The sequence below is a fragment of the Trachypithecus francoisi genome, unplaced genomic scaffold (genome assembly GCF_009764315.1).
Source record: "Trachypithecus francoisi isolate TF-2019V2 unplaced genomic scaffold, Tfra_2.0 Contig01579, whole genome shotgun sequence".
Lineage (NCBI taxonomy): Eukaryota > Metazoa > Chordata > Mammalia > Primates > Cercopithecidae > Trachypithecus > Trachypithecus francoisi.
The window spans coordinates 12352611-12495396 of NW_022681442.1; the positions used below are offsets into that span (position 1 = coordinate 12352611).

Consider the following 142786-nt stretch of genomic DNA (forward strand, 5'->3'; position numbering starts at 1 on the left):
TGCACTCCAGCCTGGGTGACAGAGCAAGACTTAGTCTCAAAAAAATAAAAATAAAAAAACCACAACAATTAGCCGGGCATGATGGTGGGCACCTGTAATCCCAGCTACTCAGGAGACTGAGGCAGGAGAATCACTTGAACCCAGGAGGCGGAGGTTGCAGTGAGCCGAGATGGTGCCAGTGCACTCGAGACTGGGCAACAGAGCAAGACTCTATCTCAAAAAAAAAAAAAAAGAGTAGTCTTTATTTTTTATTTGTTTTGTTTTTTGGAGACAGGGTCTCATTCCATCACCCAGGCTGGAGTACAGTGGTGTGGTGTGATCATGGCTCGCTGCAGCCTCGACCTCCCATGCTCAAGTGCTCAAGTGTTCCTCCTACCTCAGTCTCCCGAGTAGCTGGGACTACAGGTGCACCACCACACCTAGCTAATTTTTTATTTTTTGTAGAGAGAAGGTCTCCCTATGTTCCCCAGGCTGGTCTTGAGCTCTTAGGCTCAAGTGATCCTCTTGTCTCAGCTTCCCAAATTGTTGGGATTACAGACTTACGACACTATGATGGGCTAAAATAGACTTAGAGCAAATGACCATGAGAAGGCTCTTGAGGAGGTGCCATTTAAGCTGCTCCATGAGAAGCTAATACAATGAATAAGTCCATGTGAAGATTATCTAATGTACACACCCCCAACATAAAAGTCCACACCCTGTGGTTTTAGGTTTCCTTTTAATCGTGTTTAACATATTTAACAGAGATGCTTGTTTTCAAACCACACCCAAAACCACTATGCACAGTGTATTACTCACTCTGCTTTGTTGGCCCTGATTGGTCTGTGTGGTTTTGGGCATAACCTCCTAAATCCTCAAGGAAGAGCTGCACTTCACAGCATGTCAATAATGGCATGTGTGAGTATATGCACTGATCCCACAAACATGCTCCCTCCTTCCCCTCAGCCTTCTCCTGGAGTCTAGCAGAACCTTAAAGGCTGAAGACAGTCAAGTGTAAGATGCATTTCTCCCAGGAGGTAACAAATACTGCCAGGACATGTTTTTACTAAATATACACTTAACTGAAGCTGCGTTCCAATTTACCTGCTTTGAATTTGCAGAACCCAAAAGGTCCAATGAGAACCGTCTGGCTGAGGTACAGTGCACCTCAAATCTACACTTCATGGACCACTGTTGAAAATTTCCAACCTCGGTTGGGCACTTTCATGATTAAGAATGCAAGGCTGTAGGCCGGGCGCGGTGGCTCAAGCCTGATTTAATCCCAGCACTTTGGGAGGCCAAGACGGGCGGATCATGAGGTCAGGAGATCGAGACCATCCTGGCTAACACGGTGAAACCCCGTCTCTACTAAAAATACAAAAGCTAGCCGGGTGAGGTGGCGGGCGCCTGTAGTCCCAGCTACTCGGGAGGCTGAGGCAGGAGAATGGCGTAAACCCGGGAGGTGGAGCTTGCAGTGAGCTGAGATCTGGCCACTGCACTCCAGTCCGGGCGACAGAGCGAGACTCCGCCTCAAAAAAAAAAAAAAAAAGAATGCAAGGCTGTAGGCCGGGCATGGTGGCTCATGCCTGTAATCCCAGCACTTTGGGAGGCCGAAGGGGGGGGGGGTGGATCACCTGAGGTCGAGAGTTCAAGACCAGCCTGACCAACATGGAGAAACCCTGTCTCTACTAAAAATACAAAAATTAGCCAGGGTGGTGGCGCATGCCTGTAATCCCAGCTACTCAGGAGGCTGAGGCAGGAGAATCACTTGAACCCGGGAGGTGGAGTTTGTGATAAAGCAAGATCGTGCCATTGCATTCCAGCCTGGGCAAAAAGAGCGAAACTCCATCTCAAAAAAAAAAATAGAATGCACAGCTATAAGGTTTCAGACCTTGTTATCACACCGTCGGAACCGTCAAGGTGCTCTGAAACATAAAATGAACAACCACTTTCTAGTGTTGACTATGTGCCAGGCACGATCTACTTGCAAAAATGAACTGTCCTAGTGACGACCTTCAAAGGACTCCCAGTGGCATACAGGAGACCAGCATGGAGATAGGCAATCATAATACAGGAAGCCTCCTTTAATCAGTTTATTTATTCAACAGAACCGAGTGCTTACTATGTGCCAGGCACTGTTGTAGGTGCTAGACATACAGCAGTAAATGAAACAGACACAAAATCCTTGCCCTCATCAAGCTCATTGTATTCTAAAGGAGTGGACAATAAAGAAATAAATTCATAAAATATATGGGAATCAGATGGTGATAAACCTGATCAAGAAGAGAAGGAAAGGTTAGGAGCAGTGACTCACCCCGGTAATCCCAGCACTTTGGGAGGCAGAGGCGGGTGGATCACCTGAGGTCAGGAGTTTGAGACCAGCCTGGCCAACATGGTGAAACCCGAACTCTACTAAAAATACAAAAATTAGCTTGGCGTGTTGGTGGGCGCCTGTAATCCCAGCTATTTGGGAGGCTGAGGGAGGAGAATCGCTTGAACCCAGGAGGCAGAGGTTGTAGTGCCATTGCACTCCAGCCTGGGCAACAGTGAGACTCTGTCTCAAAAAAACAAAAATACAGAAAAACAAAAAAAGAAGGAAAATCAAGATGAGAAGAAGAGAAAGTTGCTAGGAAGTATGGGTGGAAGGGATGTTATTATGACTTTAATGAGGTGAGGGAAGGTTATCACGGCTGAAAAGGTGACACTGGGAGTGGTGGAGAAGAACTGTGTAGGGCTTTGCAGGCTGTTGTAAGGATGTTAGCTTTCACTGAGTTGGTGAACTACAAGAGGGTCTTGATCAGGGGACTGACATAATCTGACTTTTGTTTTAAAAGGATTCCTCTGCTTGTTATTAAGAGAATAAAGCGAAGGTTTCCAAAGGTAGAAACTCACAGACAAGTTAGCAGGTTATTCAATACCCTGGTTGAGAAATGGTGGTGACTTGGACCAGGTGGTAGCCATTGGGGTGGTAGATATGGGATTCGTTGATGGGTTGATTGGACATGGGGAGGTAACAAGAAAAGAAGATTCGGCCAGGCGCGGTGGCTCAAGCCTGTAATCCCAGCACTTTGGGAGGCTGAGACGGGTGGATCACGAGGTCAGGAGATCGAGACCGTCCTGGCAAACACGGTGAAACCCCGTCTCTACTAAAAAAATACAAAAAAAACTAGCCGGGCGTGGTGGCGGGCGCCTGTAGTCCCAGCTACTCGGGAGGCTGAGGCAGGAGAATGGCGTAAACCCAGGAGGCGGAGCTTGCAGTGAGCTGAGATCCGGCCACTGTACTCCAGCCTAGGCGACAGAGCGAGACTCTGTCTCAAAAAAAAAAAAAAAAAAAAAAAAAGAAGATTCAAGGATGCTTCCAACATTTTTTGATCTGAGCAACTGGAAGAACCAGGTCGCCATTATTAACATGGGAAAGATGACAGGAGGAGAAGATTGGAGGTAGAGGAGACCAGGTGTTTGGCAGGTTGAATGTGTGTAGTACATTGAATATTTAATAGATGTGGCAAACAGGCATCTGAATGTGAGAGATCTGGCTTTCAGGAGAGAGGTCTAGGGCTGGTGATACAATTTTGTAACTTATAAGCCTAGAGATGATTTCTTTTTTCTTTTCTCTTTTTTTTTTTTTTAGACGAAATCTTGCTCTGTTGCCCAGGCTGGAGTGCAGTGGCTTGATCTCGACTCACTGCAACTTCTTCCTTCTGGGTTCAAGCGATTCTCCTGCCTCAGCCTCCTGAGTAGCTGGGATTACAGGTGCGCGCCACCATGCCCAGCTAAGTTTTGTATTTTTAGTAGAGACAGGGTTTCCATGTTGGTCAGGCTGGTCTCGAACTCCTGACCTCGTGATCTGCTTGCCTCTGCCTCCCAAAGTGCTGGGATTACAGATGTGAGCCACCGTGCCCAGTTGAGATGATTTCTTTATTGAGATGAAGTCTTACTCTGTTGCCCAGGCTGGAGGGCAGTGGCGTGATCTTGGCTCACTGTAACCTCTGCCTCCTGGGTTCAAGCGATTCTCCTGCCTCAGCCTCCCAAGTGGCTGGGATTATAGGCATACACCACCACGATCGGCTAATTTTTGTATTTTTAGTAGAGACGAGGTTTTGCCATGTTGGCCAGGCTGGTCTTGAACTCCTGACTTCAGGTGATCTGCCCACCTCGGTCTCCCAAAGTGCTAGGATTACAGGCATGAGCCACTGTGCCCGGCCCTAGAGATTCTTTCTTTTCTTTTTTTCTGAGATGGAGTGTTGCTCTGTTACCAGGCTGGAGTGCAGTGGCGCGACCTGGGCTCACTGCCAACTCTGCCTCCTGGGTTCAAGAGATTCTCCTTTCTCAGCCTCTGGAGCAGCTGGAATTATAGGCACGTGCCACCACGCCCAGCTAATTTTTGTATTTTTAGTAGAGACAGGGTTTCGTCATGTTGCCCAAGCTGGTCTCGAACTCCTGACCTCAGCTAATCTGCCCACCTCAGCCTCCCAAAGTGCTGGGATTACAGGATTGAGCCACCGCGTCTGGACCTAGAGATGATTTCTTTTTTTTTTTTTTTTTTTTTTTTGTTGAGACGGAGTCTCGCTCTGTCGCCCAGGCTGGAGTGCAGTGGCCGGATCTCAGCTCACTGCAAGCTCCGCCTCCCGGGTTTACGCCATTCTCCTGCCTCAGCCTCCCGAGTAGCTGGGACTACAGGCGCCCGCCACCTCGCCCGGCTAGTTTTTTTGTATTTTTAGTAGAGACGGGGTTTCACCATGTTAGCCAGGATGGTCTCGATCCCCTGACCTCGTGATCCACCCGTCTCGGCCTCCCAAAGTGCTGGGATTACAGGCTTGAGCCACCGCGCCCGGCCTAGAGATGATTTCTAAAGCTATAAGCTAGAACCAACTGATGAACATAGTTAGAGAAAGGATGAGGTTCAGGGGCTGAGCCCTGGGATATTTCAACTTCAGAGGTCACAGAGATGAGGAGACACCAGCAAAGAGTAGTTAGCAAGGTAAGGAGAACATCAGGAAAGGGTGAGAGTGGAGGTCAAGTGAAGGAAGTATTTCAAGGACATGAAGGGGTCACCCCTGCATGTGAGAGATGGAATCAAATGCGTTGTGTACAGGGGTTGGCTTGAGACAGGAGCCCCAGACTGCAGAGTGGGAGGAGGGAAGGCAGAGTGTCTGAGCACAGCTGCAGGTGTGAGTTGGGGAAGAGATGGCAGGGTGCCAAAGTTCTCTTCTAGCTGCCCCAAGTGCTATGGGAAAGCAGGACATGGCTGAGAGTAAAGTAGAGCAAGGAGCATTAGAGGATTGGCGAGAGAGGAAAAACTATGAAACAGTCATCTGGGAGAATGGGATAGGGCTGAGAGAAGTGTAGTAGGATGGCTGGGCAGCAACAACGTGCTTGTTGAGGCCTGTGGTCTTGAATTTAAGGTGAGACCTGTCAACGTGCTTATACATTCTTCTGCGGCCACATTAGGCTGCAGGCAAGGGGTGGGTGGAGGGTTGGATATAACCAGGGTTGGGGTTTGCTGAGTAGAATAAAGGGAGAAGTGAAGAAGAAAAGAACAAAACTGTAGAATCTGAGTTGGAAAAGGGGGAAATAGAGGCCATGGGAAATGAGGGGCAGTGAAAAGGAAGCAGAATTGATAAAGGGATTGCAGGTCCTGGTAAAGCAGAAGGGTCATTAAAGTTGGAGCATAATAGAGTTAACAATAGGAGGTGGTGGCTGAAAAGTGAATCTTGACATTGAGATTCTGGCAACTAAGATTTTTTTTTTTTTTTTTTTTAGACTGAGTTTCGCTCTTGTTGCCCAGGCTGGAGTGCAGTGGTGTGATCTCGGCTCACTGCAACCTCCACCTCCCACGTTCAAGCGATTCTCCTGCCTCAGCCTCCGGAGTAGCTGGGACTACAGGTGCCTGCCACCATGCCTGGCTAATTTTTTTCTATTTGTAGTAGAGACGGGGTTTTGCCATGTTGGGCAGTTTGGTCTCGAACTCCGGACCTCATGTGATCCGCCCGCCTTGGCCTCACAAAGTGCTGAGATTACAGGCGTGAGCCATCTTGCCCTGCTGGGAACTAAGATTTTTATTATTTTATTTTATTTTTTATTTTATTTTTTGAGATGGAGTCTTGCTCTGCCATCCAGGCTGGAGTGCAGTGGTGCAATCTTGGCTCACTGCAACTTCTGCTTCCCAGGTTCAAGCAATTCTCCTGCCTCAGTCTCTGGAGTAGCTGGGATTACAGGCATGCACCATCATGCCCGGCTAATTTTTGTATTTTTAGTAGAGATGGGGTTTCACCATGTTGTTTGCTTTTTTATTTTTGAGACAGTCTTGCTCTGTTGCCCAGGCTGGAGTGCAGTGGTGCAATCTTGGCTCACTGCAACCTCTGCCTCCCAGGTTCAAGCAATTCTCCTGTCTCAGCCTCTGGAGTAGCTGGGATTACAGATGTGCACCCCACCATGCCTGGTTAATTTTTGTATTTTTAGTGGAGATGGGGTTTCACCATGTTGGCCAGGCTGGTCTTGAACTCCTGACCTCAAGTGATCCACCTGCCTCGGCCTCCCAAAGTGCTGGGATTACAGGTATGAGCCACTGCCACTGGCCCTAAGATTGTTTGACAAGGCCTAGCATGGGAGTCTGCAAACTATGCCCTGTGGGCCAAATTTGGTCTACTATCTGTTGTTTTTCAGCCTTGAGCTAAGAACAATCTTTGCATTTTAAAATATAAGGCTGGCGGTGGTGGCACATGCCTGTAATCCTAGCACTTTGGAAGGCCAAGGCGGATGGATCACCTGAGGTCAGTAGTTCGAGGCCAGCCTGACCAACATGGTGAAACCCCCGTCTCTAGTAAAAATACAAAAATTAGCCAGGCATGGCGTGCATGCCTGTAGTCCTACCTACTTGGGAGGCTGAGGCAGGAGAATCACTTGAACCCAGGAGGCAGAGGTTGGCAGTGAGCCGAGATCGTGCCACTGTACTCCAGTCTGGGTGACAGAGCAAGACTCTGTCTCAAAAAAAAAAAATATATATATACACACACACACACACACACACACACACATATATATACACACACACACAGACTATTATCCCTTCAGCAAGCACAGTTGCTCAAAGAGTTGAAGACATCGCCTCTTGGCTCACAAATTCTAAAATATGTACCATCCTGGCCCTTCACAGAAAAAGTTTGCTGACCTCTGGTCTAGACTCTAAGGTATGACCATGTGTGCAAGTGGCTGAGGTAAGGCAGAGGACCCAACCAGGAAGGTCAGGTCACAGGTGGTCACTGATGCTACCTCCAGGAGTCAGCAGCTCAAGGGAGGAATACAGCTGCCTGTGAGGGTTGCAGGGGTAGCAGAGTGCTCAGGAATGGGCGATGATGGAGTTAACGGTTGCATGATCCAAGAGCATAAACAAAGGGGCAATTCAGTCACCCCTCGGCGGTCAGGAAAGGCTTTGCAAAGGAAGCCTTTGAGCTGAGGCCTGAAGTATTGGCAGCAGATAGTGGGGTGAAGGTGGGTGGGATGGGGAGGAGGAAAGGGGTATTTAGGTATAGGAAAGCCAGTATCTTTTTTTTTTTTTTGAGACAGAATCTTGCTCTGTCACCAGGCTGGAGTACAGTGGTACAATCTCGGCTCACTGCAACCTCCGCCTCCCGGGTTCAAGTGATTCTCCTGCCTCAGCCTCCCAAGTGGCTGGGACTACAGGCGCCTGCCACCACGCCTGGTTAATTTTTCTATTTTTTTTAGTAGAGGCAAGGTTTCACCATATTGGCCAGGCTGGTATCGAACTCCTGACCTCAGGTGATCCACCACCTGGCCTCCCAAAGTGTTAGGAGTACAGGCGTGAGCCACCGCCCCCGGCCTACTGTGCCTGGTACATGAAATGCACTTGATAGGCTGGGCGCGGTGGCTCAAGCCTGTAATCCCAGCACTTTGGGAGGCCGAAAGGGGCGGATCACGAGGTCAGGAGATCGAGACCATCCTGGCTAACATGGTGAAACCCCGTCTCTACTAAAAAATACACACACACAAAAAAAACTAGCCGGGCAAGGTGGCGGGCGCCTGTAGTTCCAGCTACTCGGGAGGGTGAGGCAGGAGAATGGCGGGAACCCGGGAGGCGGAGCTTGCAGTGAGCTGAGATCCAGCCACTGCACTCCAGCCTGGGCGACAGAGTGAGACTCCGTCTCAAAAAAAAAAAAAAAAAAAAAAAAAAAAAAAAAAAAAAAAAGAAATGCACTTGATAATGGCTGGTTGAAGGAATGTATTACTGTGAACCTTAGTTAACCTCTTTGAAATTCCTTATGCTCGGCCGGGCGCGGTGGCTCAAGCCTGTAATCCCAGCACTTTGGGAGGCCGAGACGGGCGGATCACGAGGTCAGGAGATCGAGACCATCCTGGCTAATACGGTGAAACCCTGTCTCTACTTAAAAATACAAAAAACTAGCCGGGCGACGAGGCGGGCGCCTGTAGTCCCAGCGACTCGGGAGGCTGAGGCAGGAGAACGGCGTAAACCCAGGAGGCGGAGCTTGCAGTGAGCTGAGATCCGGCCACTGCACTCCAGCCTGGGTGGCAGAGCAAGACTCCGTCTCAAAAAAAAAAAAAAAAAAAAAAAAAAAAGAAATTCCTTATGCTCATGGGGTACAAATACCTTCATTACCTCAAACTTGTAAATAAAACTAGAAATGTGAAAACACTTTGTAAATTGTAAAACATGCTACTTGTTTTAATGCTGTATGATACTATGTTGCAAATATGTATAATGCAGTACTTCTGTTGTGCTAAAAATTGTCTTTCTGGGAATCATGTTTACTCAAGTCAGAAAAAAACCCTAAAACATCATATTAATGATCCAGTCATATGTAATACAAAATTAATTTGATTAGTTAGAAAAAACCATGAGCCTGATTATTTCCTCTTACCATTTCCCAAAGTGGTTTCTATCATCTTCAGGTTGCCTGTTTTCTACTAAGTAAGCATTAATCAACGGCAAATAATTATCCTTTTCTCCTGACCCAGATTAGATCCTATCTTGTCGCTCATTGTGTATTCATTTATTTTCACCAGTGAATCATTAACTCCTTGAAAGCAGGCATCTTGATCTTTTTATCTTCAGCATCCAATGACTATTAGCTGGTACTGAATATTTGTGGTACATATATATTTTTAATTTTTTAATTTTTTTTTTTGAGACGGAGTCTCACTCTGTGGCCCAGGCTGGAGTGCAGTGGCTCCATCTTGGCTCACTGCAACCTCCACCTCCTGGGTTCAAGCAATTCTCCTGCCTCAGCCTCCTGAGTAGCTGGGACTACAGGTGTGCACCACCATGTCCGGCTAGTTTTTTTTTTTTTTTTGGCTCTTTATTTTTGCATTTTTAGTAGAGACAGGGTTTCATCAGGTTGACCAGGCTGGTCTCAAATTCCTGAACTCAGGCAATCCACTTGCCTTGGCCTCCCAAAGTGCTGGGATTATAGGCAGGAGCCACCGCACCTGGCCACGTTGGTTGAATTTAATAGGTAAATTTATCCTGGAAATTGATGTTACACCTTTATTCGTTCCCAAAATGCCACTACACTTTACATAATTTTATTTAAATACAAGTATATGATCATTTGTTATATTACGAAATGCTTTATATACTTTAAATAATTTGAAAGGCAGAAGGATCAATATGTAGGGATATTGGATATCATTTTATCTCCCAAGTTTCTGTATTTTTTTTTTTTTTTTTTTTGAGACAGAGTCTCGCTCTGTCGCCCAGGCTGCAGTGCGGTGGCATAATCTTGGCTCACTGCAACCTCCACCTCTGGGGTTCCAGTGATTCTCCTGCCTCAGCCTCCCGAGTAGCTGGGACTACAGGGACTTGCCGCCATGCCAGGCTAATTTTTGTGTTTTTAGTAGAGACAGGGTTTCACCATATTGGCCAGGCTGGTCGCAAACTCCTGACCTTGTGATCCACCTGCCTCGGCCTCCCAAAGTGCTGGGGTTACAGGCCTGAGCCACCGTGCCCCACCTATCTCCCAAGTTTCTAGTGTCTGTGTTGTTGTGGGCACACCAAATAATGAGTAATAACGAATGAAGCCATTTTACTATTTTTTTTTTTTTTTAGATGGAGTCTTGCTCTGTTGTCCAGGCTGGAGTGCAGTGGCACAATCTTGGCTCATGCAACCTCCACCTCCAGGGTTCAAGTGATTCTCCTGCCTTGGCCTCCCGAGTAGCTGGGATTAGGGGTGCGTGCCACCACGCCTAATTTTTGTATTTTTAGTACAGACGGGGTTTCAGCATGTTGGCCAAGCTGGTCTCAAACTCCTGACCTTGTGATTCGCCTGCCTCGGCCTCCCAAAGTGCTGGGATTACAGACGTGAGCCATCATGCTGGCCCATTTCACTATTTTCTTTGAGAAATGATAACAGAAAGTTAAGAATGTCAGCAAGCTTTTTTTCTGATTTTTTAGGCCAACTTTATTTTGTTTGCATCTCTTTATGATCTGCTAAATGGTTCTCTGTCTACATCTCTTAAAAGAAGTATGTGCTCATATGTTTCACTCTTTAATTTTGACTTAATTATTATATACACAAACAAGTCTCTTGATCCTGCCCATAAAACAGTTACTATAGCTTCTCACTACTTGTTTTTATATCAATCCTGCCTGACTCTTATTTTTTGTTGAGTAAGCTCAGACACAGAATGGTCTAAGCATTCTGGAGGAAGAGCTCTCTGAAACTAATTTTAAAATAAACTTCTTTAGAATTTGTGATTCTTTTGGGTCCATGTTTACATTTCCAAATCTTCTTTCTTTATAGTGATCAATTTAGGGCCGGGCGCAGTGGCTCAAGCCTGTAATCCCAGCACTTTGGGAGGCCCAGACGGGCGGATCACGAGGTCAGGAGATCGAGACCATCCTGGCTAACACGGTGAAACCCCGTCTCTACTAAAAAATACAAAAAACTAGCCGGGCGAGGTGGCGGGCGCCTGTAGTCCCAGCTACTCGGAAGGCTGAGCCAGGAGAATGGCGTAAATCCGGGAGGTGGAGCTTGTAGTGAGCTGAGATCTGGCCACTGCACTCCAGCCTGAGTGACAGAGCAAGACTCCGTCTCAAAAAAAAAAAAAGTGATCAATTTAGTTAAATAGAAAAACCTCTCCTGTAGTAGAACTGTTCATGTTGAAAAATAAAAGAAAAACCTCTTTGTGGAGGCAGAAGTAATGAGGGGGAAATGCTTTTTGTGTATATCCTGTGGTTTTTCTCATTCTTCTATTTTCTTTTTTTGAGACGGAGTCTTGCTCTGTCGCCCATGCTGGAGTGCAGTGGCCCGATCTTGGCTCACTGCAACCTTTGCCTCCCGGGTTCAAGCGACTCTCTTGCCTCAGCTTCCTGAGTAGCTGGGATTACAAGCGCCAGCCACAGCTCCTGGCTAATTTTTTTTATTTTTATTTTTGAGACGGAGTCTCGCCCTGTCACCCAGGCTAGAGTGCAGTGGCACAATCTAGGCTCACTGCAACCTCCACTTCCCGGGTTCCAGCGATTCTCCTGCCTCAGCCACCTGAGTAGCTGGCATTACAGGCGCTTGCCACCACGCCCGGCTAATTTTTTGTATCTTTAGTAGAGATGGGGGTTTCACCATGTTGGCCAGGCTGGTCTCGAACTCCTGACCTCGTGATCCGCCCGCCTCGGCCTCCCAAAGCGTCGAGATTACAGGCGTGAGCCACCACGCCAGGCCTAATTTTTGTACTTTTAGTAGAGACGGGGTTTCGCCTTGGCCCAGCTGGTCTTGAACTCCTGGCCTTAGGTAATCCACCCGCCCCAGTCACCCAAAGTGCTGGGGGATTACAGGCGTGAGCCACCATGCCCGGCCGACTTCCTCATTCATTAATTCACATATCTCATCTATTAAATGTGTAATACATTGACGATAATCGATTTCACTGTTGCCTTCTAAATTTTCCTTCTGAGCTCATCTTTATTTCATACCAAGGTCTTGAGAATTAGATTCGGTTCAAATGGTTTTCAAGTTCTAGGTAAAGTACTTCGTCTGCGAACATTAAAATTGTTAAGCAACAATAAAAGACAGGGCCTCTCAAATTGATTTTTTTCACTAACACTAATTTTTCTTAATTTGTTTGTGACGTGCGCTGTATGTAAAAAGTGACGACATTCCTTTCCTTGTGTTTTCAAACACCAAGCAAATCTGCAGTGCTCCAGGGCGTTTCACCCTTTGCCAGGTCGCTCTGTCCCCACTCGGAGAGCCTCAATTTCTCAAGGCAATCCCTGTAACACCAACTTTTTACTTTACCAAGACATAAAATAACCTTGCTTGCTTATTTTAGCCGTCACTCTTCCCCATGCTTGTCCCTCCGGGTTGAGCGGCGCTGACCTGATGACACCTGCTTACTGTCGTTATACTCAGCATTTTCAGATAGCCAAGACAGGCCATTCCCTGGTTGGATGGGACCTTATTGTAACAGCACGACTCCGCACAAGCCGCTTTGAAAATCAATCTGCAGACGTTTGCTTGTTCTCCAGACAGAAACTCTGACCCCACACTCACCCTTCCCACCCCAATTCTCGCTCGAAGACTGAAGAGCCTGGGAACCGTCTCTCTAACACTACCCAGGACTGGCCCAAGAGGAGAACTGGACCTTGCGCGCCTAGGATCCCGGCGCCGCAACGTCTGTCGGCGTGCGTGACGCCAGCGCGCTTGCGCGCACGGAGGCCCGCCCCTACATCCGGGGCCTGGACGGCGCCAGGGCCGCCGCGCGGAGGTCACGTGGCTCTTTCCTTTCCGTCTCTGGCCGGCTGGGCGCGGGCGACTGCTGGCGAGGCGCGTGGAACCTTACGCTGGTTCCCCTTCGTCTCCTCTCCCGGCCGGGGCCACTAGAGAGTTCGCTGACGCCGGGTGAGCTGAGCCTGCCGCCAAGATGCCGGCCTATTTTCAGAGGCCGGAAAATGCCCTCAAACGCGCCAACGGTGAGTAGCTGATCGGGGCGCGCCGGGCTGGGGCGGCCCGAGGCCTCCGAGGTCGAGAGCGCGGGCCTGTTTCCCACTGCTCTGCCGCCCGGCCCGCGCGGGGAGAGGAGACCGATGCGGCCTACTAGCTGCTGTCCCAGCCCGTGGTTGGGCATGGGTTTCCTTCTCACTTTATCGACTGGGGTCTGGGAGGCGCGGAGCCCGGAACCGTCGCCCCGGGGGCCCTTCCTTCCCCCTGCCGCCTTCGGGTGCGTCGCGGGGACCGCAGCCGGGGAGACAGCCCCTACGCAGGCTGGAGCTCCCTCCCCGCTGCCTGGCTCCGCTGGCTCTCCAGGTCCCTGGAGCTTTGGTCTGCTTAGGCCCCGAGCCCCCAGCCGCCATCTGGGAGTGCCGGGGAGTAAGAAACATGGCTCCCTCCCGGGGACAATGCACGCGAGAGCCTCGGCTCCACCTCCTGCCCGGGCCGGGAGCCCTACGGACCCACCCCCGGTCCTCCCGCAGCCACCCCCGCTCTCCAAACCGCGCTCAGTACTTTGCTGGGTCAGGGTCCACTTACCCTTCACACAGCCGCTTTATATTCACTTAGGGGCCTCTTGACCCATTTAACCTGATTCCTGTTTTTTTGCTTTGTTTTGTTTTGTTTTTGTTTTTTCTTTTTTCCTGGCATTGATTAGAAGCATTCCGAAAGCCTGTTTCGAATCACTGGAAGTTGGAATAGAGTTAATGTAAAGGGACTTCACGTCTCCTCTTAAAGATAACGAAACAGGCCTAGAGAGAGGTTTCCCCAAGGTCACTCTGGGAGTTGTTGAGCCAAGAGACTTAAAACCAACGTCTCTTGACATCCAGATCAGTCCTTTTTTCCTGCCACAGTGCTGCTTTCTGCGATTTCTGTTTTCATATGTGTACTTCGGCCATTGGCGCTTGAGGGAAAAACTTCTGTGCCCCGATCTCTCCAAGGCGCTTGAGGGAAAAACTTCTGTGCCCCGATCTCTCCAAGGCATTGATTACATTGGCGTTCTGGGGATGCACATGTTCTTACCTAGTCTCTGGGCTTAAGAAACTTTGTTTTAGGGTTTTTTTTTTTTTTCTCCCTCTAACCAGACAATTTTAATAATCGTTAGGGCATGGATAGCTCTTCTTTTCATCCTTCCTTCACCGAAATAGAAGTTTTAGATTTTACCCATGTTGTAGATGAATATACCTTGTGAGTTACAGTTTTATGTTGCAGAGCTTATTTTGTTAGCTTCTTTGAAAATTCATCTTGTGAAGACGGCAGTTTGAGTCAGCACATAAACTGATAATCTGGCAGGACCAGAGATATGTTGGTCATATACTTTTTAAAGTAAAAGTAACACTTTTGTGGGGGAGGGAACTGGTCTGTGGAATAGGCTAATTCCACATTGTGTGGAATGGAGTAATTGTTTTAAAAACTTATTCAAACTACAACATAGGTGTGATCGCTAATTGATTCTAATGATAACCAGTGATCTAATGGTTAGAGCAGACAAGAAGTTTTAAGATGTTTATTAATATTTCGGAAAGAAGAGATTGAAATGGAACTTTGTCACTATCAACCAAACTGTAGCAAAGTTTATGACTTTTCGACTTTTCGAAACTTAGAATTTGTAGTATACAAAATGATTTGCATGAAATGACTACTCTGCATGGCTGTTGTGGATGTTTTACAGTCATTTGCATGCTTTGCCCAACAGGTATTTTTTTTCCTGTGCTAGTAGGCCAAAGCACTATAACGGCCTACATACTACATATTTGGTGTGTTCGGGCCTTGTTTCCTTTATTGCTTCTCTTTTTGGAATCTTCATAAGAACTTGATACAGAAAAGATATGTAGTGTGCATCAAACATTTTTTTCCTGTTTCTAAATTGACAGGCTTGATTCATAAAAGGGCAGGTTAAGGAAAGGATCTGAAATTAAAGTAGGCAAGATGAGGGACACCGGGGGAAACCTGAGTTTTGTTTGTGTAGCTTTTTAAAAAAGACTGTGGCGACGCCTTGCTTGCAGCCCTTTGAAGCTGTTGGATGGGGATGCATGTGTTACCTTCAGAGTAGAAACTCATACCTTTCATCTTGAGGGATCCCTTCTCAAAGGGAGCAGCAGATCGTGGATGGTCCAGGGCACTGCTTCCAAAACATAAGTGAAGGGTCAAAGGGCATTCACCTAATTGGAAATAATCTCATTTTATCTAAATGTTTTATATGTAACATTTATGATCGCAACAATATTTAGACCTAATCTATTGCATTATCTTAATAAAATGTAAATACGTTGAAGTAGAATAGTCATTCAGGTCACCCTAAACATACATATCAGCAGTTTTTTGGGGAAAAATTATAGTAGTCATTTGGGAAGGTGAGAACTTGGACCAGCAGTTACAGGCAAGAATTTCGTATCCTATAATCATTTAGAGGAGGCCCCTTTTTCGTATTATAGCCTTAGTAGTGCCAGACTAACTGCTGCTGACCTTACTATAGTTTCTGTTCCACAACCAGTGCCTTTAAAAAATAAAGCTGTTAGTAAGTCCACAAATTGAGTAACATTATAGCATATCTATTTGGTCTGTTGCACAAATAAACTAGTAAACATCATCCTTTATATATACTTTCAGTAATGAATTTGAAAGGTATGCTCCAAATGCTCACCCATCCAGTAAGGTTTATAATTCTAGATTTTAATTTTTATTTCTATAATATTAATCTGGAAGTCAATATTTTAAATATTGAAATAGAACCTTTAGTTTACCATAGTTCTTTCCAGCCTCAAAAGCTTCCCCTGGCCACCATTAAATAATTCAGAGGAACTAAATTCTTGTATGTAAATTAGGACAAAGGCAGAAGACTGACTGTCATGGATTATGAAAAATCTGTTCTCATTCCAACTATTTATTTATTTATTTATTTAAGACAGAATCTCGCTCTGTTGGCCAGGCTGGAGTGCAGTGGCACTATCTCGGCTCACTGCAACCTCCGCCTCCCGGGCTCAAGCTATTCTCCTGCCTCAGCCTCCCAAGTAGCTGGGATTAACAGGCATGTGCCACCATGCCCGGCTAATTTTTTTATTATTTTCAGTAGAGACAGGGTTTCACTATGTTTCCCAGGCTGATCTTGAAACCCTGGCCTCAAGTGACCTGCTTGCCTTGGCCTCCCAAAGTGCTGGGATTTACAGGCGTGAGCCCCCACACCTGGCTAAGGAATCAAGTTTTAATTGACTGTTCAGGAAGTAAAAAATAGTTTCAGTTCCATCTCTAAAAGGCCCTTTTTAGATTAGGAATTGGATACAATAGGTCGGTTTAGTGCTGCTGCTGTGATTTTCTTAAAGTATAAATTCTGTTAAACACATTTACTCCCAAGTTTTTTGCTGATAAGAGACTGTTTTTGTTAGGAAGAACACCTAATGTACTGTTACATTTTCTTTTCTTTTTTTCTTTTTTGAGACAGTCTCTCCCTCTGTTGCCCAGGCTGGAGTGAGTGACGCAATCTTGGCTCACTGCAACCTCCGCCTCCTGGTTTCAAGTGATTCTAAAGTCTCAGCCTCCAGAGTATTTGGGATTACAGACCTGCACCACCATGCCTGGCTAATTTTTGTGTTTTTAGTGGAGACAAGGTTTCACCAAGTTGCCCAGGCTGATCTCTAACTCCTGACCACAAGTGATGCCTGGGCCTCCCATAGGACTGGGATTACCCAGGTGTGAGCCAAGGCACCTGGCTGTACTGTTACATTTTAGAAAATAACTTTGCATGCACTATAGGAAAAGACCAGGAGAAGACTGCAAGTTTTTCCCCCCCACCCCCAGTCCTACAACAAGGAAAGGCTTATTTCAACAAAGTATCTAGTTGTATTACATCTTTGTTTCATTTAGTAAGTTTTTTTTTTTTTTGAGACTGAGTCTGGCTCTGTCTCCCAGGCTGGAGTGCAGTGGCCGGATCTCAGCTCACTACAAGCTCCGCCTCTCGGGTTTACGCCATTCTCCTGCCTCAGCCTCCCGAGCAGCTGGGACCACAGGCTCCCGCCACCTCGCCCAGCTAGTTTTTTGTATTTTTTAGTGGAGACGGGGTTTCACCGTGTTAGCCCGGATGGTCTCGATCTCCTGACCTCGTGATCCACCCGTCTCGGCCTCCCAAAGTGCTGGAATTACAGACTTGAGCCACCGCGCCCGGCCAAGTTTTTTTTTTTTTGATAGTAAGATTGACTTAGTGAAAGATGGACTTTTTCATGCAGTGGTGAAGGGTTTTGTCATTATTTGCATGTGAAAAATGTGATTTCATATAAGGTATTATGCAAATATTTATTTCAGTATGTTTTGTGGTTTATCCTGTTGCTAACTTTTTTTTTTTTTTTTTTTTTGAGACTTGTTGCCCAGGCTGGAGTACAGTGGCACTATCTCGGCTCACTGCAACCTCCGCCTCCTGGGTTCAAGTAATTGACCTGCCTCAGCCTCCCAAGTAGCTGGGATTACGGGTGTGCACCACCATGGCCCAGCTATTTTTTGTATTTTTAATAGAGACGAGGTTTCACCATATTAGCCAGGCTGGTCTCGAACTCGACCTCAGGTGATTTGCCCACCTCGGCTTCCCAAAGTGCTGGGATTACAGGCGTGAGCCACCATGCCTGGCCGCAAACTTTTTGATATATTGGAGAGGTGGAGTATTGTTTTTGGTTTTCCTGGAGGAAAGAATGTTGGGAAGCATCATTTCTGGAAGATGGGATCTTTGAAAGAAGAAGGAGAATTACTAAATCTGTGGATCTAATAAGACCCCCAAATAATGGACATGTTTGCCGATTGCTTGCTTAGCACAGAGTTACGTGGTAGATAATGCTATGTCTTATCGGGTAGCTCTTAAAAGAAAAAGTGTTGGCTGGGCGCAGTGGCTCATGCCTGTAACCACAGCACTTTGGGAGGCCGAGGTGGGCGGGTCAGGATGTCAAGAGATGGAGACCATCCTGGCTAACACGGTGAAACCCCATCTCCACTAAAAATACAAAAAAAAAAAAAAAAAAAAAAATTAGCCAGGCGTGGTGGCAGGTGCCTGTAGTCCCAGCTACTCAGGAGGCTGAGGCAGGAAAATGACGTGAACCCGGTAGGCAGATCTTGCAGTGAGCAGAGATCAAGCTACTGCATTCCAACCTGGGCGACAGAGCCAGACTCCATCAAAAAAAAAAAAAAAAGTCTTGTTCCAAGGAAAATAAGCAATGATATTTTTAAAAAGGAGAGAGATACATATAGTGTTTTAAGCCTTTTTTTAAAATTAATTTATTTTTTAAATTATACTTTAAGTTCTAGGGTACATGTGCATAACGTGTAGGTTTGTTACATATGTATACTTGTGCCATGTTGGTGTGCTGCACCCATCAACTCGTCAGCACCCATCAATTCGTCATTTATATCAGGTATAACTCCCAATGCAATCCCTCCCCCCATCACACATGATAGGCCCCGATGTGTGATGTTAAGCCTTTTTTTAAATGTAGTGTTTTAGTTCCCCCAAATTATTTTTTAAATGCTCATTGAGAAGTTTGTGTGTGTGTGTGAAATTTGCAATTATGAATGTTAAGATGAATTTAACCAGTTGACTTAGGGTAAATAACCTCTTTCTCCCCCAGTCTATTAAGTGTACAAAAGAAAAGATGAGGAAATATAAGATAAATTTTAACCTTGGTCAAATAATGTAATGGTAGAGGTACTGCTTTTGACTGGTTTTCAAAACAATATGCATAAAACTTAAAATTGGAACTAGATTTTGAAATGTTAGCACATAGAATGCCTTTGGGCTCAGGGGATAATAAATTCAAAAGAATATAAGTTGGCTGGGCATGGTGACTCACGCCTGTAATCCCAGCACTTTGGGAGGCCAGGGCGGGTGGATCATGAGGTCAGGAGTTTGAGACCAGCCTGGCCAAGATGGTGAAACCCTGTCTCTACTAAACATACAAAAATAAGCTGGGCCCTGTGGCTGGTGCCTGTAATCCCAGCTACTCAGGAAGCTGAGGCAGGAGAATCGCATGAACCTGGGAGCCGGAGGTTGCGGTGAGCTGAGATCACACCAGTGTACTCCAGCTTGGGTGGCACAGCGAGACTCCGTCTCACGCACATACTCTATTTTTTTTCCTTTTTTCTTTTTTTCGAGTTGGAGTTTCATTCTTGTTGCCCAGGCTGGAGTGCAGTGGCACCATCTCAGCTCACCTCAACCTCCACCTCCCAGGTTCGTGCTATTCCCAGCCTCCGGAGTAGCTGGGATTACAGGCACGCGCCACTACGCCCTGCTAACAACTTTGTATTTTTAGTAGAGACTGGGTTTCTCCATTTTGGTTGTAGAGACTGGGTTTCTGCATTTTGGTTAGGCTAATCTTGAAATCCTAACCTCAAGTGATCTGCCCTTGTCCTCCCAAGGTGTTGGGATTACAGACATGAGCCACTGCGCCTGGCCCCATTTTTCTATTTTTTTATTAAAAAACAAAAAAACTTTTAGAGCAGTTTGAGATTTCCAGAGTGTTGGGAAGAGAGTACATAGTTTCAATGACACCACACCCACTTTCTCCCCTGTTGATTTTTATTTGTAATAACGAATGAACCAATACTGATACATTATTTATTTATATATTTTTTGAGACATGGAGTTTCACTCTTGTCGCCCAGGCTGGAGTGCAGTGGTGCGATTTCGGCTCACTGCAACCTCCCCCTCCTGGTTTCAAGTGTGATTCTCCTGCCTCAGCCTCCTCAGTAGCTGGGACTACAGGCACATACCACCATGCCCGGCTAATTTTTGTATTTTTGGTAGAGACGGGTTTCATCATATTGGCCAGGGTGGTCTCCAACTCCAGACCTCAAGTGATTGGCCCACCTCGGCCTCCCAAAGTGCTGGGATTACAGACATGAGCCACTGCTCCTGGCCTGGAACTTTTAAATCACAGTGGAATACAGTGAAATTCAGTTTTACTTGTAGATCATATTGCAACACAGCTCAAGTCTTTCTGTTGTTTTACTTTTGATAATTATGGCATAGCTTTAGAAGTCAGAAATAAATGTAACTTAGTAAAAAGTTGGTAATGAGTTGGAGAATTGAAATAGCCGTTTAAAAAAGTGAAGTTTAGACTCTTCTATAGTGTACATAACTAATTTTAATTCTCCTGAATTTTTCAGAATTTCTTGAAGTTGGCAAAAAGCAGCCTGCTCTGGACGTTCTTTATGATGTTATGAAAAGTAAAAAACATAGAACATGGCAAAAGATACACGAACCAATTATGTTGAAATACTTGGAACTTTGCGTGGATCTTCGCAAGAGCCACTTGGCAAAGGAGGGGTTGTACCAGTATAAAAACATTTGTCAACAGGTACAAACAGAACTGGGTTGTATATTTTTAACAAATGCTTTTAGTAATCTGCAGAAGAGCTTACTTTTCAAAGTTAATATATTGTATTTCTCTTAAAATTTGCCTTTAAAACATCTTATGGTTCAATGGAAAAATAAGTTCTGAAAAGTTTTTGTATTTTTGGATTAGGTGAACATAAAATCTCTGGAGGATGTTGTTAGGGCATATTTGAAAATGGCAGAGGAAAAAACTGAAGCTGCTAAAGAAGAATCTCAACAGATGGTCTTAGATATAGAAGATCTGGATAATATTCAAACTCCTGAGAGGTATGTGGGTTAGACCTCTAATAAATGCTTTGATAGTTAACTTAGTGTTTTCCTTTACATGGCTCTTCATTTCCTTTTGAAGTAGATGTTTATCAGAAAAAAATGCGAATCTTCGAAGTTTTAAATGCATAGTAACCAATAAATGTATGTAGGTAATAAAAATTCATAGAAGTGGAAAATGACAGCTGTAAGATAGAAGGGCAAATAGTAATTTAAATGATCATAATGCAGATTGGGAATTCAGGGAGTGGTTAGTGACACCTTTGCAGTGTGTACAAAGTTGTGGGAAGAATTTGCACTGTTTTCCCATGAACATTGTTGATTTTGGTTTTTAATCACATGGCAAAGTAGGAAACTGTCTAAAATTGTTTTCAACATTTTTTTCTGTCTTTGTAGTGTTCTCCTAAGTGCTGTAAGTGGTGAAGACACTCAGGATCGTACTGACAGATTACTTTTAACTCCATGGGTTAAATTCCTGTGGGAGTCTTACAGGCAGTGTTTGGACCTTCTTAGAAACAATTCTAGAGTAGAGCGCCTTTATCATGATATTGCCCAGCAAGGTAAGATGAGATCAAATCTGAGTGAAGTGCTTTGAAATTGAGGAGTAAATTTTCTGAAAAGTGCTTAAAATGAACTAGTTTTTATCCTTATTGAAATGTTGGCATTCACATGATATTAAATGACTGCGGCCGGATGTGGTGGCTCACACCTGTAATCCCAGCACTTTGGGAGGTCAAGGTAGGTAGATCACTTGAGGTCAGGAGTTCAAGAGCAGCCTGGCCAACTTGGTGAAACCCCTTCTCTACTAAAAATACAAAAAATTTAGCTGGGCATTGTGGTACACACCTGTAATCCCAGCTACTCAGGAGGCTGAGGTGGGAGGATTGCTTGAACCTAGGAGGCGGAGGTTGCAGTGAGCCAGGATGGCACTGCTACACTCTAGCCTTGGTAACAGCAAGACTCCGTCTCAAGAAAAAACAGGCCGGGCGCGGTGGCTCAAGCCTGTAATCCCAGCACTTTGGGAGGCCGAGACGGGCGGATCACGAGGTCAGGAGATCGAGACCATCCTGGCTAACACGGTGAAACCCCGTCTCTACTAAAATATACAAAAAATTAGCCGGGCGAGGTGGCGAGCGCCTGTAGTCCCAGCTACTCGGGAGGCTGAGGCGAGAGAATGGCGTAAACCCGGGAGGCGGAGCTTGCAGTGAGCTGAGATCCGGCCACTGCACTCCAGCCTGGGCGACAGAGCGAGACTCTGTCTCAAAAAAAAAAAAAAAAAAAAAAAAAGAAAAAACAAAAACAAAAAAACAAAACCAAAATGACCGAGTAAGGAATTTGTTTTCCTCGTTAAAGGAGTTTTGTGTGAATTGTATTTTATTGATATCTGAAAAATTTTTTTTTCTTTTTACACAAATATCAGTAACAATGAAAGACATTTTAAAGTCCTTTTGGAATTCTGCATATGACTGAAAAAATAAACTTCCTTTTTTTTTTTGGAGACGGAGTCTCGCTCTGTGGCCCAGGCTGGAGTGCAGTGGCCGGATCTCGGCTCACTGCAAGCTCCGCCTCCCGGGTTTACGCCATTCTCCTGCTTCCGCCTCCCGAGTAGCTGGGACTACAGGCGCCTGCCACCTCGCCCGGCTAATTTTTTGTATTTTTTAGTAGAGACGGGGTTTCACCGTGTTAGCCAGGATGGTCTCGATCTCCTGACCTCGTGATCCGCCCGTCTCGGCCTCCCAAAGTGCTGGGATTACAGGCTTGAGCCACCGCGCCCGGCCTTTTTTTTTTTTTTTAAGTAAACTTGAATTCTCTACTTTGGGTTTTTTTAAAATTTATTTTTATTTTTTAAAAAAGAGCTGGGATTTTGCATTGTTGCCCAGGCTGGTCTCAGACTTCTGGACTCAAGTGATCCTCTTGCTTTGACCTCCCAAAGTGCTGAGATTACAGCTCTGCCCAGCCTGAATTTTCACTTTAATACAAGTAAATTTGGACTTTTTCATAGCTGTTGATACAAATATTAACTTGAAGTTAAACTGCATCTCTGTTTTAGGTCTGTTAAAATAGACATACTATTTTTTTTTTTTTTGAGACGGAGTCTCGCTCTGTCGCCCAGGCTGGAGTGCAGTGGCGCGATCTCGGCTCACTGCAAGCTCCGCCTCCCGGGTCCCGCCATTCTCCTGCCTCAGCCTCCGAGTAGCTGGGACTACAGGCGCCCGCCACCTCGCCCGGCTAGTTTTTTTGTATTTTTAGTAGAGACGGGGTTTCACCATGTTAGCCAGGATGGTCTCGATCTCCTGACCTCGTGATCCACCCGTCTCGGCCTCCCAAAGTGCTGGGATTACAGGCTTGAGCCACCGCGCCCGGCTAGACATACTATTTTTAAGGGGAAAGGAAATCTAAAAAAAATCTAATATTGCATATGTGACAGTAAAAAAATTAACGTGTCCATTTAAATGACAGGGAACAAGTAGTTCATCCATCTGTAATCAGTTGAAATTAGGTTACTCAATTTGTATTATGTAGTTTTAATTAGTACAGAACCTTGTTGCTTTTTATGTAAGTTAGATATCAAGTTCATTATATTTCAGACTAGATTATTTTTACTCTTAGGATTTAAAGTGGTGGGTCTTTGAAAGGTGACTCTTAGATCTAAATTCTAGTTTCCCATTTGTAAACTCTGCCAGCACCACATTTTAGTTCTACGCAAGGACCGATAATTACGTTTTTGGTTTTGTTAGGGTTCACTCAAAAAGGTAGTCTGGATGAAATAAGTTGATTTTCATTGCATCACAAAGACTAAAGATGAGTTTGATGAGTCCTGTTAAAATAACTGATTTTAATATGTGAAGTAAAGCCTAGTCAAATATTTAAGTAGATAGTGGAAGGTACCTAATATATTTTACAATTATGCTTATAGCTTTCAAATTCTGCCTCCAATACACGCGTAAGGCTGAATTCCGTAAACTGTGTGACAATTTGAGAATGCACTTATCGCAGATTCAGCGCCACCATAACCAAAGTACGGCAATCAATCTTAATAATCCAGAGAGCCAGTCCATGCATTTGGAAACCAGACTTGTTCAGTTGGACAGTGCTATCAGCATGGAATTGTGGCAGGTATGTTGGACCTATTAGCTTTTCTTTCTAGAAATAATAGTCTATGTTACTTTTCTCCCCCTTAATGAATAGCTTCATCTTGGTATGCATTGGTTAATTTCAGTAGATAAGGTAAGGAATTAAAGTTGCCTGATGGACTGGGAAAAGTTCTGAACAAGAAATCTCAGAATATTTTGTTTCTAGTTGCCTTCTCTGAATTGTGGACCAAACCATATAAACACTTTCAGACACAAGTTTCTTGACATATAAAACAATACATTGCCACTGCTGCTCGAAGTGTGGTTTCATGACGTGTCATTTGTGAACTGTCTGGTCTGTGATGAAATAAGTATAGCGTAGAGAAGCATATGCAGAGTTTCTTAGTTGCAATTTTATTGTAAATTTTTTGTGTGTTTACTCTGATAAAAAGTGAGCTTTTTCTGATTCATTTTTGTGGTAATTTTGTATTTTATATTCTTCCGTAAGAGGTTAGAAATAAAAAAAAAAAAGAATCCTTTACTATTGATTGTTGGAGAAGTGCTGCCGTAGATTATTCTAGATTTCTTAGTAGTGCTTTAGCTGACTGTCTTGCATTGGAGATCTTGGTGGTGGTAGGAGGTTAGTCCTCACCTGGCCCTTTTTCTCTAAGAATCCTCCAAAAACATTCCATATAATTTTGTAGTCATGTGACCTTGAAGTCTTTTGTATATTTGATGGACAATATTTGATTGAAATTATAGAGGAAGAAACTAGAGATTGGGAGTCTTTGAGCCATGTGAAAGTGTGATTCGATGTCTTGTTCTTGCCTGTGTTTCCTTTTCTTTTTTTTTTGAGACGGAGTCTCGCTCTATCGCCCAGGCTGGAGTGCAGTGGCCAGATCTCAGCTCACTGCAAGCTCTGCCTCCCGGGTTTACGCCATTCTCCTGCCTCAGCCTCCCAAGTAGCTGGGACTACAGGCGCCCGCCAACTCGCCTGGCTAGTTTTTTGTATTTTTTAGTAGAGACGGGGTTTCGCCGTGTTAGCCAGGTTGGTCTCGATCTCCTGACCTCGCGATTCACCCGTCTCGGCCTCCCAAAGTGCTGGGATTACAGGCTTGAGCCACCGCGCCCGGCCACCTGTCTGTGTTTCCTTTTCTATAGGGACACCCATCTTAAAATAATACCTGTAGAAGATGAGTAAACATGCTCCATTGTAGAAAAAATGCATAAATTAAAAGAAGAGACATATTCATCTGTTATCTTATCACTCGGAAATAACCTGTTGTATGTCCTTCTAGATTTTTTTGTTTTTGTTGTCCCAAGTGATGGGATAATATGCAGATATTTTCTTTTTTTTTTGAGGCGGAGTCTCGCTCTGTCGCCTGGACTGGAGTGCATTGGCCAGATCTCAGCTCACTGCAAGCTCCGCCTCCCGGGTTTATGCCATTCTCCTGCCTCAGCCTCCCGAGTAGCTGGGACTACAGGCGCCCGCCACCTCGCCCGGCTAGTTTTTGTATTTTTAGTAGAGACGGGGTTTCACCGTGTTAGCCAGGATGGTCTCGATCTCCTGACCTTGTGATCCGCCCGTCTCGGCCTCCCAAAGTGCTGGGATTACAGGCTTGAGCCACCGCGCCCGGCCGCCAGATATTTTCTTGAGTCTGTTCTGTCTACATTCGAATATTTCCTAAAGAACTTTAAAAAGTTTAAGGAGTTAATGTTTTTGTAATTATGGCAGTTGTCTAAAATAGATATTATACATGAGTAAAGAGAACCACACAAAGGTATTTTATTTGCTATTTTTATGTTTCCTGTGTTGTAGGTTTCATAGAAATTTGAATTAGATTTTTTTCATGTTATAGAATGCAATGACTTTAATTTGTACTACTAATTTTAGGAAGCATTCAAAGCTGTGGAAGATATTCATGGGCTATTCTCCTTGTCTAAAAAACCACCTAAACCTCAGTTGATGGCAAATTACTATAACAAAGTCTCAACTGTGTTTTGGAAATCTGGAAATGCTCTTTTTCATGCATCTACACTCCATCGTCTTTACCATCTCTCTAGAGAAATGAGAAAGAATCTTACACAAGATGAGATGCAAAGGTAAGAATGTTATACTTGGATAACGTTGAAATTCTGTAACAAATATCATCTGTTACATGACATGGTATATTCTAGGCTGTGGTTTCTCAGCCTCTGCACTGCTGACATTTTGGGTTGGATAATTCTCAGTCGTGGGGCTGTCCTGTGTACTGCAGATTGTTTAGCAGCATCTCCAGCTTCTCCCCATTAGATGCTAGTAGCAACCACCCCCAGTTGTGACAATTATAGACGTCTCAAGATGTTACCCTTCCTGAACAGTATTCTTGGACTTTAGTAGTTGGTCTTGAACTCCTCACCTTAGGTGATAAGTAATTCCACTAAAAGCCCAATTGAGAAATTTGAATATTAGCAAAAACACATTTAACAGATGAGCTTTCTATCCACATACAGGTATTTAGAGTCTATTCTTAGAACAAATCGAAAATTAAGAAAAACCCTTTTTTTTTCCTTTTCTTTCTTTTTTTTTTATTTTATTTTATTTTTTTGGTGAGACAGAGTCTTGCTTTGTTGCCCAGGCTGGAGTGCAGTGGTGCGATCTCGGCTCACTGCATCCTTTGCCTCCCATGTTCAAGCGATTCTTCTGGCTCAGTCTCTGGAGTAGCTGGGATTACAGGCACCCATCACCATGCCTGGCTAATTTTTGCATTTTTAGTAGAGACGGGGTTTTACCATATTCGAGGCTGGCCTCGAACTTCTGACCTCGTGATCCACCTGTCCCCACCTCTCAAAAGTGCTGGGATTACAGGTGTGAGCCACCGCACCCAACTTTTTTTTTCCTCTTGAGACAGAGCCTTTGCTCTTGTTGCCCCGGCTGGAGTGCAGTGGTGCGATCTCACTCCGCCTCCTGGATTCAAATGATTCTCCTGCCTCAGCCTCCCGAGCAGCTGGGATTATAGGTGTGCACCACCATGCCTGGCTAATTTTTTGTATTTTTGGTAGAGATGGGATTTCACGATGTTGGCCAGGCTGTCCTTGGACTCCTGTCCTCAGGTGATCCTCCTGACTCGGCCTCCCAAAGTGCTGGGATTACAGGTGTGAGCCGCCACGCCCAGCAAGGTAAATACTTCTATCAAGTCATTTGTTTCCTGATTGCAAAATATTAACTGTAGACTATATGGGACATATTTATTATATAAATACATCTGAATGTAAAAAGAAGGGTCTGTAACCCAACAACCTACAGACCATGTTTTCCTCGTACTCCACACGTTCAGAGAAACTTCTGTAGCAACAAACTACAGAAATGAGCCCTGAAGGCATAGTCTTCCATTTTATTATTTTTAACATTACATATAACCTGTTTCCTGTCACTTAAAAAAATACATTTCTGGCCGGGCACAGTGACTCATGCCTGTAATCCCAGCACTTTTGGGAGGCTGAGGTGGGTGGATCACTTGAGGTTAGGAGTTCAAGACCAGCCTGGCCAACATGGCAAAACCCTGTCTCTACTAAAAATACAAAAATCAGCTGGGTGTTGTGGCACATGCCTGTATCCCAGCTACTCGGGAGGCTGAGGCCAGAGAATGGCTTGAACCTGGGAGGCGTAGGTTGTGGTCAGCTGAGATTGTGCCACTGCACTCCAGCCTGGACGATAGAGCAAGACTCCGTCTCAAAAAAAAGAAAAAAATGCTTACACAACATTTGTTGTGTGTGTTGAATTTACACAACAACATACCACCTGTTTTCTTATATTGGTAGACCAGTTATTTTGTTATCCAGTAGAATTACGTATAGCAAATTGTCTTTCTTATGTAAAACTATTTTACGGCAATTCATGGGACCAGTTAAATGAGTCCAGCTAGTATATTTTCTTTCTTTTCTTTGTTCTCTTTTTCTTTGCTTTCTAATATGGTCTTTCTTTCCTTTCTGATAGGGTCTTGCTTCCTTGCTCAGGCTGGAGTGTAGTGGTGTGTTGTAGCTCGCTGCATGCATCCTCGAACTCCTGGGCTCAGGCGATTCTTCCACCTCAGCCTTCTGAGTAGCAGAGACTACAGGCGAGCACCACCACGTCCAGCTAATGTTTAATTTTTTTTGTGGAGACAGGGTCTCGTTATGTTGCCCAGGCTGGTCTCAAAGCTTCTGGTCTCAAGTGATCTACCTGCCTTAGGCTCCCAATGTGTTGGGATTTATAGGCATGAGCCACTGTGCCTGGCCACTAGTATATTTTCTTAGAAACTCTTGAGGATGGTGTCCATTATGGCATCCACTGTCACTTATGTAATTCACATCCTTGTTTTTTGAGACGGAATTTCACTCCCGTTGCCCAAGCTGGAGTGCAATGGCGCGATGTTGGCTCGCTGCAACCTCCGCCTCCCGGGTTCAAGCATTTCTCTTGCCTCAGCCTCCCGAGTAGCTGGGATTACAGGCGCCCGCCATCACACCTGGCTAATTTTTTTTGTATTTTTAGTAGAAACAGGGTTTCACTATGTTAGCCAGGCTGGTCTTGAACTCCTGACCTCAGGTGATCCACCTGCCTCGGCCTTCCAAAGTGCTGGGATTACAGACGTGAGCCACTGTGCCTGGCCCACATCTGTTTGTTTTAAGGAAAAACATGTTCTTCCAGACACATAGCTTGCCTTCAGAGAGTGCTATAATAATAGTGATCATTAGGCTGTCTAGCTCTTAGTACATTATTTGGTTTAATCTTTGCAATAGTCTTATGACTCAGAAAATTAAGTATCTTGCCTGAGGTCACAGTCTTGGAAATGGCGAAGGGAAAATGCTAGCCCTTCAGCTCCAGGGCTCACAGGCTTTGGGGTCCTGCCATGCTCTGAATGCAGCCTGACTTCTTGTTTTTCAGGGATGTGAAAAATTAGCTCCTTGTTTTTGTCTGCCCATCTCCCTCACTACCATAATAGTGTTCACTTGCGATTCTTATAATTTTTTTCTCCCTTATTGCCACTTATTTCCTTAGGGTTTTTTTGTTTTGTTTTGTTTTGAGACAGTCTTACTCTGCCGCCCAGGCTGGAGTTCAGTGGTGCTGTCTCGGCTCACTGCACCCTCCGTCTCCTGGGTTTCAAGTGATTCTCCTGCCTCAGCCTCCTGAGTAGCTGGGATTACAGGCTCCTGTCACCGTGTCTGGCTAATTTTTGTATTTTTAGTAGAGATGGGGTTTCACCATGTTGTCCAGGCTGGTCTGGAACTCCTAACCTAAGGTGATCCGCCCGCTTTGGCCTCCCAGTAGGTGTGAGCCACTGCGCCCAGCCATTTCCTTAGTTTTTAAACCTGCCTTAATTTTGTAAGGAAATCTGGGGTATACGAATATGTCTTTTCTGCCATTTAATCACAGTCTTTCTGAAGCTAGAAAACACTGACAGTACTGAGTGGATAGATGAAGTTCTGATTTAAGTATTCATTTAAACACAGTCCATTTCTCTTACTCTCGTGCTTTGATGGAATAATATTTATGAATATTGTGCACCGTGGTGATGTACACGTTCTGTCACTAGCACGCCTTAAGATTAAAGAGAAGTGCTTTTCCGCTTATCAAATATCATTTATAAACCTAACAGATTTAAAACTTTGTTCTCCATAGAATGTCTACTAGAGTCCTTTTAGCCACTCTTTCCATCCCTATTACTCCTGAGCGTACGGATATTGCTCGACTTCTGGATATGGATGGCATTATAGTTGAAAAACAGCGTCGCCTTGCAACACTACTAGGTCTTCAAGCCCCACCGACACGAATTGGCCTTATTAATGATATGGTTAGTATTAATTTGAGGATTTTTATAGCTTTGGGCAGAAAACTTTGTGGTCAGGTTTAATAACTCATGATTAAATACTAGGAATTCTGATTCAGTGCCGAGGGTTCTGATGTATGGACGGGGAAGCACTGGTGTCAGTCACCGTTCAGTTGAGGCAGTTCCGTTCCAGTAGGTGAGCGGGGGTTAAATTATTGGCAGTTTTGATGTAGCAGGACTTAGGTTGGCTCTGGGGAATACTGTGGGCCAGTCAGTGAGAGAAAAAGTAACGATGGGCAAGAAGGGTCATGGCTTATTTCATGGGAGCTCTAGGAAAACTAATTAAGCTGTGTGTGGGAAATATGAAGAGGCTAGGGGTATTAGTATGTTCTCGCACTGCTATAAAGAGATACCCGAGGCCGGCTGTGGTGGCTTATGCCTGTAATCCTAGCACTTTGGGAGGCTGAGGTAGGTGGATCACCTGAGGTCAGGAATTCAAGACCAGCCTGGCAAATACGATGAAACCTGGTCTCTACTAAAAATACAAAAAATTAGCTGGGCGTAGTGGCGCACACCTGTAATCCCAGCTGCGCAGGAGGCTGAGTCAGGAGAGTTGCTGGAACCTGGGAGGCGGAGGTTGCAATGAGCTGAGATTGTGCCGCTGCACTCCAGCCTGGGCGACAGAGTGAGAGTCCTTCTCAAACAAACAGACAAATAAACAAAAAAGAAGTACCCGAGACTGGATAATTTATAGAGAAAAGAGATTTAATTGGCTCACGGTTCCACAGGCTGTATAGGAAGTATAGTGGCTTCTGCATCTGGGGAGACCTCAGGAAAATTACCACCATGGTGGAAGGGGAACGGGAAGCAGGTATGGCTTATGTGGCTGGAGCAGGAGAAAGAGAGGGAGGGGGAAGGTACCACACATTTTTGAACAAACAGATCTTGAGAGAACTCTTAATCATGAGGATGGGCCTAGGGGGATGGTGCTAAATCATTAGAAACTGCCCTCATGATTTAGTCACCTCCCACCAGGCCACACGCCAACATTGGAGATTACAGTTGAACATGAGATTTGGGTGGGTACACAGATCCAAACCATATCAGTAGGGGAGAAGGTAAGGTAGACTTACCTTCAATGTCTGAACAACTAAAATATTTTCAACTTTTTTCTCTTTTAAACTTTCATTTTATGTTATTAAATAGTATGGACTTAATTAGGGTTATTCAGTGAAATTGTATGTGAAATACTTTTTAAAATGCAGATTTCTAGGTTTTTTTTTTTTTTTTTTTTGAGACAGAGTCTCGCTCTGTCGCCCAGGCTGGAGTGCAGTGGCCGGATCTCAGCTCACTGCAAGCTCCGCCTCCCGGGTTCACGCCATTCTCCTGCCTCAGCCTCCGGAGTAGCTGGGACTACAGGCGCCCGCCACCGCGCCCGGCTAGTTTTTTGTATTTTTTTAGTAGAGACGGGGTTTCACTGTGTTAGCCAGGATGGTCTCGATCTCCTGACCTCGTGATCCGCCCGTCTCGGCCTCCCAAAGTGCTGGGATTACAGGCTTGAGCCACCGCGCCCGGCCCAGATTTCTAGGTTTTACCCAGCAGATATAATACAAGAGTTTTAGAGTGTGGAGCCTAAGATGTGGAGGTGGTGGTGGTGGTGTTTTTGAGACGGGGTCTAACTCTGTTGCTCAGGCTGGGGTGCAGTGGTGCCATTTTAGCTCACTGTAACCACCACCTCCCAGGTTCAAGTGATTCTCCTACCTCAGCCTCCCAAGTAGCTGGAATTACAGGTGCGCACCACTGCAGTGGTTTTTTTATATTTTTAGTAGAGATGGGGTTTTGCCACGTTGGCTAGGCTGGTCTGGAACTCCTGGCCTCAAGTGATCCACCCCCCTCGGCTTCCCTAAGTGCTAGGATTATGGGTATGAGCCACCGCGCTGGCCAGATTTGTGTACCTTTTCAGTGTTTCACATTGATGGAATTTTCCATTCAGTGGAAATTTGTTGAGTGCCTATTACGTGCCTAGCAAGTGAAACTGAAGGGAGGAGTTGTATTCTAGGGGAGCTTAGCTTCTAGGGATTCTCATTGTAACAGTCTGACTTGGTTGTTAGAATCACCTCCAGTAGATTACTTTGGGATAAGAGAAAGAGGGATAAGTACTAGAGAAAAGTATTAAGGAAAAATCAACTTGGCTGTATGTTTACCAAAAATGGAGTTTAAATCATTAACAGTCCCTAATTCATGAATAGAGCAATTAAAGAAATCAAAAAGATAATGGCAAGCTCTGTCAGGTATTTTAAAAATGTATTCTGAGGAATCACCTATATTCACTCTGGTAAAAGCTAGATAAAAGGCCTAAATTTTCTGCAGTAGTCAATATAAGTAAGAACAAATAGGTTTTCTAGATAGTGTCGTTTTTCTTTTATGACAGAGTAATGCAGATTTGCTTTGTAGTTAACTTTTGCGAAGAGTCCCTGCAGAGCAGCTTTTTTTCTACTTTGTATGCCTCCATGTTTTTCTCTGCTGCCACTGCCCAGAGTTCAACTTTCTGTTTATGGGATGGATGCAGGACTCAGTGTAATAAAGCAACAGCAGTGTCTTGAGAAAACATTTGCTAATAAAAAATTGGCTTCTAATTTTTAAAGCTGAAGAAATGTGCCACACTGGAAAGATAATCCACATCACCTTGCTGTTAAAGGTGATCTCGGCCAGGCGTGGTGGCTCACGTCTTTAATCCTAGCGGGTGGATCACTTCAGGTCAGGAGTTCGAAACCAGCTTGGCCATTGTGGTGAAACCCCATCTCTACTAAAAATACAAAAAAAAAAAAAAAAAAAAAATTAGCTGGGCATGGCAGTGCGTGCGTGTAATCCCAGTTACTTGGGAGGCTGAGGCAGGAGAATCGCTTGAACCTGGGAGGCAGAGGTTGCAGTGAGCTGAGATCGTGCCACTGCATTCTAGCCTGGGTGACAGAGTGAGACTCCATCTCAAAAAAAAAAAAGATCTCTTAGACTTAGATTTAATATACTGCAATATGTTTTCCCAGAAGCGAAAGACCTTTACAATTGGCCGGAAGTAGAATTTAAGCCACTAAAGCTCTGTGAGCAAGTCAGTCAGTGATCACTCATGGGTAGCATTGGACCGGCAGCGAGGGCATCTAGATTAGGGTCCTCATTGTGCTCATAGAGTGTAAACTTTTAGGAGGATACCCGTTAGTGTCACGTGAATGGATTAGCTGACTGCCAAGAGGCATTTATCAACTTCTTGAGTTGACCATATATCCAAGGTCAATACCTGAGCGTTAGGCTTCCATCACCAAATTTGTGGGACAGAGGGATTCCCTTATCACAGGAAAAGACTCAGACATTCCTAAGAGTGACTTTTAAATCAGAAAGTAAACCAATTGTGTATTTTAGTGAGAAATATAATTTAGTAGATTATGGCAACCTTTCACATTCCTTATTTGGAAGGGGAGCTACATGAATAATCTAAAACAACTTGATAGGAATGAAATTAGAGCTGTTAATTTTTTTTTTTTCTCTTAAAGGTAGATTCCAAGTTAGGGAATTTTATTTGTATGCATATACCACACCTTATTGTAGTCAGGATATATGGATGCTTATAAGGGGGAAGTGTTAGAATGGTGTCAGTCTTGTACCCATTTTACATTAGAGTTAACCTTAGCCCTGAGTGCTCGTGTGTGTGGGTGCCCTCCTGACTTGGGGATGCGATCTGCCAACATTTGCCTCAGTTTTGTTACCCATTCTCTGTGGGTACACGTCTGTGCTTTGCTCTGTCCCTGCAGTTATTCTGTCCTTGGGTTAACAGTTCCTAAAAAAATGACATATTCCATGGTAAAATTGAAGTCCATATAAATGGGGTGGTATGTGAAATTCTGTTTCTCACAGTTAACGTTTGTGAGATTTATTCATGTGTTCTATGTAGTTGTTCTTTTTTGTGCATTTTTGTTTATTTTATGAACACATAATAATAGGACAGCACTATCCTATTGATGAGTATGTGAATTCTCCCCAGTTTGGAGCTATTAGAAATAGTGCTGTCGTGATCATTTTTGTGTGACAATTTATATAAAAGTAAAATTCTGGTATTTTCCTTGTTATTAGTAATAAAATATTCCGTTGGCCACAGTAGTTGTCTTTGTGAATATTTAATTGGTTGTAGTTGTGTTTTTTAGAGTTTCATTTCCTTTTTACATACCTGTGGGGCTTTTCACCGTAGGTTAGTGTTCATAGCGTGGGGCAAGAGACCCAGCATAGTTGTACTTTGGATTCATTTTTGGTAAATTTAGAGGAGGTTGAGGCTTGATGATTTTTTAAATCATTTTCCAGATTTCCAATGCTATCATTTATACTAAGTTCAGAATTTTAGTTGGAAAATTTCCTTTGGTAGTTACATCTTTTGTTTTGCTTACTGTAGGTCAGATTTAATGTACTACAATATGTTGTCCCAGAAGTGAAAGACCTTTACAATTGGCTTGAAGTAGAATTTAACCCATTAAAACTCTGTGAGCGAGTCACAAAGGTAAGCCTTTGTATATAAGTTTTGGTTACCACCATCAGAGTTGGCCTTATTGCAGTCTTGGGTTGTATTGATACTTGTTAAGAGAGAAGTTTTGTCCTATGTGTTGGAATTCAGTGCACATTTCATTGTCTTTTTTCTTTATTTCAAGAGAAAAGATATTTCTGATGTGCTAAACAAACATTTGGAGGTTAATTAGCAGCATGACTAATTTAGCCATTGCTGCCAGTCACCTTCAAACAAGTATCAGTAGCTTCATGATACATTTTGTATTTCTTTGCATTGGATGATGTTTTCGTATATTAAACTGAAAGAGTTTTAGATGTTTTAGTATCTATTATGTAGAAAGTATAATTCTCTTTCAACTTAATGAATTTTATAGGTTCTAAATTGGGTTAGGGAACAACCTGAAAAGGAACCGGAATTGCAACAGTATGTGCCACAACTGCAAAACAACACCATCCTCCGCCTTCTGCAGCAGGTAAAAATAAAGTGTTTTGTGGAAGATCTGGAATTTCCTTGATTGTGTGTGCTCATCATGAAACTAAAAACTGAAAAAATCTGGAACTGCCTAGGAAGTGAGAACCTCCCCGTGTTCTGCCCCTGCCAAAAATTAGTCTATTATATTAATTTGAAAATCAGAATTATTATGTTTACATATTTTGTAGCGCACCATTTTTTTTTTGGTCAAACACTGTCTTTGGGCATTTTTCCTTGTTAGTAATGTACGGGCTACCTTATTCCATTTAAGGTACCGTGGTGTATTTATTCAGACTCTCTTGATGAAAACCTGTATTACTAGATTTTTTTTTTTTTCGTGTTAGAAGTCCTGTAGCATTGATCATCTTTCATACATATATCTTTGCATACTTCTATTACTTTCTGTGGCATAAGAAGTGGAATTAGTCATATTATTTATGGATTTAAAGCTTTAATAGCTATTCAGAGCCTGGATTAATAGATCCTCCCACCGTGAGTGAATGAGACAGCCTTTTCATAGATTTTAGTCCAGGGGCTTCAGTAAGTGCTCCCATTTTGTTTTCCATTTGTTTCATTTGGGAAGGAGGGCCTTTTATTATATTTTCATCTCAGTATTTATGCACGTGTCATTGACCTGCTTTCTTCTATATATGTGAGCAGTGTTATTTCTTATGTGCTATACAAATAATTGAAGGCTAATTAGCAGTATAACTATAAAAAGTAATGCTGCCAGTCTCCTTCAGACAAAAATTCTGTAAGAAGTGTTTAAATATATTTGGTAAGTAGCAGGTTTTTAGACTTTTTTGTTTTACGACAACTAGGATTTGAAAAGATTATAGGTTTGAGGAATAGTATGGTAATGGTTCTCAAAGCATGGGGTTTAGAGTTGATAGTCTGGGATTAACATTCTGGCTTTGACAATGTACTGCTAACATAAATTCTCTGGCATAATTTCTACTTCCCATGACTGTCATGAGATTGCACATAAAAAGTGCTGAATAAATAGTGACTAGTGTTATTAACCCTATGTTTTCTATGCAGGTGTCACAGATTTATCAGAGCATTGAGTTTTCTCGTTTGACTTCTCTGGTTCCTTTCGTTGATGCTTTCCAACTGGAACGGGCCATAGTAGATGCAGCCAGGCATTGCGACTTGCAGGTAGGTATGTGCTGTAAGGAGATAGGAGAAGGCCCTTGAGGACTAGAAAGACACATATCTTTTGTTTCTCAGCTTTTGGTATAGTGATACCATTTTAAAGTTTACTGAGTGAACTTTTCCAGCTTTTGTATATGACATTCTTCTGTTACTTTTTGACTTCATGCTTATGGATTTAACCATTGATAATTTAATTTTTAAAGGTTCGTATTGATCACACTTCTCGGACCCTGAGTTTTGGATCTGATTTGAATTATGCTACTCGAGAAGATGCTCCTATTGGTCCTCATTTGCAAAGCATGCCTTCAGAGCAGATAAGAAATCAGCTGACAGCCATGTCCTCAGTACTTGCAAAAGCACTTGAAGTCATTAAACCAGCTCATATACTGGTACGCATCTTCCCGGGGAAATAAATCCCAGAAGTGTTGAGGGACTCTTGCGCCATGTCTTTCACAAAGAGGTTTGAGACAGTATCTGAGAGAAGGGATTTATGATATATTTCCTGTAGAATTGTACTTGGTAGTTTTGTTATTTGATCAAATACACAAATCACTGAGCTTTCTTCCATCGAACAAAATACTCCTCTGTGTAGGTAGTGTAAAAGTATGGATTATGTTACAGAAACAGCAGAGTAGACATAGGATTCCTCAACTAGTGAAGTACAGTGAGTGGATTTTTCCCTCCTGCTTAAGTTATTTCTTTCTTTCTTTCTTTTTTTTTTTTTTTGTTGTTTGAGATGGAGTCTCACTCTGTCACCCATGCTGGAGTGCAGTGACGCCATCTCGGCTCACTGCAGTCTCCACCTCCTGAGTTCAAGCAATTCTTGTACCTCAGCCTCCCGTGTAGTTGGGACTACAGGCACGTACCACGTGCCCAGCTAATGTTTTATATTCTTAGTAGAGATGGGGTTTCACCATGCTGGCCATGCTTGTCTCAAAACTCCTGGCCTCAAGTGATCCACCCACCTTGGCCTCCCAAAAGTGCTGGGATTACAGGCGTGAGCCACTACCTGTAACAAGTTATTTCTTGTTTGTGAGCTCTGTTAATGAACACCTAAGGTAGGTTTGGTGCAGTGAAAAGTTGTCTTAGCTAGGAGAGCTTCTTTAGCTGCGTCATTGCTATTAAAAGACTGAGTAGGAGCAACACCATAGCATTTGATACCGAAAACAAACAGCTTGGATAGTGTCATCTTCCATTATCAAATGCAGATGCATAGAAAATGCATCAGGATTATTTTGTAATTTCTTTAATGCCTAATACCAGAGAATGTTAATTTTGGTCATTTAAAAAAATTCATGTGTTTTTGAAGCAAGAGAAAGAAGAACAGCATCAGTTGGCTGTTACTGCATACCTTAAAAATTCACGAAAAGAGCACCAGCGAATCCTGGCTCGCCGCCAGACAATTGAGGAAAGAAAAGAGCGCCTTGAGAGTCTGAATATTCAGCGTGAGAAGGAAGAATTGGAACAGAGGGAAGCTGAACTCCAGAAAGTACGGAAGGCTGAGGAAGAGAGGCTGCGCCAGGAAGCTAAGGAGAGAGAGAAGGAGCGTATCTTACAGGAACATGAACAAATCAAAAAGAAAACTGTTCGAGAGCGTTTGGAGCAGATCAAGAAAACAGAACTGGGTGCCAAAGCATTCAAAGATATTGACATTGAAGTATGTAGCATTTTAGTCATTAAAAAGCTAGTTTTATCCAGGTATTTTGTACTCTTAGAACCATAGTCCTGTACCATTTGTTGTCTTGTTGAGTTATTTCACACATTTTGGTACAGCTGGTCATGACTAAATCTGTGAGTAAGCATATGTTTATTGCTCTGGGAAGTTTTGTGTTTTTTTTTTTTGAGATGGAGTCTCTTGTCGCCCAGGCCGGAGTACAGTGACGTGATCTCGGCTCACTGCAACCTCAAGTGATTCTCCTGCTTCAGCCTCCCAAGTAGTTGGGATTGCAGGCACCTGCCACCACACCCAGCTAATTTTTTGTATTTTTAGTAGAGACAGCTTTTCACCATGATGGCCAAGCTGCTCTCGAACTCCTGACCTCAGGTGACCTGCCTGCCTCAGCCTCTCAAAGTGCTGGGATTACAGGCGTGAGTCACCGCATCCAGCCTGCTCTGTGCAGTTTTAACTACTAGATATTAGTCACAGAACAGGTTGCGTATCCCTTACCCAAAATGCTTGAGAGCAGATATCTTTCAGATTTTGGATTTTTTTTTGGATTTTGGAATATTTGCATGTATGTATAATGAGATATTTTGGGGATTGGAGTAAAGTCTAAACACGAAATTAATTTGTTTTATAAGACTTTTTTTTTTTTTTTTTTTTTTTCTTCGTGGGAGATAGTCTCACTCTGTTGCCCAGGTTGTAGTACAGTGGTATGATATTGGCTCACTGCAACCTCTGCCTCCCAGGTTCAAGCAGTTCTCTAGCCTCTGCCTCCCAAGTAGCCAGGATTATAGGGGTGTGCCACCACGCCTGGCTAGGTTTTGTATTTTTTGTAGAGATGGGGTTTCTCCATGTTGGCCAGGCTGGTCTTCAGCTCCTGACCTCAAATGATCTACCTGCCTCAGCCTCCCAAATTGCTGGGATTACAGGTGCGACCCACCACACAAGGCCTGTTTCATAGACATCTTATACACATAGCCTGAAAGTAATTTTGTACACTATTTTACATAATTTTGTGCGTGAAACAAAGTTTTAATGCATTTTTACTGACCTGTCACCTGGGTCAGGTGTGGAATTTTACACTTGTGGCACCGTGTTGGTGGTCAGAAAGTTTTAAAATTTGGAGCATTTCAGATTTTGGGTTTTCTGATTAGGTTTGCTTACCCTGTTTAGTAGAGTGTGGGTAGATGTAGGTTGGAGGAGTGAGAAAAAGATGTATGGATATTTTTTTCCTTATGGTCAAGTGGAAATAAGGCTATTGTATAAGTGTTTTTACATTTCCTAAATTATCATCCATTGTAACAATGAAAGCAATTTAGGATTTTATTCTAGAAAGCAGTGAGTTATGTTAGGCATTGCTTGTTTATCCTTATTAACAATTGTGCATTTGTATTACCTTTTAGGACCTTGAGGAATTGGATCCAGATTTTATCATGGCTAAACAGGTTGAACAACTGGAGAAAGAAAAGAAAGAACTTCAGGAACGCCTAAAGAATCAAGAAAAGAAGGTAAATGAAAGGATTGGTAAACCTTTAACATACCGAGTTAAGAGAGATTTTTAAAAACTACATGTGTTGTCATGTCATTCAGATTGACTATTTTGAAAGAGCCAAACGTTTGGAAGAAATTCCTTTGATAAAGAGCGCTTACGAGGAACAGAGAATTAAAGACATGGATCTGTGGGAGCAACAAGAGGAAGAAAGAGTAAGTTTTTAATTTAATTGTAATATTTTTAGATTGCAATTAAATCCTCTGCCAGTGATGGAAGCAAGCATTCAGAATTGCTTTATTTTGTATTCTTCTGCTAGCAATGGTGCTCTAATGGCTGCCTATGAACAGATTGGTAGAAAGATGGAACATTTCACGATAGAGATTACAAACGAAACTTAGAAAACGACAACTGAAAAGCCCATTTTACAAAAAACTGCTTTATGTACACTTTCAATGGGTAAATTGTATGGCATGTTTATACAACTCATAGTTTTCAGTTTACTTGCAGAATTGTGCAGCCATCTCCACAATCTAATTTTAAAACATATCTCAAAAAGAAGTTCTAAACCATTAGCAGTAGTCATCCCTATTCTTCCCCACCACCCCAGCCCTAGGCAACCGCTAAACTACTCCTTTAGATTTGCTGCTTCTGGACATTTTATGTAAATGGAATTGTGTACTGTGTGGTCTTTTGTGACTAAACAGGTCATTCTGTAGTTTTGTTAATTTATAGTGTATATTATATTTACTGAATGATACAAAAGCAGGGTTTACAAATGCTTATGGCACCAAATATGTAATAAAAGTGAGTGAACAGATCTGGTTTAAAAAAGTAACCATCAGCAGGAGACAAACATCAGTGTAGAATGTAATAGGAGAATGCAACCTTTTCTTGGTTTCTTTTTTTTTTTTTTTTTTTTTTTTTTTAGGCAGAGAGTCTCGCTCTGTCGCCCAGGCTGGAGTGCAGTGGCGCGATCTTGGCTCACTGCAAGCTCCGCCTCCCGGGTTCACGCCATTCTCCTGCCTCAGCCTCCTGAGTAGCTGGGACTACAGGCGCCCGCCACCGCGCCCGGCTAATTTTTTGTATTTTTGGTAGAGACGGGGTTTCACCATGGTCTCAATCTCCTGACCTTGTGATCCGCCCGCCTCGGCCTCCCAAAGTGCTGGGATTACAGGCGTGAGCCACCGCGCCCGGCCTTTTCTTGGTTTCATCTGAATGTTGTCACCTGGGGAGATTAATGGACCTAGGATTGCCAGCTCTTCCCATTTTTTTCAGGAGAAGTTGGAATTTTTGTGATAATTCTCTTAACATGTAAATATTAAAAACTAATTAGAAAAGTGCTGCAGACCAAATTGGGTTGATTTGGAGCCTTCCATTTTTTCACATAGGGCAGAATGGGAATAGCCATATATCATCTTGCACTGGTTAAAATGCCTTTAAAAATTAAACCATGGTGTTTGGTATTACCATGTCATATTTATTATTTTATTTTATTTTAATTTTTTGAGATGGAGTCTGGCTCTGTGTGCCCAGGCTGGAGTGCAGTGGCCGGATCTCAGCTCACTGCAAGCTCCGCCTCCCGGGTTCACGCCATTCTCCTGCCTCAGCCTCCCGAGTAGCTGGGACTACAGGCACCTGCCACCACGCCCGGCTAATTTTTTGTATTTTTAGTAGAGATGGGGTTTCACTGTGTTAGCCAGGATGGTCTCGATCTCCTGACCTTGTGATCCACCCGTCTCGGCCTCTGAAAGTGCTGGGATTACAGGCGTGAGCCACCGCGTCCGGCCAATTTTATTTTATTATATATAGGCAAATCTTGTTTTATTGTGCTTCACTTTATTGTGCTTCTGTGGTGTTATCCAGACAGGTCTCAAAGTCCTGGGCTCAAGCGAATCTCCTGGCTGGGCCTCCCAAAGTGCTGTCATTATGGGTGTGAGCCACCATGCCTCCTCCAGCCCCCCCATATTATTATTTTTATTCTTATTTTTTCTTTTACAAATTAAAAGTTTGTAGTAACCTTGTATTGAGCAAGTCTGTTGACACCATTTTTCCAACAGTATGTGTTCATTTCATGTCTCTGTCACATTTTGGTAATTCTCAAAGTATTTCATACTTTTTCATTATTATATTTGTTATAGTGATCAGTGATCTTTGATGTTACTGTTGTAATTATTTTGGGGTGCCACGCACCACTCTCATATAAGGCGGTGAACTTAATCTTAGTCTGGAAGTGTTGTGTCTCTTCTGACTGTTCTACTGACTGGCCATTCCCTGACTATCTCTCCCTGTCCTTGAGCCTTCCTATTATTTCCTGAGACATTTATATATATATATATATATATTTATTTGAGACAGAGTTTCATTCTGTCGCCCAGGCTGGAGTGCAGTGGTGCAGTCTTGGCGCACTGCAACCTCTGCCCCACCAGGATCAAGTGATTCTCCAGCCTCAACATCCCAAGTGTGTTTTCAGTGGAGACGGGGTCACCATGTTGGCTGGGCTGGTCTTGAACTCCTGACTTCAAGTGTTCCGCCCGCCTCAGCCTCCCAAAGTGCTGGGATTATAGGCGTGAGCCACTATATGCCTGGCTCCTGAGACATAATACTGAAATTAGGCTAATTAACAATCCCACAATGGCTTTTAAGTGTTCGAGTGAAGAGTCGCCTGTCTCTCACTTTAAATCAAATGCTATAAATGATTAAGCTTAGTGAGGAAGGCCTGTTGAAAGCTAGGCCTCTTGAACTAATCAAGTTGTGAATGCAAAGGAAAAGTTCTTGAAATTAAAAATGCTACTCCAGTGAACACATAAACAGTGAGAAAGTGAAACAGCCTTATTGCTGACATGGAAAAAGTTTCATTGGTCTGGATCAAACCAGCCACAACAATTCCCTTCAGCCAAGCCTGATCCAGAGCAAGGCTCTAACGCTCAACAGTTAATACTACAAAGGCTGACAGAGGTTAGAAAGCTGCAAAAGGCTGGGCCTGGTGGCTCATGTGTGTAATCTCAGGACTTTGGGAGGTCGAGGTGGGCGGATCACTTGAGGTTAGGAGTTTGAGACCAGCCTGGCCAACATGGCAAGATCCCATCTCGACTAAAAATACAAACATTAGCCGTGCGTGGTGGCAGACACGTGTAATCCCAGACACTCAGGAGGCTGAGGCAGGAGAATTGCATGAACCTGGGAGGCAGAGGTTTCAGTGAGCTGAGATTGTGCCACTGCACTCCAGCCTGGGCAACCGAGGGAGACTCTATCCATAAATGTATAAATGTATATCTATATATGTAAATAAATAAGGGAAGCTGCAGAAGGAAAGTATGAAGCTAGCAAAAGTTGGTTCATAAGGTTTAAGGAAAACCGTTTTTATAACATGAAAGTACAATGTGAAGCAGCAAGTGCTGATGGAGGAGCTACAGCAAGTTATTCAGAAGATTTTGCTGAGATAGTTGATGAAGGTGGCTACACTAAACAAGAGATTTTCTTGCTGTTTTGAGAGACGGGGTCTCGCTGTATCACCCAGGCTGGAGTGCAGTAGCGCGATCTCAGCTCCCTACGTCTACCCCCTGGACTCAAGTACCCACTTCAGCCTCCTGAGCAGCTGGGACCACTGGCATGAACCACCATGCCAGCTTTTTTTTTTTTGTATTTTTAGTGGAGACGGGGTTTCGCCAGGCTTCCCAGGCTGGTCTCAAACTCTGGAAGTCAAGCAGTTCGCCTGCCTCAGCCTCCCAAAGTGTTGGGATTACAGGGGTCAGCCATGGTGCCCAGCCAATAGATTTTCAGTGTAGATGAAACAACCTTCTGTTGGAAGAAGATGGCCAACTAGGTCTTTCATATGTAGAGAGAAGTCAGTGCCGAGCTTCAGAGCATTGAAGGGTATGCTCACTGTTTAGGGGTTAATGCAGCTGCTAACTGGAAGTTGAAGCCAATTCTCATCATTCCGAAAATCCTAGGGTCTTTAAGAATTATGCTGCATCTACCTTTTCTGTGGTCTGTGCATGAAAGAACAAAGCCTGAATGACAGCATATCTGTTAATAGCATGGTTTGCTGAATATTTTAAGCCCCCTGTTGAGACCTGCTGCTCAAAAAAAGAAAGAATTTTCAGAATATTGCTGCTCATTGACAATGCATCTGATCATATGACAGCTCTGATGGGGATGTATAAAAGAGATTAATGTTTGTATTCATGCCTGTTAACACAGTATGCATTCTGCAGCCCATAGATCTAGGGATAACTTTTGTCTTTCAGGTCTTATTATTTAAGAAATACATTTCATAAGGCTGTAGCTGCCATAGTGTTTCCTTTGATGGATCTGGGCAAAGTACATTGCAAACCTGCTGGAAGGAATTCTTCATTCCAGATGCCATTAGGACCATTTGTGATTTGTGGGAGGAGGTCAAAATATCAACATTAGCAAGAGTTTGGAAGAAGTTGATTCCGAGCCTCATGGATGACTTGGAGGGGTACATGAGTAGAGTGGAGAAAATAATTGCAGATGTGGTGAAAACAGCAAGAGAAGTAGAGTTAGACGTATACGCCGGGTGGGGTGGCTCACACCTCTAATCCCAGCTCTTTGGGAGACTGAGGTGGGCAGATTGCATGAGTCCAGGAGTTGGAGACCAGCCTGGGCGACATGGTGAAAACTTGTCTCTACAAAAAAATAGGAAAATTAGCCAGGCGTGGTGGAGTGTGCCTGCAGTTCTAGCTACTTGGGAGGCTGAGGTGGGAGGATGTGGAGGTTGCAGTGAACTGAGGTGGTGCCATTGCACTCCAGTGCTTGGGTGACAGAGACAGACCCTGTCTCAAAAAAAAAAAAAAAAAACCCCAAAAAAACCCACAAAAAAAGACTGTAACCTGAAGATGTGACTGAATTGCTGCAATCTCATGATAAAGCTTGACTGGGTGAGGAGTTGCTTCTTATGGATGAGCAAAGTAAGTGATTTCTTGAAATCTCCTGGTGAAAATGCTACGAACATTGTTGACCTGGCAACAAAGGATTTAGAATATTCCATAAATGTAGTTGATAAAGCAGCAGCAGGGTTTGAGAGGATTGGATCAAACTGAAATTCTTCTTTTTTTTTTTTGAGACGGAGTCTCGCTCTGTCGCCCAGGCTGGAGTGCAGTGGCTGGATCTCAGCTCACTGCAAGCTCCGCCTCCCGGGTTCACGCCATTCTCCTGCCTCAGCCTCCCGAGTAGCTGGGACTACAGGCGCCCGCCACCTCGCCGGGCTAGTTTTTTGTATTTTTTAGTAGAGACGGGGTTTCACCGTGTTAGCCAGGATGGTCTCGATCTCCTGACCTCTTGATCCACCCATCTCGGCCTCCCAAAATGCTGGGATTACAGGCTTGAGCCACTGCGCCTGGCCCCGAAATTCTTCTCTTAAGTTAAAAACTGTCAACCAGTGCCACATGCTAGATAAATCTTTTGTAAGAGGTTGCAATTGGTGTGGCAAACCTCATTGTTACCTGTTTTAAGAAATTACCATAGTCATCCCATCCTTTAGTACCCGCCACTCTGATCAGTCAACAGTCGTCAACATTGGGGCAAGACTCTCCACTAGCAGAAAGATGATGACTCATTGAAGGCTCAGGTGATCACTAGCATTTTTTAGGAATAAAATATTTTTTGTTTTCTTTGAGAACAGGAGTCTCATCATGTTGTCCAGGCTGATCTTGCACTGTTGGGCTCAAGTGATTGTCTTGCCCCAGCGTACTACTGCATCCCACTTACAGTATTTTAAAATTAAAGTTTGTACATTGGTGTTTTAGACATGCTGTTGTATACTTTGATAGATTGTAAACTTTTATATGCATCGGATAACCAAAAAATCTGTGTTACTTGCTTTATTGCAATATTTTCTTTATTGTGGTGGTCTAGAACCAAACCTGCAGTGCCTCCAAGGTGTGTCCGTATCGTATATCATAGTTTTTCCTTTGTAAAGTTCCTGGTGTCGTGGGGCTAAAAAGTGTCTCTCCTCAATGCCTCAGGATTACTTTGTCTACCTCTTGCCCCTTGTTGTCTTCTGGGGACCTGTTGACATGGATGGTAGTTAATGCTTTTGTTTTTATGGCATGATAGAAGGGGCAATGAAGCAGCTTCTAATTTTTTAAGAGTATTTGTCAGTAATTTGGGATTGATGAGTAAAAAAAAGTGATGCTTTGAAATTTCACTGTATTTTGTACTCGCAGATTACTACAATGCAGCTAGAACGTGAAAAGGCTCTTGAACATAAGAATCGAATGTCACGAATGCTTGAAGACAGAGATTTATTTGTAATGCGACTCAAAGCTGCACGGCAGTCTGTTTATGAGGTGAGCTTGCTGATTTTTGGGAAATGTTGATTCGTGAGCTTTCTAGTATTGGCTTAAGTGTTCTCCCTTAACAAATTGGTATATTCTGTCTTGAGTTACTATGTATAACGGTCATTCAAATAATAGTAGAACTTTTTGGATAATATTTTGTAAGCAAAACAATCACCTAAAGAAATTGTTCTAAAGGTGAAAGTTGAATGCATAGTTTAATACAAGTTTTGTTTACTGTTTTTGTTAGAAATGAAAAAACTAGATCAAAATGTCCCGGGCTTAGGTTCTAATTTGATCATTGAATTTATTTTGTATAAAGAAACCCACTGGATGTAGATAATATCAACAGTTTAAATTTTTTAAAATTCGGCCTGCTGACTAGTTAATGGTCATTTTAGAGTTTTTGTTCTGAGAGGTTGCTTTCAATGATTCTAATACACTTGAGAGTCTTTTGTAAACCTAATAGCTTTCTGCTAGTTTGTTGCTCTTGACAAAATGTGTCCTTTTTGGGTTGGGGGTTACCTCAATTGCAGGAAAAACTTAAACAGTTTGAAGAGCGATTAGCAGAAGAAAGGCATAATCGATTGGAAGAACGGAAAAGGCAACGTAAAGAAGAACGCAGAATAACATATTATAGAGAAAAAGAAGAGGAGGAGCAAAGAAGGGCAGAAGAACAAATGCTAAAAGGTACACAGGTCGAAAAGGATTGGAGGGGTGCTAATGCAAGGTTGGTGTTAGATCTAGTTTTTAGTCATCTTATGTAGAAAATACAGGAATCAAGGTAATTGGCCTTTTAGCATGGTAATTAACTGGATCTCAGAACTCAGTTTACTGTTTGTGAAGTTGTTACGTCATCTACCAACATTTCCCCACACATTTGATGTTCTTTTAAAAATTAATACTTTTTGTTTTTTATCACCGTATTCTGTGTATTAACATTTATTGAGGAATACAGTCCAGATGATGGCTGTTAAATGATGCTGTATCTGGAATCCCAGATTGCTCAGGAATTCTAGTATCTTACTACAAAACTATAGTTGAGGGGTGTAGTACTTGTTTTATTGACTGTGTTCTGTCATGTAGCTGATTACAAACTATTTTAAAATTCTTTTTTTTTTTTTTTTTTTTTTTTGAGACGGAGTCTCGCAGTCGCCCAGGCTGGAGTGCAGTGGCCGGATCTCAGCTCACTGCAAGCTCCGCCTCCCGGGTTTACGCCATTCTCCTGCCTCAGCCTCCCGAGTAGCTGGGACTACAGGCGCCCGCCACCTCGCCCGGCTAGTTTTTTCTATTTTTTAGTAGAGACGGGGTTTTGCCGTGTTAGCCAGGATGGTCTCGATCTCCTGACCTCGCGATCCACCCATCTCGGCCTCCCAAAGTGCTGGGATTACAGGCTTGAGCCACCGCGCCCGGCCTAAAATTCTTTTACTTGTACATTATGCTACCTGTTTAACACCAGACAAGTAGAACTAGCATTAGGGGGAAGATATGGCTGGGAGGCACACTTAGTAACGTAATCAATGGTCTAGAGCGGGAAGAGAGAGAGCGCGCTGAACGAGCAAAACGTGAGGAAGAACTCCGAGAGTATCAGGAGCGGGTGAAGAAGTTAGAAGAAGTGGAAAGGAAAAAACGCCAAAGGGAGTTGGAAATTGAAGAACGAGAACGTCGTAGAGAGGAAGAGAGAAGACTTGGCGATAGTTCACTTTCTAGAAAGGTGAGTATAGAGTTTATTGATTTTCTTTTGTTTTAATGTGATTTTTTTTTTTTTTTTGGTTGAGGCACAGTCTTGCTCTGTCACCCAGGTTGCCCAGACTGGAGTGCAGTGGTGCAATCTCAGCCTCCGGATTCAAGTGATTCTTGTGTCTCAGCCTCCTATGTAGCTGAGATTACAGGCGCATGCCACCACGCCTGGCTGATTTTTGTAATTGTGGTGTATTTTTATCACCCAGTTCTCTTCCATGATACTGATGTAAATGTATTTAAATCAGTTATTTTCACATCTCTCTCTCTCTTTTTTTTTTTTTTTTTTTTTGAGACAGTCTCACTTCATTGCCCAGGCTGGAGTGCAGTGGTGTGATATCTATGTCGCCTCCCTGCAACCTCTGCCTCCCAGGTTCAAGCCATTCTCCTGCTTCAGCCTTCCGAGTAGTTGGAATTATAGGCACCCAACACCATGCCTGGCTAATTTTTGTATTTTTAGTAGAAAACACAAAATTTTCTACTAAAATTAGAAACATGGTTTCACCATGTTGGTCTTGAATTCCTGACCTCAAACGATCTGCTTGCCTTGGCTTCCCAAAGTGCTGGGATTGCAGGTGTGAGCCACCGCACCCAGCCCATGTTCACCTCTCTTTTTAATGTGGTAGTTTTCACTTTCCAAAGAACAGAAGGCACCTAAGGGGGAAAGAATTATACTTGTCTTAGCAAAGATGGAATTTTATAGGGTTAAGCATACTTTTGTGTGTGCGTGTCATGAAAGTTTTGTCCATGGCACTGCTGAGTTTGCTACAGAAGAGGGAGTGTTGCTGAGTTCCTTGAAAGACATCATCGTCTGGCTGGGCGTGGTGGCTCATGCCTGTAATCCCAGCACTTTGGCAGGCCGAGGCATGCGGATTGCGAGGTCAGGAGTTCTAGACCAATCTGACCAACATGGTAATACCCTGTTTCTACTAAAAATACAAAAATTAGCCGGGTGCGGTGGTGGCTCGTGTAATCCCAGCTATTCAGGACCCTGAGGCAGGAGAATTGCTTGAACCCAGGAGGTGGAGGTGAGCCGAGATCACACCACTGCACTCGAGCCTGGGTGACAGAGCAAGACTCTGTCTCGGGGAAAAAAAAAGACATCATCGTGAATTTAGAGGATGATGAGTTCTGTAGCTCCTTGGTAGGTAAAGACGTGTTTGTTGGCCAGCAGCTGTCAGCAGCACCTGGGAACTTGTTAGAAACGTAGACTTTCAGGTCCAGCCCCAAAACTTCTGAATCAAAGTATGCAATTTAACAGGATTCCTAGGTGATTCAAACTCAGCTCTAAATGCTGATTTTTAATTGCACTAAGGTTTGGAACGGACCTGTGTTCCCTTCTCTGTCTTGTGTCTGGAATTCCCGCTCCTGATTGGTGTTACTGGTATCTGCTTTGTCACAGCTTTGAACCTGCTCTTCCTTTTTTCTTTTCCTACATTACTGCCTTAATTCAGATTTTTCTTACCTGCAATACTTGTTGGCCTACTTACTAGTCTCCCTCATCATCTTCTTCCTCCAGCTTCAGACCTTCCTCTACGTTGTGATCTGCTTGATTTTTCATAATACAGCATGTTTGATCACTGTGCCTGCTGTTGGGCTTCAGACCTTTCATTGATTGATACTCATTACTGAGAGCTAAAGGTTTTAAAACACGCCTTAGCAGTCTTTCGTGTTGCTGCCGTTTTCATCAGTTTCGTCTGACACTATTTTCTTCTTAGTCACCTGTGCACCAGCCATTGGAGAGCAAGTTTTCTGCTTTATTCTTTGTCTGTGGCATCTGTCTGCACACTTTTCCTTTTGCTTGGGAGGTGCCCTGTTTGCCCCTGAAAGTATTGCTTGCTTACCTTTCACTCAAAAAGCTCAAGGATATCTTGCATGCCTTTTCTCTCTGCTCCTCTGTTTTTGCCACACCTGTATCAAATGCTTATCTGTATAACTTGATACTAGTTATTTATGTGTCTTCAGTTTAGGTTATTCTTACTGCTAATTTGTAGTTTTAATTCCTTGGTATTCAGTAAATGTGGTCTGTATGATTTACAAGTTTGTGGAATTTAATAATACATTTTCCTTTGTGGTCTAAGACCATGGTCAGGTTTTTATGAATGTTTTTTTCTGTTGGGCACAAAGTTCTATGTGTACATGAAATCAGCTGTTCTGTTGTTTAAATCTGCTGCGTCTTGTTAGTTTATGGGAATGTCTCCTTAGGAATGTGAGGAAGCTTCTGAGATTATCCTTTTAGTTAGCATTTGCACATGTGTTTGTCCACCCTTTTGTACATTTTCAGCCTCTTTTTTCTGTTTTATGTCCCCTCTGGCCCCCCCCCCCTTCCCTTTTTTGGGGAGAGTATAGTTTAATTTACTTGCATGTAACATGGTAACTAGTGTATTTGGTTTTATTCCTAACACTTGCTTTGGAGCTTTTTATTTGCTTCTATGTCCCTGGCACCACTTCCTTTTTCTTTAAGCCAAACTTGAAGAACTTTTCTAGGTTTTTGTTTTGTTTTGTTTTGTTTTTTGAGATAGAGTCTCTCTCTGTTGCCCAGGTTGGAGTGCGGTGGCACAATCTCAGCTCACTGCAACCTCCGCCTACCGGTTTCAAGCAATTCTCCTGCCTCAGCCTCCCGAGTAGCTGGGATTACAGGCGCGTGCCACCATGCCTGGCTAATGTTTGTATTTTTAGTAGAGAGGGGGTTTTTCACTATGTTGGCCTGGCTGGTCTCGAACTCCTGACTTCGTGATCCACTCGCCTCATCCTCCCAGAGTCCTGGGATTACAGGCATGAGCCACCATGCCTGGCCTCTAGGTTCACTTTTATTTTCTCTATTCCACTAATTTTTTTTTTTTTTTTTTTTTGAGACAGAGTTTTGCCCTTTTTGCCCAGGCTGGAGTGCAATGGCGTGATCTCAGCTCATTGCATCCTCTGCCTTCCAGGTTCAAGTGATTCTCCTGCTTCAGCCTCCTGAGTACTTGGGATTACAGGCCTGTGCCACCATGCCTGGCTAATTTTGTATTTTTAGTAGAGATGAATTTTACCATGTTGGCCAGGCTGGTCTCAAACTCCTGACCTCAAGTGATCCACCCACCTCAACCTCCCAAAGTGCTGCGATTACAGGCGTGAGCCACTGTGCCTGGCCACCATTAATTTTTTCCTACATTTAAAAAAAAACTTCCACAGTATAAAATACAACTTTCTTTTGCCTTTCAGAACAAAACAAAATCATGAGCATACCTTGACTTATATTTTATTGCAGTGAACTGGGTATTTTTGTTTCTAGATCATTACACATTATCTTTCCTCTTAGTGTTCACTTAAAATTTTATATCCATATTAGCAAACATTTAGTCTCAAGTATGTTTACACTGCATCATGTTTCCCTTTGTGAGTACTTTTTGATTCTTGATCAGTTGTTTTCAGAATGTCTTTGCGTATGTCTCAAGTTTTTTCTCTCACGGTTGAACAATGGATAGTTCATTATTTGGCCAGTTCAAAATCATCTTTTCAGAAATAATAGAGATCTTTGCTTCTCTTTGTAGTACACAGTGTTACAGAGGGGAGGATTTTTGATACTAGTCTTCGTCTTACTCTGTAGATACTGTTTCATTCCTTGGAAACATAGTTTTTCTCCGTACTTGCAGTAAAGGAAGTTAAAACTATCGCTAAGGCCGGGTGCGGTGGCTCAAGCCTGTAATCCCAGCACTTTGGGAGGCCGAGACGGGCGGATCACAAGGTCAGGAGATCGAGACCATCTTGGCTAACACGGTGAAACCCCGTCTCTACTAAAAATACAAAAACTAGCCAGGCGAGGTGGCGAGCGCCTGTAGTCCCAGCTACTCGGGAGGCTGAGGCAGGAGAATGGCGTAAACCCGGGAGGCGGAGCTTGCAGTGAGCTGAGATCCGGCCACTGCACTCCAGTCCGGGCGACAGAGCAAGACTCCGCCTCAAAAAAAAAAAAAAAAAAAAACTGTCACTAAGACTGTGTTTGGTCATCTTTGTTTCTTTTTGGTCTTTTGCCCTTTTGGTCTAAGGATTCAGTTTCCTTAGAGCAGACAAAAATCTCCTAATTTAAGGAAACTGTTCTCCTTTTTATCTGTTCTTGCTCTTTCAAAGTCCTCTTTATATCTTTAATGTTTCTTTTATTCTCTTCATCTGTTGTTTGTTTGTACCAGGTTCTCTGAGATCCTGGTTCAATTTGTTTGCTCATCAGCTGGGACCATTCTGCTCTTGGATCTGCTGGGGCGGGCACATTGGTTCACGCCTATAATCTCAGCACTTTGGGAGACCGAGGCAGGTGGGCGGATCACTTGAGCCTGGGAGTTCGAGACCAGTCTGGCAACGTAGTGAGACCCTGTCTCCACAAAAAATACAAAAATGAGCTGGCCGTAGTGGTGCATGCCCAGCTACTTGGGAGACTGAGGTGGAAGTACGGCTTGAGCCCAGGAGGCAGAGTTACTTCTTTTTGCCTGTTTAATGGCTATAACAGCCATCCTTCAAAAGTCTTTGGCAGTTGTAATAGTTGTACTATATTCTCTAAAACCTTGCTTTCTTTGTTGAGTATACATTGGCAAGGCAGGCATCGGGGGTGGGAGAAACTTGGCCTTCTGGCTGTGTTTGTTCCCTCGATTATGGTGCCCATAAATTCCTTTGACTGTTATGTTTCTGTTTTTCTGTCAAAGTGTTTACTTGGGAAAGTCTCTTAGAACAACCCCCACCTTAAGAGACAGTCCAGAATCATTAGCTGTGATGACCTGGGACTAACTTTTTTTCTGGCCATTCTTGTCTTTAATTGCTTCTCATCTGTAGTTGTTATTTTAGACTTTCATTGCCAAGACATTTTTTCAAAAATTCAAATAGAGGGGCAGACGTGGTGGCTCACGCCTATAATCCCAGCACTTTGGGAAGCCCAGGCAGGTGGATGAGTTGAGGTCAGGAGTTTGAGACCAGCATGGCCAACATGTTGAAATTCTACCTCTACTAAAAACACAAAAATTAGCTGGGCATGGTGGCAGGCGCTTGTAGTCCTAGCTCCCTGGCAGGCTACGGCTCAAGAATCGCTGGAACGTGGAAGGCAGAGGCTGCAGTTAGCTGAGATCATGCCACTGCACTCCAACCTGGGCAACGGAGTGAGATTCCATCTCAAAAAAAAAAAAAAATCAAATAAAGGTTCTTTTATTCACAAATTGTTTGAGGCTGTAGCTTATTCTTAGCTTTGTAGGTTTTTTGTTTTGTTTTGTTTTGAGACAGAGCTTCACGCTCTAGTGCAGGCTGGAGTGCAGTCGGTGCGATGTTGGGTAACTGCAAGTTTTGCCTCCCAGGTTCAAGCGATTTTCCTGCCTCGCTTCTCAAGTAGCTGGGATTACAGGCGCCTGCCACCATGCCCAGTTAATTATTTTATATTTCTAGTAGAGATAGGGTTTCACCATGTTGGCCAGGCTGGTCTCGAACTCCTGGCCTCAAATGATCCACGCACCCCAGCCTCCTAAAGTGCTGGGATTATAGGCATGAGCTACCGCGCCTGGCCAGCTTTTAAATATTTATTTTAGTCTTCCCACCCTATCATCAGATCTCTTAAAATATCTTCCAGAGTTCTCACTTGTCTGATAATGACTTTAGGTTACATTTGTACGACCAGCCACAATGTGTCAGAGGATATTTATAATTAAAATTGTGTATGCATCCTACCCTGCAAAGGCTGTACCAGATTTACTTTTCACAATTCTTAATGTCATCAAGGTACTTTGTTTTTTTTTGTTCGTTTTTTTTTTTTTTTTTTTTTTTTGAGATGGAGTCTCTGTTGCCTAGGCTGGAATGCAGTGGCGTGATCTTGGCTCACTGCAAGCTCCCCCTCTTGGGTTCATGCCATTCTTCTGCGTCAGCGTCCCGAGTAGCTGGGGCTACAGGCGCCTGCCACCATGCCCGGCTCATTTTTTATATTTTTTTTAGTAGAGACGGGGTTTCACCATGTTAGCCAGGATGGTCTCAATCTCCTGATCTTGTGATCCGCCCGCCTTGGCCTCCCATAGTGCTGGGATTACAGGCGTGAACCACTGCGCCTGGCCCATGCCCGGCTGATTTTTTGTATTTTTAGTAGAGATAAGGTTGCACCCTATTAGCCAGGTTGATCTTGATCTCCTTACTTTGTGATCCACCTGTCTTGGCCTCCCAAAGTGCTGGGATTACAGGTGTGAGCCACTGCACCTGGCCCATCAGAGTACTTTGAATAGAGAAGTACTTTTAATTTAACCACCCCCTTTAGACATTAAATAAAATGTCTCCACCTTTCTTTGCTTAGTAGGCACTGTGGTGTCCATTTCAGGGTACGGGGCTTTTTTCATGTTCTTCAAAGGGGATTTCTAGTTGAAGGAAATCTGTAGAAGTGTGTGTTCCCAGGTTGCTTTCCAGCGGTGTTGTATCAGTTTTTAAGGTCACCCACAATATGAGACTACTAATTTCCCTGTAGCATCAGTCTGATCTCAGATTAAAAAATAAATAAAATTTAAAACTTGCTTATTTAAGGGCTTCATATTGTTATAAGTACAAAAAATATTTGAATGGTAATACCAGTATTGTAATAGTAAATGGTTACCAATATAATGCCTCTTTTTCACTTTGTCAATGGAGGACTCTCGTTGGGGAGATAGAGATTCAGAAGGCACCTGGAGAAAAGGACCTGAAGCAGATTCTGAGTGGAGAAGAGGCCCGCCAGAGAAGTAAGTAGAGTTGAGGAAAATAATGCTGCTCTAGTTCCTCAGTTCCTGTTATATCTCTTTTCTTCCTCCCCTCCCCCCTCCCCTCCCCCCTCCCCTCCCTCCTCCCTCCCCTCCCTCCCCTCCCCCCCCCTCCCCCCTCCCCTCCCCCCTCCCCCCTCCCCCCCCCTCCCCTCCCCTCCCCCCTCCCCTCCCTCCCCCTCCCCCCTCCCCCCCCTCCCTCCCCCCCCTCCCCTCCCCCTCCCCTCCCCTTTTTTCGAGACGGAGTCTCGCTCTGTCGCCCAGGCTGGAGTGCAGTGGCATGATCTCAGCTCACTGCAAGCTGTGCCTCCCGGTTCACCATTCTCCCGCCTCAGCCTCCCGAATAGCTGGGACTGTAGGTGCCTGCCACCACGCCCGGTTAATTTTTTGTATTTTTAGTAGAGATAAGGTTGCACCCTATTAGCCAGGTTGATCTTGATCTCCTTACTTTGTGATCCACCTGTCTTGGCCTCCCAAGTGCTGGGATTACAGGTGTGAGCCACTGCACCTGGCCCATCAGAGTACTTTGAATAGAGAAGTACTTTTAATTTAACCACCCCCTTTAGACATTAAATAAAATGTCTCCACCTTTCTTTGCTTAGTAGGCACTGTGGTGTCCATTTCAGGGTACGGGGCTTTTTTCATGTTCTTCAAAGGGGATTTCTAGTTGAAGGAAATCTGTAGAAGTGTGTGTTCCCAGGTTGCTTTCCAGCGGTGTTATATCAGTTTTTAAGGTCACCCACAATATGAGACTACTAATTTCCCTGTAGCATCAGTCTGATCTCAGATTAAAAAATAAATAAAAATTTAAAACTTGCTTATTTAAGGGCTTCATATTGTTATAAGTACAAAAAATATTTGAATGGTAATACCAGTAGTTGTAATAGTAAATGGTTACCAATATAATGCCTCTTTTTCACTTTGTCAATGGAGGACTCTCGTTGGGGAGATAGAGATTCAGAAGGCACCTGGAGAAAAGGACCTGAAGCAGATTCTGAGTGGAGAAGAGGCCCGCCAGAGAAGTAAGTAGAGTTGAGGAAAATAATGCTGCTCTAGTTCCTCAGTTCCTGTTAATATCTCTTTTCTTCCCTCCCCCTCCCCTTCCCCCTCCCCTCCCCTCCCTCCTCCCTCCCCTCCCTCCCTCCCCCTCCCCCTCCCTCCCCCTCCCCCTCCCCCTCCCTCCCCCTCTCCCCCCTCCCCTCCCTCCCCCTCCCCCTCCCTCCCCCTCCCCTCCCTCCCCCCTCCCCTCCCCTCCCCTTTTTTCGAGACGGAGTCTCGCTCTGTCGCCCAGGCTGGAGTGCAGTGGCATGATCTCAGCTCACTGCAAGCTGTGCCTCCCGGGTTCACCATTCTCCCGCCTCAGCCTCCCGAATAGCTGGGACTGTAGGTGCCTGCCACCACGCCCGGTTAATTTTTTGTATTTTTAGTAGAGACGGGGTTTCATCATGTTGGCCAGGATGGTCTCGATCTCCTGACCTTGTGATCCGCCTGCCTTGGCCTCCCAGGGTGCTGGGATTACAGGCATGGGCCACCGCGCCCCGCCTCTTGTTAATATTTTATCGGTGATTTTAAAATTTGGTTCATTTTGTAGAGGCAGGGAAAGGAGAGCCATGAAGAATTGTGTGCATGTCTGATTGTGTGTGGGTTTGGTTTTTGTTTTTTTGGGTCTGCTGCCCGGGCTGGGGTGCAGTGGCACGATCTCAGCTCCCTGCATCCTCTACCTCCTGCGTTCAAGTGCCTCAGCCCCTCGAATAGCTGGGATTACAGGTGTGTGCCACCATACCTGGCTACTTTTTGTATTTTTTAGTAGAGATGGGGTTTTGCCATGTTGCCCAAGCTGGCTTTGACCTCGACCTCAAGTGATCTGCCTGTCTCAGCCTCCCAGATTGCTGGGATTACAGGCTTGAGCCACTGCACTTGGCTCATTTCTTTTTGTTGTTGTTGTTGTTGTTTTGAGATGGTGTCTCACTCTGGAGTGCAGTGGCGCGATCTTGGCTCACTACAGCCTCAACCTCCTGGGCTTAGGTGATCGATCCTCCTGCCTCAGCCTCCTGAGTAGCTGGGACCACAGGTGTGCTCCACCATGCCTGGTTAATTTTGTTTGTTTGTTTCTTTGTTTTTGAGACAGAATCTTGCTCTGTCACCCAGGCTGGACTGCAGTGGTGGGATCTCGGCTCACTGCCTCTGCCTCCTGGGTTCAAGCAATTCTTGTGCCTCCCAAGTAGCTGGGATTACAGACATGCACCACCACGCCTGGCTAATTTTTGCATTTTTAGTAGACTCGAGGTTTCACCATGTTGGCTAGGCTGGTCTTGAACTCCTGACCTCAAGTAATCTGCCTGCCTCAGCCTCCCAAAGTGCTGGGATTATAGGCGTGAGCCACCACGCCTGGTCAATTTTTATTTTTTTATAGGGATGGAGTTTTGCCATATTGCCCAGGCTAGTCTCACGCTCCCGGGCTCAAGCAATCCTCCCGCCTTGGCCTTCCAAAGTGCTGGGATTACAGGTGGGAGCGACTGCATCAAGCCACTTGTCTTACAATTAAGTAGAGATGGGGTTTTGCCATGTTGGCCAGGCTGGTCTTGAACTCCTGACCTCGGGTGATCTGCCTGCCTCTGCCTCCCAAAGTCTTGGGATTAAAGGCGTGAGCCACTGCACCCAGCCCATACTGAAGTTTTAAAAAAGCACGTCAAAAAAAAAACCCCAAAGGATCATGTGCTTTTTTATTTTATGTATTTTTAATTGTTCTTGTTGCTGTGTAGGGAGTGGAGACGTGGAGAAGGGCGAGATGAGGACAGGTCTCATAGAAGAGATGAAGAGCGGCCCCGGCGTCTGGGGGATGATGAAGATAGAGAGTCCTCTCTTAGACCAGATGATGATCGGGTTCCCCGGCGTGGCATGGATGATGACAGAGGCCCTAGACGTGGTCCTGAGGAAGATCGGTTCTCTCGCCGTGGGGCAGACGATGACCGGCCTTCTTGGCGTAACACAGATGATGACAGGCCTCCCAGACGAATTGCTGATGAGGACAGGGGAAGCTGGCGTCATGCGGAAGATGACAGACCACCTAGACGAGGACTGGATGAGGACAGAGGAAGCTGGCGAACAGCTGATGAGGACAGAGGACCAAGACGTGGGATGGATGACGACCGGGGGCTGAGGCGAGGAGGCGCTGATGATGAACGATCATCCTGGCGTAATGCTGATGACGACCGGGGTCCCAGGCGAGGGTTGGATGACGACCGGGGTCCCAGGCGAGGGTTGGATGACGACCGGGGTCCCAGGCGAGGGTTGGATGACGACCGGGGTCCCAGGCGAGCGTTGGATGATGATCGAGGACCTTGGAGAAATGCCGATGAAGATAGAATTCCCAGGCGTGGTGCAGAGGATGACAGGGGCCCTTGGAGAAACATGGATGATGATCGTCTTTCAAGACGTGCTGATGATGATCGCTTTCCCAGACGGGGTGATGACTCAAGACCTGGTCCTTGGAGACCATTAGTCAAGCCAGGTAAAATTCTGTTTCCTAGAATATGCTTAAGTGTTCACCTGTAAAAGTGAAGTTCTGATGGATAAATGTCAGGGCTATATTGTTATTTTCCAGATAAACTGGTCTTTTATCTTCAGTATCATTTGCAGTGACTTACCTGTCAAAAGTTTGCCTTCAGAGTACTACCATCCAAAGCATAAATAACCCAACCTCTCTTTCTTTTGTGATGTGCTCTTTATTTTCCTTCTGCTTCGTTGACTGCTGCTTTGAAGGCTCTTCCTGTACTCATCCCTTCAGTATTGGTGTGCTTTTCAGGTTTTACTGGGAACTAGCCTTCTTTTAAAAATAAATAATTGAAACCAAAATGTACTTTATATATTTATTTCTGCCAAAAGAGAGATTATGCACGGAGGAAGTCGTTTTACTCTACTGTTTTTTGAGACAGGGTCTTGCTCTGTTGCACAGGTTGGTGTGCAGTGGCGCAATCATGGCTCATTGCAACCATGACCTCCCTGATTCTAGGGAGCCTCCCACCTCAGCCTTCTGAGTAGCTAGGACTACAGGCGCATGCCACCACACCCTGCTAATATTTTATTTTTTTGGAGAGACAGGTTTTGCCATGTTGCCCAGGCTGGTCTCAAACTCCTAGGCTCAATTATCCTTCTGCCTCTCCCTCGCAAAGTGAAGTGCTAGGATTACAGGTGTGAGGAACTGCGCCCAGCCTCGTTTTCTTTCTTAGTCCTGGGCCTGCTTATTGTTTAACACTTTATTATTTGTGAGCAGTTGTATACATGTCTGTGACATACGTCTATTACCATTTTCTTTTTTTTTTTTTTTTTTGAGATGTCTTCCAGGCTGGACTGCAGTTGTGCAATCTCGGCTCACTGCAACCTCTGCCTCCTGGGTTCAAGCAATTCTCCTGCCTCAGCTTCCCAAGTAGCTGGGACTACAGACATATGCCACCATGCATGGCTAATTTTTTTTTTTTTTTTTTTTTTGAGATGGAGTCTCACTCTGTCCACCCGGGCTGGAGTGCAGTGGCGTGATCTTGGCTCACTGCAAGGTCCACTTCCCAGGTTCATGCTATTCTCCTGCCTCAGCCTCCCAAATAGGTGGGATTACAGGCACCTGTCACCACACCTGGCTAATTTTTTGTATTTTTAGTAGAGACGGGGTTTCACCATGGTAGCCAGGTTGCTCTCGAACTCCTGACCTCGAGTGATCCACCCATCTTGGCCTCCCAAAGTGCTGGGATTACAGCGTGAGCCACTGCCTTGGCCAGTTTTCTCTAGGTAATTTCTGTGTACTGCACACAGGTGACAGCTGCTTACTGCATATAGCACATTTCCACTTGGTAGTCTTACTGAATGTCAAACACAGCCTATCCAAAACTGGACTCATCACCATCACATACAGAGGTTGCAGTGATCTGAGATCACGCCACTGCACTCCATCCTGGGAGACAGAGTGAGACCCCGCCTCAAAAACAGAAAAACAAATGCTGTTTAGTGGCCCCAAGCACATGGTGGCTAAGGAGAAGATAACATGTATTAGATAAGCTTTGTTCATGAATGAGTTACAATGCTGTTGACCATGAATTCATGAATTGTAACTCATTCATGAACACCCATCCCTCTGATTCTCTTCAGGGGCATCACTGTCCAGCTAACTGTCTGAGCTACGAATCTGGGAGTTGTTTTGTCTCTGTTTCATCCTTTATGTTAAATGTTTATTTAGTTCAGTTCTGCCTTTTTTTTTTTGAGACGGAGTCTCGCTCTATCGCCCAGGCTGGAGTGCAGTGGCCGGATCTCAGCTCACTGCAAGCTCCGCTTCCCGGGTTTACGCCATTCTCCTGCCTCAGCCTCCCGAGTAGCTGGGACTACAGGCGCCGCCACCTTGCCCGGCTAGTTTTTTGTATTTTTTAGTAGAGATGGGGTTTCACGGTGTTAGCAAGGATGGTCTCGATCTCCTGACCTCGTGATCCACCCGTCTCGGCCTCCCAAAGTGCTGGGATTACAGGCTTGAGCCACCGTGCCGGGCCAGTTCTGCTTTTTTGATGTTCCTGAAATCCACCCTCTTCTCCATTCCCATTGCTTATACTTGGTCCTGGCTCAGCATCATTTTCCTCACCCCCAGCTGGTTTTTGCTTCCTCTCTTACTCCCAGTTTTAATTTGGGGTGTGGGGGAAATAACTAGAGCAGTTGTTCTAAGTGCAGATCTAAGTGAGCCGCTTCCTTGCTTTCCCCAGTTGTTTCTGTTGCCTCCTTAATCTCTTTTAGTCTCACTTCATTCCACTGTTTAGCTGTTACCTTGTGTAAGCCATTTAATTTTTCTTTGCCTCATGTTAAATGGGGTAACAGTGTAGCAGATGCTTACTGATTTGCTAATTATATTTTATAAAGTTGCCATGAATACTGAACTCCTGTTCCTAGGGAAATACAAGGTTAGGTTCTTGTGAACTTGTAGTCATGATATTTTTGTCAACCAGTCAATACATAAAATGTCTTTTATGCGTTTGTGTTTAAAGACCCCCTATTTCTGATATGTTGTTGATTCGTTACCATTGAATTCATGATCAACAGCATTGTAACTCATTCATGAACAAAGCTTATCTAATACATGTATTTTCTCCTTAGCCACCTTGTGCTTGGGGCCACTAAACAGCATTTGTTTTTTCTTTTTTTGAGGCGGGGTCTCACTCTGTCTCCCAGGCTGGAGTGCAGTGGTGTGATCTCAGATCACCGCAACCTCTGCCTCCTGGGCTCAAGAGATCCTACCACATCAGCTTCCTGAGTAGCTGACTATAGGTGCACACCACCAAGCCCAGCTAATTTTTGTATTTTTTGTAGAGGTGTGGTTTTGCCATGTTGCCCAGGCTGGTCTTGAACTCCTGGGCTCCAGGGATCCACACTCCTCGGCCTCCCAGATTCCTGAGATTACAGGCATGAGCCACTACGCCTGGCCACTAGACAGCATTTTAGCACTACGCTTGGAAGCCATTTTAAACAGTGAGGTCACCAACAAATTTATATCTCCATGTAATCTATGTGAAATGTTCCTAGATTCATATATTCCATGGATAAGTGTGAGCCACTGTACAGGGTTAAAGGATTTATTCATGATTAATGACTAGATAATGGTGGGTGGTAAATGGTAGAGGATAGGAATATAAAAGGAAAGATTCTTTTTTGAATATGAAGGCCTTGAAAACATTGCAAGGTATAAATACCTTAAAATTGGGACTCAGAGAAAACTTGAAGTTTTCTGCTTAAATGAGTGATCTGTTTAACATCACAACAGATACTATACTGAAATCTGCGTGCAATAGGAAAAATTATGAAATTTTTAGTGATATTTTTGTTTTATGGAGCACTCAAGCCAGATCATTTAAGGTTTTTTTTTTTTTTTTTTTTCCTGTTGTTTTTTTCAGTCTCTCTGTCGTCCAGGCTGGAGTGCAGTGGACTATCTTGGCTCACTGCGACCTCTGCCTCCCAGGTTCAAGCGATTCTCGTGCCTCAGCCTCCCAATTCAAGTAGCTAGGAGTACAGGCACACCATCACACCTGGCTAATTGTATTTGTAGTAGAGACAGGGTTATTACCATGTTGGCCAGGCTGGTCTCGAATTCCTGACCTTAAATGATCCACCTGGCTTGGCCTCCCAAAGTGCTGGAATTACAGGTGTGAGCCCCACCGTGCCCGGCCCATTTTAAGTTTCTTATGTAAGTTTAAAATACTGTTAATGATGTCTGTGCAGTGATGTACACAGCTTTAGTGTTTTTTTAATCAGTGTCTTAAAGTAGCATTTAGAATGATGATGAATTAATGCCAACGTCTCTTCATGATTGCCAATCTGTTTCTTCTTTTAAAAATACTTTAAAAATGTTTTGCTTTTTCAAAAAAATAGGTGGATGGAGAGAGAAAGAAAAAGCCAGAGAGGAGAGCTGGGGTCCACCTCGAGAATCAAGGCCATCAGAAGAACGTGAATGGGACAGAGAAAAAGAAAGGGATAGAGATAATCAAGATCGAGAGGAGAATGACAAGGAACCTGAGAGAGAAAGGGACAGAGAGAGAGATGTGGATCGAGAGGATCGCTTCAGAAGACCTAGGTGTGATGTTCTAATTAAATTATTTGTAAAGGCCGGGCGCGGTGGCTCATGCCTGTAATCCCAGCACTTTGGAAGGCCGAGGTGGGCGGATCACCTGAGTTTTAGGAGTTCGAGAGCAGCCTGGCCAACATGGTGAAACCCTGTCTCTACTAAAAATACAAAAATTAGCTGGATTTGGTGGTGGTGCGCCTGTCATCTCAGGTACTCAGGAGGATGAGGCTGGAGAATCATTTGAACCCAGGAGGCAGAGGTTGCAGTGAGCAGAGATCATGCCATTGTACTCCAGCCTGGGCGACAAGAGCGAAACTCCATCTCAAAAAAAAAAAAAAAATTTGTAGAGCTGCAGTTGGGATTGTTTTAGACACCGGCCTGTGTATTTCAAATTGTTTTTCAGAAATGATGTTCCTTGCCATTCCCCAGCACCCCCCTTATCTCTTAGAATCATAATGCAGGCTTTAGAGGCAGGAGAATTGCTTGAACCCGGGAGGCGTTGGTTGTGGTGAGCCAAGATTGTGCCATTGCACTCCAGCCTGGGCAACAAGAGCGAAACTCCATCTCAAAAAAAAAAAAAAAAAAAAAAAAATAAATAAATATTTTAAATAGATTATCTAATCAAACATTCCCTCTTAAAGTAAGAAAATGGAGGCCCAAACTTCGTGGCTGTCTATAGGCTGTATGACTGTTGGGCAGTGAAACCAGTCCAGCTGTCTTTGTCAGTCCATTGCTTTTCCCCCTGTGGTTTAGGGCAGTCAGTTTTTTTGCCCTTAAATTATCAAAAGCCCTTCAATTTTATTGGTAATAGAAGTTCTAGCTTGCTCCCTCTGCCAAAGTGTCCTTGCACTGATAAATGTAGACCAGCAGTGTTCAATGCAATTTTCTGCAAGGAAGAAAATGTCTGTCTGTGTTGGTATGGTAGTATGGTAGTCAGCAGTCACATTTGGCTGCCAAACACTTAGAATATATGGTTGGTGCTCCTAAGGAAATATCTCCATTTTACTTTAAATTTAAGTAACCACATATGGGTAGTGGCTACTGAGTGGGATGGCATAGATCTGAGTGTTCTCGTTTGTTCTCCACGCCCCAGGTATCAGGTAAGGTCAGGTTATGAGTTTAAACTGTTCTGTTACATTTGTAAACTCTAAGCCCCAGCTTGGATTGGATGTACTTATAATTATCCCATTTGGTCTAACAGTAGTAAGAACCTGACTTGTCATTGTAAATGGCTACAGGGATGAAGGTGGCTGGAGAAGAGGACCAGCTGAGGAATCTTCAAGCTGGAGAGACTCAAGTCGTCGGGACGATAGAGATAGGGATGACCGTCGCCGTGAGAGGGATGACCGGCGTGATCTAAGAGAAAGACGAGATCTAAGAGACGATAGGGACCGAAGAGGACCTCCGCTCAGATCAGAACGTGAAGAAGGTATAGATGTTACATACAACTGAAGTATTGGAGAACCGTCATTTCTTAGGGGGGATTTGGGTTATTTAATTACATCATAAACTTATGTGAATGCCAACAATAAGAGAGCTGATGTTTATTCCATTTAGAATTCAGGATTTTCATACAGTTAATGGTCATGTTGTGAAGTGCACTGATGTCTAAATTCAAAGTACAGTAGTAGACTAAATTGGATAGTAGGCAATATATATAAAGTTTACTTAATAAAAATGAAAAAATTGTTATTTAAAAGCAACTTCTTGAGAGATTAAGCACAAAGTAGAAACATTTTCTCTGAAATTGTAACAGAAGCTTCTTTCTTAAAATATATGTATTTTTCATTTTAAAATACTAATTTTTCTCTTGGTTTTTAAAAATTTATTTTCCATATGTCTTGACATCCTGTTGTGAGAGGATTTTTCTATCATAGCCATAACTTTAAAAACTCCTGTATTTTATGTGGTTAATTTGCTGTTAAAATTCTTCAAGAGCCAAAAAACCTTTCAGTTATAAAATTTTCATTCAGCCAGATTTTTGCTACCTTGTCTTACGGGTTTATACCAGCTGCAGTCCTTCCCAGGCCAGGGGTTTCTGCCTGTTTTCAAATTTTGAGTTTTATCTGTACATCTGTATGTTAAAGATTGTGAGAAATTGTACAACCTTTAATTATGATTTCTGTATTGTTAGTCTTTAGTACAGGAATTTTGAGTAATTTGAGGCATTTCTTCTGCTTGTTAATTTGTGCCAATAGAATATAGTACTAACTTAATTTTTTTTTTTTTTTATTAAACTTTCTAGTAAGTTCTTGGAGACGTGCTGATGACAGGAAAGATGACCGGGCAGAAGAGCGGGACCCTCCTCATCGAGTTCCTCCCCCAGCTCTTTCAAGAGACCGAGAAAGAGACCGAGAAAGAGAAGGTGAAAAAGAGAAGGCCTCATGGAGAGCTGAAAAAGATAGGGAGTCTCTTCGTCGTACTAAAAATGAGACTGATGAAGATGGATGGACCACAGTACGACGTTAAGTCTCAAGATAATGGATTTAAACTGGTGTCTTAAATAGGTTTGATCACATTCAAGGATTATTATACTTGTGCTTCAACCAATCTAAATTGGATTCTTTAATGTTGTTTCACCATAACACAAAAAGCATGAACTTGTATTAATCCTATATAATAGATTGATCATGCACCATATCCACAGGAGGTTGGAAAAACCATGCCATTTTCTGGAATTTAAGGGTGTTGCATTATTTCATCAATCATTTGTTGACAAAAAATAAAAACTAAAAAATAAATTTAAAATGTGAACTTTCAGGTATTGAGTAACACCTTTATCTTGGTATAGAACTGATATATTTTTTTATTTTGAAATATCTGATATTAATTTGGAATGAAGTAAGGTTCTGTTAAAGAAAATATATTTGAAGACCCTTTAAAGCAGTGAATCTGAAACAATTTTCACACCTTTAAGTGGTTGATATGTACCTATTTTAGGTATTTTGAGGTATTTACCATAAACTAAATTTAGAAAGTTTTTAGATTCACTTGAAGTAAACATTACAAACATTGGATACGGTGGGGTTTTCTTTAGATTTTACTTGAGAGAAGGTGAGTACAAAGCAATTTGCAGTTGTAATGACAAGAAGTATACTGCGCAAGTGTGAATCCAAACAGTATAGCTTTTAAATTTTAAAGCATTTGGTAAACTATCGCTGAGTTTTTTTCTGTTGCCAATAGTAAACTGCTTTTCCATTAATGGAGAATTCATGCCTTTCAAGCATTTTAAATATGACAATATTTATAAATGTATGGTTTGGAGGAATCGTTTAAATTCTTTCCTAATTTTCTTTCTCTTCAAGATAGATTATTTCAACAAGTAATTTGTAGTAATGACTGTGTTGACTTCAATTTTGGAGTGTAGTAGCTATGTTAAAGATTAACTATTTGGTCTCATTGAAGCCAACACAGAACTTGCTGCTGTGTTTTTTCTTCAGTGATAAATAAAATACTTACAGAATTTGTTTTAGTGTTGATTTGTGGTTATAGTATTTTGTTTATAATGTTAAGTTTGCATCTTCAGTTGAGTGTTTTTACTTGAATTTTTATCAGTGCCATTAAATGTCTGTGTTTAGTATCAATGAATATGAACCTAAATATAACAAAGAAAGCATATGTGGCTAGGATGTCTCCCCTAAAATGTCTTCCTTTGTTAATGCAGAAATTCCTTAGTTCCCTTGTAAAGCTGTCCTCTGAGTTTGTGTGTGCATGTGCGTGTTTGAAGTACCACCTTGGGTTTTCACCTGAAATTAGAAAAATCATAGTTAATTTGCGAAAATGTTACAAATTCATCATGGCTGTAGGCACTTATTATTTCTGTTGAGTAGTGGTGAGAATTCCTATTGGTACAGCTGTAGGGCCAGAAGAGGGAGTATTGATGCTTTTTAACTTAACCAGATGCAGCCTTTTTTGTTTGATGTTATCAATGATAGAAATCATTTTAAACACCTTTCTTAGTATCTGGTATTTCAAATACGTAGAAGTCTTTAAAGGTCTTTTGTGGGGAGAAGGACTTTTCTTTCATAACAAGAGAATTTCAGATCAGTGATTATCAGTGGGGCAGTAACCTGCTAAGAGTTTGCTTCCTGGAGAGTACATCTGTATGTGTGACATCACAGGTAAGCCCCAACAATTTATTTAATCAGATTTGTTCAGATGAGTTACTGTTGCCTACGTTAGGGTTAGGTTTCAAGGCTAGTCAGGAAACCCATTCTTTCTGCTCAGTTTCCCATACTGTTCTCCCAAGTTCTTTGTCCTGGGAGCAGAACCCAAGTGCAAGAGGAGGGCAGAAGAGTCTGATGCTGTTACCTTGCGATCCTGCTCTTGGTTTCCACTGTCCAGGCTGTACAACTCTGTCTACTCCCACTAGTATTTACCAACAGGTGTTAAAGGAAAGCTAAACAAGCAGCCTACTCACTGATCTGCTAGGTGGTCTTCCATGTTCCTGGTGGCTTCTGCAGTTTCATTGAGAGTAACATTGCTGTCAATACAGATAGATCCGATAGTAGAGACATCATCGGTCCAGAAAAGATTCTGCATCTCATTAGTTGTCCATAGTGGCTACCAGGAGGTGGTTGGCATCTATAATGTGTGGGACGTTTTTATGTCAAGAAATGCCTACTTTTTTTTTTTTTGTTTTTTGAGACGGAGTCTCGCTTTCTCTCCCAGGCTGGAGTGCAGTGGCCGGATCTCAGCTCACTATAAGCTCCGACTCCCAGGTTTACGCCGTTCTCCTGCCTCAGCCTCCCGAGTAGCTGGGGACTACAGGCGCCTGCCACGTCGCCCGGCTAGTTTTTTGTATTTTTTAGTAGAGACGGGGTTTCACCGTGTTAGCCAGGATGGTCTCGATCTCCAGACCTCGTGATCCGCCCGTCTCGGCCTCCCAAAGTGCTGGGATTACAGGCTTGAGCCACCGCGCCCGGCCACCTACTTTTTTTTTTTAAACCAAAGACACTGACCATAGATTGATTTATAATTTTTAAGCCTAATTGAAATACATGGGGTACTGTGAAAGGATTGTTGCTTGAGTGGCTACGATTAGAAAATCAGGACTAACAAACTTTTCTTTGTCTGGAAGCATATATATTTGTGATAAAATTTTAATATGTATAAGTTTGGTTTAATAAATCAAATCTCTGACAAAAGTTGTTCTCATCAAAGCTAATAATTCTGCAACTTCCAAGAAGGACTTTGTAGGAAAATTAAAATACAAAGAAAAAAGCCACTAGAAATTTAAGTCTGTGGAGAAAAGAACAGGTTAAGACAATCTGTACCTCTACAGTTGGAGAGGCCTTTTGCCTATTCCCTGCATTGTTCTGCATACTTGCATGCCAAGTATGCAGCATGTTCTTAGGAAGATAATCTTGTCATAATTACTTTGTATATATCTTAAACTTTGAAAAATTGGGTTTCTCTAAATTTTGCAAAATGTTCAGAGTTTCATATTGAGTTCCAAGGATTTTTAAATGATGTATTTGCATATACTTTTCATAAGAGAACCCTAGAAAATTAACTATAGTAATAGTCTGTGTTTTAACTCCCAGTATTGTCAGCTGGAAAACAGGCAAATTTGGCACAGGGGCTGAACATGGGGTACTTTTTTCTTTTTTGGAGACAGTCGCTCTGTTGCCCAGGCTTGAGTGCAATGGCGTGATCTGGGCTCACTGCAACCTCCGCCTCCTGGGTTCAAGTAATTCTCCTGCCTCAGCCTACCAAGTAGCTGGGATTACAGGCGCCCACCACCACACCTGGCTAATTTTTGTATTTTTAGTAGAGAGAGGGTTTCACCATGTTGGCCAGGCTGGTCTCCTGACATAGTGATCCACTTGCCTTGCCTCCCAAAGTGCTGGGATTACAGGCATGAGCCACCACGCCCAACCTGAAAATGGGGTACTTTAAAAACAGAGGAATAGTGGCTGCCTGACTAGTTGACGGTCTTCTGGATACCTTTTCCAATACTCTCTTGCCCTCAGGAAGCTCCAGCTCATTATGTTCTTAGTTCTGGTAAAATAGCGGTGTCAGAATATCAAATTAACATTAGGCACATCTCATCACAGTGACTCCCATATATTCAGGCTATATCAAAGCCTCCAAGACCTTTGGAAACCGTCTATAATTTGACTCTAGAAATACAAAGTAGCTAAATTGATCTTGCCACCTGGTTAGCCCTTTTGGCCTAGAGAATGCACTGATCTGTTTATAGTGGTCCTTTTGAAAAGGCAGAACAGGAGCAGTGGGAGAGGTAAGAGGATTCATGTTGACCTTAGAAACTTCACCCAGAAAGCGAAGCTCATTTAAACCGGTATATTTTCTTTTTTTTTTTTTGAGGCGGAGTCTCGCTCTGTTGCCCGGACTGGAGTGCAGTGGCCGGATCTCAGCTCACTGCAAGCTCCGCCTCCCGGGTTCACGCCATTCTCCTGCCTCAGCCTCCCGAGTAGCTGGGACTACAGGCGCCCGCCATCTCGCCCGGCTAGTTTTTTTTTGTATTTTTAGTAGAGACGGGGTTTCACCGTGTTAGCCAGGATGGTCTCGATCTCCTGACCTCGTGATCCGCCCGTCTCGGCCTCCCAAAGTGCTGGGATTACAGGCTTGAGCCACCGCGCCCGGCTAAACCGGTATATTTTCTAGCAAAGAAAGGAGAACAAGTAATTACAGGGTTTCATTAAGCTACTTAATTTAGGCCCAATCAGATCAGCAGTTCCCTGGTCGGGTTAAGACTAGCAGCGTTGGATTATTTTTCTTTCCTGGCTAAGAAACAGTGTTTTCCCCCTGCCCCCAAGTTCTTGATATGCACCTTTTCTTTGACCAGAAAGACAGCTATTGGGTATTCACCCCACCCTCTAACACACGTTCAAATGAAGGTTCCTGATGGAGCCAATTTGCTGTGGAGGAAGTTAGCTGTTATGAAAGCAGTCTAACTTATAGTAGCCTAGCTAAATGCTACTGGGAGCCTTATACACGTATAACTAAATCTCTTGCTGGTATCTTCAGATAGTGATGCATTTGTGTATTTCAGATGAGTTCATCTTAAGAATATTTTGCCTTCTATTGTCTTGGCAGGTAGCTGCATTCCATAGTGTGGCATTCAGTATGGTGGATTTAAAAGTGAGGGTGGGAGGGTAAAGTAGGGGTTAGGAACTTTTGCCCAAGGATCAGGTTTAGTCTTGCTTATGGGGAACTGGTGGGGTTCCGGAAATGGACATGGGTCTTCCAGTAGGAGTGGGAACATGAAAGACCCCCCAACAATTCCTTTAATTAGTGCTTATTCTAGTTTGAGCACTGCCTATATTAAAGTCAGACGCAGCCCATGGTGGAACCTTCTTGAATACTAGTTAATACACGAATAGCTCAGAGCTAGAGATACATCTTCTATTTGTTTAAGAGGCAACAGCTGGAATGGGCTTTCCTCCACTAGGAACCCTGAAATTGAGCAATCTAGGGTGAATACTGCTGTCTTCCCTTCTTCCCTTTGATCTTAATATCAAAGGTTTTTAAAGAACTGGAAGTGAGTGCGTCGAGAAAAGGCCAAGTAGGAAAGCTACAGGTGAGACTGATGAATTCATACTGTTACTGTATAAATAGTTTTTTTAAACAGCACCATTTCCAAGTTATACACAATATGATTATGACTTGGCACAACTTTTAAAGGTGGAAAAGGCTAGTTGCTAGTTCAGTAATAAAATATCTGGTACATAAAAGGATAAGGAGCTGTATTCTACCTGCTACAGATTGTGCATTTTACACCTCCATCTAGGACAGAAACAAGCCACAAGGAGGGAATACCCGCCCAAATTAATACTGGAAAGTTTACAAAACCTTCACTTCTCGTAAGGGTGATGCTACCAGCGGCTTGCTTCACCTGGAATTAGAGTAACTGATTTTTTAAGGACAACTAAGAATATTACTCGCTTCAAACAATAAAAGTCATTTTGCCGACATTTCATAAAATCGCCAGTTTTAAGCTCAGTTCAGAGGCTTTTAAAAAAATATTCTAGACCTAGTAAAGTGCCTCCATTCATAAAATCAAACATCCAAGATTAGATTGAGACAATTTCATACTGATGCGCATCTAAAATAGGTCCACGTATACAGTAAATAAACAGCGCCTCTAAGTTGCCGTATTTCAGTTAGTGGAATACACACCCAGCCATCGCCGTTCTGGATGTGCAAACTAGAAACCGAAGACATGGGGATTTCACCGTCTAGTCCCAATTGCTCGGCACGGAAGTACTCCACAAGGTCGGCTGCTTTTGAAAAACCACCAGGACGACGTCCCAAAGTCGAGCCGACCGCTGAGCCGCACGCCTCCCCACCGCGGGGGCAAGATGGTGCGCAGACCTAGTGGTGCGAAGGGCGGCGGCGGCGACCCTCGGTGGCCGGAAGCCCGGGCCCTCAGCGCAGCTTCTTGCCAGGCGGGCCGTCCCTGGCGCTGCGGGGCGGCGGGCGGGCGGGCGGCGGCGGCACTTTGGAGAGCGGGCAGTACTTGATGGTGTGCGCGTTGTCGCCGCTGGCGCCGCACAGGGGACACGTGTAGCGGCGCAGCACGGGGCACAGCACTCGCCCGTCGGGGCCCTTGAGGATATGGGTGGTGTAGAGCGCCATCGCCTCCTTGTTGTTGCGGCAGAATACGCACACCTGCAGCTCCGGCTTCAACAGCCGGGCGGCCGCCGCTCCGGAGGCCGCGTGCAGCCGGGGCTCGGCCGCCCATGCCGGGGCCCGCTCCTCGCGCGGCGTCGCCTCGTTAGTAGTGGCGACGGCGGCGGCGGGCGCGCAGCCCAGCAGCACGGCGGCGGCACGACCTGCGAACGGGCTCAGCTCGGCGAAGCGCTCCTCCAGCAGCCCGGCCTCGGCGGGGCCCGCGCACAGCTCCAGCGCGCGGAGCTCCAGCGCGCCCCCCAGGTAGCGGCCCCGGGACCCCGGCTCGTCGCTGTCGTCGTCGTCGTCGTCCTCGTAGTAGTCGGGCGGCCCCAGCGCCGGCCCCAGCGCCCCAGGCCCGGTCCCCGCGTTGGGGGAGCAGCAGGACGAGGAGGAGGGCGGGGAGCCGCTGCCGCTGTTCCCACCGCGGGCGCAACCGAAGCGCGGCTCGCCGTCCACCGCTTTGGTGATGAGCGTGGCGAGCCCCAGGTAGTCGTTCCAGGAGCTGAAGGGCTGCGGGTGCGCCGGACCCGGGGCGTTCACGTAGCGAGCGCTGGGCACGAGCGCCATGGGCGGGGGGGCGCGGCCGCGGCGGGGCGAGCGGGGCGCCCAGGGGAAAGCCTCCATGGGCGGGCTGCGGGCCGCGCGCCGCCTCCCCGCCGCCGGCGCGGGCCGGACGGAACAGACACGCCGAGCCTGCCCGCCGGCCTGCCGCGGGGTGGGGCCGTCGCGCCGCCTTTTATCGGGCCCGCTCCTCCCCGCCCCCCCGGCCTCGCCGCCGCGGCCCTGCCCCCTGCGCTCCCCCGCCCCGGCCACCTCGCCCGTGCCCCGGACGGAGGCGGAGCGGAGGCGGGCGGGCTGTGCGCGCGCTCCACTCCGGCTCGCGCGGCTCCCGCGCCCCGCGCGCCGCGCCAGCTTCGCCAGCTGTCGGAAGGCCTTCAATCCGGGAGGGGGCGGGCGAGGCGCCGCCTCGGGCTGTGGCGCTCCTTGGCTGCAGACCAGAGCCCCCCGGCGCCTCGGGCGCCGCTCCGGACGCTGATTGGTGGGGACTGGGGAGGGGGCGTGCTCTTCACGCAGCTGGTAGGTGAGGAGAAAGTAGGAGAGAGAAGGGCCGGGGAGGGACTGCTGCTGGGGTCCTCCTTCGTTCGAGCGCTGGGCCTGGGCTTGGAGCAGCTGACCAGGCCTGGGTCTCCTCGTCCTGGTGGTGAGGTCCACCAAGGACAGGGGTCAGGGTGGCCACAGGTTTACGCCTCCACCTCCCGGCCTTTAATGGCCCCAGGCCCTCATCCTGAGAATCCCCGCTATCCACCCTCTTCTCACCAACATCAGCATGAAAAGCTGGACGCGATGGGAGGATGCAGCTCTCCCATCACAGCCGCCCAACCAGCCAGTGGCTTCCGTTTGCACCGCGCGTTGGAGCGCTTTCCCCTGCGCGAAATCCGCACAAACCGTGAGGTTCGGGGAGGCTGTGGTTCCTGCCGCGGTAAGAGCGGAGGGACGCAGGACTTTCCCGCTCCTCGCAGCAGCCTTCCTCCCAACAGGTGCTCAGGGACCTCGGCCAATGGGTGGCCGATACCCGGTGACTTAGGTCGGGGTTGGGACTGGGCCGGAAAACCTCATGGCTGGAGAGCTTAGGACAGTGACTGGGATGTGTGTGTGTGTACCTCCTCGGCCCAGAGGCCTGAGTCAAAATGTGGGTTGTATGTGCAGTTTGAAAAACAACGTGTATTCAGTGTTATATTTTGTCTTTCTTCCTTCCTTCCTTCCTTCCTTCCTTCCTTCCTTCCTCCTTCCTTCCTTCCTTCCTTCCTTCCTTCCCTCCTTCCCTCCTTCCCTCCTTCCCTCCTTCCCTCCTTCCTTTTCTTTTTTTTCTTTCTTCATCCCAGGTTCAAGCAATTCTCTTGCCTCAGCCTCCCAAGTAGCTGGGATTACAGATGCCCGCCACCACCCCCGGCTAATTTTTTTATTTTAGTAGAGACGGGGTTTCACTATGTTGGCCAGGCTTGTCTTGAACTCCTGACCTCGTGATCCGCCCGCCTTGGCCTCCCAAAGTGCTGGGATTACAGGCGTGAGCCACCGCATCCGGCCTCTTTCTTTATTTCTCTCTCTTTTATCTTCTTGCTTTTTTTTTTTTTTTTTTTTGATGTTTGATTTTCTTGAGACAGGGTCTCACTATGTTGCCTAGGCTGGTCTTGAACACCTGGCCTCAAGCGATCTTCCTGCCTTGGCCTCCCAAAGTGCTGGGGTTACAGACATGAGCCACCACACCTGCCTCGACGTTATAATTAAATACTTTGAAATGAATAAAACATGTTGTGTAAAAGCCACAGAGAATAAGAGCCAGAAGATGAGTTTTGATTAGGAAGATGGCAGGTGGTCTTACCCTTTCCAACCTTTTAAAAAATTGAAAGTAGGAAAGGCTTTAGATACTGAGGGCTCTTCTAGGATGAAACCTAGAACTGGGATCAGGAAAATGCCTCTCCTGGCAGGTGGGCCCTGGCAGTGTGGGTTTCATGGGGCAGGTGGGGCTTTCCTTCCCCACTCTGGACCATGCAGTGGCTGTGGAAACAATGAACCCTCACTAGGCCTGAAGACACACTCACAGGTCTTGGCTGTGCCCAGCAGGTTTAGAATGGCTCAGCAGGGGATGCCCAGAACCTAGTGCTGGCATTGGTTAATATTAGAATGAATAAGTGAGGGAATCAGAATGTCAGCATGGGGAGGGATCTTTGGGATCATTCTGTTCGATCTTTTCTTGTTTTTTTTTTTTTTTCTTTTTTCTTTTTTAATAGACGGGGTCTTGCTATGTTGCCCAGGCTGGTCTTGAACTCCTGGCCTCAAGTGATCCTCCTGTCTTGGCCTCACAAAGTGCTGGGATTACAAATGTGAGCCACCGCACCCAGTTCTATCCAGTCTTTACAGATGAAGAAAATGAGACCTAGAGAAGAGTAGGATTTCTTTTTCTTTTCTTTTTTTTTTTTTTTTGAGACAGAGTCTCACTCTTGTCACTCAGACTGGAGTGCAATGGCACGATCTCGGCTCACTGCAGTCTCTGCCTCCTGGGTTCAAGCGATTCTCCTGCCTCAGCCTCCTGAGTAGCTGGGATTAGAGGCATGTGCCACCATGCGCAGCTAATTTGTGTATTTTTAGTAGAGATGGGGTTTCACCATATTGGCTGGTCTCAAACTCCTGACCTCAGGTGATTTGCCCACCTCGGCCTCCCAAAGTGCTGGGATTACAGGCGTGAGCCACCGCACCCAGTCAAGTAGGGCTTCTTTAAGGCCACAATGACTGTGTGACAAAACTAAGACTCTGGTCCTGTTACTCCCGGCTGGGTGGCCTTCTCACTACACCCTGGACACGCAAGGTACTCAGACAATGAGTCTGTGCATGCATCAGCAGAACTCTAAGGCAGAACACAGGGGAAGCTGGAAAGAAGTGAAGTGAGGTGGGGCGATATGGCCTTGGCTGGGTCCCCTGCCCTCAAAGAGCAATCCAGGGCTCTGGCTGGCAGGCACGGAAAAGGACTTGAGGCAGTGAAGTGAGGCCTGTTCTGGCTGCCTCTCTGGGTTAGGGGTTAAAGATCCATGTTGCGGCCTCTTCCTCCTAGCCCCTGATGGTTGATGTAAGTCATGAAACCAGGCAGTAATATTCAGCACTTGCCAACCCAGCTCCTTTTCCAAGTTTGTGTTGGCATGCAAGGTAGAAAGTCATTCCTTTATTTCCTCCCCCTCTCCACCAAAAATAAATAAAAGAGCCTCCATGCCGCAGGGCTCCTGCAGAAGCCTGGCAGGTTTGCTGACCCTGAACTCGGAGCTTTTACCACGAGAACGCCAGCCTCCCAGAGCGGTATGAAAATTCCACTTGGTTCACACAGCCCTGCAGCCTGCATCCTTTCAAGATATGCAGACTTTTCAAGCTCTGAAGATGGGGAGCCACAGTTCCGAGAATAACTTTGGCAGGAAAAGTTTAAAACTGCCAGCTGCTGTGTCTGATCCCCCTTGGTCAGGCCAGAGAGGCGACGGCACAGAAGCAGAGGCCTTCTTTCCTCCCCACATGGTTGTCAGCCCTTATGGTTGTATGGGGAGAATAAAAACTTTTAAGAGATAACAATAGGAACAAACACCTTGGCTGGGACCTGCAGACTGGGTGTGTGGGAAGAGGAGCTGGGATGGAGATGCCCCAGAAGGAGGTGGAGGAGTGAGTGTGTCTTGGGGTCCACCACGTGCTGTTTCCCCAGGCTGCTCCCCTTGACTACTATACGAGGTAAGTAGACGTTTGACCCAGAAGGGAAGCTGGGAAGTGGAGGCCAAGTGCATGAAGGCTTTTGTCCTGGAGCACACGCTGGGCCTCGGTACCCTGGGAGCCTTTGCTCTCAGTGACCATAGAAAGGCCAGTGTGGGCACCTGGCCCAGCTCCGGGTTAAATAAACAATGACTTTAGTCACCGAGCACAGGCCTCAGCCTGGCTGTGAGGCTGTGAGCTCTCTAGCTCTTTGAGGTGCTGGCACTGACTCCAGTGATGTTCTTAGCACCTCTGAAGAAGTCTCATTGCCTTTTGCTCACTTTCCAGGAGTCTGGAATGAAACAGATGGAAATAGCCAGTCTGTGAACGTTTCTTCAGGTATCTGGCAGAGGCGAGAAGACAGGTGGACATGGGCCACACCTCAGAAGTTAGAGGGTGCTGCTTGGTTTCTTCTGTAGTGGGGTCTGCCTGGTACAGGCTGAGGGCTCTGGCAGGGCCGGGGTGGGCGGTGGGGGGGTGCCTGGGTTCTGTGCTCCCACCTCTCCTCATCGCCCCCAGCCTGGGCCATTTCCTTTGCTGGCAGCAGAACTGAACCCTGTGAGGCAGCTTACAGACCTCAGGCTCCTGAGGCTCTTCAGAAACATGAGGTCAGCCTTGGGGAATGAGGCAGCTTGGCCAGGGTCCAGGCGGCTACAGAGATGCTGTTTGTCAGGCTCTGGGTTCCCGCTGACACCCTGCCAGGCCTTTGCCAGGGACAGGAGGTGCTTTGGCTCCTTCAGCTGTGGGCCTGGAGGTGGGTGAGGCGCATTTGGGCACAAGGGGCCTTCTCCTGGCAGACTTTGTCCACATCATGGCTCTGTCAAGCTCAAGAGAGTCCTCGGATGGGGCTCCTGCCCTTGGGGGCTTGGGCTTAGGGTCTGCTGTTGTGGAGAAGCCATATGGTGAAGTGGGGAGAGCTTACTGGGCCTTGGGGCTGGGTGTGCACCCTGGCCCTGGTACAAAGTCACGTGTAGTGGACCTCTCTGGGCCCGGGCTGCTTCTTTGGGTCAGTGAAGGGCTCTTGTCAAGTAAAATGGCAGCCACTCCCCCTCCTTGCTGACTTAACTTTGTTCTGATTCCCTCTCTCAGCCTCAGGGCATAACTGTGACAGGTTTAAGCCACGTAGAAACATCCCATTTCCCCTAGTCACCACTGGGTAAGGGGAGGGCTGGTCACCCATTCTGGCCCTGGAGATCTCAGCGGACGTCTGCTGCCTGCTGGGAGGATACTGGGAAGGGTCTTGCTCCCTTATATAAAAAGGGGGAAGAAATCAAGAACCAGGGCCCTCACCTTCTTCATCTCAGGCTGTAGAGCTGAGGTGATAAGGCTTAAGGACACAAAACTGGCACAAGGTGATGGCTTACTGGAAAAGTTAAAACAACAAACCTTAGTGATATTTTTGTTGATGACTTGGTGACTTGTTACATGAGATAATTAAACATATTTATTGTTTCAGCCACTTCCAGTCAGGTATCCTTTTATTTATTTATTTGAAACAGTGTCTTGCTCTGTCACCCAGGCTGGAGTGCAGTGATCTCGGCTCACTGCAGCCTCCACCTCCCAGGTTCAAGCGATTCTGGTACCTCAGCCTCCCAAGTGGCTGAGATTGCAGGCATGCACCACCATGCCCAGGTAATTTTTGTATTTTTAGTAGAGACAGAGTTTCATCATGTTAGCCAGGCTGGTCTTGAACTCCTAACCTCAGGTGATCCATCCACCTTGGCCTCCCAAAGTGCTGGGATTATAGACGTGAGCCATCACACCCCGTCCAGGTATCCTTTTATACTTGCAGTTGACTTCATTCTTAAGCTTGTCCAACCTGTGGCCTGCTGGCCATATGTGGCCCAGGATAGCTTTGAATGCGGCCCAACACAAATTTGTAAACTTTCTTGAAGCACTATGAGATTATGCACAGACCTTGTTTTATTAAGCCCTTCGGCTGTCATTAGTGTATTTTACGTGTGGTCCAAGACAGTTCTTCCAGTGTGGCCCACGGAAGTCAAAAGATTGGACACCCCTGTTATAATGAAACGTGTAATACCGTGTCTGGAATTGGTGGGTTCTTGATTTCGCTGACTTCAAGAATGAAGCTGCAGACTCTCGTGGTGAGTGTTACAGTTCTTAAAGATGGTGTGTCCGGAGTTTGTTCCTTCAGATGTTCAGATGTGTCCGCAGTTTCTTCCTTCTGGTGGGTTTGTGGTCTCACTGGCTTCAGGAGTGAAGCTGCAGACCTTCACGGTGAGTGTTACAGTTCTTAAAGGCCGCGCATCTGGAATTGTTCGTTCTTCCTGGTGGGTTCGTGGTCTCACTGACTTCAGGAGTGAATCTGTAGACCTTCACAGTGAGTGTTACAGCTCATAAAGGTGGCGTGGACCCAAAGAGTGAGCAGCGGCAAAATTTATTATAAAGAGCAAAAGAACAAAGCTTCCACAGTGTGGAAGGGGACCCCAGCGAGTTGCCACTGCTGGCTAGGGGAGCCTGCTTTTATTTCCGTATCTGACCCCACACACATCCTGCTGATTGGTCCATTTTACAGAGAGCCGATTGGTCCCTTTTGACAGAGTGCTGATTGGTGCATTTACAATCCTTTAGCTAGACACAAAAGTTCTCCAAGTCCCCGCTTAACTAGGGAGCCCACCTAGTGGATCCTGCCCCCAGGCCGCTAGCTGTCTGCTAGTCCCCTGCTGCCCGCAGGCATTCCTCAGCCCTTGGGTGGTTGGTGGGGCCTGGCCTTGCAGAGCAGGGGGCCCAGCCCACCGTGGTTGTGGGGCTCAGGCATGGCTGCAGTCCTGAGCCCTGGGGGGGGGGGGCGGCAGCAGCTGAAGTCCTGCAAGAATTCAAGTGCAGTACAGTGGGGCCCGCAGTGCTTGGGGACCTGGCCCACCCTCCTTAGCTGCTGGCCTGGGTGCTAAGCTCCTCACTGCCAGGGGTGGTGGCGTGCCGGGTCAGCCACTCCGAGTGTGGGGCAGGCAGAGCTGGGGCCCACCCAGAACTCCCCGCTGGCCTGGGAGGGTTGCGCGCAGCCCCAGTTCCCGCCAGCGCCTCTCCCTCCACACCTCCCCTCAAGCAGAGGGAGCTGGCTCCTGCCTCAGCCAGCCCAGAGAGGGGCTCCCACAGCGTACTGGTGGGCTCAAGGGCTCCTCAAGTGCGACTAGAGTGGACGCGAAGGGTGAGGAGGCGCAGAGAGCCAGCGAGGGCTACTAGCACATTGTCACCTCTCAATACTATGAAAAAAATACATTTGGTTATTCTGTCGAAAAGGTAGGCTACCATATTCTGGCCAGGTGGAGGTGACGACCGTGTCATAATTCTGTGTGTGGACAGGGCTGGAAGGGGATGCGGAGAATGGGAAATGGGTGCCATGGTGTTGTCTCACACCCCCTACCTTGGGCTAAACTCTCCCAACTGGTAATAATACCACCACCATCAGCACCAGGTGCTTGACATGCACCATCCCACGTGCCCCCCACCCCACACCCTGCCCTGCCAGGCAGGTGCTCTGGTGACCTTCTGTTGGAGATGGGGGCCAGGCTCAGTGTGGAGTCCAAGGCTGAGAAGCTCAGAAACAGCGGGGCTGAGGTTTGTACCCGTGTTTCTGTCACTCCCTGAAGTCGGGTTTGTGTCTCCTTGGATGCACCAGGTCATTCTTGGGGCTTCTGGGGTCCAGATGTGGGGGAGGCTGGCCAGCAACACACAGCGGCAGGGGCAGGAGAGGACACATTCCAGTCCATGTCAGCAATGTCCCCTGAACAAAACCAACCCCATTTAAAAGCAGTCTGGGTGTTTCTATTTATCCAGTAGTGGGTACTTTGGTAAAGTGAGTAATCCTTTCTCCCTCCAGCACTTGCCCTCCTCCCTGCCATGTGGTTTTCTTTTAGAAATCTGGAGTGTCCCAATTTTGTTTAAAGCAGGAGCTGCCTGGAGGATGACAGGCGGAAGGGCAGATGTCCCTGGGCTGATGATGCTGATAATAGCAATAACAGTAGCTCACAGGTGCTGAGCCCTTACCGTGCACTAAGCATTCACTCATATCATTTCTGAAATCCTCCCAGCAGGCCTATAATGATAAGCGTCTCACAAAAGGGAAAATGAGGTTTTTGGGAGGCTAAAAGCATGTCCAGCAGCTCATAGCTAGCTGGTGGGTGGCATTTCTTCAAGGCCCACACTGTTAACCCTCACACCTCCTTGATCATCCCCCGGCCCGTGGATACTCATGCATTTGGAATTCACTAGTCTGGCCTCCTCACCTCCTCCTGTGCTTCCCTAAATGGGGCCATCAGCCTTTTCTCACCTATTGTTAATCCCTGCTGTCTACAGGGAGAGGGGAGTAAAAAGCTGACAGGAAGGAGTTATACATAAAATGGTAAACGAGATTGTTCTCCAACAGGTCTGAGGGCTCTAAGCAGAGGGAGGGGAAGCAGGGATATGAGGGCCGTGGAAGGGATGGGACCTGACTGCCAAGCAGGGAATGCTAACGTATGGTTCTGCAGGTTGTGTACTGAACAACCGCTTCCCATCTAAGGGGTCGCCTTTACTTCATAGGCATAGTAACTCTGATTGTTTTCTGGCCGACCTTGAGTAAAGTATCTTCTAACGAAATCAGCATATTATGACACTTTAATGACAGATGGAAAAAGATATCTTGTGGAAGAAGTGTCTTTTCCTAATTTGCTCAAAACCCAAAGCTTTGGCTCTGGCCGAGGTGTGAAATGCTAAGCTTCTTGAAGGCGGGCCTCAAGTTTGACATTAGTGTCCCTTTTCCTTGTTTCCCCATTCTGAAGCTTCAGGTGGAGAGTCTCCTGAATTGAACTGATCAGGTGCTGGGCACAGTTCTGCCCTGGTTGTTACTGGTGGATCAGCTGCCCTGTGGGACTAACATTTAACTTTATTTTTGAGTTCTGTCTTGCTGTGTCGCCCAGGCTGGAGTGCAGTGGCGCGAGCTTGGCTCACTGCAACCTCTGCCTCCTGGGTTCAAGTGATTCTTCTGTCTCAGCCTCCTGAGTAGCTGGGACTACAGGCATGCAACACCACACCTGGCTAATTTTCATATTTTTAGTAGAGATAGGGTTTTGCTATGTGGCTTAGGTTGGTCTCGAACTCCTGGGCTCAAGCAGTCCGCCTGCCTTACCCTCCCAAAGTACTGGGATTACAGGCGTGAGCCACCTCACCCGACCGGGACTAACATTTTAAAGATTGCTCAAGTCGGCTGGGTGCGGTGGCTCACGGCTATAATCCCAGCACTTTAGGTGGCCGAGGTGGGCGGATTACGAGGTTGGGAGATCGAGACCATCCTGTCTAACACAGTGAAACCCCATCTCTACTAAAGAATACAAAAAATTAGCCGGGCGTGTTGGCGAGCGCCTATAGTCCCAGCTACTCGGGAGGCTGAGGCAGGAGAATAGCGTGAACCCAGGAGGCGGAGGTTGCAGTGAGCCAAGATTGTGCCACTGCACTCTAGCCTGGGTGACAGAGCAAGACTCCATCTCAAAAAACAAACAAACAGAAAGATTGCTCAAGTCATTTTAGCCATCTTCTGGTCTTACCTGATTTGCACTGACCCTCTCCCAGCTGTCCTGAGTTCTCCAGGGATTTTGTGTGCTCCGAGCTGCCTCTCCACAGTTATGTCTGTCTTCAGGCTTCTACGGCTTAGTGACCAGAAGGCAGGTGGGCCCCAGGGAGCGGATGGAGGATTCAAGCTCTGTGTAAATCGAGTAGCCTCGAGCAAAATCAGTTCCCTTCTCTGGATCTTAGTTTTAAATTTCAGTTTAAAATAATCGGGTTGGCCTAAGTGATTTCTTGGGCCTTTCCATCTCTAAAGTTCATTTCTTTACCATCAAGTTCTGGGGATAAGTGGCAGATAAGACAGACATACTTCTGACCTCATGGAGCTTACACTCGAATTGGGCAGACAGACAAGTAAACAGGCAATGACACTTGGTGGGGGCAGGTTCGCTTCCTGTTATGGTTGTAACAAATTACCACCCATGTTTTCAGTGGCTGAAAACACACTGATTTTCTCAGCGCTCTGGATGTGGGAAGTCTGCAGTGGGTCTCACTGGGCTGAATTCCCTCTGGAGGCTCTGGTGGGGGGAACCTGTTTTCTTACCTTTCCCAGTGTCCGGAGGCTGCCTGCCATTCCTGTGGCTCGTGGCCCCTCCCTTCTCAAAAGCCAGGGATAGCAGGTAGCTGGGTCCTTTCCATGTGGCACCTCTCTGTTCTTTCTCCCGCCTCCCTCCTCCACCTTCCAGGACCCTGGTGGTCCCATTGGGTTCACTGGGATAATGCTGAATGTGCAGAATGATCTCCCAATTCTAACTTTTTTTTTTTTTTTTTTGAGACAGAGTCTCGCTCCATCACCCAAGCTGGAGTGCAGTGGCTTGTTCTCGGCTCAGTGCAACCTCTGCCTCCCAGATTCAAGCAATTCTCCTGCCTCAGCCTTCCGAATAACTGGAATTACAGGTGCATGCCACCATGCCCAGCTAATTTTTGTATTTTTAGTAGAGACAGGGTTTTGCCATGTTGGCCAGGCTGGTCTCAAACTCCTGGCCTCAAGTGGTCCACCTGTCTTGGCCTCCCAAAGTGGTGGGATTACATGTGTGAACCACTGTGCCAGCCCCCTATTCTAGCGTCATTTAATTAGCAACCTTAATTCCACCTGGAACCTCAGTTCTCCTTGGCCATGTTGGGTAACAGATCCACAGGTCGTGGAATTAAGATGCCTTTCGGGGTCATTATTCAGCTTACCACGGGGAAAGTACAGAGGGCTGTGAACTCCCTGGCAAGAGCACCCCACCCACACACAGGTGTGTCACGGCTCCCAAGACCTTGGCGTAGCCAGAGTGCAGCTGGGCTGGGGAGGTCAGGTTTCCTCTGTCAGTCAGGACCTGACACAGTACAGGGGAAGCTGTGAGGTGAGGGAGCGCTACACAAAGTGTGTGTGTGTATGCATGTGTGTGGCCCTCAGGCAGATGGAAAGTGATTGCAGAGGAAGGGTCTGAGTTGCAAAGAGGATTAGTGAGCAAAGAAAGGCGTACTTGTGTAGGAGACTCAACATACTCAAAATATTAGGTTGGTGCAAAAATAATTGCAGTTTTAACTTTTTTAATGGCAAAACCCACAATGACTTTTGCACCAACCTAATAATGATGTTATTTAATTTGTCATTAAAACAACAACAAAAAAGAGCCAAGTAAAACAAAAATATCCCGCAATCATAGAACAAGCACCGGGAGTGAGAGACTGGAGTGAAGTGCTCTAAAATCCTTATATTGTTCAAGGAGAGGGGAAAGATACTAACTTTGATATTTTATAACCTATGGGAAATTTCAAGAATTACAAAAGTAAAGATCATAGCATAATGAATCTTAACCCAGTTTGCCCTTAATAACCGGCTACTCTTATTTTTATCTCCGCACCTATTTTTTTTTAACCCTATCTCCCATACTATGGATTATTTTGGAGAAAATCTTGACTATCAATATTAATTAAATTTAGATTTTGAGAGGTTGAGCATGTACGTTAACATTTTTAGGGAACCAATTTGGAAAAAAAGAGAACGGAAATAGAGGGTGTAACTTTCTTTTCTTTTCTTTTCTTTTTTTTTAAGACAGGGTCTTGCTCTGTCACCCCAGCTGGAGTGCAGTGGTATGATCACAACTCACTGCAGCATCAACCTCCCCAGCTCGGGTGACTCTCCCACCTCAGCTTCTCGAGTAGCTGGGACTAGAGGTACACAACACCATGCCCGGCTAACTTCTGTATGTTCTGTAGAGACAGGGTTTCCTCATATTACCCAGGCTGGTCTTGAACTCCTGGGCTCAAGTAATCCATCCTCCTTGGCTTCCCAAAATGCTGGGATTATAACTTTCAAAATAATAGATGTAAAGAAATGGAATGAAGAAAGAATAATAATTACAAAAGAAAGCATGACCGAGGGAAAAATAATCATAGAAATGGTAGAACAAGTTGGAAGTACACAATAAGATGGTTGAAGTACATCCAAACATGTAATTACTGTAGTAAATACAAATGGACTAAATGTTTTTATTAAAACACAAAGATTTCAGACTGGATTTAAAAATCTGCTATATGTCCTCCTTAAGAAACTATAATAAAACATAAGGATACAGAAAGGTGAAAGGTAGAAGGATGCAAGAAGTCATGGGAGGAGACACCACCAACGAACAGCTGATGTTGCTGTGCCAACAGCCAACAAAATGGACCTATGGCCAACACCCTTATTGGCTATGTAATGTGAAAGGTTCAGTTTACCAGGAGGATATAAAGGTTCCAAGGTAATAGATACTTAATAATTTAACTTCAAAGTATATATATAAAAAACTGATAGAATTACAAGGAGAAATAGACAAATCTACATTAGTGGGAGATGTGACAACTCTTTCATAGGTAGACAATATTATTAAGGATATAGAAGATATTTAGTAATATTGAATAATGATATGTATATAATTACATATACATATAAATATACAAACACTGCCTTGAATAACTGCAGAATTTACATTCTTTTGAAGCACTCAGAACATCTATGAAAGTTGACTGGGGCCAGGTGTGGTGGTGCATGCCTGAAATACTAGCTATGTGGGAGGATCGCTAGAGCCCAGGAGTCTGAGACCAGCTTGTGCAACCTAGTGAGACCCCCATCTCTTTTTTTTTGGAGACGGAGTTTCACCCTCGGTTGCCCAGATGAGTACAGTGGCGTGACGCGATCTCGGCTCACTGCAACCTCTGCCTCCCAGGTTCAAGCGATTCTCCTGCCTCAGCCTCCCAAGAAGCTGGGATTACAGGCATGCACCACCATGCGCAGCTAATTTTGTATTTTTAGTAGAGACGGGGTTTCGCCATGTTGGCCATGGCTGGTTGACCCTTGACCACAGGTGATCCGCCTGCCTCGGCCTCCCAAACTGCTGGGATTACAGGCGGGAGCCACCGCGCCCGGCAACCCCCGTCTCTTAAAAAAAAAAAGTTGATGGGATTCTGTGCCATCAGTCAGGTATTAACATATTTCATAGGATTGGTGTCACATAAGATTCTCTGGTCACAAGTACATTTCATTAGAAATCAACAATGGAAGAAACCAGGAAAGGATACAATACAGAGAAGTGAAGGAATTAGTGAAATAGAAAAGATATGATCAATGATTGACAAAGCCCAAAAGTTGATTTTTTTTTCTTTTTTTTGTAGAGGCAAGGTCTCACCATGTTGCCCAGGCTGGTCTCAAGCAATCCACCTTCCTCGGCCTCCCAAATTGTGGGGATTACGGGCATGAACCACGGCGCCCAGCCTAAAAAAGTTGATTCTTATAAAAGGCTAATAACATTAACAAATATTTAGCAAGATTTATCAAGAATAAAAGGCATGACAAACAATTCCGTGACTATAGATACTTCATCAGTTTTAAGATGTGGCCAAGCGTGGTGGCTCATGCCTGTAATCCCAGCACTTTGGGAGGCCGAGTCAGGTGGATCACTTGAGGCCAGGAGTTCGAGACCATCCTGGCCAACATGGCAAAATGCCATATCTACTATAAATACAAAAATTAACTGAGTGTGGTGGCAGGCGCCTGTAATCCCAGCTACTTGGGAGGCTGAGATAGGAGAATTGTTTGAACCCGGGAGGTGGAGGTTGCAGTGAGCTGAGATCACACCACTGCACTCCAGCCTGGGTGACAGAGTGAGACTTAGTCTCAAAAAAAAAAAAAAAAAAAAAAAAAAAATTAAAAATGTATATGAAATGGGCAAACTGCTGGAAAAGTAAAACAATAAAAACTTCAGTAATCCTATAACCAGTTAATAAATTTAATCAGAGTTAAAAATTTCCCCACAAAGAAAGCACTAGATCCAGATGACTTTGAAGATAAATTCTGCTTTTAAGGAAACAAATAATTCCAATTCTACACCAAACTTTTGTAGGAAAAAGAGCATTTTCTAATTCATTTTATGAGGCTAGTATAACCTGTTATAAAGCACAAGAAGCATAAAAAAAGAAAATTACAAACCAAGCTCACTCATGAACCATATATGTAAAAATCTGAAACACAATATTAAACCAAATTAGTAATTACAAAATATATAATTAATCAGTTCTAAGATGAATTTGCATCTGGAATGGAATGTTGGTTTAACATTAGAAGTCAATTAATGTAAGGCCGAGCTCAGTAGCTCACGCCTGCAATCCTAGTATTTTGGGAGGCTGAGGTGAGTGGATCACTTGAACTCAGGAGTTCAAGACCACCCTGTGCAACATAATGAAGCCCCGTCTCTACTAAAAATACAAAAATTAGTCAGATGTGGTGGTGCAGGCCTGCAGTCCCATAGTCTCAGCTGCCTGGTACAAGAATCACTTGAACCTGGGAGAGGGAGGTTGCAGTGACCCGAGATCATGCCATTGCACTCTAGCCTGGGTGACACAGTGAGACTCTGTCTGGAAAAAAACAAAAGTCAATATAATTCACCACATTCATATATTAAAGAAAAATATGATTACCTTGATAGATACAGAAAACGCATTTGATATAATTCAGTGTACAGTTATGATTAAGACTCTTGGAAAACTAGAAAAAGAAGGGGATTTCTTTAATTGATAGCATGTCTACAAACCTTGTAGCAAATATATTTAACACCTCTAATCATCGTGTTCCTGGAGGTCTCACGGGTCCTACCTAGCTACTGTAGTATGGCAAGAAGAAATAATTAACATTAAGCGAATCAGGAAGGAATAAATGAAACTGTGTAAGATCATATGTGTTTTCTATGTAAAAAACTAAGAACTACAATCAAGTGTTAAAATGAATAAGAGAGTATAGTGAGTTTGCTGGATACAAAATCAATACATAAAAATTAATTGCATTTCAATATACCAAAACAAACAGAAAATGTGATTAAAATATTATTATTATTATATATATTTTTGAGACGGAGTCTCGCTCTGTCGCCCAGGCTGGAGTGCAGTGGCCGGATCTCAGCTCACTGCAAGCTCCGCCTCCTGGGTTTACGCCATTCTCCTGCCTCAGCCTCCCGAGTAGCTGGGACTACAGGCGCCCGCCACCTTGCCTGGCTAGTTTTTTGTATTTTTTAGTAGAGACGGGGTTTCACCGTGTTAGCCAGGATGGTCTCGATCTCCTGACCTCGTGATCCACCCGTCTCGGCCTCCCTCCCTAAAATATTATTTATAATGGCATTAAGAAAGCTCCCTAGAGTGTTTTATCCAATTCTGCCCACTCCTTCTCCTGCTCTCCTGTGGAAGGTTTAATTTTGTCTTTTCCCCGGGTCCATCTTTCTTTTTTCTCTTGAGACAGGGTCTCACTCTATTACCCAGGCTGGAGTGCAGTGGTGCCATCTCGGCTGACTGCATCAGCTTCCCAAGTAGCTGGGACTACAGGTTTGAGCCATCAATGCCAAGCTAAGTTTTGTATTTTTTGTAGAGACAGGGTTTGCCATGTTTCCCAGGCTAGTTTGAACTCCTGAGCTCAAAGTGGTCCTCTTGCCTTGGCCTCCCAAAGTGCTGGGATTACAGGCGTGAGCCACCGTGCCTGGCCCCTGGGCCCAGCTTTCTACTTTCTGGGGATTCCCCCTCCCTACCACTCCCAAAGTTTGTTTGTGGTATTGTAGTGGTAACTATAGTTCTGGACTGCTTTTTCTCTTCTTTTATCCTGCTCTGGAATGTAGATCATATATGTTTAATAATTCACATTCTCTGTCCTTCCTCAAAATGTGGGATAACACAATGACTGTGGCCCTCGTTGGAAATTAAACTTGTTTATGCAAAAAACGAAAACCCAAAAAACCAAAAAAAAAACAACAACAAAAAACCCCAAAACCAAAAACCAAAAAACAAAAAACCAAACAACTCCCCGTAAAGAAAACACCTGACCCATCTGACTTTTCAGACAAGTTCTATTCAAGGAATAAATATATGTATATATATTTTTTGAGATGGAGTTTTGCTCTTATTGCCCGGGCTGGAGTGCAATGGTGTGATCTCGGCTCACTGCAACCTCCACCTCCTGGGTTCAAGAGCTTCTCCTGCCTCAGCCTCCTGAGTAGCTGGGATTACAGGCATGAGCCATCATGCCCCAGCTAATTTTTTTGTATTTTTAGTAGAGATGGGGTTTCTCCATGTTGGTCAGGCTGGTCTCCAACTCCCGACCTCAGGTGATCTGCCCGCCTCGGCCTCCCAAAGTGCTGGGATTACAGGCATAAGCCACTGCGCCCAGGCCTTTGGTTTTTTTTTTTTTTTTTCTTGAGATGGAGTATCGTTCTGTACCCTAGGCTGGAGTGCAATGGGTTGATCTCAGCTCACTGCAACCTCCGCCTCCTGGGTTCAAGCGATTCTCCTGCCTCAGCCTCCCACGTAGCTGGGATTACAGGTGCACACCACCACACCTGGCCGATTTTTGTATTTTTAGTGGAGATGGGGTTTCACCCTGTTGGCCAGGCTGGTCTGCAACTCCTGACCTCAGGTGACCCGCCCATCTCGGCATTCTGAAGGGCTGGGATTACAGGTGTGAGCTACTGTGCCCGGCCAGGAATAAATAATTCTAATCTAATTAACCTCTGTACAAGACCTTTATGGAGGCAATTATAAACCTCCATTTAAAGAGATTAAAGAAAACTAAACTGGGGATATGCCATGTTTGTATATTAGAAAACTCACTATTATAAGGTTGTCAGTTCTCCCAAATTCACCTATTTAGATTGAATGTAATTCAAATCAAAATCCTCACTTTTTGTGTGTTTATGTGTGTGTGTCAAACTTGACAAGCCAATTCTAAAGTTTATATGGAAAAACAAAGACCAAGAAAGTCAACACACTCTTGAAGAAAAAGAACTAGATGGGCAGGGAAGGGGTGGGGCTTGCCATGCCAAAGATAAAAATTATTCTAAAGCTTTAATAATTCAGATGCTATTGACCACCCGTAGATTGGCTGACTATGGACCAGCATTAAAAGTGCAAAATCAGACCCACGCATATAAAGAAACTTGTTCTGTGGTAGGAACTTGATCTATGCTGGACTTTACAATAGACAATGTTTGGATAATTGAGAATCCTTATGGAAAAAACAAATTAGACTTCTACGTCACATTTTAGATAAGAATCAATTTCAGGTAGATTAAAGACTTAGCTGTGAAAGTTAAAACTCTAGCTTTTAGAAGACAATATGGGACAATTTCTATGATTTCAAGGCAAAGAAGTATTTCTTAAACAAGACAAACACACAAAATAACCTACTGACTATAAAGAGAAGAATTAATAAATGTTACTTAATTAAAATGAACTTCTGTTTCTTAGAAGACACCACACAGTAAGTAAAAAGACAAATCAGGGCCAGGCATGGTGGCCCACTCCTGTAATCCTAGCACTTTGGGAGGCCAAGGTGGGCAGATCACTTGAGGCCAGGAGTTTGTGACCAGCCTGGCCAGCATGGTGAAACCCTGTCTCTACTACAAATACAAAAATTAGCTGGGTGTGGTGGTGCACACCTGTAGTCCCAGCTACTTGGGAGGCTGAAGCACAATAATTGCTTGAACCTGGGAGATGCAGGTTGCAGTGAGCCGAGATCAGGCCACTGCACTCCAGCCTGGGTGACAGAGTGAGACTCCATCTCAAAAAAAAAAAAAAAAGTCAAAGTGAGAGGAGGTGTTTGTAATACATGTAATTGACTAAGGTCTTAGTGCCCAGAAGATATAAAATAACTAAAAATTGATATGAGATGTACACGCAAATAGAAAAATTGGTGAAACGTGTGAAAAGCCACTTACAGCAGAAGAAATGTAAATGGATAATAAAAGAATAAACTAGATTATAATCAGGGGAATTCAAATTATAACTTAATGAGATACTACTTTATGCCATCAGATTGGCAAAATCAAATATTCTGTCAGTATCAGACATTGACAAGAATGTGCTATAACTGGAACTCATACATTGCTAGAGAGAATTAAATTAGTATAATCAATGTGGAAAACAACTTGGAAATATTTAGAAGAGTTGAAGGCAAAAATAATTTATGGCCTAGCAGTCAGCCAGACAGATGCTCCTGAGCACCAGGAAACACGATTAAGAATGTTTACATACTACCTACCAAACTAAAGTGGTTGTAGTAAAAGAAACTGGAAAAACCAAGTGAGGACGTGAAGAAACTGGAACCTTTTTTTTTTTTTTTTTGAGAAGGAACTTTGCTTTTGTTGCCTAGGCTGGAGTGCAATGGCATGATCTTGGCTTACTACAACCTCTGCCTTATGGGTTCAAGTGATTCTCCTGCCTCAGCCTCCTGAGTAGCTGGGATTACAGGCATGTGCCACCATGCCCAGCTAATTTTGTATTTTTAGTAGACATGGGGTTTCTCTATGTTGGTCCGGTTGGTCTCGAACTCCTGACCTCAGATGATCCTCCTGCTTCGGCCTCCCAAAGTGCTGGGATTACAGGCATGAGCCACTATGCCTGACTTTTTTTTTTTTTCGAAACAAAAGTCTCGCTCTGTCACCCAGGCTGGAGTGCGATGGTGTGATCTCTGCTCACTGCAACCTCTGCCTCCCAGGCAGAGCAATTCTCCTTCCTCAGCCTCCTGAGTAGCTGGGGATTACAGGTGCCTGCCATCGCGCGCAGCTAAATTTTGTATTTTTTGTAGAGATGGGGTTTCACCATGTTGGACAGGCTGGTCTCACAAACTCCTGACCTTGTGATCTGCCTGACTCGGCCTCCCAAAGTGTTGGGATTACAGGTGTGAGCCACCACACCCGCTGGAAAGGCACGTCTTATTATGGTGGCAGGCAAAGCAAGATTAAGAGCCAAGCAAAAAGGGAAAGCCCTTACAAAACCATCAGATCTTGTGAGACTTATACATTACCACGAGAACCGTATGGGGGAGACTACCCCCATGATTCAATTATCTCCCACCAAGTCCCTCCCACAACACCTAGGAATTATGGGAACTACAAGATGAGATTTGGGTGGGGACACAGTCAAACCATATCAAGTACTCAGAATTAAAAGGAACAGACTATAGATACTGAAGGTTAAAAACATTATGCTCCGTGCAAGAAATCAAACACAGAATACTACATATCATCTGATTACACTTGTAGAAAAGGCAGCACTGTAGAGACTGAAAGCATATCGTTGGCTGCCTGGGCTATGGATGGGTGGATGGGGAGGATTGCCTGCAAATAGGCATGAGGAAACTTCTGGGGGTGATGGAATGTTCTGTAACTAGGTGGTGATAATGGCTACCCAACTATATGATTTTTTTTGTTTGTTTTTTTTCAGACAGGGTCTGGCTCTGTCACCCAGGCTGGAGTGCAGTGGCATGATCTTGGCTCACTGCAACTTCTGCCTCCCTGGCTCAAGTCATTCTTCCACCTCAGACTCCCAAGTAGCTGGGACTACAGGTGCACTACCATGCATGACTAATTTTTGTATTTTTTGTAGAGATGGGGTTTCACGACATTGTCCAGGCTGGTCTTGAACTTCTGAGCTCAAGCAGTCCACCTGCCTCGGCCTCCCAAAGTGCTGGTATTATGGGTGTGAGCCACTGTGCCCAGCCACAACTGTATATAGTCCATTTATAATGGGTACATTTTATAGTAATATAAATTATACCTCAATAAAGTTGTTACAAATGTTCACAGTAACATTATTCCTAATTGCCCCAAACTGGAAACAGTTCAAATGTTCATCAGCAGTAGAATGCATAAAAACACTGTGGTATGTCTGAACCCAAGAGCAGTATTAATAAGCAAGTAATAAGCAGTCCTCCCACCTCAGCCTCCTGAGTAGCTGGGACCACAGGTGCACACCACCATGCCTAGCTAATTTTTTTTGTATTTTTGTGGAGATGGCATTTTACCACATTGCCCAGGCTGGGCTCAAACTCCTGGGCTCAACCAGTCCACCAGCCTCCACCGCCCAAAGTGCTGGGACTACAGGCATGAGCCATCATGCCTGGCTAAATCCCTTAATTATTATCGCAGATATTGCTGATGACACTTTAGAGCTGACTGGGCTCTGCAGTTGAGAATTACTGAGAATCGCTGCTCCAGGCTGGAATCCATCACCCTCGGTGATGACTGGGCTTCTCCATCCAGGCAGACACTAGTCACCACTTAGGGTGGGTTTGAGGAGTTTCATCCTTCCTTTTGGTGTTGGCGGGAGATTAGTAGGGAAGTGGAGCTCAGGGACCCCCAGCGAGGACCCTTGCATCTTTGTGAGGCCGAGCATGGTGTGGTGGGAGGAGGGAGTCCAGGAAAACCCTCAGGATATGCTGATGATAAGCACTGCGGAATCTCACTGTGAAAGCAGAAACACTGAACGTGGCTTGGCTTGTGGAGAGGAGATGCTGTTTGGCGTCCTTCTGAGATCTGCTCACCCTTTATGCCTGACGGCCTTGCTGGACCACAGCATGGATGCTTGTGAGTTACTGTGGGTCCCATTTAGGCTCACTTTTGCCTGAACTTGTATATTTCCTGGGGTGGTAATTTGACCTTTTCATCTGTTGACAACCTTAAAAAGTTGCAGGAACTTTGCCCTCATGATGGGCATCTCATGATCATAATGAAGTTATAAATTAAAGTCAAAATTAAGAAGTTAAACTCCACACATACACACAACCTGGTAGGAAATACATGTAAATATTTACCTCATCTCTCTGAATTAGGAGGGCCTTTCAAAGCATTTGGATGATGGCTGATATCCCAAAGGGAAAAGTATCTGACAATACGACAAAAGGAAAAAAAGGTAGGTGGGTATGGTGGCTCACGCCTGTAATCCCAGCACTTTGAGAGGCCGAAGTGAGGGGATTGCTTGAGTCGTGAGTTTGAGACCAGCCTGGGCAACATAGTAAAACCCTATGTCTACTAAAAATACAAAAAACAAAAAACCCAAAACCACCACCAACAAAAAAACTCAACAAAACCTAAAAAACAAGGTATAAAACATTAACAACAAAATGTTAAGAAGCAACAACAACTATTTATGGCAAACATTTTCCCCTAACAAATATGCATGGCAAATATTTTCCAAAATATATTTGTCTTATACACAAGAACACAGGGTTACTAGCTTTAATGTTGATATTGCTATATACATAAAACACAAACTGATTAGAAAATTATTAACACAAAAGTAGAAAAGTGGGCAAAAAATGTGAACAAATGATCATAGATAAAAATGATTTATAAATGTACAAGAACAAGGTTAACTACTGTAATAACCAAAGAAAGGCAAATTAAAACAAGATACTCTTTTTACCTATCAAATGATTTTTTAAAATCGATCAGATTTTGAAGAATTCGATGAAGTGGATACTTTCCTGTACTTAAGTTTTTGGAGAGCTATTTAGCATTATCTATTAAGAACCTCAAATGTTCATTTCCTATTGGATCAACGATCTGACTTCTAGGAATCTGTTCTAAGGAGATAACCCAGGATGCAGTCAGAAATTCCAGTAAAAATAGTTATTGCAGGGTAGTTTCAGTACAGAATTGAAAACAACTTCATGCCCACATAAGAAGTTAAATGATGCTACAAACACATGATAAACTCTCACATGGTTAATGAAAGTTAGGCTTTCTATTAATTTTTTTTTTTTTTTTGAGATGGAGTCTCACTCTGTCGTCCAGCCTGGAGTACAGTGGCACGATGTCGGCTCACTGCGATCTTCGCCTCCCAGGTTCAAGCAGTTCTCTGGCTCAGCCTCCTGAGTAGCTGGGATTACAGGCATCTGCCACCACGCTCGGCTAATTTTTGTATTTTTAGTAGAGACGGGGTTTCACCATCTTTGCCAGGTTGGTCTTGAACTCCTGACCTCATGATCCACCTGCCTTGGCCTCCCAAAGTGCTGGGATTACAGGCATGAGCCACTGTGCCCAGCCTCTATTAATCAGGTGAATGCTCCTGATATACATCTGTAACTATGGTATAATTCCAAAACATTATTGTTATTATTTTAGAGACAGGGTCTTGCTCTTGTTGCCTAGACTGGAGCACAGTGGTGTGACATAGCTCACTGCAGCCTTAAACTCCTGGGCTCAAGGGATCCTCCTGCTTTGGCCTCCCACCTGCTTTGGCCTCCCAAAGCGTTTTGGGAGGCCAAAGCAGGAGGATCACATTGATCTACTGTGCCTGGCCTAATTCCAAAATATTAACAATGGTTCTCCCTGGGCGGAGGGGTTATAGAAGATCCCTGCTCTTCCTCCCCAACCCTTCTAGTGTAGTGGTCAAGAGCTAGGCCTTGGGGTCAAACCCAACTCCATCTTCAAAGCCAGTGGAGGCTGATTGACGTCTTTTTCACTCTTCATCTCTAACGCAGACCCTCCTGCCTCCTCACTTGCTTATAAGGACCCTTGTGATTACACTGGGCTTTCCTGGATAATCCAGGATCATCTCCCTATTTTAAGATCAGCTGGCTAGCAACCTTAATCCAGCTTTAATTTCCCTTTACTATGTAAGGTAACGTGCTCACAGGTTTAGGTGTCCGTTATTCTGCTTATCACACTAGCTGTGTGACCTGGGGCAAGTCATTTCCCCGAACCTGTTTCTTCATCTGTGACATGGTCTCTCAACCCCAGCACCATTGGCGTTTTGGGCCGGATAATTCTTGGTTGTGGGACTGGGGTGTGCCCTGTAGGATGTTTAGCAGCATCCCCAGCCTTTCTCCATTAGATACCAGTAGTAACTGCCCTGTCTCCTACAATGCGGCAACCAAACACATCTTCAGATTTACCACATGTCCCTTGGAGGCAAAGTCACCCCTGTTTAAGAATGTATCTATGAAGTAGTTATAGTTCTCCACTCCTGGTGTAGTTGTACAGATGATCAGACAAGATGGTATTTGGGAAAGGTCTAACATAGAGACAGTGCATGGCAAGGTGCCCCCAAATGACATCTACCTGTATTTCACTTTTCTGAATGCACATTACTGTTATAGTCGTTAAAACTACAGTTATGGCCGGGCACGGTGGCTCATGCCTGTAATCCCAGCACGTTGGGAGGCAGAGGCAGGTAGATCACTTGAGATCAGGAGTTTAAGACCAGCCTGGCCAACGTGGTGAAACCCCGTCTCTACTAAAAATACAAAAATTAGCCAGGCGTGGTGGTGCACACCTGTAGTCCCATCTACTCGGGAGGCTGAGGCAGGAGAATTGCTTGAACCCGGTGGGTGGAGGTTGCAGTGAGCTAAGATCACACTACTGCACTCCAGCCTGGGTGACAGAGCGAGACTCTATTTCAAAAAAGAAAACACTCCAAAAATTAAAGTTATTGAAAACCAACTCTTAGTAGTTGGGTGGTAGACTTGAAGAGTGAATACCATCAAAGGCAGCCTGGTATGGTGGTGCTTGCCTGTAGTCCTAGCTACTTGGAGGCTGAGGCAGGAGGATCACTTAAGCCTTGGAGTTTGAGGTCATCCTGAGCAACATAATGAGATCTTGTGTCTCTAAAAAAGAAAATAGAAAAGAAAAAAAATGTCCTTAAAGGGAAAGGGTGCTTTTTCATTGAGAACACTAAAAATAAATTTTAGTTATTCAAATAGTGGATTAATTCCTATTATAAAAAATTCAAACATTATAGACAAGGATAATATTTTCCTTTATCTCCTTGAATCCCACTCTCTATCATTACCTCCCCGGAGGTGACGCTGCAGTGTTAGTGTCGCGAAGGCAGAGACTTCACTTGTACGTTTTCATCACTTTATCTCCAGAGGCGAGAGCAGTGCCAGGCACACAGTAAAATGAATGAGTTTAGTGAGTATACTTCAGTTCTTAAAAAAAAAATTGCTATATAAATCTCAGCGATTGTTATTATAATCCAGTTCCATATGGTCTGGATATAATAGCCATATTTACTATGCCATATGGTCAAGTTACTTAACCTCACAAAAGCTTAAATGGATAACAATACTACTGCATGGCGTGGTTGTGAAGAATTCCAGGCTTTTTGCCATGCATTTATACATAACACACACACACACACACACACACACACACACACACTTTTTAATTTAGTATATCTGTGATTCATTATATTCTGCAATATGGTTAGTTTGGTTTTATCATTTACTATGTCCTAGAATATTTCCAAGTCAGTATATTTACTGCCACCTCTTTCTTTTTTCTGCTATGAGGATGAATCATGGTTTACTTAAGAGATGATATCAAATTCCCTGGCCTCTCCTCCCAGGATCTGGCAGGAGCTCAGTGAACGAATCTCTCTTGCTAAATCTCTGTCTGGTTGAGCAAGGTGCTCTGCAGGCTGGAGGAGCCTGTTGATATTTTAGTTTTCATCAACTGTGCAAATCTGTGAGTCTTTTTGGTTTGAGTGTGTCAGTCTTGTCTGGAAATCTACACTGGGACTATTTTTAGCCTGTTAGGCCAGGGGATCTGCCGCTCTGTGGTCCAGTTGGCCATCTGCAGGCACGGTCTCCAGCAGACGATCACGAGCTCTTTAAGATGTGCCTGGGCTTGGGGGGGACCTGTCTCACAGGCTTTTGTGGAACCTTCAATTCCTGGATTGTAAAGCAGGGCTGCAGGTCTCCTGGGATGAGCTCTAGCCAAGAGGTAAGGGACTGGAAGGGGATTCTCGGGTCCTTTTCCAATTCTGCTCTAACTGTCTCTATGGTGATGCATGGACGTTTGCAGTCTGGCCTCAGCCGCTGCCTCAGCTCCACAGAAACTGCAAACATTCACACCTCTGTGCCTTTGCACAAGCCACTTCCTCTGCCAGGAATACCCTTTACTTATTTTTTTGAGATGGAGTCTCACTCTGTCGCCCAAGCTGGAGTGCAGTGGTGCGATCTCAGCTCACTACAACCTCGCTTCCCAGGTTCAAGCGATTCTCATGCTTCAGCCTCCTGAGTAGCTGGGATTACAGGTGCCCTTCCTCCTTTTTGGCCTTCGAGGCTCAGCTCAAATATCGCCTCTTCAGGAAAGCTTCCTCCTTTCCCATGCAGCAGAGCTGGTCACTTTGTCCTCCAAGACCCCAGGTACTTTGTACTTGCTACCTCCTGGCCACAAGGCAGGACAGACCGTTGCCACCTGTCTGTTCCCTTCACTGATGGGGGCTTCTGGAAAGAGGGACCCTCAGTGCCCTCCTGGTGCCTGGTACATTATGGGACTTTGCGAATATCTGTTGGGTGAGAGAAGCTTAGTGACTGCAGAATAAAGCAATGAGTGCCACTGGAGAAGCAGCTGAGATCATGTGATCAGGAAACAGGGGCTGTTTTCAAGGGGCCACACGTAGCTGGCTCTGCTCAGGGTGCGTCTCATCATCCTCAAAGTGGTCTTTACAGGCTGGAAAGAGAAACCCAGTGTCAGAGACGTGAATTCAACTCAGCTGAAGTGTCTCTCAAATTTCTAGAAAAAGATTAATGGAAGATGCTAATTATTAGGCTGGTGCAAAAGTAATTGCAGTTTTTGCCATTACTTTTCTTGGCAAAAACCGCAATGACTTGTGCACCAACCTAATATTTCAGTGATAGTAATTATGCGTGTATCTAAAAGACAAAGCATCTTGAAGCACTCTCCGTGTTGAAAGTCATGTTGGATGAACAGAATAATGGTCCCCTTTCTAGGACTCTGACCCTCAGAAGCCCAGCCATCTAGGAAGAGGCTGAGAAGTTGGGAGTGAGTAAAAGGCTTTGGGTAACTCTCTCTGTGTTCTACTGAGTATTTTTGCTATACAGAAGAGTCAGTTCCTTTCTAGGAACCTATTAAATCTTTACATACATTTGTAACATTTTCTTTGATGACTCATGGTCAGCTCAGGCCATTGAGTTGGTGGTGATAGAAGAGGTGGTGATAGACATAAACTCAGCTACTTCTATGGATAGTACTGGGATAGCAGAATGTAGTAATTTGGTAATGTTAATTCTGAGTTATTGGGAACATGTTAAATTTCATTTACTCTGTTTAAAAAGGCAGGAAATGCCTAATACATTTAGTTTAGAAAATGATTAGCACACCTGACTGGGTGTGGTGGCTCATGCCTCTAATCCCAGCACTTTGGGAGGCCAAGGTGGGCGGATCACCTGAGGCCGGGAGTTTGAGACCAGCCTGGCCAACATGGCAAAACCCTGTCTCTACTAAAAATACAAAAATTAGCCAGGCATGGTGGCATATGTCTGTAGTCCCAGCTACTTGGGAGGCTGAGACAAGAGAATAGCTTGAGCCTGGGAGGCAGAGATTGCAGTGAGCCAAGATTGTGCCACTGCAATCCAGCCTGGGTGACAGAGTAAGACTCTGTTTCAAAAAAAAAGAAAAAAGAAAAAAAGAAAAGAAAATGTTGAGCACACTACTTGGTGTTTTGAGTGTCTATCATACGGTTACATTCACTTAGGTGGTATCTCTCCTTTCTCAGCACCACCAGGTAAATAATAAAAACAGTGGTTAACCAGGCATGGTGGTGCATGCCTGTAGTCCCAGCTTCTTGGGAGGCTTATATGGGAGGATCACTTGAGCCCAGGAGTTGGAGACCAGCATAACATAGCAAGACCCTGTGTCTTTTCCTTTGTTTGCGGCGGGGGTGGGGGGCAGAGTCTTGCTCTGTCGCCCAGACTAGAGTGTAATGGCGCAATCTCGGCTCACTGCAACCTCTGCCTCCTGGGTTCATGCAATTCTCCTGCCTCAGCCTCCCAAGTAGCTGGGATTACAGATGTGCACCACCACACCCAGCTAATTTTTGTATTTTTAATAGAGATGGGGTTTCACCATGTTGGCCAGGCTGGTCTCAAACTCCTGACCTCAAGTGATCCACCTGCCTCGGCCTCCCAAAGTGCTGGGATTACAGGCGTGAGCCACCACACTCGGCCTAGCAAGACCCTATTTCAAAAACAGCAAACAAAAAACAGCAAACAAAAAACCCATAAGTAACCTACCTAGCAGTGTGCTAAGAGCTCTCCCCTGGCTCCTTATTTAAATTCCAATAACCCAGGGAGGAAGGTATCATGAGTAATCCCATTTTATAGATGTGGAGGCTGAAGCTAAGAGAGGGAATGCAACACACCCAAGGTCATGCAGCCAGCAAGAGCTGGATAGGAATTCGAACCCAGGCTAGCAGATTCCAAAGCTGGTGCCCTTCACCCATCAGCTCTCTTGACTGCTAAGGTTTTCCTTTCTTGTTTCTGCAGACTGTAGCCTGGAGGGTGTGTCTGCAGCTTGGTGGGTGTCTCCAGCTGTCCTTTAACTTCTCCATTTCCCTCAGTTCCCTGGGAAGGTTCGGGGTGGTGGGCTTGCCTTTCAGGATGCCTTTCATCATCAGGGTCCCTGTGTCCACTGCTGTGACATTTGGTGATGAACAGCTCCCTTCCTGGAGCCAAAGAGCATTCATTGTCTGGCCACAAGAAAAGCATGCCACATGTCCCCTGACGACCTGAAGATGAATCCTGATTGCCTGGACATGCCCAGGCGGGTGTACCCATGGCCTGTGGTTGAACCAGCCACACCTTGTCTCTTGGCCAGAGTCAATGTCCAGGTTTATCTCTCTGTGTAGTAACTGGACCCAGCTGGAGGGCGGGAGGTGATAGCTCCTGGGAAGTGGGGTCCAGGGTCCCGGCCAGGCAGTCACAGTGGCTGCTCTGCAGGCTGCCCTGAGGCTGAGGGCTGTGAGTCCTGGGATCTGCTGGGGAAGTCCAAGGCATGTTGCACCAGCTGCCCCTAGCTGCTGCCTGCAGCTGGAGGCCACAGGCCCCCCATGTTGAAGAAGTGTCACCTTCAAAGGGAGGTCACCATGCAGCAGCATCGTGGCTGGAAAGTACCAGAGTGAGTGAGAGCCAGGGTCCTTGTTTCTGATCCACCGGTGACCTGCTACACAGAAATGCCAAGTTATTTCTCTCGTCTGGATCTCAAATTTCTCACCCTTAAATAAGAGGGCACACAGTGGCATGGAACCACACTGACACCTATCACTGTTAATGAGGCCAGGACACAGTCTGATCCCCACCTCCACTTTTTGTTGTTTTTGTTAAATGAAGCAGTTGTTATGTATCTTTGCTTCTATATATTTTGTGTAAAAAATATGGAGATATATAAGAAAACGTATGTAAAAGTGTAGAAGGATATACATGAAATTGCCAACAGTGGTCTTCTCCAGGTGGTAGAATTATGGGTAGCTTTTTTGCATAGTTGTATGTTTCCTTTTTTTTTTTTGAGGTATAGTCTCACTCTGTCACCCAGGCTGGAGTGCAGTAGTGCAGTCTCAGCTCACTGCAAGCTCCACCTCCCAGGTTCAAGTGATTCTCCTGCCTGAGCCTCCAAAGTAGCTAGGATTACAGGTGCCCGCCACCACACCCAGCTAATTTTTGCATTTTTAGTAGAGATGGGGTTTCACCATGTTGCCCAGGCTGGTTTTGAACTCCTGACCTCAGGTGATCTGCCTGCCTTGACCTCCCAAAGTGGTGGGATTAGAGGCATGAGCCACCACGCCCGGCCTGTTTGTTTATTTTTTTAAAATACAAAAAATTTGAAAGCAGGATGTTGGGTTCTAAATCCTGGGCTCTGTCTTATCCTTGCTGCTGCCCTCACCCTGAAAGCCTGACAATGATTGCCTCCCTTGCCTCTAGAGACTGCAGCCAGCTCACCTCAGGCACTGGGCTCTCCTGCCAGAATGGTCTCAGTAGCCGCACCTGCCAATTTGGCCGCTGTCTTCCTAATGATTGTAGCATTGCACACCTGAGCGTGCTTTCAGCTAGGATTTGGTCGTGCCAATCTCCATTTTTAAATAGCCTAACTAGAAGTCAGTATGCTATCTGCTTCCTCATCTGTCATCACTGCACCCTGCCCCACCCCCAGAATCAAGTGTCAGACAGCCAAGGAGGGGTGAGAGGTGGAGCAGACGAGGCCCGGGGGAGTGGGGCTCTGTGGCTTGCTCTGCTTGCTTCTCCCTCTCCAGCCATTCTCTGGGATCACTCCTGTCCCACGCCTGTTTGCTCTGCCTCCTCACTAGTAGATTGCATTCAGCCATCAAGGCCAGGTCACGTGCCATTTCAGGCCTTCAGTGATTGAAGCAGCCTTCGTGCGCTCCTCTGGCTTTCTCTGCACAACACCTCCCTCATGCCCCAGGCTCCTGGTGGGGTTGTTAGTCACAGCTCTGCTCCTACCACAGGTGAGCAGGTGACACAGACTGATCAGTTTGAAGATCCTGTCTCCCGGGTCACAAAGATTGGTTCAGGCGTGGGCAGGGCATGTGACAAGTCAGACCCTTCCCTGGGAATGATGTTATGACAGAGACGGATGATCATTTTGCTGTCACTACTCAACGTGGGATATGATGAGTCTGTGACTGCAGTGGTCTTCTTTCCCCCACAGGAAGAGCATCTCCCTGCAGAAGTAAACCATGTACAGAGCCCTAATGACATCATTGCTTCAGCCCCTGGATCCAGCCAGGCCTGAAGCAGGATAACCCTGGACTTCCCAATGAGGTGAGCCAGTAAGTCTCCTGTTTGAGCTGATTTGATTTGGGATTCTGTTCCTTGAGTCTGAAGGAGACTTGAGTGGGAGAACCTCCCTGACTCCCCACAGTCCTCTTCTGCTCCAGTTAGTAACTCATGCATCTACTTCTGTGTGACAGTGTTGCTCCTTGCTGCTGCCTTCCTCAGCAGGACTCCCTGCCTCTCTTAAAGCCCACAGCTCTGACGCCATAGGTGGTAGTTAGTGAAGGGTGACTGAGTGAACCAGAGGAGATGTGTGTGGATATAGCCACCTTGAGACCCTTTCTGCAGCTGCTGACACTTCTGCTCAAGGACAGGCTGGGTCTTAACTTACCTGCAAGGAGGCTTTAAAAAAAAAAAAAACAGGCTGGGTGTGGTGGCTCACACCCATAATCCCAGTCCTTTGGGAGGCCAAGGCAGGCGGATCACCTGAGGTCAGGAGACCAGCCTGGCCAACATGATGAAAACCTGTCTCTACTAAAAATACAGAAATCAGCTGGGCATCGAGGTGCACCCCTGTAATCTCAGCTGCTTGTGAGGCTGAGGCAGGAGAATTGCTTGAATCCAGGAGGTGGAGATTGCACCACTGCACTCCAGCCTGAGCGACAGAGTGAGACTCTGTCTCAAAAACAAACAAAAAACAAACAAACAACGCTACCCCCCCCCAAAGCAAACACATACACACACACACACACACACACACACACACACACACAGGCCTAGCACTACTGGCCAGCATTCCTACTTTAGGAATGAGGCTGGGTTTGAGCAGTGCCTTGGAGATCGGCTTCTGACCTGCCACGGCTTAGAGCACAGACAAAGCTGATTCTGGATGAATGAGAAAGCCCCAAGCAATAGCATTGACACCTGTGGGCATTTAGGGCGTGTCTTGGCCTCCTGGAGGGCAGCCAGGAGCCGGCCAGGAGGTCCGAAGCAGGTCCGCTGGTGGAAATGGGGCAGTGTCATGGTCAGGTTTGTTTGGAAAGGAATCTTGACCACACACAACTTCAGCTCCCGAGGAAAAGTTCAGATCTATTTAGTGTGATGCAATCCCGGGACATAGGCACTGTTTTCAGTGTAGCTGCAAGATAAAAGTTATGATTTTTTTTGTTTGTTTTTAGACGGAGTCTCACTCTGTCGCCAGGCTGGAGTGCAGTGGCGTAATCTCGGCTCACTGCAACCTCTGCCTCCTGGATTCAAGTGATTTTCCTGCCTTAGCCTCCCAAGTAGTTGGGACTACAAGTGCTTGCCACCATGCCCAGCTAATATTTGTATTTTTAGTAGAGATGGAGTTTCACAATATTGGCCAGGCTGGTCTTGAACTCCTGACCTTGTGATCCACCCGCCTTGGCCTCCCAAAGTGCTGGGATTACAGGTGTGAGCCACCATGCCCAGCCATGATAGGTTTTTTAAAGAAAATGGAATCTGGCCGGGCATGGTGGCTCAAGCCTGTAATCCCAGCACTTTGGGAGGCCGAGACGGGCGGATCACGAGGTCAGGAGATCGAGACCATCCTGGCTAACATGGTGAAACCCCGTCTCTACTAAAAAATATGAAAAACTAGCTGGGTGTGGTGGTGGGCGCCTGTAGTCCCAGCTACTCGGGAGGCTGAGGCAGGAGAATGGCGTGAACCTGGGAGGCGGAGCTTGCAGTGAGCTGAGATCCGGCCACTGCACTCCAGCCTGGGTGACAGCGAGACTCCATCTCAAAAAAAAAAAAAAGAAAATGGAATCAAATGATCAATATATTTCGAGGTCTGCACCTTGTAGAAAGCTTGGCAGACAGTCAAAGAAATGTTTCTATAATAAAGTAGAAAGTGTTTGCTTTTTTCCTCTAGCTAATCTTTCATGATAAATTTGATCACAGTTGGGTGGGATTAAAAAAAGTAATTCTTCCCTGAAACATTACATCTGCTGGTCTCAAATTGCCAGAAAAGTACCTTAATAAATATGAAATTGATGAAGGTAAAATGTTAATTCTACAGTTTGCTTTTATTTTATTTGGATTTGTGGAAATCACCCTCTCTTCCTTACATTGGCCTCCAAGTAAATACCATGATTGTGAATTAGGTGTTCAGTAAGCCCACTTATGCTGGTTTTTAGCAGAAGTGTGGCCAGTAGGGAAAGCAAATCCATATCTAAAGATTCTATTCCAATTAGAAAAGTTTTGCCCCTCCCATGATTGAAATGATACAATGTCATCAGCTTGCCACTGGATCAATGAGAAAGCCCCAAGCCATAGCGTTGACCCCTGTTGGCAGGCTGGTTCCCCTGGGGAATGGTGACGTATCTGTAGCCAGGTGGCCTTAAGGATGGAAGAACATGTTCTACATGAGCCCGTGTAGAGCCTCTATCCATGATGCCATGGCCACTTTGCTTGGTGTTGGTTCAGAGCCAGTGTTTAGCAATCCCTCAAAAGTCTAGTTATTTCCTCTTCTCCAATGCATAGTAACCTGGCCGATGGTTGCAGGTCTTGTTGGGAAGGCTATATTGGAATGTAGCTGAGCTATTTCTCAAGGGGACAGGGTAGATTGTGTTATCCAAACATGGCTGCATTAAATGTAGCCCGTCTCACATGCTCTAGTTGTGTGTGATGTTGAGACTCCTCCATTGAGATGTAGGGTCTACATCTCTTTATTGAAATACGAGCTGTCAGTTCTAAAAAACAGAACTTAGAAGAAGTGATGCTGCTTGGAATCTGAAACTAGGCACTAAAAGGTGATTTAGATTTAGTTTTCATCTGTTCTCTCTCTCTCTCTTTCTCTTTCTCTCTGTCTTCCCCATTGTGCCTTGGGAATCCTGAGCCAACATATAAGAAGTCTGGCTATGCTGACGCTGCCATCCTGGCCAGACCACAAGTGAGGGCCACATAAACACAGAGAGAGGTAGTAGAGGGGTCCCAGCTGTTCTAGTCCCCAGCTCTTTGAGTCCTTTAAGCTTCAAACACCAGACATCTGGATAAGCCTTCAGAGGATTCCAGCCCCCAGCCTGAGTTGTTCCAGTTGAGGCCAAGTAGCACAGAGATGACTTGTTCCCGTGAAGCCCTGCCCCAAATGCGGCTTTATAAGCAGAAAAAATGGTGGTGTTTTAAGCCACTAAATTCTGATGTAGTTTGTTACATTGCATTATTTATAGAGGCTTTGGGCCCGTGGACTAGCTCAAGTCTGGAATGGTTGATGTCGGTTCAGAGCCAGTGTTCGATAATTTCTAAAAAGTCTAGTTATTTCCTCTTCTCCAATGCACAGTAACCTGGCCAATGGCTGCAGGTCATGTTGGGAAAGGTTGTAGCTGAGTTCTTTCTCAAGGGGCAGGGTAGATTGTATTATCCAAACATGGCTGCACTAAATGGAATCCATTTCACATGGATAGTTATGATGTGATATTGAGACTCCTTCATCAAGACTCTTTGACTTTGACTACTGGGCTAATTCAAGTCAAACTTCTGATCTACAACTCGTCTGTTTATATGAACCTAGTGAGTAGTAGGTTGCCCATTTCTTTCAGTTCTAGGGAAACCATGATCTTTCAGCCTATAACATAAATGTAGTCTTGTCAAACCATTAACACTTTGGTTCTGTTGCTCATTACGGAAATCATGCCAGCCTGGCCTCTGGTGGTTCTGTGCCATCCCTGGGCTTCTGCTTCTCTGGGATTTCATTTTTCCTATTGAATTCAGGGAACCCAGTTTGACACCATTGTCATTCCTGGTCTACTGAAAATAACCACGTGGAGATCTTCAAGGTGTGGTGTAACCCCACCAAAGTATTTCTCAAAGCCTGGGTGAAGGGAGTGGCCTCTGGATGCTTCCAGGGGACATAGTTGGAGGGCAGCTGAGAAGTCTCACACAGTAAACTCACTCCAGTATTCCAATACCCTGAGCCTTTGGATATAGTTATCTAGGGTACAACAAGGAAGTTTTATCACCTCAAACTCATTTGATATAGACACATTTGGGTCTATGATTGAAGATCCAAAAATCAAGCCAATAAGAACTGGAAGCCTTCTGTCTATGACACCTTTCAGTATAGAGTCTGAGTGAAGGTGTGTGATAGAGAACTTCCTACGCTGAGATATTAATGTAAAATACAGACCCTCTGGGCCCCTTTGCAGAAGCAAATACAAGACTGTCAACAGTTATTCTTTCACAATTCAGGGTCCATGGGACTGCTGAAGATGAGCTCAGAGTCCAGAATCACAAGGGACATGAAGAATCACCAGGAGGAAGAGACCAGACGTAGGACAGGGATTCTAAGAACCTGGGGCCATTTGAATTTACTAAAGAGAGAAGAAAAATGGAAAAGAAACAATGAGGGAAAAAAGGGTACCATAATAAAAGAAAAAACAGATTTGTAAAAGAACCAAATTTAATTTAATTTCTAGAAAAACAGTCATTGAAATGAAGCCATTCATCCTTCTGTAAGAGATAGCTTAAAACAAGGAAATGAAGACACTCAGTAGATAGGTTAAATAGCAGGTTAGTGACGAGATTCTCCCAAATGCAATCCATAATGATAAAAAGGAGAATATAAAAGAGAGGTTAAGAGATATGGAAGATATGATGAGAAAGTCCAACATGCATCTAATAGGTATTCCAGGAAGCATAGCATGGGAGAAGTAATATTTTAATCATTTTTTGAGACAGAGTCTTGCTCTGTTGCCTAGGCTGGAGTGCAGTGGTGTGATCTCAGCTCACTGCAACCTCTGCCTTCCGGGTTCGAGCGATTCTCCTGCCTCAGCCTCCCAAGTAGCTGGGATTAACAGTCATGCGCCATCACACCCAGCTAATTTTTGTATTTTTAGTAGAGACGGGGTTTCACCATGTTGGCCAGGCTGATCTTGAACTCCTGAGGTCAAATGATCTGCCCACCTCAGCCTCTCAAAGTGCTGGGATTACAGGCGTGAGCCACTGTGCCAGGCAGAGAAGTAATATATAAAGAGATCATGGCTGAGAGTTTTCTAGAATTGATGAAAGATACGAATCTTCATATTGAAAGTGGAGAAAAGAGAGTGTTTTACCTCTGAAAGTAAAAACAAGTAAATCTACACTTATATACAAGGAGTAAAATTACAGAAAACCAAAAACAACGACGAATCTTAAAAGCAAGCAGACATAAATGAATTACCTACAAAATAACAGTGATCTGGCTCACAGCACACTTAGTAACAACAGAGGCCAGAAGATAATGGAACTATATAATAAAGATGCCGCTGCAAATAATTGTTAATCAAAAGTTCTGTAGCTAGCTACCAGTGAGGGTGAAAAAAAGACATGTTCTGGCCGGGCGCGGTGGCTCAAGCCTGTAATCCCAGCACTTTGGGAGGCCGAGACGGGCGGATCACGAGGTCAGGAGATCGAGACCATCCTGGCTAACATGGTGAAACCCCGTCTCTACTAAAAATACAAAAAACTAGCCGGGCGACATGGCGGGCGCCTGTAGTCCCAGCTGCTTGGGAGGCTGAGGCAGGAGAATGGCGTAAACCCAGGAGGCGGAGCTTGCAGTGAGCTGAGACCCGGCCACTGCACTCCAGCCTGGGCGACAGAGCGAGACTCCGTCTCAAAAAAAAAAAAAAAAAAAAGACATGTTCTGACAAAGTCCAAGAGACTGTGGCGCTCACAGATCCTTGCTGAATATATCACTAAAGGATGCATTCCATTAAGATATAATTTAAGCCTAGAAGGAAGAAAATAGGATGTAAGAAGTAACTGTGAGACAATAATTTGGTAATTAAATCTAAATAAGCATGGAGTGTATAAAAAACAGTGGTTAAATAGCAGCCAGTTTTGGGAATTCAAAAGTACTAGACCACAACAACTTGGAAGACGGTGGTGGAAATTTGAGGAAAGATCCTAAGGTCTTTGTGTCATTGACGTGACACTGTGTAACTTGGAGTCTTGTTACATATTTATTAAAATATGATAGAAACTAGCTAAAATCATTTAAGTATTTGAAGTCAGTAGAAAAAGAATCTTTTAAATAACCCCGAATTCAGGACAAACAACTATTGTTGAAAAAAAAGAAACAAAACCCAATAACAAACCATGATTAACCAAATAGAAATCAGAAAGGAGAAAAAGGAAGCAAAGAAAAAGCAAAGTAAAAAGAAAAAAAAAATAGGATGCTGGAAGGAAATCTGAAGTCTTCGGTTATCACAATACATGTAAGTGGATAGTGCTTACCGTTTAAAGAACAGAAATTCTCAGACTGGATTAAAAACACTATCAGCGCACACCTGTGGTCCCAGTTAACTTGGGAGGCTGAGGCAGGAGAATCCCTTGAGCTCAGGAAATCAAGGCTGCGGTGAGATGTGATCATGCTACTCCCCTCCAGTCTTGGTGACAGTGAGACCCTGTCTCAAAAAACAAAATCAACAAACACCCCCAAACACCAGCCCTACCAACACTAACAACACCACCCCCACCACCAACTCAGATCTGGCTTTGTGCTATTAACAGTGGCACATCTGTAAGACAAGGGCACTGAAAGTTTGAGAGAAACGGAAAGCGTATATCCAACAACTTCTGACCAAAAGAAAGCTAGTGTTGGCCGGGTGCAGTGGCTCACACTTGTAATCCCAGCACTTTGGGAGGCCGAGGCAGATGGATCACAAGGCCAGGAGTTCAAGACCAACCTGGCCAAGATGGTGAAACCTTGTCTCTACTAAAAATACAAAAATATTAGCTGGGCAGGTGCCTGTAATCCCAGTTACTTGGGAGGCTGAGGCAGAAAATTGCTTGAACCCAGGATGCGGAGGCTGCAGTGAGCTGAGATCGCACCACTGTGCTCCAGCCTGGGCAATAGAGCGAGACTCTGTCTCAAAAAAAAAAAAAAAAAAAAAAGAAACAAAAGCCAGTGTAGCAATATTATCATCAGACACAATGCATGAGAAAGAGGCCTTACATCATGTAAAAGGAACAATTCACCAGGAAGATTCACCTGGACTTGGATCACTCCTCACATTTGTTTCATATATTTATAGCAAATAGACAGAAGAAGAAATGGGAAAATTTGCAGTCTTAGTGGGAGATTTTAACATGGTCTTCTGGAAAATGAGACCTGTAATAGGGAAACAAATTAGCATAGATATAGAAGTTTTAAAAACCATCTTTATCAATCTCAGTCAGATACATACATAGAGAACCCCAGCCCTGTATTTATCACTTAAATATATATATATATAGTCGAGTATATGTGGAAATTTTTAAAAATTGATTATTTACTAGCTCAAAGCTAGTCTCAATACATACCAAAGAACTACTATATATAGACCACAGTCTTAAACCACAATCCCATAAAACTACAAATCAATCAATAGCAAAAAGCCAAAAAGAAGGATGATTATGCTCAGTATTTCTCAACCACACTCACATCATGGGCAAGGGCATGGGACTCGGACTGACAGTCACCACTGTGGGCAGATACCCTGTTATTCCTGGGATAAACCACCCCTTCCTGCGCAGGTGAGAGGAGCCAAGGATGGAAAGTGTGTTGTAAGCATGACCCAGCTGGTGTCCTGGAGGCTGGAGTGCTGGACAGAGTGGAGATGTCACTTCTGGGCTCTTCTCTTTGGCTTTTCCCTTAACTCCCTGCATACTCCAGATTCCCTTCTGGATGGAAACCCATCTTCAGGCTAGTAGCAGCCTCCACCCTGAGTGCTGTGGGGACAACCTGTTTCGACCTTTGCTTGTCTGTGGCCTGGACCCCATTGGGCCTTTTAGGGTCAGTGCTGAGGGAGCATCTCACTCTGTGGTGGCTTTAGGGCAGCTTTGGGTTTGGCCATTTGGTTTGGTCCAATGCTGGACCCCCAGGCAGAGGAAGAGAGGCAGTGTGTCATATGGAGAATGGTCTGAGATTCAAGCAACCTGAGTTCTGGTCTCAGCCCTTCCCTAAGATGCTCCATGGCCTTGAACAAGTCACCACTGCCCCATGCCCCAGTGCATACCCTTTACCAAGCTACTCATTACCTCAGAGGCAAGTTAGGAGTCTGGGGGCCTTATCCAGGACTCTGGGTTACCAGGGACAGAAACCCATCTCAGACTGGCTCACACATAAAGGGAATTGATTGGCTGATGGAACTGGGAAGCTCAAGAGTGGCACTGGCTTCAGTCTGGCAGGATCCAGAGCCTCAAACAAGCCCATTATTAGGACTTTGTCCCTGTCTCCATCTGCCAGCACTGCCGTCCTCTGCGCTAGCTTCCGCTGAGGCTCATACTCTCCACTCTCAGCAGGAATGGCATCTGCAGATCCAGGCTTCCATCCCATCAGCTTTGGAGCCCCAGGGCAGATCCAGGCTTCCATCCAATCAGGTTTGAGGCCCCAGTACAGATCCAGGCTTCCATCCAATCAGCTTTGAGGCCTCAGTGCAGATCCAGGCTTCCATCCCATCAGCTTTGGAGCCCCAGGGCAGATCCAGGCTTCCATCCAATCAGGTTTGAGGCCCCAGTACAGATCCAGGCTTCCATCCAATCAGCTTTGAGGCCCCAGTGCAGATCCAGGCTTCCATCCAACCAGGTTTGAGGCCCCAGTACAGATCCAGGCTTCCATCCAATCAGGTTTGAGGCCCCAGTACAGATCCAGGCTTCTATCCAATCAGGTTTGAGGCCCCAGTTCGGATCCAGGCTTCCATCCAATCAGCTTTGGAGCCCCAGTGGAAAGATAATGCCTCTTCTCTGACAGTTTCAGTAAACATCCCAGGGTTGAATTTCACTGGCCTGTCAGGTCATGTACCCATCCCTGAACCAATCACTGTGGCAGAGGATTGGAACCCTTTGACTGTCCAGAGCATGGTCATGAGCTCATCCCAGGAGTGGAGGGAAGCAGTTTCCCAAGAAGTACAGGATATTAGAGAAGCAGCAGGCAGCAGCCTGGGGCAGGACAGGTGGTTCCTAGGCATCTGATCTGAATGTGGAATAAATTTGGATCCTAACTCGCTTACACTTGGAGGAGGCACGTGAGTACACAATGAACTATAATACCAGGCAAATCATTTCAAAGCCTGTAATGGCAGCTCACATGATATACTGTTGAAATGCAAAGGAAGCAATGATTAACTGCTACTGGGGGTTAGGGAGGGCTCCTCAGAGGAGGTGACATGTCTTCTGGCTTGCATCTCTCTACTTTCTGCCTGCACTCATGGGTGGCCAAGCCCTGTGGGTGACTCAGGGCTGAGCCTGGGAGCAAGACCTCAGCCTCCACTCCACCTGAGGAAAAATGTCAAGCATCGGCTGCAGCAGCTGTGAATCTGATTATTGGGAACTGAATGGCTTCTAAGCACTCCTGGAGGAGCCTGGCTTTGCACATCTAAATATGGAAATTTAATAACCATACTTCATATAACTCTTTATCTGCACCACTCCAGAGAGAAAATTAGTCTTGGTATTTGCAGTTTTACAGACATTAGGGGGCTGGTGCCAAAACATTGGTTCATGAGTTTGAAGGTCTGAGGTGACAGAAGATGCTTCATTGTTTGGTTGATTGTTGATAGAATCACAGAATGTGAGAGTTGGGAGCCTTAGGTGGGATTTAGGTCAGGGATCTTCACATGGGGTCTATAGGCTCCTAAATTGTAGGTAAAATTGTGCTTCCGTGTGTGTGTGTGTGTTCATGTTCCCTAGAAAGAGTGTTGATGGCTTTCATCAGATTCACAAAGGGATTTGTGACCACCCAAACACTAAGAACCCAGAGCTGGGGCCAAGCCCCTCAATTGGGGGTGGAGATAAATGGGTCCCGAGGAGAAGGTATGCCCAAGAGAGCACCTCAGGTCGTTGTCCAAAGTGGTACCCAACCTCAGGTGTCCAGATTCTGGGCTGAGGAGGTCTTCCTTTAAGCCAGGGGTTCCCTGGCCTGACCGAGCATCAGAACCCCCTGGGGGACTGGCCAGCCACCTGATTTCCTGGGCTAGCTCCAGACCTGCTGAGTCAGGAAATGGGTGAGCCCCAGGATCCTGTATGGCTCACAGGCTCCCAGAGTGGTTCTAATGCTGGTCACCAGAACTGGTGCTGGGACAAAGATCTGGGTCCATCATTCAAGAACATGTTCCAGATGAGTGCAGGATAAAGGAGCCCTCTTCGATAGGGATGGGTAAGTAGGTATTGTGAAAGGAAAGTAAATCTCAGGACCCTAAATCACTAAGCCAAGGGAAGAGTCAAGCTGAGAACAATGTTAGGCAAACCTGCCTCCCATGTATTCTTAAACAAGATGGCTATACAGATAAAAAGCTACATACCTCCCACATAATTTGCCCACAAGGAAATTCCTTGTGGCCTTAAGATCTTTACCCTAAACCAGTTCTGTTGAATTTCACCCTGGCAATGTAAACGGATAGCTTATCTTCACAGGTGTGGGACAGAAAGCCATCTCTCTTCTCACCTGAGACAAATGCATACCTGATTGCTTCCTCTGCTTATGTAAAATGCAGATTCCCTGAGCCAGACTAAACTGTATCCAATGAAAGGCTGACCAAGGACTCGAAAGAAGGCAACCTTTTGTCTCTTATCTACCTGTGACCTGGAAGCCCTCCCGCTTCGAGTTGTCCTGCCTTTCTGGACCAAACCAATGTACATCTTACACATATTAATTGATGTCTCATGTCTCCCTACAATGTATAAAAGCCAGCTATATCCTGAACACCTTGGGCATGTGTCTTCAGAACCTCCTGAGGCTGTGTTGTGGGCACGTCCTTAACCTTGGCAAAATTAGCTTTTCAATATTGATTGAGATCTGTCTCAGATATTTTGGATTCACAGTATGTCCTTACAGACGATTCCGAGATTACTCTCAGGTTTGGTGAATTGCTAGAAGGACTCATAGGGCTCAACATACAGTCATATCCATGGCTAGGATTTATCACAGCAAACCGATACAAAGAGAAATAGTAAATGGAAAAAATGCTTTGGACAAAACCTGGAGGAAACGAGGTGCAAGCTTCTAAGCGTCCTCTCCCAGCAGAGTCCATAGGATATGCTTAATTTCTCCAGCATCAGACTGAGGGAGCAGGTGTGAATGTTGTAAACTGGGGAAGCTTGTCTGTGCCTAGGAGTCCAGGGTTTTTATTAAGGGTCAATTTCATAGGCACTCTTTGCCTAGCATGTATCAAATTACCAGACCCTCAGAAGGAAAGCAGATGTCTAGCATAAACCACATTGTACAAACATTTTAACATTCCCTAATTGACAGACTGATTAGCCCGTCTTAACAGTTAGCAAATAGGGAAAATACTCCCCAAATCCGAGTCCCCAGATGCCAGCCCAGGGACAGTCTTTCAAGCAGCCCTTTCTAAGGACAGAAGTCTCAGGCCTGCTGTGTGGACCTTTTCTGTACAGTGAGGATGCCAGCTCACTTGACCACAATCGGGCACTATGTCATGAGCACTCTGGAGGGACCACCAAAGGATGGCCAGGTATATGGACATACCTGTGTCTGCTGCAGACAGGGGACCACAGCAACTATATGTTGTACAGCTCCTGGAAATCTAGTGTTCCTGTGACATCCACCAAACTGGATTCTGTGTTTCTCGATGTCACCAGCCTGCCACTTAAAGTTCAAGGAGGTGTGTTTGACCAATCCCAGATCATTTTTTTTTGCTTCTGCAGTGGGGGTTGGGCTCTGTCTCCCAGCAAGGCTCATAGATGAGTGTATTAGTTTTCTGGGGCTCTCCTAGCAAGGTACCCCAGACTGGGTGACTTAAACAACAGAAATTACTTTCCCCACAATTCTGGAGGCTAGAATTCCAAAATCACGGTGTGGGCAGGGTTGGTTTCTTTTGAGGCCTCTCTTCTTAGCTTGTAGGTTGCCGTCTTCCCTCCCTGTGTGTCTGTCTTAATCCTTCATCTCCTTCTCCTTCTTTTTTTCCATTTAAAAAATTGTAGTGGAATACAAATAACAAATTTTAACATTTCAACCATTTTTAAGGATATAGTTGTACCAATGTATTAATTTGGCATAAAAGTAATTACAGTTTTTGCCATTAAAGGTAATGGCAAAACAGCAATTACTTTTGCATCTGCTATTACATACCTTCATAATGATGTGCAAATATCATTATCATCTACCACCAGAACTCTTCATGCTGTAAAACTGAAACTCTGTACCCATTAAACACTAACTCTCTATTCTCCTTTCTCCAGAACTCTCTGAGCCCTACGTTTTCTTCTAAGTATCTATAGTTTTAGGTCTTACATTTAGGTCTTTGATTTATTTTTGAGTTAATTTTTAGGTAAGGGTCCAATTTCATTCTTCTGCTTGTGGATATTCAGATTTCCCAGCACCATTTGTTGAATAAACTGTCCTTTTGCCATGGAGTAGTTTTGGCATCTTTGTCAAAAATCAATAAATCCAGCCGGTCAGGGTGACCCATGCCTGTAATCCTGAAACTTTGGGAGGCTGAGGTGGGTGGATCACCTGAGGTCAGGAGTTTGAGACCAGCCTGGATAACATGAGAAAATCCTGTTTCTACTAAAAATACAAAAATTAGCCAGGCATGGTGGTGGGCTCCTGTAACCCCAGCTACTCAGGAGGCTGAGGCACGAGAATTGCTTGAACCCAGGAGACGGAGGTTGCAGTGAGCCGAGATCTCGCCACTGTACTCCAGCCTAGGGGACAAGAGTGAAGCTCTGTTTCCAAAAAGAAAAAAAAATTAATAAGCCCCACGTGAGGGTGTATTATTTCTGGGCTCTGTTTCATTGGTCTTTATGTTATCTTTATGCCAGTTCCACGCTGGTTTGCTTATCATGGTCTGTAGTAAGTTTTGAAATCAGGAAGTATGAGTTTTCCAGCTTTGCTGTTCTTTTTCAAGATGGTTTGGCTATTCCTGGTCCCTTGAGATTCCATGTGAATTTTAGGATGGGGTTTTCTGTTTCTTTGAAAAACATCATTGGGATTTTGTTAGGGATTGCATTGAATCTGTAGATTGCTTTGGATAGTATTGACATCTTAGTAGTAGTAAGTTTTCCAATCCATGAATGTAGGATGTGTTTCCGGCCGGGCGCGGTGGCTCAAGCCTGTAATCCCAGCACTTTGGGAGGCCGAGACGGGTGGATCACGAGGTCAGGAGATCGAGACCATCCTGGCTAACACGGTGAAACCCCGTCTCTACAAAAAAATACAAAAAACTAGCCGGGCGAGGTGGCGGGCGCCTGTAGTCCCAGCTACTCCGGAGGCTGAGGCGGGAGAATGGCGTGAACCCGGGAGGCGGAGCTTGCAGTGAGCTGAGATCCGGCCACTGCACTCCAGCCTGGGTGACAGAGCAAGACTCCGTCTCAAAAAAAAAAAAAAAAAAAGGATGTGTTTCCATTTATTTATGTCTTCTTTATTTCATTTATTCACTTATTTTTTTGCTTTTTTGAGACAGGGTCTCACTCTGTTGCCCAGCCTGGAGTACAGTGGTGCAATCATGACTCACTGCAGCCTCAACCTCCAGGGCTCAAGGAATCCTCCCACCTCAGCCTCCTGAGTAGCTGAGACTACAGGTCTGTGCCACCACATCTGTCACATTTTTGTATTTTTTCATAAAGATGGAGTTTTGTGGGGAAAAGAAAGAGAGATCAGACTGTTACTGTGTCTATATAGAAAGAAGTAGACATAAGAGACTCCATTTTGTTCTATATTTGAGATGCTGTTAATCTGTGACCCTACCCCCAACCTTGTCCTTGCAAGAGACATGTGCTGTGGTGACTCAAGGTTTAACGGATTTTGGGCTGTGCAGGGTGTGCTTTGTTAAACAAGTGCCTGAAGGCAGTATGCTTGTGAAAAGTCATCACCATTCTCTTAATCTCAAGTACCCAGGGACACTGTACACTGTACCCAGTACACTGCCAACGGTCGCAGGGACCTCTGCCTGGGAAAGCTAGGTATTGTCCAAGGTTTCTCCCCATGTGATAGTCTGAAATATGGCCTCGTGGGAAGGGAAAGACCTGATCGTCCCCTAGCCTGACACCCATGAAGGTCTGTGCTGAGGAGGACTAGTATAAGAGGAAAGAAGGCCTCTTGGCAGCTGAGATAGAGAAAAGCATCTGTCTCCTGCCCGTCCCTGGGCAATGGAACATCTCGGTGTAAAACCCAATTATATGTTCTGTTTACTGAGAAAGGAGAAAACCGCCTTAGGGCTGAAAATACTGCTCTTTATGCACTAAAAAGGTTTATAGAGATGTTTGCATATGCATATCAAGGCACAGCACTTTTCCTTAAACTGATTCATGTCACAGAGATCTTTATTCATATGTCTTACTGCTGACCTTCTCCCTACGATGATCCTATTATCCTGCCACTTCCCTTTTTCTAAGATGGGAAAGATAATGATCAATAAATACTGAGGGAACTCAGAGACCGGTGCCAGCGTGGGTCCTCTGTATGCTCAGCGCCGGTCCCCTGGGCCCACTTTTTCTTTCTCTATACTTTGTCTCATTTCTTTTCTCAAGTCTCATTTCTTTTCTCAAGTCTCTCGTTCCACCTAACGAGAAATGCCCACAGGTGTGGAGGGGCAGGCCACCCCTTCAGGGTTTCACTATGTTTCCCAGACTGGTCTTGAACTTCTGGGCTCAAGTGATCCTCTCACCTCAGCCTCCCAAAGTGTTGGGATTGTAGACATGAGCCCCCATGCCCAGCCCATGTCTTCTTTATTTCAGCAATGTTTTGTAGTTTTCATTCTACAAATCTTTCACCCCCTTGGTTAATTCCTAAGTTTTCTATCCATTTTGTTACTGCTGTAAATGAAATTGTTTTTGTAATTTCCATTTCAGATTGTGCATTGTTAGTGTATAGAAATGCAACTAGTTTTTGTGTGTTGATTTTGTATCTTGCTACTTTGCTGAATTCATTTATTAGTTCCAACTATTTTTTTTTGGGTGAAATACTTAGGGTTTTCTACATATAAAAATCATATCATCTGTTAACAGAGATAATTTTACTTCTTTTTTTTCCAATCGGATGTTTTTATTTCTTTTTCTTGACAAATTTCTCTCACTAGAACTTCCACTGCTATGTTGAAATGGCAAAAATGGGCATCCTTGCCTTCTTTCTGATCTTAGATAAAAAGCTTTTAGTCTTTTACCATTGAGTATGACATTTGTTGTGGATTTTTCATAAATGGTTTTATTATATTGAGTTTTTTTTTTTTTTTTAGACGGAGTCTCACTCTGTTGCTCAGGCTGGAGTACAGTAGTATACTCTTGGCTCACTGCAGCTTCTGCCTCCCAGGCTCAAACGATTCTCTGTCCTCAGCCTCCTAAGTAGCAAGGATTACAGGCATGTGCCGCTGTGCCTGGCTAATTTTGCATTTTTGGTAGATATGGGGTTTCACCATGTTGGCCAGGCTGCTCTCGAACCCCTGACCTCAGGTGATCTGTCCACCTCGGCCTCCCAAGGTGCTGGGATTATAGGCGTGAGACACTGTGCCTGGCCAATTGAGGTATTTTTTTTTTATTCCTATTTTGTTGAGTGTGTGTGTGTGTGTGTGTTTTAAGTCATGAAAGGCTGTTGAGTTTTGTCACGTTTTTTTTTCTGCATCAATTGGGATGATCTTGTGATTTTTTTCCCCCTTCATTCTGTTAATGTTGTATGTCACATTGGTCAGTTTTTGTATGTTGAACCATCCTTGTTTGAGGACTAAATCCCACTTGGTTATGGTGTATAAGGCTTTGCCCTGAACTTGGTTTGCTAGTATTTTTTGAGAATGTTTGCATCCATGTTCCTAAAGGACATTGGTCTGTAGTTTTCTTTTCTTGTAGTGTCTTTATCTAGCTTTGGTATCAGGGTAATGCTGGCCTCATAGAATGAGTAAAGAAGTGTTCCCTCCTCTTCAGTTTCTTGGAAAAGTTTGAGAAGGATTGTTGCCCTTCTTTAAATGTTTGATTGAATTTACCAGTGAAGCCATCAGTTCTACCAGGGCTTTTCTTTGTCAGGAGATTTTTTGATTACTGGTTCAGTCCCTCCCTCCCTCCCTCCCTCTATAGCTATTTTCTTAGTAGTTACCATGGGATTTGATTACATTTAACATCCTAAAATTATAACACTCTAATTTGAATTTATACCTTATTAACTTCAATAACACACAAACTCTGTTCCTTTACAGTTCTAGCCCCACTCCTTTCAGTTGCTGATGTCACAAAACTATATCTTTATACATTGTGTGTCTAAAAATATAAGCCAATGGCTGTTTTAAATCCATTAGTTTCTTAAATTATGTAGATAATAAAATGTAGGGCTACCAACCAAAGTTATAATAATACTAGCTTTTAGACTAATTTTTTTTTCTTTTTTTGAGACGGAGTCTCGCTCTGCCGCCCAGGCTGGAGTGCAGTGGCCGGATCTCAGCTTACTGCAAGCTCCGCCTCCTGGGTTCACGCCATTTTCCTGCCTCAGCCTCCCACGTAGCTGGGACTACAGGCGCCCGCCACATCGCCCGGCTAGTTTTTTGTATTTTTTAGTAGAGACGGGGTTTCACCGTGTTAGCCAGGATGGACTCGATCTCCTGACCTTGTGATCCGCCCGTCTCGGCCTCCCAAAGTGCTGGGATTACAGGCTTGAGCCACTGCACCCGGCCTAGACTAATTTTTAAAAACGCAGCATTTACACAAAAATCACGTAAAAAACAGATGAAGTTACATATGATTGTTACAATAATATGTCTTTTATAATTGCACATATATTTACCTTTATTGAGATCTTTATTTCTTCACATGGCTTCAAGTTACTGTCTAGTGTCCTTTCATTTCACCCTGAAGGATTCCCTTGAGCATTTCTTGCAGGGTAGGCCTAGTGATAACAAAACCACTAGTGGATGCTCTCTTAATTTTTATCTGAGAATGTCTTAATTTCTCTTCACTTAACATTTTTTTCACTTTAAATCACATTTATTTCTTTTGAATTAACACATAATCATACATATTTGCAGAATAGAGAGTAATATTTTGATATATGCGTATGATGTGGAATGATCAAATAAGGGTAATTAGCACATCCATTACCTCAAACATTTATGATTTCTTTGTGTTGTGAACATTCAAAATCCTCTCTTGTATACAACAAATTATAGTTAACCATTTTCACCCTACAGTGCTGTAGAACATCAGAACTCATTCCTTCTATCTAGCTGTAATTTTGTATCCATTGACTAAAGTCTCCATATCCTTCCCTCCTCCTCCTCTTCCTAGCCTCTAATAACCACAATTTTCTCTATTCACCCTTTCTCCTTAACTTTTGAAGGACAATTTTGCTGAATATAGAATTCTTGATTGATAGTTGTTTTTTTTTTTTCCTTTAGCACCTTGAATATATTGGCCCACTGCCTTCTGGCTTCCAAAGTTTCCTATGAGAAACATGCTGATAATCATATTGAGAAGCTCCCCTATGTGACCAGCCACTTATCTCTTCCAAAATTCTTTCTTCTTCTTCCTTTTTTTTTTTTTTTTTTTCTGAGACAGGGTCTTACTTGGTTGCCCAGGCTGGAGTGCAGTGGCATGATCTCAGCTCACTGCAGCCTTGACCTCCCGAGCTCAAGCAATCCTCCCACCTCAGCCTTCCAAGTAGCTGGGACTACAGGTGCACATCACCACAGCCAGCTAATTTTTGTATTTTTTGTAGTGATGAGGTATTGCTGTTTTGTCCAGGCTGCTCAAGCGATCTGCCTACCTTGACCTCCCAAAGTGCTGGGATTACAGGCATGTTCCACAATGCCCAGCTGAAAGTTTGATTGTAATGTGTCTCAGTGTGGGTCTCTTTGAGTTCATCTTACTTGGAGTTTATTGAGCTTCTTGGATGTTTATATTCATGTGTTCATAAAATTTGGGAAGTTTTCAGCCACTGTTTCTTCAAATATTCTTTCTTCCTCTTTCTCTATCTCTTCTTCTGAGACTCCTACAATGTTTATGTTGGTCCATTGTGTCCCAAAAGTCCCGTGGGCTCTGTTCGCTTTTCTTTAATGTTTTTCTTTCTGTTCCTTAGACTCAACAATTTCCTTTGTCCTGTCTTCATGTTCATTGATTCTTTTTTCTATCTGCCCAAATAAGTCTTTGAGTATTTCTAGTAAATTGTACATTTCAGTTACGGTACTTTTCAGCTTTGAAATTTCTTTTTGGTTTCTTGTTTTCTATTTCTTTATTGATTTTTCCATTTTGTTTATAGACCATTTCTTATAACTTTTCTACATCTCCTCTAGTTTTTGAGCACCTGTAAGACAGTCATTTTAAAGTCTTTGTCTAGTAGATCTGCTACCAGGTCTTTTTCAGGGGCAGTTTCTGTTGAGTCACATTTTTCCTTTGAATGAGTCACACTTTCCTATTTCGTTGTATGCTTTGTGATTTTCTTTTTGTTGTTGAAAACTGGACATTTGAATCTAATAATATAGTAACTCTGGAAATCAGATTCTCCCCCTCCCCTAGGGTTTGCTGTTTTTCATTTTGTCATTGTTGCTATGTATTTATTGATTTATTTTCAAAATTACTGTAGGCTGTCTCTGTGCCAAGGATCAGCCTGAGGTGTAAACTTAAGATCCTCTCAGATTTTTTTTTTCTTTTTTTTTTTTGAGACAGAGTCTCACTCTGTCACCCAGGCTGGAATACAGTGGCATGATCTCGGCTTACTGCACGCTCTGCCTCCCAGGTTCATGCCATTCTCCTGCCTCAGCCTCCAAACACCTGGGACTACAGGCGGCCGCCACCACTCCTGGCTAATTTTTTGTATTTTTAGTAGAGACGGGGTTTCACCGTGTTAGCCAGGATGGTCTCGATCTCCTGATCTCATGATCTGCCCGCCTCGGCCTCCCAAAGTGCTGGGATTACAGGCGTGAGTCAGGTTTTTTTTTCTGAACCTGTTTCTTTCCTTGGGCATACATGGTCAATTTCTAATTTTCCCTGTATATCCAGTTGCTTTTGAATGTCATAGTCTTTAATGTATGGCTGCCAAGAGGAAAACAGAAGAAAATGGAAGGGAAGGGGTGAAGGACACTGGCCCTTTAAGTCTCCTGGAAGTCAATTCAGCCCGAAGGAGAGGGGCTTACAACAGTGGGGGGAGGTGCAACAATGGCTGCCTGCCCCTTTGCACCGCTGTCATCAGAAGTGGCAATCAGCAATCAGAGCACAGATCCTGGGATCTGGAGGCCAGGGTCAATTTTTGCTTACCCTGGCTCCCACAAGCTATCTGCAGGTTGCTCCCGGAACAAATGTACAGCTGTCTGCCACAGAGCTGGGGTTGGCGGATGGTAGCTGCTGCTGTACTAAAAGCTGAGGTTGGTTGTAATTAACCACAACGTACAGACCGAGCTTTGCCCTGGAAGTTGCAAGCTTCTGGTCACCTTGTATTTAAAATAGGCTCCTCCAATAGGCTCCTTTCAAGTCCCAAGATAGTTATATAGGACAGATTCTGCCAGTGAAGTTTTTGTCTAGGTGGGGCAGCTTCCTTGTGCTCCCTGCACTGACATCTTCCTGGAAGCCTCCCTCGTTGTCTTTTTTTTTTTTTTTTGATATAGTCTTGCTCTGTCGCCCAGGCTAGAGTGCAACAACCTCCACCTCCTGGGTTCAAGTGATTCTCGTGTCTCAGCCTCCTGAGTAACTGGAACTACAGGTGCATGCCACCATGGCTAGCTAATTTTTGTGTTTTTTGTAGAGATATGGTTTCACCTTGTTGGCCAGGCTGGTCTTGAACTCCTGACTTCAAGTGATCCACCCTCCTTGGCCTCCCAAAGTGCAGGGATTACAGGCGTGAGCCACCGCGCCCAGTCTCATCTTCTATTCTTGTAAGAGCAGCAGTTATATTGGATTGGGGCCTACTGCAATCACCTCATTTAACTTTAATGACCTCTTTACAGCCCCTATCTCCAGATAAAGCCATATCCTGCAGTATTGTCGGGGAAGGCTTCAACATACGAAATTTGGGCAGATAGAGCGCTCTAGTCAGGGCATCTGGACACCCAGGGACTACAGAGTCATATGACCTTCCAGGGCCTTCATTTCCTCATCTGCAAAATGAGAGAGGCATTCCCCGGTCTGCCTTCTTCACGGCACTGGGTACGGATGGGATAAAGGAAGCAGAGTGGCATTGCTAGGGCCTGACAGGTGTGAGAAGGTTCACACTTCTTTTGGGGAATCTTCTGTAAGAAGGCCAAGATTTTGGGCTGTGACTGCCCCAGGCAGGCTAATCCCATGGGGACCCTATACACTGACAACCCTTAGGTTCTTATGCAACATGTATTCAGAGGAGAGTCCCGATGCTGTGCACAGAATGAGTTGGTGGTGGTCCCACTCACACCCCCATCTCACCCACCCTAGACACAAACTGCCCTCTGTGCTTATCGGAGTTTATCCCTTCAAATGGCAAAAACGCACCTTTTGATTTTGAAGGGCAGAGGTTGCTGCCTTCCAGCTGCAGTTTTCATGGTCTGGGGAGCAACCATTCCCGTTGTTCACACTGAAGGATGATGATTTGCTTAGAGTCAGTCTTCCGCAGTGGGAGTCAGGGAGGCAGCCCTGTTCATGCTGCAGCTCCCCGGTCCAGGAGGGAGCCAGCACTCGGGGTACATTAGGTGAATGAATGAATTTTGATGAGACTGGCCCCATTTTGTTGGGTAGAGAGCTGGGAGCAGAAAGAAAGCAGTGAAAGCCCTTAGCTCCTGGGAGACCTGCCATGGGAGACGTGGGGTATGGGGCTTTCCCAGGGTGTGCTGGCAGTAGCTGCTTCCAGTCTGCCTGTGCGGTTTGTTGGGGTTCGTAGTGTTTTCTGTTGTGCTGTGCTTGGTCCATAGCTGTTGGTTGCCTCTGGTTGTCATTGTCAAACCTGATAGCCCTTAGGAACTCACTTCTCCTGATTCCATTGTGTTTTCTGGTCCTTCCTGTGGTTCTGCTGAGTTCTAAAAGACCCAGGTCTCTTCTCAAGGGCTGGGGAGGAGGGTCCTCCAAGCTCAACAGCAGGGGCAGGTGGAAGGTTCAGTGAGTTGTCTGAGAATTTGGATCAGGACAAGGCCTTGGTCATCTTTTTTTCTTTTCTTGTCTTTTTTTTTTTTTTTTTGAGATAGAGTCTCGCACTATTACCTGGGCTGGAGTTCAATGGCACGATCTTGGCTCGCCGCAACATCCACCTCCCAGGTTCACGCGATTCTCCTGCCTCAGTCTCCTGAGCCGAGTAGCTGGGATTACAGGCACACATCACCACATTTGGCTAATTTTTTGAATTTTTAGTAGAGATGGGGTTTCACTATGTTGTCCAGACTAGTCTCAAAGTCTTGACCTCATGATCCGCCTGCCTTGGCCTCCCAAAGTGCTGGGATTACAGGTGTGAGCCACCGCATCTGGCCGCCTTGGTCATCTTAAAGGCACCCCTCTGGATACAGGGCACCTGGCCACCCCAGGCACCCGTGGTCCAGATGGGAGAACAGACCTGCCCTTAGGTTTGTGAGATTAGGAGCTGACCTTAGGAGAAAATTCTCCTCCAGGAGAAGGAGGCAAAACACATTTTAATTGAAACAGATTTCACTCAGTTGCTACATCGCTCCTTGTTTGGCTTCTAATGCTTAAGGATGTCTGTGATTTAATGAGGCCATTCTCCCATGGGACCCAGCTCCCTGGGCCTGTCAGGTAGTGAAGTGGAGTAATTGTGGATTTCTGTTGTTTGTCTTTTTATTGATGTTTCAAGTCCATGTAAGGAAAATGACTCCAAAGCACTGACTTCAGTCCCTGGGACTCCCTCACTGCAGGATGAAGCTGGAGGAGGCTGCAGGGGAGGCAGCCTGATGTCAAGGTAACAGCAGCAACGGCAATGGTGGCTGCTAGGATTTTTGACGTACCCGGGATTATGCTAAGTGCTTCAGGAATGTGAATGTAATTGAATTCTCCTAGTAGTCCCATGAAGCAGTGACTATTATTATCATCCCTATTTTGTCCACGAGGAAACTGAGGTACAGAGAAGTAGCTTGCCAGGGGGAGGAGCTGTGCCTTTGGCCAGGGTGAGGGGCTTCAGAAAAGACACAGACCCTTCAAGTCCACGTCACAGGGCCAGGTGGTCTAATGGTTCTAATTCTGCGACCCTGGACCCTCGGAGGAGTCACTTCCTCCTCTGTCAAATGAGGACCCTGATTCCTCTCTGATCCAAGGCTGTGAGAGGATCACGTGAGATCCTGGTTATGACGGTCTCAGCCTGCACAGGCACCGTATCGCGACAGCTGCTGTGGTTGAGGATGAGTGGCAGCACCTGCGTGTGGCCCCTGCCTGTTCCTCCTGGTGGAACCCGTCTCCCACGGGGCAGGGGGGCCCACCTGTTCCTCCTGGTGGAGCTGTCTCCCATGGGGTGGCCCCCGACCTGTTCCTCCTGGTGGAGCTGTCTCCCATGGGGTGGCCCCCGACCTGTTCCTCCTGGTGGAGCTGTCTCCCATGGGGTGGCCCCCGACCTGTTCCTCCTGGTGGAGCTGTGTCCCATGGGGTGGCCCCTCACCTGTTCCTCCTGGTGGAGCTGTCTCCCACGGGGTAGCCCCCTGACCTGTTCCTCCCAAGTGCCTGGGGCTGTATCATCTGTGCCAGCCACCATCAACCTGCAGCTGGGGCCCAGTGTCCTCACAGAGCTCTAGAGTCTCTGGGCTACTCAGGGAATGTGGGGAGAGCCTGGAGTGGTCGGAGCAGAAGAGCTGGCTGGGTGGGAGTCAGGAGACCCGCACCGAGGCATAGAGGGGGAGCAGGAGCTGCCAGGTAGCCTAGGGATGTGGTTCTCAACTGGGGACAATTTTGCCTCCCAGAGGCAATGTCGGGGGACATCTTTGGTTGTCACACTGGCATGGGGGGATGTGTTGTTACTGGCGTGGAGTGGGTGAGGCCAGGAATACTGCTAAACATCCACACTGGATAGGACAGTGTTCCATGGCAAATAATTATCTGGTCTCAAATGTCATTAGCAACAAGGTGGGAGGCCCTGGCCAGGGTGAGCACTGATCACTCGAAGGGCCCTGGCCTGTGTGGAGGGGAGAACGTAGCAGGGACATCTGGGACCCAATGACCCAGACAGCATGAGGGTCTCTCAGAAGATGTCAGCTGGACAGAGCACACCGGGCTCATCACTGCCCATTCCTTCTCAGGCCTTAGTACCACATCGAATTTAGAAGCAAACCCAGGGCCGGGCGCAGTGGCTCAAGCCTGTAATCCCAGCACTTTGGGAGGCCGAGACGGGCGGATCACGAGGTCAGGAGATCGAGACCATCCTGGCTAACACGGTGAAACCCCGTCTCTACTAAAAATACAAAAACTAGCCGGGCGAGATGGCGGGCGCCTGTAGTCCCAGCTACTGGGGAGGCTGAGGCAGGAGAATGGCGTAAACCCGGGAGGCGGAGCTTGCAGTGAGCTGAGATCTGGCCACTGCACTCCAACCTGGGCGACAGAGTGAGACTCCGCCTCAAAAAAAAAAAAAAAAAAAAAAAAAAGAAGCAAACCCAGGGAGAATTGAGAGGATTGGGACCCCTCTGGAAGTTTCTACTAGCCAGTGAAAAGGAGGCTTGTAACAGAAATTAAGTTAAACAAAAGTTCAGTTCAGTTGTGGATGTGAGAAACAGATCTGTCATTGCAGTTAGCCCTGGTGAACTGTGTGTCCCCCTGCGTACTCTCATGGATTAAGTTGGATTATTTTCCTCTTTTCGTCTGGGGGGTAACTGAGGCTCAGAGAAGGGAAATAATGTGCCCAAGGTCTCAGCTGTTTAGCGGTGAAGCTGGGATTTGAACCCAGCTTTGTCTGAGTGCAGGGGCAAGTACCCCCTTGCAGGTGTTTCCAGGCATGGAGGAACTTGTGAAAGGACTTTGATGGAAGTGCTGGCCTCAACCTCTGAACCTGAGTGAATCCAGGCCCGTCCCTGGGCCAGGCAGCCAGGCCCATTCACAGCTCACGGTCTTAGCTTGAACACTCTCCAGGCAGGAGTCCAGGGTGGCAGCGGTTTCCTCAACTCATCCTTTGCCTTGTTTCTGAGCCTGGCCCTTATCTCCACCAAGTAGACACAAAAGCGCAGCCTCCCACCAGATATTGGTACCTTCCCTTGCCTGAGACTTGGGCGTTTCTGGGGATGAGGCTGTGGCTGGGGGCAGTAGCCTCAGATCCACTCTCTGGCCTGGGCTTCTCCCACAAGGCCCTGAGACATCCTCATACCCCTCCCTGCAGCCAAATGGGCTGTGTGACATGGCCCTGCAAAGAGGCAGCAGCCCCCGCTGCAGTGGGAGATAAGAGGCTCCTGAGGCCCGGCTGGCCACATGTCCTTCAAGTTCCTGGTAACGATGGTCCAAACTTCTACCCCCTCTCTTGCCCTGGCTAGCTAGTGTCCCCCCTACCCTTTAGCCAGGGTCCCCATCAGCTGCACCATGCCCTGCTGACACCTCTCTTCCACTGTCCACCCTCCACCCTCACCAGGTCCATCTCTTTGCCCACACTTAATTCTGTAAGCCACGTGGTGATGCTTCCAAAGAGCCTCCTGGCAGCTGGGATCACAGTGCCCCAGGATGGGCAGCATTGCAGCAAGGCACAGGAACAGGCTCCCAGGCGGCATGCGCAGGAGCTCGGCACTTGCTGGGGGCCTCAGCAAGTCATTTCAGTACCATGGGGTGTTGGAGAGGGGCACTAACTCTCCACCAGGCTGGTGTGAGGATAAAATGAGTGTGTAGGCAAAGGCATCTGCAGACCGTGGAGCAATGTGGGGGGTGCAGCAGTGCCCTGGCCTTTCCTTCTATTTACTGATCTCTCCAGGAAATCCTGATTCTTTGTCAGCCCTGCTGCCAAGAGACAAGCAGAACCAGAGACTGCAGGGAAACGACTGACTTGATTGACTCCAGCCAGGGCTGGGGCAACGGAGACTACAGTGTCCGAAGGGCCTCCCTGGTGCCAATTGCCCCAGATCATCAGCCCTTGTTTGTGCCTGCCATGGTGATGGGCTCCACACTCCGTGAATTTATAACCTTCTCTTCTCCAAGTTCAGGCCCAGACTGAGATGCAAGGTGGGACTGCATATGCTGAGAAAGTGCTGGTGTAGCACCCTCCTGCTTTTTTCTGTACCAAAGTAGAACATGTGCAGGGGCAAATAGGTAAGTATCACTGGACCGGACATGGTGGCTCATGCCTGTAATCCCAGCACTTTGGGAGGCCAAGGCAAATGGATCACTTGAGGTCAGGAGTTTGAGACCAGCCTGGCCAACATAGCGACACCCCATCCCTACAAAAAAGAAGTTAGCTGGGTGTGATGGTGCATGCCTGTATTCACAGCTACTCGGGAGGCTGAGACATGAGAATTGTCTGAACCTAGGAGGCGGAGGTTGCAGTGAGCTGAAATCATGCCACTTCATTCCAGCCTGGGCAACAGAGCGAGACCGTGTCTCATAAATAAAATAAATACCACTGCTTGTTCTTGAGTCTGGGAAGCTTACACTTTCTGTGTCTTCTTTATGAAATCTTTGCCTAACCCAAAGTCATGAAGATATTCTCTTACATTAATTTCTAGAAGCTTTTGTTTTACTTTCCATGGTTCATAACTAAACAAAGAAAAAAAATCAAACACTAAAATGTGTTTAGAAATTGGTTACTGTGCAGTGAAACAATTTAGGACAAAAAAAAAAAAGATAATATCTAAGCTTTGATTTCCTTAGCTGGGAAATGGGGGGTCATCATTGCCCCTCTGTTATAGACCAAACTGGAGTCTGTCTTCCTGGCACAGTATGACCAGATAACCACTCCGAGGTTCTCCTTTGATAGAAAGGAAGGTGTTTATTTGTTTTCTCCTTGTACCCAGCAAGGGGAACCAGGCAGCAAATGTCCAAATCCTGACCTCCCAGATGGCTTGCAGGTAGGGGTTTTTAAAGGCAGGAGTAAATTTCAGGAAAGCAAAAGTTATAGACAAAACATACACCAATGCCTGGAGGTTACAGGTTGGTTTTGGTCTAAAAGCGCAGGATATCTTGAAGCAGAGCCCACAAGTCATAGGTGGAGTCAAAGATTTTTCTGACTTGCGATTGGTTAAGGATGCAAAACTTTGTCTAAAACGTTTGGATCGTCAGAAGAGAATGTTAGCTCTGGCTCATGGGAGTGACCTCCTCCAGATCCTGCAGGAAGAAATTTAGAACAAATAATGGCAATCAGAGTTCAGTCCTTGGTTTTCCCTTATCTAAGGTCCCAGTTTCTGAAAAACAACTCAGAGATATCTGTTAAGATGTTATATTTAGTTGGCATGGTGGCTCACTCCTGTAATCTCAGCACTTTGGGAGGCTGAGGTGGGCAGATCACCTGAGGTCAGGAGTTTGGGACCAGCCAGGCCAATATCGCAAAACCCCGTCTCTACTAAAAATACAAAAATTAGCCAGGTGTGCCTGTGATCCCAGCTACTCGGGAGGCTGAGGCAGGAGAATCGCTTGAACTCGGGAGGCGGAGGTTGCAGTGGACTGAGATCACGCCACTGCACTCCACCCTGTCTCTTAAAGAACAAATAAAACATAAAAAAGATGTTACCCTTGGTTTCTCTCTTTCTTTTCCTTCCTTCTTTTTTGTTTTTTTGAGACAGGGTCTTGCTCTGTTGCCCACGCTGAAGTGCAGTGGCAGGATCACAACTCACCACAGCCTGGACCTCCTGGGCTTAAGTGATCCTCCTGTCTCAACTTCCAGAGTAGCTGGGACCACAGGCGTGTGCCACCCTGCCCAGCTAATTAAACTTTTTTTTTTTTTTTAAAGAGATGGGGTCTTGCTCTGTTGCCCAGGCTGGATTATTCTTAGTTTTTACAGGGGAACCAAACGTCTCCTGAGTTTAGCTTCCTTGGCTATTGTTTTAGGCTACTATTACCTTCTTGCTTATCAAGTTGCTTATTTACTTCCCAGGGCTAGTTAGGTGCCTGAACTTTCCCTTAAAATAACTCAACATTTTCCTTTATTTCCATGCTGGAGGCTCACAGATCCCTAAGAGGGGTTCTTGCTTGTCTCACCTCCGTTGCGTTCATGTTCAATGTAATGTTGTGACATTAAATGACTTAGTACATCTAAACCGCCCAGACAAGGGGCAGCAGAGAGAAAGTCAGACTCAGTGTAGGATCTTAGTATTGATCTGGACCCACTGTTTGTTTTCACCGCCATCTAGGTATTCTGTTTGACAGAGCTGATGCTTTAGGTCATTTACGTTTTTCCACTCTTACGACACACATGCTTATAAACTTAGGCACCTGTTTTTCCTGCAGGGCAGATGGATTCCCCATGATTCCTTGTGCCTTGTCAAATGTCCCCTGAGAAATGCAATGCAGTGGAGGAAAGGACTATGAAGACCCTCCCAGGGGCCCAGCCCATCCTGATGGGAGGGGATGGGTGAGGAGCCTGCGTTGGAGGAAGAAGGCAAGTCAGTGGGATCTGCCCTCAGAAGGTGGGGCAGCAGCCAGGCTGCAGGTGGAAGGCCTTTGCTACAGGGTGAGAAAAAGGCTTGTTGGAGCCTTTGTTCCTTCACGGGAGTATTTGCCTTTGATGGGCTGTTAATAGGAATCATTATGTGATTATTAAGAAGGGAACGGATGAGTCCAGCTCCAACTTGGTAAGTTCAGGGGTCTCCTGGCTTAGTTGTTTTTGCCTCTGCAAATAAGGAGCCAGGGCCCTTCCCTGGAAGGCCCTAGAATCAGGGGTGTTGGCCTTTTAGCCCAACAGGATGGGACAATGCCTGTGGGTGCCAATTAACTCTTGGGGTAGCTCTTGGGAGGGCTGGGGTGGGAAAAGGAAGAGGTGGGGAGAGGCGGGGCAGAGGTGACAGGGAGAGATGGCGTGATGGAGAGAGATGGGAAGAGGGAATGAGAGAGGAAGGGAGAGACAGCAACAGACAGTGAGCAAAAGAAGAGAGGGAGCGGGGAGAGAGAGAAAGAAAATGGAAAGAACACTGACCTTCAGGCTAAATTCTAGAGCCTGAATCCTGGCCGGCATCCACAGCACCACCTGGGAGCTGATACCGATTCTCAGGCAGTCCCGTCCTGCTGAGTTAATTTCTGCATTTAACAAGATCCCTAGGTGATCCTCTGCATGTTCAAGTTTGAGAAGCCCTGGTTTGGTGGTCACCAGGGTAACCCACCCAAAATGGCCCAACAGGTCTGGAGCTTGGAGCCGGGTCTTCAGGACCCACGAAAACTTCACGGAGAGGTGAGCAGAGTTTGACCTTGCTGAGAAGAAAAACTAAAAAGTGGGACAGACGGAGAAAGTGCTTGGAAGAAAAGCAGAAGAGGCAGTGGCGGTTTTGGAGTAGGTGTCAGTGGTGTCACTGGGGGGCCTGTGAGGACAGCCCTAACAGAGGTGGGGACGTGAGTCCGCGGGTACCTGGGGACGAAGCCCGCGCAGCCCTTCCAGGCAGGTTCTGCTCTGAGTTCTCCACGTGCTCATTGTCCTCTGAGAGGCTTCTGCCCCTCACCCGCTTGCATGCTCAGCCTCAGCCTTATTATTTTTTAATCTTTTGAGACAAGGTCTCACTCTGTCGCCCAGGCTGAAGCGCAGTGGTGTGAGCGGCCCACACCGAATTCAAAGCCAGGAGGAATGTGAGTGGTCTTGCCCTGAGTCACCTGCTGCAGCTGGAAGGAGCCATCACTGCCCCTTCTGGCTCTGTCTTCTGAGACTTTGCAGTCATCACCCAGCACACCAGGGCATCTGCCTGACACCCAATTCCAGAAAGTCTAGTTTTCTTTCAAAGCCAGAGACCGTGTGCTTCATCCAGGAGGTGGCTAAAATGCCTTGGGATAGGGATGGGTGTGTCAAGAGGCTCACGGAAGAATGAAAGTGAGGGCAGGGTTGCCACTGTTCACAACTTCCTGCACAACCCCGCTTTCCATGGGCAACAGCCAGGTGAGTGACCTGCCCTAGGTCCCTGAGAGGGCTGGCCAGAGTGGGGCGAGGTAACTGGCCCCTGGTCTTGCAGCCAGAGCCTAAGGCATCTGGGGATGCTGACCACTTGCAGCCCAGAGACAGCACAGCTGTCCTCTGCTTAGGGGTTTGTGACACAAGGCAACGGGAGTGGCTGAACACGTTAATAACAAAGGAGACCGCAGCCATGGAGTCAGGGTTAGGGCACTGCGGTCCTGGTTCCAACCAATGCCACTGACAGCCAGCGTGACCTTCGGCAAGTCACTGCACCTCTCTGGGCCTCAGTTTCCTTTCCTGCAAAATGTCGATAATAAAAATATAGTACCTACCTGGAAGGTTGTTTCTGTGCATGAATGTTATCATCTGTCAGAAATAATAAAATTTATAGTGAGACCTCATCTCTGCAAAAATAAAGTAAAAAAATTAGCCAGGTGTGGCGGCATGTGCCTGTAGTCTCAGCAACTCTTGAGGCTGAGGTAGGAGGATTGCTTGAGCCCAGGAGGTCGAGGCTGCAGTGTGCTATGATTGCACCACTGCACTCCAGCCTGGATGACAGAGCAAGACTCTATCTTGAAAAATTAAAAAATAATGAAATGAACAGTGATGCATTGCTATCTGCATTGGTGTACTCTTATGACCTCTCTGACTTCCTCCCTGCTTGGCTCAGCAATTCCATTCCAGCAGTGTTTCCTGCATGAGGGGCACCTGTTGTGACAGCCACAGTCACCCTCAAGCCTGGGTGAGCCTGGGTCGGGGCTGAGTGAGCATAGCCTCCGCCTCGGGCTGGGAATTGAGCTCTTCCAGACAGGAGAACAAGGCCTCTGAGCACGGAGAGCCACCAGCATCACCTCACCTGGGTTTGGGGACTTTGTAGACCCCTTTTTGGGGGGCGGTCCTTGGACTCCTCTGCAGGTTACAAACCTCCCACACACTCACCTGGCCAGACTTTTCCATCGGCCAGCCCTTGGTGTTTGATTCTTCTTTTAGGACACAGATGGTGCTGGGCGTTCACGAAGCACCGCGTCAAGCCCCAAGGGAACCTCTCCTTTCTTCACGCCTTCCAATCTGGCACTGTCTGCAGACCGTGGTCAGTGGGGACTGACCCAGGGGCTCAGTCCAAAATGGTTTTATTTTTATTTTTAAATAAAAATAAATGAGAAACTCTGGCTGAAATGCTATTTTTCTCTTTTTGTTCTTTCCCTTCTCTTCTCCCCATCCTTCCGGCTGCTCCATCCTAGATCAAGTGAATCAGAATCTCTGGGGGATGGGACCAGGTTGGTGGTGGTGGTTTTTTTTTTTGTTTTGTTTTTTTAGGTATCCCGGGTAATTTTTTTTTTCTAGTTGTAAATATGAAGACTTTTTAAAAGTTTTATTTTACTTTAGGTTCCGGGACACATGTGCAGAACGTGCAGGTTTGTTACATAGGTAAACATGTGCCATGGTGGTTTGCTGTACCTATCAACCCGTTACCTAAGTATTAAGCCCCGCATGCATTAGCTAATTGTCCTGATGCTTTCCCTCCCCTCACCCCACCCCCAACAGGCCCAGGTGTGTGATGTCCCCTCCCTGTGTCCATGTGTTCTCATTGTTCAGCTCCTACTTATGAGTGAGAACATGTGGTGTTCGGTTTTCTGTTCCTGTGTTAGTTTGCTGAGGATGATGGCTTCCAGCTTTATCCATGTCCCTGCAAAGGAAATGATCTCATTCCTTTTTATGGCTGTATAGTATTCCATGGTGTATATGTACCACATTTTCTTTATCCGATCTATCATTGATATGTCCCTGGTAATTATTATGGGCAGCCAGTGCTGAAAACCACTGCTTTGGGGAAATTGTCATTAGGACCAGAAATCTCACAGAGGCCACAGACAATGAAGGGGAACAGTAGTTAGCAACAGTGGTATCACTAGGACATGGCACGGCTCTCTTTCCTTTTTCCTACTCTCTTCTACATTGGCTCCTACCTCAAGCCCTAACTTCAGAGTCACAGAATAGCTGCAGCAGCTCTAACCCTCATATCCCCTCAGCTTTGAGTCCTGGAAAGAGGGCAAGGGTCTCTCCTAAGATTTCCAGCAGATGATCCACTGCATCTCATTGGTGCTTTTGCCTTCGCTATCTTTGGTTGTCTTGCCAGTGCTTGTTTCCATTTGACACATAAGCTTTCTCCAGCAGGTGGACTGGTATGAATTCAATGTAATGGGGAGTGGTAATGGAGGATGTGTGAGGTGCTGTGAGAGTACTGAGTGGGGTTACTAGCTGGAGGAAGGGTCAGTGACAGCTAAAGGGAAGCCCAGTGGAGGAGCTAGGATGTATAACAGCTGGGGGTGAGAATTGGAAAGACTCAGGAGCCACACAGGTCCCGGGGCCATCAGCAGAGCCTGGGGAGGGAATACATGTACAAGTTAAAAATTATGTAGTGTCCTACAAGGGTTATAATGTAAAAACTGCAAGGCAGTGTCCCCCATCCCCCAATCCTGCTGCTTAGTGTTCAGCACTTTTCTGGAAATGTCTTCTGGTTTCTACTTACATATACCAATGTTGATGCTGCTCTTCCTTGAGTTTTCTATTGTAGGCGTTGTCTGATGACATCCTATTCTGAAAGATGGGGATCTCACATTCTTGTACCTCTCCACCCCGGTAGGTAGAATAATGGCTCCCCAAATACATCCATGCCCAAACCCCCAAGACCGGTGAATATGTTACCTTATGTGGCAGAAGAGACTTTGCAGATGTGATTAAAATTAAGGACCTTGAAAGGAGAGAATAGCCTGGATTATCCAGGTGGACCCCATCTAATCACATGAGTCCTTAAAAGCAAAAGGCAGAAGGAGGAGCCAGAGATGCCAGAAAGAAGAGGAAGGAAAGAGTCGAAGTGTGAGAGGGACTCCACCCACTGTTGATGACTCTGAGGATGGAAGAAGGGGCTGTGAGTCAAGGACTGCAGGTGGCTTCTAGGAGTTGGAAATGGCCCTTAGCCGAGAGCCCACAAGGAAACGTGACTGCAGACCTACCCTGCCCTGCAAGGAACTGAATTCTGCCAATTCTGTGAATGAGCAAGCATGTGGATCCATCTGCCCCAGGGCCTCCAGAAAGGAACCAAGCCCTGCCGGCACCTCAATTTTAGCCCAGAGAGACCCTTGTCTGACTTCTGATCTGTAAGTGTAAGATTATAAATTTGTGTTAAGTCACAAAGTTTGAGCTAATTTGTTATAGCAGACATAAGAAGCTGGGGTATACCTCCTACTGTGACATACATACTTTCCCTGTGCCCTCTCCTTTTGATATATTTATAACTTTAAATCAAATTTCAATGTTTACATTAATAAGGTTAAACACATATTGTTCCCAACTGATGCATGTAGTATATGTGCTATGTTATATTCCTTTTTTATACTTTTTTTATACACAGATTTTTCAAGTCTGAAAATGTCCATACTATTCTTACAAGTAATTGCTAATGCAATTTAGCTAGACACAAGATTCTAGATGGGAAATACTTATTCTTCAGAATTTTGTATTGTTCTATTGTCTTTTGGCTTCTAATGGGGAGAGACTCCATGCCATTATAATCCTGGCCCTTTGCATATAGTTATTTTCCCTCTTTTCCTGTGGGAAGCTTGTAGAATCTTGTCTCGGTCTGAAATTTAATCATCACATGCCTTCATGTAGGTGTGCTTTCATCCATTATGCTGGTACCTGGTAAGCCTTTTCAGTCGGAAGCTGGAGGCCTTCGTCTTGAAATATTTCTTTGATGTTTTCCTCCTCTGTTTTTTCTGTTCTCTCTTTCTGGGGTGCCTATTATTTTCATGCTGGACTTCTTGAAGTTGTCCTCTCATTTTCTCTATTTTTCTTTACCTTTTGCTCTGCTTTCTTTACCTTTTGCTCTGCTTATCTTTAACTTCTAAGACTTCTATTGAGTTTATTTCTGCTATCTTAAGGTTATTTTTGGTTTGCTAAATGCTTCTTTTTTAAAAAAACAGTGTCGCCCAGGCGCGGTGGCTCAAGCCTGTAATCCCAGCACTTTGGGAGGCCGAGACGGGCGGATCACGAGGTCAGGAGATCGAGACCATCCTGGCTAACCCGGTGAAACCCCGTCTCTACTAAAAAAAAAATACAAAAAAACTAGCCAGGCGTGGTGGCGGGCACCTGTAGTCCCAGCTGCTCGGGAGGCTGAGGCAGGAGAATGGCGTAAACCCGGGAGGCGGAGCTTGCAGTGAGCTGAGTTCCGGCCACTGCACTCCAGCCTGGGCGACAGAGCGAGACTCCGTCTCAAAAAAAAAAAAAAATAAATAAATAAAAACAATAAAAACAGTGTCTTGTTCAGATTTCCTGGAGTTAATATTTTTTCTATTGTCTTTGAAAATCTAAGATCTGACTGAAAAATTAGTGGTTCCTCCTCCTCCAAAGATTTTCCTTCCTTGCAGTTTGTTTTGAAGTTTTTATATAGTTGATTTTTTTTGTCTGTCTTTCAGGTACAAAGTTTTACTTTGCTATCCTGGCCACCCTTGCCTATCCAGTCATACTTAAAATTATGTACTAAGATGCTCATTGGGCACTCTGATTGCATGAGTGGGCTTATCAAGAGCAGGCTTCACTGGATGGCAGTGATGTTCAAATCTGCTGCACGTTGGAATCACCTGGGGAGCTTTTTCTTTTTTTTTTTCAGTGCAGTGGCCGGATCTCAGCTCACTGCAAGCTCCGCCTCCCGGGTTTACGCCATTCTCCTGCCTCAGCCTCCCGAGTAGCTGGGACTACAGGCGCCCGCCACCTCGCCCGGCTAGTTTTTTGTATTTTTTAGTAGAGACAGGGTTTCACCGTGTTAGCCAGGATGGTCTTGATCTCCTGACCTCGTGATCCGCCCGTCTCGGCCTCCCAAAGTGCTGGGATTACAGGCTTGAGCCACCGCGCCCGGCCGCTTTTTCTTTTTTAAGAGAGGGACCTTTTCAAACCAGGATGTCTGGGCCCTCCTCAGATTAATTAAATCAGAATCTCTGGAGGGTGGGGCTCTGGAATTGGTAGTTTTTAAAGCTCCCCGGGTGGTTCTGATTGTAGTCAGTTGAGAACGTTGCTCCAACGTGATTGAGTTCAGCTGTTTCGAGAAACAACCATAACAGCAGAAACAAGCAGATTCTGGAAACTTGTAGTCATACCTGTCAAGTATGGTATAGTGATTCCCACCCTCTAACATAGAAAATGTGGGAAATAATACAGAGTGGGTGTAAGAAATTGTGTTTTCTCTGACAGGAGTTAATTCCAAGTTAAAAGCAGAGAAAACTTTTTTTTGTCTTCACCTCTATCATTCACCCTTAGAAGACAAAAAACAAATGTCAGCACCCATAGCTCTTTTCTCTTGAGTTGGTCATATTCCCCCGTGAAGAATTTTCCAGTCTCCTGCTTCCTTGGCCAGCATTCTGAGATCTGAGTGGGGGAAGGAGACTGTGGGTCTTGCTATCCAATATGTAAGCTTTAATTTCCTGTTTTCAGTGCAGTTCCTCCCTCCCCAGGGTCCCTGGTGTCCCGCATTGCAGAGACAGCCGTGTTACTTTCTCTAGAGAATCACTGTCCAGTCTCCTGCTGGGGCAGGAGGTGCGTTTGGCCAACCATGAGGAGTGGGAGAAGTAATTAGGGTCTGCCTGCTTCTTGCACAGACTTTCAGCTGCTCTTCCTGCTTTCAGCCTCACTTTCACCCCACCACCAGGGGCAGCCGGCACTGCCCACCTTTCCATAGTGGGATTTCTTGGTGTAAATCAAGCTGAGTCTCAGCTTCCCCCCTCAGTTTTCTTGGTTCATCAGTTACCAGATTCCAAAAAGTTGTTCCTGCTGTTTCTTATCCTTTTTGTTCTCGTGTGTTTATTCATTTAAAGAATCCCTTTATTGTTTTACTGGGACTCGGGGAGGAATCGCAGGTGGATGTGTTTTGGCTGTTATCTTTTGTCACATGTGTTCACCATTACCATATAAAGAATTTGTCGGCCGGGCGCGGTGGCTCAAGCCTGTAATCCCAGCACTTTGGGAGGCCGAGACGGGCGGATCACAAGGTCAGGAGATCGAGACCATCCTGGCTAACATGGTGAAACCCCGTCTCTACTAAAAAAATACAAAAAACTAGCCGGGCGAGGTGGCGGGCGCCTGTAGTCCCAGCTACTCGGGAGGCTGAGGCAGGAGAATGGCGTGAACCCGGGAGGCGGAGCTTGCAGTGAGCTGAGATCCGGCCACTGCACTCCAGCCCGGGCACAGAGCGAGACTCCGCCTCAAAAAAAAAAAAAAAAAAAAAAAGAATTTGTCCTATGGCTTTGTGTGGACATGTGAGTTATTTTAATTTTGGGAAAAGGCTCTTTAACAATTGCAGAGTTAACTGTTCAGATGTAATTTATGTTCTGTGAGGCACAGGTTTCACTGTGAACCTTGCAGGTCATGGCTGATGTCTGAAGACTGTATTGAACATTGATGGGACATACTTTTTAAGCTCTGGGATACATGTGCTGAACATGCAAGTCTGTTACATAGGTACACATATGCCATGGTGGTTTGCTGCGCCCATCAACCTGTCATCTAGGTTTTAAGCTGCACATGCACATGCATTAGGTATTCGGATGGGACACACTTTTTTTTTTTTTTTTTTTTTTTGAGACAGAGTCTCGCTCTGTCGCCTGGGCTGGAGTGCAGTGGCCAGATCTCAGCTCACTGCAAGCTCCGCCTCCCGGGTTTACGCCATTCTCCTGCCTCAGCCTCCCCAGTAGCTGGGACTACAGGCGCCCACCACCTCACCCGGCTAGTTTTTTGTATTTTTTAGTAGAGACGGGGTTTCACCATGTTAGCCAGGATGGTCTCGATCTCCTGACCTCGTGATCCGCCCGTCTTGGCCTCCCAAAGTGCTGGGATTACAGGCTTGAGCCACCGCGCCCGGCCGGGACACACTTTTTAAGAACCAACCTGATTCTTGTTTAGCTCAGACATGTAATGGAATGTATCAGAGAAGCTGCTGAGTGGTGAACTTGGGGATTTCTGTCACACTTCTTCTTCTGTGTTGGTTTCAAGTCACAATGGCTGCTGGCATGTGCTTTACAGACTTTTTTTTTTTTTCTCCCGGGAGAGCTAGAGTTATGTATTTGGTTTTGTTTGGATGTAAACATTTCTTCCTCTATTGACCAGTGCCAGGATTTGTAAAGTTGAACTCTGAGCCATGGACTCAGAAATTTATTTAACTGAAATAAAAGAAGATAGAGTCTCCAGGCAGTGGATTTCCAGGGAGGTGTCTTGAACTAGGGATCCATGTGGTTCTGTTTTTGACCAAGTGGTTCAGGCAGGAGGAGGGGTAACCGGAGGGACCGGGGGTCCTTGGGGAAGCTGTTGCCTGTGTGGTTCCTGGTCTGCCAGTCAAGGAGGGGGTAGGCACAGCTGTGGCCAGGTTGAAGACCAGGTTTCTTGAGTAAGACCCCAGACAGCAGGTGGGGAACGAGACGCCCAGAAATCCGGACTCTTGGCAGCTGGCCAAGCACAGTGAACTTCTGATGAACCATTTCAGTGTCTCATCCTCCCTAAGGTAGAAGCAACTCTGAGGAAGGGGAAGGAGGCCATGTCACAAGAAAGAACCCAGACTTTGCTAGTTAAGAGGGCCCTCGTCTTACTATCTGGGCACACTTTTCTTGTAAAGTATGACCTGTAAAGTACTACATGGCAAACATTTTTAGGTTTTGTGGTCCTTAAGGTCTGTGTTGCATTTTCCTTTCTTTCCTTTCTCTTCTCTCTCTCCCGTCTTCCTTTTCCCCCCTTACCCCCACTTTCCCCCCTCCCCCTCTCTCTCTTCATTAGAGATAGGGTCTTGCTATGTTGCCCAGGCTAGTTTCAAACTCCTGGGCTCAAACAATCCTCCTGCCTTGGCCTCGCAAAGTGCTGGGATTACAGATGTGAGCCACCGTGCTGAGCCTTTTTGTTTTATACAACCCTTTAAAACCATTCTTGGCTTGCTGATCATATAAAGAGGCTGCAGGCTGGATTTGGCCTAAGGGCTACAGTTAGCCAGTCCCTGTGCCACACCGCCCATTTCCCTCCTAGAGCCTCTCACAGTCTGAAGTCTTACTCTGTTTATTTTCTGTTTCCTCTGCCATAGTGTGAACTCCCTAAGGGCTGAGGACTGGGCTGCTTTATTCTCTGCTGTGTTCTTAGGCCTATGGCAGTGTGGGGCAGAGCACGACCACTCGAATATTGGCTGAATGAGTGGATGTGTTATTAGTTCTAGTTTCATCTCTGGTAACTCATCTGTGAAACAGGAGACCTTGAAGAAGTCATGTTCTGAGATTTTTTTTTTTTTTTTTTGAGACAGAGTCTCACTCTGTCACCAGGTTGGAGTGCAGTGGTGCCATCTCAGTTCACTGCAACCTCCACCTCCTGGGTTCAAGTAATTCCCTTGCCTCAGCCTCCCAAGTAGGTGGGATTACAGGCACCTGCCACCACGCCTGACTAATTTTTGTATTTGTAGTAGAGACAGCGTTTCGCCACGTTGGCCAGGCTGGTCTTGAACTCCTGACCTCAAGCGATCTGCCTGCCTCAACCTCCCAAAGTGCTGGGATTACAGGCATGAGTCACCACACCCAGCCTCATGTGCTGAGATTCTAATTCCCAGAGCAATGTGGGGATTTGATTCTTCTATAGTTGTGTGTGGATTTCTTGGACCTCCTGGAGGGCTCCTGTGAGCAGGGGAGAAGAAAAGCTAACAGCCCAGGAGCTGTGGGCTGCCCCTCACCGCTTGCCCCTTCTTTCCACAGCCGCAGGCCCATTCTGCCTATGCGCAAAGAGGAATTTTTCTGTAAAAACGGGTCTTACCCTGTCAATCTTCTGTTGATAATTTGTGCCCCAGCTGCTGTACCAACACACGCGATAGCCCAATTATTTAAAATCAGGTACAAGCACAGGCACTGGCCAATCAGGGCAGGTGGTGGCTACAAGGCCCCTCGGCCGACTTCTCCAGCCTTGGCCCAGGCTCTCCCCTGCACCTGGGCTTTTGCCACGACAAATGTTTCCACCTTCTTTGAATATCCCACATTTTTTTTCTTTGTTGATGCCTTTTCTTCTACCTGGAATGGACTTCCCCAAGCTTTTTTTTTTCTTTTGCCTGGCAAACTCCTATGCATCCTTTGAAGCCCAGCTCAATTGTCAGCTCCTCTGTCCCCCAGGCACTTAGCTGCTCCCTTATCTGCACTCCCATAGCACTTCAACCCTTCTTGGCCATATATATATACTTCTGTGAGATTATTGTCACTGATTTGGGTTTGTCTCTCTGGATTTGGTCCTCAATGTCTGGCTCCTAAACGTGCTCTGTAAATGTTTACAGAATGAAAGGGATGTAGATCAGAAGAACGACAATCACGTGGTAGGTTTTAGGGGTCGGACACCTCCCTCCTGGGTTTTCGCCTTTGGTTTCATTGCAGTTGCAAGTGGGCAGTTTTGTGAGATTCTCACGAGTTGAGAGAATTGGATGGCAGAACCAGGCAGCTGGTCCTTTAAGAGCTGGAACCCATTCTGCCAGTGCCCCAGGCTCACTGCAGCCATCTGGGGGAGGTGGAGCTGTGAGGCTGAGGGCAGGAGGAGGGCTGAATCCAAATCTGGAGACCCCACTCGGAGGCAGGGGACTCACTGGGGAGCCGCCTCACCGCTGTGGGCCTGGCCCGTCCTGTTCCCGCTGAAGTGCCCCACTCTGAGGTTCCCTCTGAGGTCCCTTCCAGAGCAATAGCGTCAGGGATTCTGCAAAAGACATGTTTGGTTATCAAATCAGATCCTTTCTGGGCTGATGAAAATCCACCACCCATTCCTTAAATGCCTCCTCCCCTGGAAGTCCCCTCCAGCTCCGAATCAGATTCCCTCTCTGGGACCTCCAAGCACCGAGCCACATTGTGTACAGGGTATGGCTGTGACCCAGAATAACAGCAGCTGTGCCCAGAGCGCGGCTGAGTGCGGGTACAGTGCTGAGGGTGCACCTGGCAACGCATGCAGTTCAGTGCTCACAGCAGCCTCCTCACCCCAGTGTACAGTGCGGCTCAGAGAGGGGAGGTGGCCAGCTGTCTGTGAGCTCCCTGGGCCACCCCTGAGGTCACCTGCAAACAGTCCCTGCACACACTGGTAGCTTCCTGTCTCTCTTCCGAGGGTGTCCGCTGGCTTGAAGGAGTGTGCTGGTCTCAGCACTGGCCTGGCCTGAAGTGCCAAGTGCCAGGGAGTTGACACCGTGGTGCATCCCCTAAATCTCCAACCACTGAGGGCAGGAGGTGGTAGATAAACGCCACAGTCCCACCTCACTGGGACAGCTCAGGGGCGCTCCAGCCTTTCTCCGAAGGGTTCCCTGTGGGGTGAGGCAGCCATGGTGGAGGACGCTCATGGCTCCTCCAGCTGTGCTTCCTAGGATCATGTCCCGGAGAAGCCACGGGCACCCACATCCTTGTGCCAGGCTTGACTTTTGGGGAACTCAAACTGAGAACCTTATCTGAGAACCCACAAGTGCAGGAGGCGATTGAGTTTGAGCCAGGTCAGGCTGATGATGCTTAGCCTCGCACATCTTGGTGGTGGCTGGATCAGGAGAAGCTTGTCAGGTCTAGGTCAGAAGCCCCTGGTCAGCAGGGCCACCCCAGCAATGGACTTCAGGGTGGCCTGGGTGGCCTTTCAGTAGGTGTTTGCTTTCCAGGAAGCTGGAGGAGGCCTGAGGATACCCCCTGCCTCTGGCTTCAGGTCAGGCTATTGGCAGAAGGGGGAGAAATGGGGGTGGGTGGTGGGGAGAGGGGATGCTATCCCTCGGCCTTGCCTCTGGGCACTCAGGCCGGTTCCTCTTTCCCAGGTCCACCTACGGCTCCACCTGGCATTTAGCCACTGCCCTCAGGCTCCATGAACTTGGCCGGGAAAAGGGGGACTTCCATGGAAGGTGTGACCAGCTCAACATGCTTGGGAGGCACTGTGCAGATGGGAAGGGGATGTACATCCTGGTCTCTACCCTGAAGGGCAGAAACTGGCTGGACAAACCAGATAGGCATCCTTGGAACAACTGCAAACCACTCGAAGCTGAGGACATTTCTGTTCTAAATTGAGGGACAGAGACTCTAAGTGTTGGTGGCAGCTCAGGAAGGAGGCTGGATAGTCCAGGGAGAATTTCTCGAAGAAGGAAAGATTAGGCTCTGGCAGGAAACAGGGGACACACAAGTAGGGTCTCTGAGGAGAGACTGGGAACTGTTTGCAAAGGGGAGGTGGGGACATAAGAAAACCCACCTAGGATGAGGCAGTTCCTCGTCGCTAGCACAGGGGGTGAAGCTCTTATCAACCTGGCCGGAAGATGCAGGGACATCCGAGCTGGTATTGGAGCCTGGAGCTGCAGCAGAGCGTCTCCTATTTTGAGCTGCTGGTCAGAAGGCGAGGAACCAGCCCCCGCCGATCTGCAGCCCACCTGGGAGGGAGCACATTCCCCAGATGCCCTCTCCTCCTACCCTCCCGCCTCTGGCTGGCGCCTTCCACTGGGTGAGCCCAACGAGGAACTGAGGCCTGAGACATGTCAGCCCTGGGGCACAGAGCCGGGTTAGGGACGTGGGGGAGTCCGCAGAGAACATCCCGGCAGTGGGGATCCTGGGGGTCTGGCCTGCATTTTCCCATGGCCATGTCTGCTACAGAGGGCAGCAGCCTGATATTGCAACCATATGACCTCCTGTTTAATCAGAAAATGTGCCAGGCCCAGAACTCGGTGTGTGGCTTTATTTTCAACTGGCTGCCTTCCTTTCTCTAATTCTAAGGCAACCGAACAGCCTTGCATTTGGAATAATTGCTCTGTTCGTGCCGTTGCTCATGTTTCCCTGACCTTGAAAGAGCCATTTTCCAGGACCGTTGCTAATGGACCTTCACGCAGTTGCAATAAAATATCCTGGTGCTTGGAGGAGGAAGGAGAAGCTGCCCCAAGTGATGCTTCGCTTGCCCCGATGTCTTCCTATGAAATCACTAACGTGACTCATTCCCAGCCTCCCTCCCCTGGTGCCTTGGCTCTTTTTGTTTTGGCCCCATCCAATGCTGCATTTATAAGTCCTTTGACATTTGTGCAAAACCCACCTTCCCCCATTGAATAACATAATGGCCCACATCTGACCCTTGTTTTAATGTCTTTTCCAACTGAACACAAAATGCCAAGAACTGAGGGTGAACTGGCCCAGTCAGTCTACAGAATGGAAGGACGCTGCCAGTAGATGCATCTGGGGAATGTTCAGTACATTTTCGGAGACCTGAAAGATGCCTTTAGGAGGCTGGATCGCCGGGCTCTGAGATGTGTACATTCCCTCCCTTTGCAGCACACAGCCCACCTCAGAGCTCTGCCTGTCCAGATGGCCTGATCCTCACGTCCCCACCTGGCCTGCTGACTCCCTCCTGGCTGAAGGGTGGAAATGAATCCTTGTACGGAATAAGCCTCTCCAACCCGACCTGGGAATGAGTAACAGCTTAGCTGGTGGCCTTTGCCCTGGGATGACAGCTCTGGACAGCTGCAGGAGGCTTCACTGGGATGGGGGTGGCCCATTGTGGGGTGCCTGGCAGGAGTCTCTGAGCCAGGTCTTTAGAAGGTAGGAGTGCAGGCCACAGTTCTTGTGTGGTCTGAAATCTGTGCTTAGGCAGAGAACTGTGTCGAGAGTCGGGCTGTGAAGTCAGGGGCTGTAGCATTCCCGTGCAGATCCCTAATTTCCAATCTGGACTCTAGGATACCTTCGTTCTCTTCTGGCTCTGGCCTCTGCTGGGACCCTGGAGGAGTCTCCTTTCCCCTTCAAGTTTTTCATCAGCAATGCCGGGAGTTGGGTAATGACATGAGTCCCTCCTGGCTCAGATAGCCCAGCATCACTGTCACCCTGGGATCCCTTTGCTGACGTCCCAGTCCCAGACCAGTAACTGCAGCTCAGCACATCTGAGGCTCCCTAGCTGTTTCCAAGGCTTCCCTGTGCCTCAACCCTTATGACCTTGTTACTCCCCGGAAATTCTGCAGCATGGCAGCCTGGCCTCCCCGCTCCCTGGAGGAGCCTTGTGCTGTATTACTTCGTTAGACCCCTGCCTAAACCGGTCCCCTTCTGGCAGACCAGAGCGTATACCTCACCTGAGCTAGCTTTCTGTTGCTGCTGTATACATTACCACAAACTTCGTGGCTTAGATCCCCACACTGTATTATTTTACAGTTCTGGAGGGTCAGAAGTTTGACACAAGTCTCACTGGCCTAAAACCAAGGTGCTGGCAGGTCTGGCTCCTTCTGGAGGCTCTAGGAGTGTATTAGTCTCTTCTCATGCTGCTTATAAGACACACCTGAGACTGGGTAATTTATGAAGAAAAAGAGGTTTAATGAACTCGCAGTTCCATATGACTGGGGAGGCCTCACAATTATGGCGGAAGGCGAAGGAAGGGCAAAGGGACGTCTTACATGGCAACAGGCAAGAGAACTTGTGCAGGGGAACTCCCATTTATAAAACCATCAGATCTTGTGAGACTTACTCACTACCACAAGAACCGTATGGGAAAGGCCCACCCCCATAATTCAATTACCTCCCACCAGGTCCCTCCCAAGACATGTGAGGATTATGGGAGCTACAATTCAAGACGAGATTTGGGTGGGGACACAGCCAATCCATATCCAGGGAAGAACCCACTTCCTTGCCTTTTCCAACTTCTAGAGGCTGCCTGCATTCCTTGGCTCATGGCCCATTTCTCCATCTTCAAAGCCAGCTTTGGGTCTCTGTCACCCTTCCTGTATTGCATTTCTAACCCACTCTGCCGCCTCCTCCACTTCTAAGGACTCATGGTTTAGGTTGGGCCCATCTGGGTAATGCCACATAATCTCCTCATCTCAAAGCCTTAATTTTCTTCACATCTGCAAGTCCTGTGATCATGTAAAGACACCTTTTCATGGGTTCCAGCGATTAGGCTGGGGATAGTTTTGCGGGGAGCATTCTTCTGCCTACTACTCCACCCAATCTGAGGCGTGGGGTTTGGGCAGGCCACCATGATAGCTTTCCTCTAGGGTCTCCGCTCAGGTGCTAGGAGGGCACCTCCTCTCTGGAACCCTCTGTGATTGCACCAGGCAGAGGCGACTGCCCTTCCTCTGGCAACCACCACCCCCAGCACACTTGTCATGCTTGTGTGACAGTGCCCGTGGGTAGGTCTCCCCTATTAATTGGGAACAGGTGGGTAGTGTCAGGCCTCTGAGCCCAAGCTAAGCCATCATGTCCCCTGTGACCTGCACGTATACATCCAGATGGCCTGAAGCAAGTGAAGATCCACAAAAGAACTGAAAACAGCCTTAACTGATGACATTCCACCATTGGGACTTGTTTCTGTCCCACCCTAACTGATCAATGTACCTTGTAATCTTCCCCACCCTTAAGAAGGTTCTTTGTAATTCTCCCCACCCTTGAGAATGTACTTTGTGAGATCCACCCCCTGCCCGCAAAACATTGCTCCTAACTGCACTGCTTATCCCCAAACCTGTAAGAACTAATGATAATCCCACCATCCTTTGCTGA

The 142786-nt window shown here is 45.8% G+C and overlaps 2 protein-coding genes and 2 non-coding genes across 5 annotated transcripts; 3 read left to right on the top strand and 1 right to left on the bottom strand.

The window, feature by feature from the left end:
- Nucleotides 1–12112: 12112 nt before the first annotated feature.
- EIF3A (eukaryotic translation initiation factor 3 subunit A) lies at nucleotides 12113–64577 on the top strand. Of its 2 annotated transcripts, XM_033181505.1 has the most exons (23): nucleotides 12113–12919; nucleotides 20076–20266; nucleotides 20435–20571; nucleotides 20968–21131; nucleotides 23489–23688; nucleotides 25540–25748; nucleotides 29284–29455; nucleotides 33867–33971; nucleotides 34351–34449; nucleotides 35490–35606; nucleotides 35807–35992; nucleotides 36913–37260; nucleotides 38670–38774; nucleotides 38857–38970; nucleotides 44947–45069; nucleotides 45594–45747; nucleotides 46587–46771; nucleotides 53416–53504; nucleotides 56285–56746; nucleotides 56777–57033; nucleotides 60918–61119; nucleotides 62349–62539; nucleotides 63356–64577. In XM_033181505.1, exons 1-23 carry the CDS (start codon nucleotides 12871–12873, stop codon nucleotides 63577–63579), a joined length of 4083 nt encoding a protein of 1360 aa, XP_033037396.1. In that variant the 5' UTR covers nucleotides 12113–12870; the 3' UTR covers nucleotides 63580–64577. The 2 variants fall into 2 exon arrangements, with proteins under 2 accessions (XP_033037396.1, XP_033037387.1); XM_033181496.1 differs by having other exon boundaries at nucleotides 56285–57033.
- On the top strand, nucleotides 34085–34213 carry LOC117069938. The gene has a single exon (XR_004431726.1). It is a non-coding gene; the product is annotated as a small nucleolar RNA SNORA19 (small nucleolar RNA).
- Nucleotides 35066–35197, top strand: LOC117069934. Its single transcript, XR_004431725.1, has one exon. It is a non-coding gene; the product is annotated as a small nucleolar RNA SNORA19 (small nucleolar RNA).
- Nucleotides 64578–68005: 3428 nt separating the features above from the next.
- Nucleotides 68006–70503, bottom strand: NANOS1 (nanos C2HC-type zinc finger 1). The gene has a single exon (XM_033181515.1). It carries the CDS (start codon nucleotides 70372–70374, stop codon nucleotides 69505–69507), a length of 870 nt encoding a protein of 289 aa, XP_033037406.1. The 5' UTR covers nucleotides 70375–70503; the 3' UTR covers nucleotides 68006–69504.
- Between the last annotated feature and the right edge of the window lie 72283 nt (nucleotides 70504–142786).

What these genes read in the sequence shown, in the direction of transcription:
- EIF3A (XM_033181496.1), top strand. Translation starts at nt 12,871, where the DNA reads ATGCCGGCCTATTTTCAGAGGCCGGAAAATGCCCTCAAACGCGCCAAC. An exon ending in ATAAAAACATTTGTCAACAG is followed by an intron (nt 20,267 to 20,434) that starts GTACAAACAGAA and finishes TTTTTGGATTAG; the next exon opens with GTGAACATAAAATCTCTGGA. An exon ending in TTAAACCAGCTCATATACTG is followed by an intron (nt 35,993 to 36,912) that starts GTACGCATCTTC and finishes GTGTTTTTGAAG; the next exon opens with CAAGAGAAAGAAGAACAGCA.
- NANOS1 (XM_033181515.1), bottom strand. Translation starts at nt 70,374, where the DNA reads ATGGAGGCTTTCCCCTGGGCGCCCCGCTCGCCCCGCCGCGGCCGCGCC.